Genomic DNA, 107,582 nt, shown 5'->3' with positions numbered 1-107,582 from the left:
AGACTTTTTCTCATGGTGAGTCATGGTGAGTTTTAAAACGGGCAATGACTATGAAATAAATCACATTTAAACGCACATTAAAACGTACACTGATGGACTGCTGGAGAGAGCGAGAGCAAGGGGGAGAGAGAGCCGTTTGGGGACCGCTGGTTTAGACTGGATCGATATATCTTTTAATACCGTCTATGGTTTAGATACTTTTCCCCTGAAAATGTGGAAAACCTGAAATAACTAAGCGTCTTCCTATTAATATCGAACTAGTTCTTAAAATGCTGGTACTTGTTTCACGCGTTTATCATCTAACATCCACAGCATGTACACGGACTAGTTGTATACTTAACGGTTTTATTTCGCTCTGGCGTTGTTTCTAATTTAAGGCCGTAGGCACGCGCTCACAGAATTTGGGTTACATCCTGGTAATCTCGCGACAGGAAGTAGAAATGAGCATAAGCACAAGGAAGTTTAAGGGGAGGTCCGAGAATTTGACAGAATCAACTCTGTAGTGTTTAATTTAAACATTAAATAGCTGCAGGTGTTTGCAGAGCAGGACAAACAACGTATTTTAAAACCTTCTAAGTTTATTTGTGGGGGTTACTGAGCGACAGAAGCCTGTTCGCTCCTTTACGAGGCGATGGTCAATCGTTAATGGGAATAATCAGGAACCTTGCTACCAATTTCACTGTAATTCGTTCAATTCGAAACCATCACAAGGTGGGTAAAGCTGTACCGAAATAAAGAGAAATATATGTTTATTAGTTAGCGGTATGTGGCTTACAGAATAATGTGCTGTTATTTCAGATAATCATGGCAAGACGACTTCATGCGAGCAGAACAGACGGTGTGGACAAAAACGTTTGGTAAGAGATATATTGACACAAAAGGACAAGAGTCTTAACCCTAAGGAAAAACGAGTACTTTTTTTGTCTGTATATTTAATTTAAACCGCTTTGGGAAAAGTATTTTTAATATTTAATAATGAGACGTATTATAAATATAATTCAATGTAGCATCAATATCACCACTGACTGTGCAACAACAGAAAAATATAAAACAGGTCTATAAATTAGATTTTTTTTTTAATCTAAACATCACACATATGGTAGATTTACGATAAAGTGTGAGCAGTCTTTCCTTGAAAAAGAATCCTTTATATTAGAGCTTGAAAGACAGTATTTACTCACTGGGGCCAGGACAGATATCAGACATGGATACCTCAAAACCCGAGCAGATAAAGCCAAAACTATCTGCATGTCGAGAGAGATGTGTGCAGAAAATTCTGCATACTTTTCATGTATTTATATGTAATTTGCACAACCTGACCTGTATTTTAATGTACTTACTGACAATTCTAAAACAAACTGATATATTGTAGATTTTTTTGCGACCTATATCAAATTTTAATGGTGGTGGTGGGAGGGGAGGGGGATTTACCTGTTATCCATATGGTGGCTGATATAGTGCATGTTTCGAGCTAGAATGAACTAGACCTGTTTTATGTGGATTGTGCACCAATTTTGCACTGGTTTGTCCATGCGAAGGTACTCGGAAGGCTACTTTCTTAATTTGAAAATACTTAACTATTTTATACACTGTAAACCAGTTCTAGTGTAGACCACCGTCTGCTGAGCTGTGCAGCTCTGCTACACGTGCTGCAAACAATGTCGGGAGTAATGTGAACTATGACGTCCGTGCACACTCAAAAATATGGCTCATATCGGCCCGATAATATCAGCCAACTGATATATCCGTCGGGATCCAATGCTTACTACAATATAATTTCTTCTGATGCTTTTATTTTTAACTGTTCAAGATTTAGATGTATTGAAATAGTTACATGGGCACATGTATCCCAAAAGTCAGACAACATAATGTGACTATGACAGAGATGATTTTTGGTCGTGTACCTGTAATTATTCTAACTGATCGTTTTGGTGTATGACCTGTTTCTCACCATCAGGGTTGAATTCACGCAGCTGGCAGCCGAACACAAAGCAGTGAACCTGGGGCAGGGGTTCCCTGACTTCTCCCCTCCCCAGTTTGTGACGGAGGCTTTCTGTAAAGCTGTGAGTGGAGGACCCCTCATGCACCAGTATACCCGGGCTTTTGTAAGTGCAGATGCACCCTTGAAAAAAGCTGTATCTTTCTCTGAATGCCAGACAAGCATTTTTCTTGTAATTTTCACAAGATGTTACACAGATAAATGGATGCAGATCAAACTGCTACAGTCAGCTAATGTTCTGAGGTTCTTGTTTCTTCCTCAGGGTCATCCTCCGCTTGTAAAAAATATGGCTAAATTCTTCAGCAGGATTGTGGGACATGAGATCGATCCTTTTGAGGACATCCTGGTCACAGTCGGAGCTTATCAGGCTCTCTTCAGCACGTTTCAAGCTCTGGTTGATGACGGAGACGAGGTATGAAAGCGAAGACGAGTCAGGTCGAGTCAAAATGTTTTACAGTGCAGCGGAAAAAATTGAACTGAATAAATTTCTCTTTCAGGTCATAATCGTTGAGCCGTTCTTTGACTGCTACCAGCCGATGGTGAAGATGGCGGGAGGGAAGGCTGTGTATGTTCCTCTGAGACCGGTGAGTGGCTGCTGCTTAAAAAACCTCCAGAACGTCTGACTTCATCTTTGTCAAACTTTATTTTACTTCGCTTCTTCCAGAAAGCTGAGAGCGGCGCCGTCCTGACCAGTGGAGACTGGGTTCTTTCTGCTGAGGAGCTGGCCAGTAAAATCACTCCTCGTTCGAAAGCCATCGTTATCAACACTCCCAACAACCCGTTAGGAAAGGTAAGACATGAGCCAGTGTACTGTCTCTTTAACTGTCTCTCTGCATTACTGTATAAAATGTTTTCTTATGCATTAACACGTCATTTATCTGTATCTGTTACAGGTTTATAAGAAGGAGGAGCTCCAGATGATTGCTGATCTGTGCATCAAGCATGACCTGCTGTGCGTCAGTGATGAGGTGTACGAGTGGCTGACTTACGATGGAGCCAAGCATGTCAAGATCGGTGAGATACAGCCAATGGAATACAAACCAATTATAAAGCTGCATTATTGATATATTGATGCATTACAGTATTATTTTATAACTAGCCAGCCTTCCCGGGATGTGGGAGCGAACCATCACTATCGGCAGTGGTGGAAAGACGTTCAGTGCGACTGGCTGGAAGGTGAACGCACAGATTTTTGAGCTTTCAGGTCATGTTCTCTTCTTTATTATGCTGTTAGAATAAATCTGTCTCTTTTCAGGTTGGCTGGGCCATCAGCTCTGGACATATCATCAAACACATGAAAACCATCCATCAGAACACAGTTTACCACTGCGCTACAGCAGCTCAGGTGATTTAGATCATTCCTTTAGCATTTAAATTAAATAAAATATAGAAATAAAATGATCTGATTCTTTAGCTTCTCAGATGAGCCCCCACATACTGGAAGCATCCTCATTCCTCCTCTTGAAAGTTAGTCTCTTTAATTTCTTCACCCGTTCCTGCCTTCAACAGGAAGCGGTAGCTCAGGGATTCGAGAGAGAGTACGAGCTGTTCGGGACTCCAGAGAGCTACTTCCAGCAGCTGCCTGCGATGCTGCACCACAAGAGGAACAAGCTGGCCTCGTGTCTGCAGAGCGTGGGTCTGCAGCCCATCATGCCCGAGGGAGGCTACTTTATGATCGCAGACATCTCCTCTGTCAGTGAGTGTCGAACTAACATCTGCATCCATCATGTGTCTTTGATTAATGCCGTCTTATTAACGCTTACCCCTGCTTTGTTTTTTTGACAGAGGTTGACTTAAAGGAGCAGAGCGCTGCGGATGAGCCGTATGACTTCAGATTTGTTAAATGGCTCACCAAAGAGAAGGTGAAGACGGAAAGGGTTTCAAAGCGGTAACACAAGTGTTGCATTTTGCAGCAATGTTTAATTTTTATGTACCTTTTACTCCTTTTTTTCCTGCAGGGTTTGGCAACAATCCCCGTCTCTGCGTTCTACAGTGCCGAGCACAGCAAGGAGTTCGACAAATACATCCGATTCTGCTTCGTCAAGGTACATTCAACCTCCTTAGCCTTCCCCTGATGCTCTTTGTCAGTCCTTCTCACTCATGCTTACTCTCTTCGCCTCACAGGAGGACTCCACTCTGGATGCAGCAGGCGACATCTTGAAAAAGTGGAGCCAGGGACAGTAAATCCGCCCCGATAAGAAGCCCGTCCATAACCTGGCCTGGGTCCCGTCCTCAGTAAACATTAGCCATCTAACATAACGTCCAGTCAGTTTGTCCTGATACCTCACATTGTGAAAACACTGAAAATCCCTCTGAATGTTCCTGTGCAATGACTGTAAGAGAAACATTTTCAATATTGTATTTATTTCTCAGTAATACTAGAGGATATATTTGACTCTTAAAACTTGAATTATGTTCTCCCACGTAGCAGAGATATTTTTCCTGAATCAAACTGACAAAAAAATGAATAAAGATTTTTTAAAAATCAATATTTGCTCCTTGAACTCTTCTCTGGTCGATAGGTTTAATACTCAACAGCTTGATTGTCAGTGTTTGGCTCTGCTTTTAAAAGGGATTTAAAGTGGTAATCTGGAAGATCTCAGTTTCATTCTCTTTGGCGACACCTGTGGTGATAAACGGTAATTGCAGAAGCACACTTCCTAGATATCCAGACAGTGCTGCATGTGTGACGTCCACGGTTGGCTCCGTGTGTAACTCTTGATTTTCCTCGCTGACGGTCGCTTTCCTTTTTAGACTGTTTGCTTCATCTGAGCGTCAAATTTGTTTGTTTTTCTTTGGATTTTCACTTATTTTTGAAGTTGTATCTGTAGTCATCGATCTTTTCTTTGTTTGTTCAGCCATAGAGACCAGAAAAGCAGCCGCTTAGCTCCGCCTACCCTCTCTGGCAGACCAATCACTGCTGGGTGATGGAGAACACGTCACTAACTCGCCACAGACACCCAGTCTAATACTGCAAATGTAAAAGCTTTCATCAGTGGGCGATCGGCTCAATCCCCATTGTGTTACCTCATTCGGCGATAGATAGAGACTTAACAGACATTTATTTACATGAAAATCTTCAATTTTATCACTTTAATTGCAGGTATTTTTTCCCCTTACATTTTATTTAATATGGAATTTGAAAGCCAACAGTGGGGGAAAGTTATAAAGCACATTTATCCAAAGTACAATTTTGAGGTACCTCAGCATTTCCACTTTCTGTTACTTTATACTTCTGTTCCGGGGTACACCCTGGACAGGTCGCCTGTCAATCACAGGGCTGACACCTAGAGACAGACAACCTTTCACACTCTATGGGCAATTTAGAGTCACAAATGAACCTAACGAGCATGTCTTTGGACTGTAGGAGGAGTCTGGAGTACCCGGAGAGAACCCACACATGCATGGGAGAACATGCAAACTCCACACAGAAAGGCCCACTTCCTCTGAACCAGGATTCGAGCGAGGAACCTTTGAGCTGTGAGGCGACAGCGCTAACCACTGCACCACCGTGCAGCCCTGCACCGTTCCATGTATTTGTTAACTTTAGTGATTATTTATTTTGTAGATTCAGATTAATAACAGAAAATGTGATCAAACAACTAATTATGACCTAATGTAATATAGTTCTTTGAATGATTTGAGGGTGTATTTTTCTTTATAACATGAAGCTCTGTGCTGAGAAAAAACATTCTGCATTGAATAACAAACATTTGTTCTGTTCTGCCCTCAACTAAACACCCATGGGAACTCCATCTGCCCAAGAACCTGACCTGCTATGGTCTGTGTCGCCCATTAAGGGGTGCTGGTTAAGCTCAATTGGTAGACCAGGTGCCCCATGTACAGAGGCAACGGTCGTCAGCGCACTGATCGGAGGCTTGACTCCTGGTCTACCGATCCTTTGTTGCATGTCATCCCCCACTCTCCCAACACGTCCTGTCTCTCTTCAGCCATTTAGCTTTTTGTTACAAGATTGCCACAACAGTTGTAAATGTTATAAATGAGTTACTGCTTTTTAAAAGTCATTTATTATCTTGCCGCTACGTTTGCTTCAGTCGTTGTGGGAAACAAAAGTGTTGCCATAAAGATTCAAAAGGTTGAAAGTTCATGGGAAGGAGTGGTGGTGGAGGCTGGACTGGATGTCGCTGCAGATCTGACTGAAGTTTGTCAAACAGGTAAGAGCGGCAGCGGTGCGGAACTAAATGCACTGTAGTACAACGGTTGCTTATTTTGTGGCTAACTTTTAACTTGCTTCTGTTTTAGATTACAATGTCAGGACGACTTCATGCATGCAGAACAGACGGTGTGGATAAAAATGTTTGGTAAGTGTAGTGACAGGTGGACCTTTGACACCTGTGCGCTACCTTTTATAGGCTGTTTAGACGACAGCAAAGTTCAGTCAGTGTGTCAGCATACAGCTCACTGCTGTTTAGTGTTAATGAGTGTTAGAGTGAAAAAAGGTCACCCAGATAAATGGTGTTGGTGTGAGCAAAATAAATGGGGTTTTAGTACCCTGATTGAGACTGTGCATTTTTACCTACACTTATATTTTGAAGTGTATTTCTCAGTTAAACCCAACCATACTCCTGCAACATGGCTCCTCTATGAGTAGAGCACGTCATCTGGCGGAGGCCAGGGAGCTCGCTAAACTACAGTTCCTCAATAGGACGCCCGCCTCCGATGTCATGTCTCATTTAAAATTGTCGAGTTTGAAATGTAGACTGCAGACCTGCTGGATTCTGTACCGCTCTGAGCCGTTGCCTGCAGCGATCAATGTTGATTGCTTGACTGGAAAACGGTAGTATTTCACTCCTGCGTCTCTCGCTGGGCCGTTCCATTCAGAGGGAGGGGCGCAATGCACGCTGGGTGTTGTAGGAATGTAGAATGGGCAAAAGCACGAGCTGTTTGTACGACTTTCTCCTCAGCTATGGCGCTAATATCAGATATTATTGCTTCTAGCGATTACAGAGAACACCAGCTTTGACTGACAGCGGCTTTTTCCAGGGGCGAACTGCTCCTTTAAGTTCCTGAGTTTAAATACCAAAAAAAACTAAATTTTATGTGCATTAAGAAACTTGTTTCAGATATAACAATTAGAGTCCTAATAAGAGTCCTGCACATGTTTATTGATTACACTGTAGGAGGTTGAAGGAACATGGACGCTACATGATAATTACATGGCTTGACAAGCTGTTTCTCACCATCAGGGTTGAATTCACGCAGCTGGCAGCCGAACACAAAGCAGTGAACCTGGGGCAGGGGTTCCCTGACTTCTCCCCTCCCCAGTTTGTGACGGAGGCTTTCTGTAAAGCTTTGAGTGGAGGACCCCTCATGCACCAGTACACCCGGCCTTTTGTGAGTGTGCACTCCTGCACTTTAGTTTGATTTCAGTCATTTTGAAAAATATTAAAAGTGGATGCAGCTGGAGTCAGCTCGTGTTGTTTCTTCTTTCTTTAGGGTCACCCCTCTCTGGTGAACACGCTGTCTAAATTCTTCAGCAGGATTGTGGGACATGAGATCGATGCTTTCGAGGACATCCTGGTCACAGTTGGAGCTTATCAGGCTCTCTTCTGCGCATTTCAAGCTCTGGTTGATGATGGAGATGAGGTACGAAAACGAAGACAAGTCAGGTGAAATTTGTCTCAACCTAAATGTAATTCTAAGTATATGCTAAGAACTGAATAAATTTGTCTTTCAGGTCATAATCGTTGAGCCGTTCTTTGACTGCTACCAGCCGATGGTGCAGATGGCGGGAGGGAAGGCTGTGTATGTTCCTCTGAGACCGGTGAGTTGTGTGCAGCAGCCTTTGTCACCTTTTTATCTTTGTTTAAATTTAAACACTAACCTTTGACGATCCTCTTTTTCCAGAAAGTCCAGGCTGGCGCCGTCCTGTCCAGTGGAGACTGGGTTCTTTCTGCTGAGGAGCTGGCCAGTAAAATCACTCCTCGCACGAAAGCCATCGTTATGAACACTCCCAACAACCCGTTAGGAAAGGTCAGACATGAACCAGTGTACTGTCTCTTTAAAAGCCAGCTGGTGGATGCAACCTGTCTGCATTACTGGATACAATGTTTTCTTATGCATTAACACGTCATTTATCTGTATCTGTTACAGGTTTACAAGACAGAGGAGCTCCAGATGATTGCTGATCTGTGCATCAAGCATGACCTGCTGTGCATCAGTGATGAGGTGTACGAGTGGCTGACTTACGATGGAGCCAAGCATGTCAAGATCGGTGAGATACAGCCAACAGAATGCACATAAAGTATTAAGCTACTTACTTTTAAGTTCATTATCCTAATATATGTAACAGCCAGCCTTCCTGGGATGTGGGAGCGGACCGTCACGATCAGCAGTGCTGGAAAGACGTTCAGTGCGACTGGCTGGAAGGTAAATCACAGATTGGCTTGAGGTCCAGTATTTTGCTCTTCTTCATCACTCAGGATGTTCTGGTGCTTCCTTTCAGGTCGGCTGGGCCATCAGCTCTGGAAAGATCATCAAACGTCTGAAAGCCACGCATCAGATGTCTGTGTTTGATTGCGCAACTGCGGCTCAGGTAGACACATGATGCGTTAAACATTGTGGCACTAACACATTACATCATATGATTTGATCAGAACAGGCCTGAAATGCAAAGTCTGGAAAAAAAATCAAACAAATGATCCTCCTGCTGTTGTCTATCAACAATGTAAGTTAATTATCAAACTCTTCCTCCTGCGCCTGTGAAAAATAAATGAAATGTTCCTGAATATTGAATTATACTAACCTGGTCAACCCTGCCTTAACACAGTGACTGGTCTACTGTTACAGACACATGATTGCACAAAGAAAGGATGTTTCTTTTAGCTTGTAGCAAACATCAAAATGGTGCACATATGATACATGGCATTTTCCAGCCATCCATCCATCCATTATCTATACAGCTTATCCTGTTCAGGGTCACTGGGGGTGAAGCCTATCCCAGCTACATGGCATTTTAACACCTTAAATTGTGTTACTAGTAAACTTAAAATCCAATAACATTATATCAGCCGATTTGATTATTTTTAACAAACGTGTAAAACAGGGAACAATCCCCCTCCAAAAAAATCACTTCTTTTTAACACAGAACAAAACCAACTGTTAAGTGACAGTAAAAGAAGATAAAGATAGAAGATAAATTTCCCTCTGGGTCAATAAAGTATCTATCTATCTATCTATCTATCTATCTATCTATCTATCTGTGGATCCTGCATTATATATACAAATGTATCAAATTATTGTATGGAACAACATCTCATCGAACAAATCACTTTTTTTGTTATGATTTAGACTTTTTGGCACAATTTAAAGATGAAAAATCTACTTCTCAGTGCCCTCTGGTGGAGAAGCTATGCAATTGTCACACCTTTGCTAAATGACATCAAACCTTATTTATACAGTCTATGCATCAAACCCAATATCTCTACTGTATCGGAGCTCAGTAGCTGCACTTCCGGTTTCTGTGAGCATTGCGAGGAGACGGTAATCTACGGCTGGACAACCAAAGAAAAGATCGATGACTACAAATACAACTTCAAATACGAGAGAAAATATAAAGAAAAAGAAACTAAATTGACGCTCAGATGAAAGCAAACAATGTACAAATGAAAGTGAAGAAAATTACAAATTAGAACCATGACAAATAGAGCCAGCTGTAGACGTTTGGTTAAATCAGGACGTATGCCCCCGGCCTGTAAATACTGATTGTTACCTGTGGGTGGCGCAAAAGGACCTTAAGTTGGAACTTAAAGAATGAAATTCAGAATAATTAATACAGTCTATCATTTAGAATTTATATCATAATCATAAATGTCATATCTGCTTCTGCATATAATTAACTGCTTTACTACTGTGTGTCTCCTTTTTGGTGTTATCACATATTGGAAGCATTCTCATTCCTCCTCTTGAAAGTTTTATGCCCATAGTCCAGGTTTTAGTCATAGTCCAAAATTTCAAATTCCAACACATCATGCCTTTTTTTCCTTCTCTTTAATTTCTTCACCCGTTCCTGCCTTCAACAGGAAGCGGTAGCTCAGGGATTTGAGAGAGAGTACGAGCTGTTCGGGACACCAGAGAGCTACTTCCAGCAGCTGCCTGCGTTGCTGCACCACAAGAGGAACAAGTTGGCCTCGTGTCTGCAGAGTGTGGGTCTGCAGCCCATTATGCCCGAGGGAGGCTACTTTATGATCGCAGACATCTCCTCTGTCAGTGAGTGTCCCTAGTATTGATATTGAGTTGTGTCTTTGTGCTGCCTACTAAAATGAGATTTATTTTTTGACAGAGGTTGACTTAAAGGACCAGAGCACTGAGGATGAACCGTATGACTTCACATTTGTTAAATGGCTCACCAAAGAGAAGGTGAATATTGAACATTTTGGAAAAACGTTGACTCTATCTAAAGCAAAGACATATCTGCATGGTGTAGAGAAAAAGAGAAAACTTTGATTGATTTTTAACTCCATTATTTACCCTTTTTCCTGCAGGGTTTGGCAACAATCCCCGTCTCAGCGTTCTACAGTCCAGAGCACAGGAAGGAGTTTGACAAATACATCCGATTCTGCTTTGTTAAAGTAAACAGGCTTCATTTGATTCAAATGTTCTCCTCTACGTTGTGCTGTTCTCTGTCAGACTTCTCACAACATTTCACTCTCTTTGTCTCACAGGAGGACTCCACTCTGGACGCAGCAGAGGACATCTTGAGAAAATTTAGTCAGTAAAATAGCTGACAACGCTTAGTTTATAGTCATACCTGCCCATGTCCAAACCTCTATTTGTACAAGTGGAAACACAGAGGCTTTGGAAATAAAAGTCCTGTAAATGTCTTGAGCAATATTCTGTATTTAAAGCAATATGTATCTCTATTCTATTCTTCCACAACTACAGTAACTACATGTGTTTGTAATGTATCTAAAAAGGATTAATAAAGATTTTAACAACTGCACACTTAATTAAGTAACCATCAGTAACTCACTCTTTGCCTGATTTCTGTTTTAAAAAAAAGATTATCTAGCAATAAACTCTCAAAGTGGTTAAATCTCTCTCTTGCATCCTGATAGAAATTAATGCAAGAGAAGTTAATGCTGATCTATAGCAGTACTACAAACTTTTAAACGTATGTGCAGTTATGCTTTTTGGTTTAAAGGATAATAAACAACGAAAAAAGTCTTCGGTTGGAAATGGCTAAAACACGCCATCTACTGTTTTCAATCAGCCCTGGACCTTGCCAGTCGATGGTGACGTAGAGTCGAACGTTTGGGACAAAGTTACATAATGAAATATATATTAAAAAGATAATGTTAACGCCTGTTAATCAGAGGTGGGCGGTACACCCTCCCCCGCCCCGTCTTTGAGAGGCAGTCTGTGAAACTGCGCTCATTTTCAAATATATCCAGATCGAGACACGTCATTCACTAGAGTTGACACTATTTTTGCTAGCACACTGTGCATTACTCAAAAGTAAGATATTTGTCTTTCAAATGTAGTGGAGTAAAAGTTTCCCCCAAAAATGATACTCAAGTGAAGGACAGATACTCAAAAAATGTACTTAAGTACAATGCTCAAGTAAGTTTACTTCGGTACTGTCCACCCCTGGTCCTGGGTTCGATTCCCCGACTGGGGCCTTAATTTATATTTTCATTATGTGATAGAAGGTAGATTTAATCACTCAGACCTTGAGTTCAAATCTGACCTTCGCCAACATTTCCAACAGTCATTTAACAATACAATCATACACAAGTGAAATTATTTCAAAACTCCAAATGAATCCAAGCAGGGCAAGCAGATAGCTCAATGCATAGAGCGCCTGACCCCTGAATCAAGGGACACGTTCAGACCCGGATTCGAATCCGACCTCTGCCAGCATTACCAATTCCACCACAGCCATTTAACAATACAATTATGCACAACTGAAATGATGTCAAAGGGCCATTAAGGCTATGCAAGCACATAGCTCAATGGAGCACCTGCACCGTGTATCAAACCGTGCGTTTGCATCCTGGTTCATATCCAACTCTGGGCAAAATAAATAACCATATGGCTGCTACATTTCTACAAGTTATCATGATGTAATGGGAAATAGATATACTTGAATGGACACGTATTGCACAGTGGCAGGATGCTGCGGTGGTTATCACGGTTGACTCGCAGATTAAAGGTCCTGGGATCAAGGCTGACCAGGCCTTGTGTGAGTCAAGCTCGGTTGTCTTAGGTTCAAGGCTGGCTGCGGTTGTCCAAATTTAAAGGCTGGTTTGGGCCTTACCTGAATGGAGCTTGGTTGTAGGGGGAGTTATTACACAACTTTTATAGTCCAACAAAAAGCGGGATTATTTCTGCTTATTTGATTTGCCCAAATACAAATGCTGAAATTAATCATGAGGGATGGAAAGACTTGAGCATAGCAGGGGCAGTGCTTAGTGTTGTTCTTTTGTTAGGCAAATGTGATCATTTGCTATTTTTTTTCATTATTTCTAAGCAAGTGAAAATAGCACATTTTACACTGCTTATCCCAGGTGAAACCTGTTATTAGATCATCTATCCGACTTTGTTTGTGGGGGCAGGGTGAGTGGTGTCTTTCCATACACCTATAGAGATGTAAAGTGATGACGTCATTGGCCCATTAACGACAACAAAAGGACACGGACGCTCTTGGGTGCTTGGCGGGAGCGAATGAAGAATTGATGAAGGAATGAAGTTAAGCCCCATATTTCCGATGCTTCAGCCAGCACGTGAAAGCAGCACCACCAGGCCCACCGTCGCGGTTGTCTCGGCGTTTTCCGGGTCCGTCAAAACGGCTGCTACGCCACACATCGGCAGGGGACAGGTGTCCGTCCAAATGACCGGCCCCCCGCGAGAGTGACCGTTTTATTGATTTAACAGCAGCTTTAAGAACCAACATGGCAGACACGCGGAGCTATCGGCTCTGCTGCAGTCCACCGCCACCCACCAACAACAACATCAGCTGCAAGAGCAGCAACTGGACAGATTGTATCTTCTCATGATGTGTGCTTTCCTGCGGCCTGGGCGGTCTGTGTTCCTTTCGAGGGCGTCGACGTTTTATTGAGTTTGTATATCGTTTGCTGTTGCGGTTTTGTTATCTCACTCTATCGGGAATAACCGCAACAGGAGCAGCAGCGACGTCCCAAGGAGGAGCATCCCCCTGGTGTTTATTACGGGAGAGGAGGACGCAGTATCACAAGCCAGGGACTCGACACAGAGACAGACGAGAGCAAACATGTTTGAGGCGAGAGGAATCCCCTTTGTGGTGCTCGACATAGTCTGCCTGGTTCTAGGTATGTGTTCAATTACCCCTTTTTTCTCTGACTGCTGTGTGCTGTTTGTTAGTGCTATTTTTATTGCTATAAGCCGATTTGTGACTTGATATAATCCTGCTGTTCGGATATTGAACAGCTTGCCATCACGTGAAGGGAGTGGTGAATGTTTTGCCCACGAGTGAAGTTTCCTGTCGTTTTAATTTTAATCTATCATGGTACCAATAATCAGATAAATTGTAAAGTGTCATTTGTGTGCCTTTGGTGTTTTTTTTCCCGTAAAACAATTAAGAATAATATGTTCTTGGTTTCCATTGTATGCAAATTAGTGCAACTGCCAACGTCTTTTCATCATCGAATGAGTGCAATATTATCAAATATTATTATTACATAATATTGCACTCATAGTCATTTCTATATGCAATATAAAATTAACTGAATCCATAGTTTATGCCTACTGTTTCTGTTTCTATGTATACATGTCTGATTACTTAAACATCACCTTGAGAAACTTTGTTACAAATGGCATTTCTATCCTAAAAAGCGTGTTTTAACTTACAAGCAATGACACACTAAAGTTTCCTGATTCATGTAACCACGTTTTTTCCTTAGTCGGTCTAAAATCATTACACTGGAGGGCACTTGTACTCATAACAGACCTAAAACTGTAATCAGATCAAAATGTCTCAGTGTTTCAGTTCATTTTCCAGGTGTTATCTGACATCTAAACGTCTCTTTCAAATGTTACACAAGATCTGAAGGAGCGATGACACATGGATCTTTTAAAATAAAGTGTTTATATTTAAATATATGAATCACAATTTAAGTGCTCACAGTACATTTTTCCATTTTTGCACAGCAGGCAGAGAGTCCCTGGGGCTTACGTGCTTTTAGAATCTAATTATGAATGATCGATATGTTCCATGATGTGTCATAAAGTCGTAGCTCCCTTTGTTCAGCCTGCAGCATAGGCCTAATTTAAATATTTAGTTGTTGTATTAGACTGACAATATGTTACAGATAACCTCCAACCATGTTTTAACATATAAAAACTTTTCAAGTTATAACAATGTGTAGCTGTAAGTGCCTTAAAGCAGGACGTGTGTTTAACTAGAAGCAGCATGACTGCAGTTTGGATAACTGATGTCGAGGCAAACTTGATTATTCTCCTAATGACAGGGACTATTAGATTAAAACCAAGCATCCAGTCTGAAGATGTTTCCTACGTTCATGCACGGCTGCATGAGACTTAACTTACACATACATAAAGCAAGGTTTAGTTTGATAAATGTGAGAAATAAGAGGGTATTTTTTATCTTCTGGAGTGCACCATTTTTTCAACACAGAGATGAGACTCGTTAGAGTGTGACACGGCTGCTCGCCGCTGTTAGAAAGTGACTTCAGGCGTCCCGCAGTTGGCACTGTGTGTTTGTGTCCCGCCTTTCTGGCATTTCCAGCTGTTGTACTCAATCAACGTAGGACGGTATGGCTGACGGTGCCAACAGCTGCCGCACTGGCAGACAGAGCAGAAACACCAGACAGAATGAAAAGGCTGATTTAAAAGAAGTTTGTGGGTGACTGCGTATCTTCATGTGATGTCATGGCCTCTTACAGCTCAGTAATACACCCCGATTTTCTACTTGAATGGAAGAACAACTGCGACATTTGGCCCCCTACACAAAGGGCTAAAACAACCAGAGAAGCGACAGCAGCATAACATTCAGACTTTGAACTGTCAAAACCTATTAGCATAATCTGTTATCTTTATGGTATTATATCTGTCGGGAGTGCTTACGTCCACAGCTCCTTTGACAGCGCTGTGAGGCAGTGCTCGAACAGAAACACCTCATATCCCCCCTGCTGAAAAATGACATAAAGCAGAGAGTTTTTTTTAGTTCATGTGATGTATAATGTTGAGCTCAGTAATGCACGTTCTCAAAGGACATTGTGGCTATAATTTGTATTTTTCTTACAGTGAACAAACATCCTGAAAAGACCAAAGCTTACTATGAATTGACCTATAACAAACATTGTCTATGAAGCATATTTAAATGTGCCATTGACTTCCACTGTTGTCCCATAAGAATTGAAAACACATTATCTGAATATATTGGCTATAATTTGAATCTTTCCTACTGTTAACGAATGTCGCAAAAAGACTAAAATCAACAACTGATCCTGTTATAAGTATTGCTGGTGTAGCTAATTTATAGGTGCCATTGACTTCCATTGTTGTCCAAAAAGTATTGAAAACAAATCAACTGTAAATAATGACCAGGGTGCTATAATTTGTATTTTTCTTAAATTGAACAACGGAAATATTAAAACTTACAATAAATTGATCTATAACAGGTATTGGCCTTGTAGCTAATTTCTTTGTGCCATTGACTTCCACGTTTGTCCAAAAACTGGTAAAAAAACACATTGACTTCAAATACTGACTACAGCGCTATAATTTGTTTCTTTCTTACTATTAACAAGTGTCACAAAAAGACTAAAATTAACAAAGAATAGATCCTATAACAAGTATGTAGCTAATTTATTTGTGCCATTGACTTCCACTGTTAAACTCTTAGAGTGTAAGTCATGCATATGGCGCTTTAATTTATATTCTTCTTGCATTGAACAACTGTTACAGAAAATATTAAGTATTGTCCTTGTAGCTAATTTGTACATGCCATTGACTTCCATTGTGTCTCAAAATTGTAAATTATGCCTTCAGCACTATCTGTTTGTTTTCTTACAGTTAACAAATGGCACGGAGAAGATCAAAATTAACATTACATTGTCTGCAGTCACATCAACTATAAATGATGACCACGGTGCTGTAATTTGTAGCTTATTTATATGTACCATTGACCTCCATTTTTGTATGAAAATTGATGAAAAAAACATGACTCTAAAAATAGAAGTGCCACATTCAGTGCTGAAAATAGTACTAAATAAATTGACTTTTTGTGCCTGTTTGAGTAAAGTTTCCACAACTTTAATTATTTAGGCCTTTTTAAAAAAACATTTGGAATCTACTTTTAAAGATACGAGTCTTCAGTTGGAACAAATGTTATTAGAGATGGACAAATAAATGATTGTTTTTGGTCTTTTTAGTAAATAAATCAATAGTCAAATATAAAATAAAGCCAGCTTTCTCCGTAAACTGCTAGAAATGTTAGGTCTCTCATTTCTGTCATTGACTTCTACACTGATTTGGAGACCTGAATACTTTCTGTCAGCAGCCTCACTCTCTGCCGTGCCTTTTTTTTTTTAACCTTTGACCCTTTTCCTTCCTGATCTCTCTGTCCACAGGAGGTCTGCCTCTGGCGGCCTTTAACCTGGGTAAGATCCGCCCCTATCAGAGGGGCTTTTTCTGTAACGACGACAGCATCAAGTACCCTTTCCACCACAGCACAGTCACCTCCACAGTGCTCTACACGGTGGGCTTCAGCCTGCCCATTAGCTGCGTAAGTAGGAGTCACTCCAGGCAGGTTCAGTAATGACACATGACCATGGCAGACATGTTAACTGTCAAAAGCTGCAGGTGTAGCTAACGGCTACAAAGCATTCCAAGGTGTGCCAGGGCCTAATCGTGGTATGCACACTGTTTTACTGGCACACCTACATGGAAAGAAGCTATTATTATCAACTACACTTGTTTTTTATGCGGTGACAAGTCAAAAGACAAAAGAGATTCAGTTCCACTCAGAGCCTAATGTAGGATATATTCTGAAAGTTTAACTTCCTGTTTGATACGGCAGAAGATCATTTAAATTATTCAGTAGCTGTTACAAAAGCTACCTGCTTTTGAAACCAGAGAAGATCAGTTCGATCGAGGCTTTTGTTCACCGACATCAGCTGGAACAGTTGAATAAAAAGCTAAAGGCAAAGGAGGATGTCCACTTAAAAACAAGCACTACAAAATAAAGCAGTAGGAGGAAGCGTTAAATCCTGCTGCGTCCACACATACACACACACACACACAAAGAAACACCTAAGCTACTACAGCAGATACTACTACAGATTTAATCAACTAATAGGTTAATGTTTCCTTTTCTTAAAGACCCAAACCACAAGTTTATTCAGCCATGGCTAATGAGTTAGCCGTGTGCTATTTCTATCTCAGAAAATATGGATAATTCGATTTAAGCAGGGCAGGGGTTCCTTTTCCTTTAAATGTAATTAGTGCAGCACACATGCAGGCTGCGTGCTGTGTCCGTCTGTTCCTTAAAATAGCTGGAATGCTCTCCTGGAACAGAAAGGTTGTTTTTTCTGGAGATCGACAGAGGCCGGAAAGTTCTGCTGGTGTCTTTCGCTTATCTGTGTCTCGCGCCGTTTATTCCTTCGTAGTATCACTGATTCATCTCTTCTGTCTGTGTCTTGGGTCTTTTATGTATCACAGCCTAACACTTCTTTTTCACTCTGAGTCAAATTTTTAACAATTTCTTCATGGTTCACCGTCTGTGGGAGAATTCAGAGCTGGGATTGGTTTGAGTAAGAGGTTAAGTGAGAGGAACACAAAGGCCAAGTGTTTCCAGGTAGTGTATGAGAAAGTTTGTAACCAGTGTGTGTTTCGGTCACGTCTGTGAGACCCCTTCTGACGCGGTCAGCTCGCTGTGGGTTTGTTGGTTAGACATTAAACCGAAGGAACTGAAGCCACACTAGAAACACAATCTCTCATGACAAAATCCACCTGCTGCACGAAAGGAGATAGCAACAACCTTTTCAGTAGGGCTCAGTAACCTGCTCAGAAATGTCATTTTTCTGCAATTAAGTTTGTAATTTCTGTATTAACATTCACTCTTTATCCTTTTTAACCCGCCTGTTGCCACGGCAACACTTTTAACCATTAACAATTGCACCCTGATGTTCCTGAAAAGGGGCAAAGGACGCTGCCGCTTCAGAGGATGCAACATGGCCGCTGTCTCCTGCAGACAGTGTTGCATCTTGGGTAGACATGATCTTGTAACCTGTATTTTTTTATGTTTTCTCTCATTGCTTCTCTGCCAGTTGGACTCCCCTTTCTAATACTCACTGTGCAGCACAGTCCTTACCGCCGAGGCTTTTACTGTAACGATGATTCAATCAAGTACCCGTATAAAGAAGATACCATTTCTCACCAGTTGTTAGGAGGTGTTATGATTCCCGTCGTGATACTCACTGTAAGTGCACCTGTCTTGTTTGCTGCTAACACTTCTCTTTTGTGTTTGTCAATCTCACTTAATCACTTCTTCCTGCTTACGACATCTACATTTCCTCTTAATCCACGGTTGTTGCTAAAGACATTATTCAGTAATGTATGTGTGTTTTTCCCTGCTTGCATAAGCCACCACTGCTGTTTATTTTCTAACCGCATGCTCGAGGATGCAGGATTCTTACTGCATGTTCTTCTAGTGTCTTTCACCTTTTTTCACAACTTTCTACATTTGAAGATGAAACAGAAAAGACTTTTATTTTGAAACTCCCCTGCCCTAAATTTGTCTCCAGCTGCCGCAGACAGACACTCAATACGGCAGATGTGAAACTCTTTAGAGGCAGTGCAGCGGGGAACTTGGTCACTTGATTCTGAATGGAATTGAAAAAATGTGATCGGTCAATTCATCAACCGTGAAACGGTTACGGAAAGAGTTTCCTTTCTGCTGGTTTTATCTGACTTCCAACTTCCATAAAGTTAAGTTAAGCAGCTCTTTGAGGAGCAAACACCTTTAATCTTTTAACAGGAGTTGTTGGGTAACCTATTGAAAGCTTTGAATGATAGCAGACCAGGAGCTTTTATGTATAATCCTCTGGGCCTGTTATCTGAATGTAGGGCTGGGAAACAAACTCATTCACAAGCATCTGAACTACAACACTCATAACAAGAGATATTTATGAGTCATTCTTCTGTAGTAGTATCACAAATATCACATACAATACAAACCACACACACAAGATAAAAGTGTTTTACTATTAGATCTAATTGAGGCATTCATTGAAACGTTTAGATCACACCATATTATACATGTTTGTTATTTTAAGTGGACATCATCCTTTTGCTGTGGTACCTCTAACATTATGTACAAGTTTAACATGTTTTCTTGTGAGCATTAGATTAGAAGATAAAAACTACTCTCATATCTGTATGTTAAAAAAGGGACGCCAGGAGGCGGCTAGCTTAGCCTAGCATAAAGACTGGAAACAGGTGGAAACAGCTAGCATGACTCGGTCTAATGGGATTTGCCAAGTACTATCTCTAATGTTGTATCTTGTTTATTTAATCAGTGAAGTGGTGCTTACAGGCTGATTTTGTGAGCCTAGCTTACAGGCTAGCTTGGCTAGCTGTTACTGACAGAGCCAGGCTAGCTGTTTCCCCCAGTTTTCAGTCTTTATGCTAAGCTATGCTAACATACTGCTGGTTTTAGTTGCAATTGACCATACAGACATGAGAGTGTTTTATCATTTAAAGGTATAATCTCGAAGATTTTCATGTTAAGTCACCATCTTTCGCCGAATGAGGTAACAACATGATTAAAGCCTTAGTATTTGCCGTTTTACAGACTGGGTGTCCGTGGCGACTTTCGCGGGAGAAATCCCAAGCGGCACCCATTAAGTGACTTGTTTTCCATCACCCAGCAGTGGTTGGTCTGCCAGAGAGGGTATCTACTATGGCAAACAAAGAAAAGATCGATGACTTCCAAAGAAAAAGAAACAAATTTGACGCTCAGATGAAGGCAAACGGCCTAAAAAGGAAAGCGACCGTCAGCCGACCAATCAACCAATCGTCAGTTGAGGGAAATCAGGAGTTACAACCACAACAAAGGGAGCAACTGTAGACGTCTGGTTTCATTGGGAAGTGTACCCCCGCAATTTCAGTTTATCGCCATTAGGTGCCGCCAAAGAGAACAAAACTGAAATCTTCGAGATTTAATCTTTAACTATGGGCAAGAAAGCAAATATGTAATATCTCCAGGTTTTTGTGTGAAATTGGTGAAATAGGCTGAATTATTTTAGACCCAGAATATTTAGTTGTTTCTTCATTGTTCATGTTAGTCTTGTACTTCAACACGAGCCTCTAACTCTGTCTCCTCTCCTCCTTACAGATGATCTTTGGCGAGTGCCTTTCAGTTTATCTAAAGCGCATCAAATCCAAGTCCTCTTTCGGCAGCTACCTGTCGTCTCTTTACAAAGCCATCGGCACCTTCCTGTTTGGTGCGGCGATGAGCCAGTCTCTGACCGACATAGCCAAGTATTCAATCGGCCGGCTCAGGCCGCACTTCCTGGACGTGTGCAAACCTGATTGGAAAACGATCAACTGCTCGTCTGGGGCTTATATTGAAGAGTTCACCTGCACTGGAGACGCGACCATGAGCAACGAGGGCAGGTGGGTTTTGTTAGACCCCAAAACTTTGACCTTTGACTTTTAATGTAGAGTTGCAACCAATTATACATTAGTTGGTCAACAGGATGCTACAAGTAGTTCTGTATTTAAAATTGCGGCACTCTAGGTTCCTGTTTTGCTGCTCAACAAAGTGACTTGTGCGTTGTTTGGCATCATACTCACTGTGTCAGTACAGAGGTTAAACTATGTGTCATCAAACTACTTATGAATGATTATGTAATTCATGCTGCTGGTTAACACATTGTGCCCTGCCAAAGTGAAGTTGCGCAACATTTAATTTCTAGTAAGACTCTTCACACCGATGACATGAGGCTGTGTTTTTAGCAGCATATGTTTGCAGCACACGACGGCATGGGTCAAGTAACCTGGCAGGACTGTAAAGCTTGTTTTGATTAAAGGTCTGAGTGCGTTATCAGTGCAGAGCAGAGGGAAGTGGGAGGAGAGGATATCCACTTCTCGTTCTGGTATAGAAAAAGCCCGCACGAGTAACAATTATAGACGCAGAGGAAGTGAATAGTGACATCAGCTGCGTAGATTGTATCATTGTTAAAAGAGCTTATTATTGGCTATGAGGAACTTTCTACTCTATTCTATTTAGTTACTAAAAATACTTAAGGATAGAGTCTGGGTGGAAATGTGCCCACCCACTCTGCCCTAAGGGCTATCTATTTTACATCTACCAGGGTGTGGTAGCGTTTCTCGATATTTCCTGGAGCTTTGTTATTATCTGCCGTGTAATGCAGCAGAACGAGGCAAACATTTTATCAGCAGGCCAAAAGAATCAGGTCCGTTAATTTAAAGCCGATATCCAGGGCTTTTTAGATTCACGTCAGGACGTATTATATTTCCAGTGTGGCCCTGTTAGAGCTAATAAGGCCAGCAGGACAGGGAAGGGCACATCAGGGTGGCCTGTGCCAGATCATCTTACTGTAATATGATTCCTCCATGGCTGAGTTTAACTTCCCTACGAGAGGCGAGGCCGGTTGTGTGAGCAGGATGAGGGTTTCTTTATATTGAGGAGGCAAATTTGCCAGATGGACTTAAAGGTTAAACTGAGATGAAAAATATTACTTTCCTTGTAAGCTGCCAATCTGTAAGGCACCAATAATTGTTTCGTCTATTGGATGTTAATAATATAAAATGAGTGGAGGCTTCCTGCAGCTACTAAGTTGCATGTCAATGTGGAGTTCGTTCACCCTGAAATTGTATAGACTATTTATTTAACTGAAAAAACTGGGTTCCTTCTTTTGTAATAAAACAATATGACTGTCAGGTTAGCAGCAGGGGGCAAAGAAGTACTTACCTAAGTATAAACACCGGCACGTAAACATGCTCACAAAAACAATGCTAAGTTAATGTTTAGAAGGTATGACGTAACTATAGCCCTTTTTACGCTGCGGTTCCGCCTCAGCGCCGTAACGAAGCTCCGTCCTCATGCCACCTTTGTCATTCTTCATTGGACCACGCAACGTCAGCGTAAAGCTGCCCCGCTGTGTGTTTTTAAATAGCGTTTCGGAGCTAAACGTGCGCGAGGTGTAAATAAACAGCGCGTGCTTCAAATACACACACACTGCGCTGCACTGTTTCGCCACAGACGCTTCTGTTACTACTTCCGGTGCCGGCTCAGAGGCGGAACGACTTCGCCCCACCATTACGTCTTCGTGCGCTCTACATAGAAGACGGAACGTAAGAGAGGCGTAATAATCCCGCCTTGAACTGGCAGTGTAAAAAAGGCTCATGTCCACCATCGTAGTTTAGCCTGTTAGCATGCTAAAATGTTGTAATTTGCACTAAATAGAAAATATACCTGAGGCTAATGGAGCTTTATGTTGACATATTTCACCAGACCAAAGAAAACTTTGAGGCTGCTGCTGACCCTAAATTAAAGTTAAATCATAACAAAAGTTATTACGTTTCATCCTCCTGGGAATCTGTTACAAATTTAATCGCAATCAATCAATAGTTGTTGAGACATTTCTGTCTGGTAGGTTGATTGACCAGCATTGTTATTTCCACAGCTGGCACGGCTAAAAAATACTCACAGCGAATGATAGACAGTAAAACTCTCCACGTCTGTAGTAGCACAGCAGGTTTATTGTTGTATAACTTAGTAGAGTATCAACGATCTGATCGCATCTTATCTTCTACACGATGAAGCCCCCACCCTCATCGCATGCGCACCAAATAAGCAGGTGTACAGTTTAATTTGACACTGTGTGTATGTATTCATAGTTGCCGTGTAGACGTGGTCCAGACAACAGTATAAAAAGACAGCACTGTTATTATAAACAGGTGTAACCATGGCAGGAGGTGGGGGCTGGAGGGTCTTTTTTTTTTAGCTCCTGCTCTCCACAACATCCTTCACCATCACTCTCCGGAGTCCCTTCTCCAAACACACTTACCTGGATTTTGTTATGTGATGTGTGTTGTGGTTTTGATACCTGTGCCTATTGTGTAACACGATGCCCCAGTTGTTTTGTTTGTTTGCTGAAGTATAATCGAGCACATAGCAAAGTGTTGAGCCATGCTTTTTCTTTGTGCTGCAGGCTTTCCTTCTACTCCGGACACTCCTCCTTCTCCATGTACTGCATGCTCTTCCTGGCAGTAAGTACTTAACCCACATATTGATCTGCATATCAATCAGCGTTTACTTATAATTCATACATTTTATCTTTGGCCTCCTGCTGAGAGACAGATTAGAAGGTTTATGCCACTCCCACATGCGTCTAGTAAATTCATGAAAAGTCGGTTAGCTTAGCTTAGCATTAAGTCTTAAAACAGGGGAAACAGCTGCACCTGGCTTTGTCCAAAGGAAATCCGCACAAAAAAAAAAATCTATTAATGTCGCTTTGGAGTCTAACAGGGATTTATGTCCTGGACTATTTCTTGGCTGAGCCCAGTGATTTCCCCTCTAACGTTTTATAAAGAAGTCAGTTAGCTTAGCATTAAGATCTGAGACAGTCACAAGTGAACTTTAGTTTTTGGTATAAATTAAACAAACAAGATACGTGTTAGATATTGAGCTTTAGAGAGTGAGTCAGCTTTAAAATTCTGAAACTTCTGGACAACACAAGCCTAGCGGTTACCCCCTTTCTTTTTGCTAAGCTAAGCTAACATTCTGCTAGCTGTTGTCTTTCATTTCATAGGCAGATATAACATTGATCTTCTCATTTGACTAGCTCCCAAAAAAGTCAAACACTTGCTTTGAATGTAAGACTACACCCAATTGCATGTTAGCTTAGCATTAAGACAGGAAATAGGGAAACAATACAATCACCTGATTGGAAAACTTATGGACTTTTAAGTTTAATTTGGATATATCTTAGCTTTTCCCCTCTGTTTCCAGTCTTTATGCTAGGCTAAGCTAACAGTCCTCTGGCTGAAGCCTGACGGACAGACGTGAGATTAGTGACTCTTCCCGCCGAAAGTGTAGAACTATTGCTTTGAATTAAAGAGTACACAAATTTGCGTGTTAGCTTAGCATAAAGGCTGGTAATGGTGGCTGCCTTTAAACAGAGCCAGGCTAGCTGTTTCGTCAACCTAACACCTTTAAACATTCTTATAAGATACTTTTTTGGCCCTTCCTTTATTGAGGATAATAATAATAATTGTACTTATTCTTCAGTTATAGAGTTAGGATGGAGTCAGAAACAGGGAAAGAGAGAGTGGGGAAGACATGCGGCAAAGGGCAGATGATCTTGTTGACCTTGTTATTATCAGTATCACTGCTCTGCTCAAAGATTTGCAGCTGCTTTGAATACCCTCTGTTTGTTCAGAGCCCAGCCCTGATAAACTTTATAGGCTGCTGATTCATTCAATACCAGCAGATATAAATAGACTCAGGGACAAAGTCCTGGCACCAACATTAAACCCCCCCCCTGCTTGGAGGAAAAGAAACCACAGCTCACATTTAACATTCTTCTCTTTTCTCTGAATGCCAATGAAGTAACAGCGTCACAATTAGAGGCCTCAGGTAGTGAAGCATGGATCTGCATGAAGCGGCTACGCTTATTTGTCCTTTTTTTAAAAACAGCACCGACACACCCTGTTTATGATACACACAAAATGTTGGTGTCTGCCACAGGGGAATACTATGCTCAGCTGATCAGAGATATTTTCATGATAGAACATCCGTCTGCAGGGGGAGGGTGATATTTCATTGTAAGATTACATAATAGTTCTTCCTCAAGATAATAAAAAGCCTATGTTGTACTCATTACTTTATCAGTTAAATACGTCTTCTTAAGATCAGATGGACAAAGGGATTTATTAAAATAATTTGTACATTAAAAAAAAAAATATGCTGGAAATGAAAATGCACGAGTCATCTGCAAATGAGTCATCTGAAAATCAATGTAGCTCATTTCCCTGCCACTTTAGCAGGAATGCTTCCTGCAACAATGACCATGCACAATCTTACCAAACCTACAATAACGCTCTGTGTCTTAGCTGTAATGATAGATGGTGTCACACTTTCATTTACTATGACTCTAAACAACGCTGCTCTACGTATTAAAAAGTCCTTTTCCTGTGTCTTTCTCAGCTCTACCTGCAGGCTCGTCTCCAGGCCGAATGGGCGAGGCTGCTGAGACCCACAATCCAGTTTTTCCTGATCGCTGCCACCGTTTATACCGGATTATCACGGGTGTCCGATTATAAACATCACTGGAGCGATGTGCTGGTTGGACTCCTGCAGGGTGCCCTCATGGCGCTCCTGGTGGTAAGTCATGTGTGGAAAGTTTACTTTGCAATTAAAGGAATAAGTTCATAAGGCGAGTGATTTTTTTTGTTTTGCGTTAGTTGAGCTAATATTGGTGCTGGAGCATTTTATGGGATATATTTTGAAACCTGTGGCAGTTGTCTGTTCATTTAGGAGCTGACAGAAAAATAAAGAGTAGTTTGCGCAGTTAAGTCTTACTACAACTTCGGCAGACAGTAGAAGTTGCTGGTAGGCTTATTTTTTAAATCCACCCATCTGCTCTCATTATACGAGATTGAAGCCAAAATAGCTCCCGTGATCGATGCTGCTATCTTGCGATGGTGACGTCATTTGGAGCCAGAGCTGTGCAGTAGAGATCGGCAGGTGGAGCTGCTGTAGCAACTTCCGCTAACCAAAACACACGCTTAAATTAGCGGAAAAAACCCCAACAGGCATCCCGCACGGCGGCGTATGTAACAGCAGAACAGCTTCTTTGTGTTGGTCTCCTCTCCACTCTGCTAATCAGGAACAGATCGGCTGCAGGAGCCGGATTTGTCAACAGAGCTGTCAATCATCCTTTTTACAGCATCCAATAACTAATAAAAACACTTGGACGTAAATCAGCATGATAAGAACTAACTATAATGACAGAAACCATGTTTGAGAAAAATGTTTTAGACGTGTATTTTGATTTTATAGTTTGACTCATGTCCCATCTGTTAACATGGAGGAGGCGGGCTTTATGACCTATACTGCGATAGAGAGGTTTTGGCTTCACTTTTAGGGAGCTGTCATGTCGGCCATCTTTGTTTCCCCCATTCTATTTTAATGCTAACATAACTCATTCATTTTTAAAACATAGACTGATATGTGTTCTCTTGTGGATAAGTGTGGTAATAGATCTTTTCATGTAGCTCTTGTCAAGAAAGCAAACAAAATCTAGCTATATCTCTAAAATAGCATCTGATATGCCATACTGAAAACTTATCTGCATGTCTGTCGCAGGTCTTCTTTGTGTCCGACTTCTTCAAGCCACGCGTAGCTCCCCGTGAAGAGGCAGACATCCCTCACACGACCCTGCAGGAGACCCCGACAAACGGAAACCACTTCGAGAGTCCAAACTAAGCTAATGGAGGATGATGAACTCTGCTCTGTCCGAACGCACACCCAGGATCCCAGCTCTGCAGCCTTTCATCTCACGCAAATTCCCATCCAATACTCCTGCATGGATTTACAGCTTATTACTTAAAGGACGCTGGTGGAGACTGTATACCCAAGAAGAACACCTCAGGCCTGTTAGGAGATTTAAAAACTTTTTGATTTTAGGAAATTTCGTCCACCAACTCTCCAGCTGAAGGGAAAGCTGCAAGACTGCCTGTCAGAGACTTGTAAATATGCTAAACAGGCCGAGATGGACGTAAATTAGGGGCTGGAGATTCTGCAGGACAGGAAACTAACAATTTATTCATGTTTGTGTCTACTGAGCTGGTGGGAAGACTTACCTGCACGTGCCCACTAAAGGGTCTGACCACTGCTGGGAAAGAGAGAGAGAGAGGAGGGTTGGCAACCTGTGAATGTAACCTCGCTTTGTGCTTTTTCCTGACCTGGACTCAGTCTGCTCAGGGATCTGATGTTTTAGGTCCAGCACCCTGGGACGTCCTAGTCTCACGACTTTGCTGCCTTAAGGTTCGGTGTTAATTAAAAGGGCTAATTTAAGAGAGGAATGTTTGCTTCTAAAGGCTAAAAAGTGCTGATGGCTAAAGCTAATCGCATCCTGAGCTGCTGACTCCAGGTCACCGCCGCCGCCGCCGCCTTATTCTCCAACCGTCTAACCCCAAAACAGCCGATGAGGAAGCTCGACTTGCATCATGTTTGGTTAGACGGTTGGAGAGTCTCCAACCGTCTAAATCCCGCGTTGCCTTTGCTGGACTGCTACTGCTGCTATCACAGCTCCCTGTGTATCTAAGAACTAATATAAACATCAAGTGAACATACGACAACGTGCTTTTATATCATCTGTATGTAAGAACAAAAAAATCGTCATACAGACTTTTATTGAAAAAATGTTACAAATATGTACAAATGTGTAAAATAAGAAAAAAAAAAGAGGAAAAATAAAGCCATTTTACTTATTCAGATGAACTCAGATGAAACTAACTTGTTTGACTGTTTGATGGATGATGTCATAAAATCAAAGCCTGACTTGTTTGTATCAGAATTCTGTCATATTATGAACCACTTTGCTTGTGTAAGCAGAACAAAATAAAAGCATGAATGTTCAGTGTGTTCTGGCCACAGCGATGCATTCACTGACATGAGACTGTTCACACTCTCAGACATTTATATAATGCAGAATTCCTACAAAACATCAGGACATAAGAAGGGTCAGAAAAGTTGTGAACAGAAAAGTGACCTGAAAGATGAATAAATAATTTTTTCAACTGAAACCAATTAAACCAACATTTGGGAATAAACAGCAAAATCTTTAAGCCCATGTGAACAGAGGGACATCGATTGGGTTGATAATGACTAAAAAGGTAAAGAAAATATTCAACAGCTTTTATCCTCTAATAGCGACGGCCTAGATATTAGTAAGCTGTGAGTCATTATAGGTAGAGACTGGCAGCAAATACGATATCCCTCTTGATCTTCGTTATCCCTGCAGAGACACAGAAATTAAATCAGAATTATTAGAGTATCTTTTGGGTCTTTTATGCCTTTATTGACAGAGAGGACAGTGGATAGTGTTGGAAAGAGGGGAGGAGAGAATGGGTGATGGTACGTGGCAAGGGGCAGAAGTTGAATCTGGGGCTGCCAAATCGAGGACTATAGCCTCTGTAAATGTTCGCCGATTTTCAACCTCAGTCCTATCAAGCTATTATGGGGAGCTAATGCCATTATGGTGGGAAAAAAAGCAATTTCTATTTGTGTCTTTGGAGGACGCTATCCGCTTCTCCAATGGGTCCTGGAAAACCTCCACCAGACTACGTAAAACGCGTCATCTGGCGGAGGCCAGGGAGCTCGCTAAACTACACTTCCTCAATCTAGGACGCCGCCTCCGATGTCATGTGTCGTTCAAAATCGTCAGGTTTGAAATGTAGACTGCAGACCTGAAGATTTTTTAGACGATCCACCGGTATATTCTCGTTGTATTTCCGATTCTGTACCGCTCTGAGCCGTTGCCTGCAGGGAAAACGGTCGTATTTCACTCCAGCGACTCTCGCTGGGCCGTTCCTTTCAGAGGGAGGCGCGCAATGCACGCTGGGTGTTGTAGGAATGAAGAATGGTGAAACCACGAGCTGTTGGTACAACAGCTATGGCGCCAATTTCAAATGTTATTGCTTCTATCGATTACAGAGAACACCAGCTTTGACTGACAGCGGCTTTTTCCAGGCGAGAATTCCTCCTTTAACCACTGAGACATAATTTGTCACAAATTAGAAGCTTAAGATGAGCAGAAATTTCCAATATCGATATATATTTTGCAATTACTGGTACAAAAACATTACTTTTTTTTTACCTTTAGAATTATAACTGTTTTATCACATTTATAAATCATGTTAAAACTTTAAAGGCTGTCAGGCAATGCATATTGTATGTAGGACTGCAAGTATATTATTTTAATCATTAATAATCTGACATTCTTTCACAAATTATTTTGGTAATACAACATCAGAATAAGGAAAAATGTATTAAAAATGTTTATAACAACATCGTGAGTGTCTCGGAGACCAAGGTGAACCAAACATTATTCACACTTTAGAGGCTGGAAACAGTGAACTTGTTTAAAAATTAAAGAAATCTCTCACCTTCAGCAAACTTGTTCTCCAGCTCAGTGTTGCCTATGGCCTTGGCTGCAGAGCACATTTGTCTCAGCACCTCCTCCAGACGGCGCATGCAGCGGATGATGCTCCCTACACACGACAGACACAGACACTCCTGGATTAAATTCCATTGTTCGTTCATAATTCATGTTTGGTGGCAAAATAAGATCATCCTGGAGGAACCTGCGCCCCAACTACTGTGGCTGAACAATCCCAGCTCTTACCTTAAACCTGACAAACACATTACTGTGTCATTTCCAGAGAAGAAACGTGTTTAATTGGAACACTTAATTCATTCCAATCAACTGTATTTGTTGCATAGACACCTTTAGTCATTTAATTAATTAATAAAGTAGGTTTGTTTAGATTGAATAAAGTGTTTCTGTCAAAGACATTCTAATTGACAAGTAAAGTAAAGCAAGTTTATTATCTCTCTCTCCACACGACACATCAAATACTCCCTCAAGTTCCTCAACTCTCCATTTCCTTCCTGTTACGATGACTTATGTGTTTCAAAACTCAGACGAACGTGCGCGACACATAAGCGTCACGGCAGCATCTATTTTGCAATCTACACTGGCTGAGACCACAGCAAAGATGAGTCACAAAGTTAGCCAATTGTTGTTGGGTTTCCTGGCCATAAATAGGGATGGCAGTGACGAATCGAAGTTGGCCAAAATGGAGAGATCACATGGTTTAACATGGATTCCTTTGTTGTGGACGTGTGTTGACATAGCAGTCAATGGCGTTCTACACTTCACTGACGCGCAGCAGCGGGGGAAAAAAGGCAACAGGAGCAGTAGAAAATTACTCGCGTACTACGCCCGCCTCCCGTGCAGCATACGCGGCTGCTGGAGACTGCAGCATTGAATAACATTGGAGTGGGTCTGTTTGGCACACGCGTGTCTGTGCCTGTGCCTGTGCAGATTCTCAGTTAAGGTCACAAGACAAGAAAAATCTGACAGGTCGTGACATGATAAATGAGGCAGCTAAAAGGAAAAACTGCTCTCTGAGCTTTCATTCAGAAATAAAATATCTGACACTTTCGCTTATTTGGCTTCAACATGTTTTTAATACTTGACTGAGCCTTCCTAGAAGATAAGAAGTTTAGGAGTCAACAGTTTCATCTTTACGATGCAATGAACTTTATTCTGTTTGATAGGAGGTTAAATATTAAACTCAGATAAATGCAGGAAGGAAGCATAAAGAAGCTTAAAACTATAAAACTTACTAAATAAAGCTTGTATCAAGAAACACTTCAAGATTGTACCTTGATTGTAACGCATCTAATGAGGGAATGAATGCGACGTGCTCACCTTCAAAGACGTCGGTCATCTTGCAGATCTGAGCGAACGTGGCTCCGTTGGCCCAGGCGTACACCACGTCCATCAGGTGAGGCTTGAACTGGTTCAGGTACGTCTCCTCGTCCACCTCCAGCTTGGCGTCTGCAGAGACTTTGGCTATGCGCTTTGCACACTCCTGAACACAACACGAACAACAGCTTTTTACTATTTCACTAACTTCAAACCACTACTGATTAAGAAATGAACAAAATCTACGTCGGCTCACCTGCATTTGTCTCAGAGGAGCTGCTAGTTGTTCCGTTAGTTTTGGCATCTCGCTGGCCTGCAGGGAAAACAATATGGTTGATGTTGTGATGGCTGCAAACTTTATAGTCCAAACTCAAGGTAAGGACAAATTCTCTTGCCTCCCTTGGCCCTCTCTTTCAGATGCTTTTATCTAAAATTCAACTCGTAAATAATAACGAAAAAAAATGAGGCTGCTGAGATTCCAAACATTTGATCCGGCTCATCTTTGTAGCTTTAAGTAATCAACATATGACTGACCATGTAATCAGTATCAACGTTTGGCTCCTCACAGTCCTGTCTCTCACAGGATCAGGGGGTTCTTCAAGTCCACATTGGGAAAGACTCACTCAATCAATTCAATCTGCGCTGCTCTAAACTCTTATTAGAGCGGACATGTTTGAGCTCTGCAATCAATTTTATGTGTTTTTGAATCACGTTGGTAAAGTTTGTTTCATTTTAAAAATGGGAACATATTTTAATTTCATTATTTTTTGGAGCCTCTCCTTCCTCCTAAACCAACAAGCCGTTTTGCCATTCAAAGGTCAGACTAGGGATGCACGATATTATCTGCACGCAGATATCAGCCAACACGCCGATATCCGCCGATATAATTAACCGATAAAATAATGGGCTGCTGCATACTTGATTAAATGCCCGACCACGGCGCAATGTCCCCGGCGCGAAGAAGACCTGCGCGGCGCAGCGTGATGATGTCACGTGTGTCTACCTGCAGCCTGAGAGAGTTAGAAGCCAAAATGTCCGTGGTGTGGAAGTTTTTCAAAGTGTCCTAAATAGATAGCAAAACTGCTACTTGCAATGACTGCTCAGCTTCGGTGATGCGAGGAGGAGCCAAGGCAAAGTCTTTCAACACTACAAACTTGATTAACCATCTCAAGACCCGTCACCCCGACCGTTGTAACAAATGTGATAAGAGTATCACCATTATACTGTACGCTAATTCCAATACAGAAGAGGGTTGATGATCTCTGCAATTAGGTGTACGGGAAAAAAACATCGGTATCGGTAATCGGCTAAATGAGTTGTAAAATATCGGCATATCGGATATCGGCAAAAAGTCCAATTCTTGATTGGCTGACAGTATTTGGAGTGACCGCGTAGCCCCTCCCCCACGTGTGCGATCCCACCGCACTGCACTGTCACTCCAAAGTTGGCTGCTCTGGGATCGGTTATTCGGCCTTATATGTACGAGCCAGAATCGCTAGGAGGTATCGGAATGGTAAGTTGAAATCTTGACGACTTGTCTTCTTACTCGCAGAACGCAGAGTGATGCTAACGCTGTTGGCGGTTCGGCTAACTTGACTACAAGCGAGTGCAAGAAGGCAGCCTGAGGTGAATGACGATTGGTCGATTTCAGCGAAAGCAAGGTTCTACGTAGAAACCTGCAGCTGTTCTGAACGGCCCATTTCAGAGGCGACCTTTTTAAACACGTCATTCTGGAAAAACACGGAATTATTACTGTGAACAATAAACACCCAGAAATGTGAAACCCATGAAAATATGAGAATATCCCTTTAAAAGATAGGCCCCCCTTTAATATCAGAATACGACAGAGGCTTAGAAAACACAGCCAAGCTGGGGGGTTTGCCTTCAAGTAGCAGCAGGTGTTCTTACATGACAGACGACAGCTGCATACACACACACACACAGGTCGTGTGGTGGCATACCACATATGCTAACAGCTGCTTGTTCCCTCTCTGTCGAAGCATGTGAGTAAGACACCAAAGAGACGACGACAGTGGGAGCAGTGATTGAGTTAAGGCAGAAGGCCTGAGCTGATTTAGAGCCAAAGAAAAGGTTATCTAAACCATCCGACGCTGGATTGCCTCATTGAGAGAACAGGCTTCATTAGGCAAGAACAAACACACATCACCCTCAGGTTTCTGTTTTGGTTGCATCGCAGAGGAAGAGGCCGAGTACGTGATCGGAGGAGGGATGTGTGGGAATGGCACTCGGCTGTCTATCTCACTGTTGGCCAGGGGAAGGGCTTAAATATCTGTTTGTGTGGAGAATTAAGAGGAATTATGCGTGTTTGTGTGCGTTGGTTCCTACGTTCTCCTGGAAGACGAAGCAGGACAGCAGGGCGGTGGCTTGCTCCACCGTCAGGTCGTTGAAGAGGCCGTTGAAGATCATCTCCGTCAGGAGGAGCTCGTCGCCACTGGAGACATTGACACAGAATCAGAGAATTATTTGCGCTTTATAAACAGGAAGTGTGCCTTATTTTATTAAAGCAGTGTAAGAAATAATGCAGAAATGGAGAGTAAAAAAGGACAAATGAGAGAGGATGTTTCCTCTTTTCAGTCAAGTCTTATAAACAGGATCCAGAGTCAACAGTCATTTAATCAACAATAAAGAACCCTGGGCGGTAGGTGGAAGTGCCTCACTTATAAACCACCTAGCAGTGGTTGGTCTGCCAGAGAGGGTAGGCAGAGCTAAGCAGCTGCTTTTCTGGTCTCAATTGTTAGTGCCAGTAAACAGTAATCTACTATGGCTGAACAAACAAAGAAAAGATGGATGACTACAGATACAACTTCAACAATAAGAGAAAATCCAAAGAAAAAGAAACAAACTCGACGCTCAGATGAAGCAAACAGTCTGAAAAGGAAAGCGACCGTCAGCGAGGAAAATCAAGAGTTACAACCAGAACAAAGGGAGCCAGCCGTAGATGTCTGGTTATCCGGGAAGTGTGCCCCCGAAAGTACCATTTGTACCAAAGGTGCCGCCAAAGAGAACAAGAGATTGAATCTTTAAGTCCATCCAAGTATCACCAGCTTCTTAACTTTACATTCCCTAAAGAAGGGGGTATTACGCTGTTTGACATTTTAAAACATATATATATATAATGTTACAATGTCGGATGTCCAGACTAAACGTGGGTGAAGTTTCAAATCTGTAGGTCAAAGTATGTTGGAGTAATCCCCAGGCTTCTCAGCTCAGTCTGCAGGCTGCTGTTAACGCCAGGTTTCACACTGTTTTTTCTACTAGCTGCACTTTGTGACATCACAAAGTGCCACCTCAGCTGGCTTCAGAGAGCTGGCCAATCAAAAGAAAGTGGGCTTGTAGGGGCGGGGTTTCTTAAAGGGGCAGCGCTTCGGACAGAGTCATTTCAGTCAGAGGCTGTATGCGGGCCTTTACAGAGCACCAGGGTGAGAACAATGTGCTTTTTAACTGTAAATTATGCTAAGCTACTCCACAGGTATCACAGAGTGAAATAGCATAATAGGCCTTTTTCACATCGGACATTTTTACATCCAACACGAGGACAGGTGTTTATAGTAGCATTAATGATGGCTGTATTACATTAAGCTGCTTCAATGTCATGGTCCTGGTTATGAGCATGCTGACTGCCTGTCAACTAGAATACAACAGAACCATTGTTCAAGTTATTATTAACACCTGTGCTTTTCCTCATGTTGGATGTAAAAATGTCCGCTGTGAAATAAGCCCATACTCCCCGCCCCCCCTTTAATCTCCATTATTATTAAATCCTCATGTGTCTTTAATGAGCTTATCCTTAAGGCAGTTTCACACACTCAGACTGGGGGTCGGGCTGAATTGGGATGTTGTTTTTTAAACAACTTCAGACGAGTGTTTTGAATCTAAATAACCTCACAGGGACTTCCTCCGCCTGTCACTGTGATTAATCCAAACATCGTGCTTTCACCATCAGCGTCCATGTGTCACCGCAGCAAAGACAAGTCAGCTGCACAATCTGTCGTGCTTACTCGTCATTTTAGAAAGAGCAAACAAGATCGTCAAGTTGAGCAGCTCTAGTGTTCCGTCTTACCTGCTGATTTCACAGGCGACCCTCCCTTTCATCTCGATGACGTCGGATGGACTGGCGAAGCCGAGGCGCCGCAGAACTCTCTTCCTGCACTTCAGCTTGTCCATCTGCAGGACGGTGCGGGCTTTCTTCAGCTCCCGCTTGGCTGTTCGGACGTCCGCTGCGATCTAAAAACAGAAACATATTTGTATCGTTACGCCACGAAACCTTCAAGTTATTCCAGGGTTATTAGAAATTGATGAATTATTAAGTGCACTGTGATAACCAGGCAGCTGTTTTGCTCATGAGATAATCACCAAACACTACGTTATCTGGCGTAGTGATGGAGTGGAATATTTGAGTTACCTGCCAACATGTTTTTCAGCGAGCTTATCTGTCCTGAATGATTATCCACTTTAACCTTTAACCCTTACCATTACAACACACCCCAGAGCCAAGAAAGCAAACACATGCGAGAGGTTTCATCAGCATGATTTTTATTTTGCAGAATTTGTAGCCTAATTTCTCTAACCTTTCCTTGAAATTGGCAGCATGTGTGAGCGAGTAAAGAAATGTCTCACACACACGATACAGCTGGATGGTTTTGCTACTTAAAGGAATCAAATCAAAATCAATATTGACTTTAACACACATGATTTGCTGTGTGTACACAATGATTAGCTTCGCCGTGCTAAACATATAATGTAAGCGTGCTATCAGAGCTGTAAGAAGGTCAAAGCGAGGTCAGCTGCAGGTCTGAGACGGAGGATTAGCTGCAGGGGTCTCGCAGTGATTGGACTGGAAGCAGGTTAATCTTTTACTCTGCCTATGAAACATACCGTAATCCTAACGCGACCCGACCCTCTCACAACAAACACGACGACAGAGCCGTGTAAATGTTTATGCCAATAGTCAGACGCGGTCTGGTTTGCATTTTGGAACAAAACAATGTGGATGTTTTGCATTTCTCACACTTAGCTTTGAGATTTACAGGATTCGTGCTCGCTTAGGAGGAGTTGTAATGTCTGTAGTCATCACTATCCCCTAATGCCCTTCTTTTATTTGTACAGTGCTGTAGTTTATTGCCAAATAGATAAAAGTACTTAATAAAAACAAATGACAGCACAATCCCGCCCACTGGACTTTGTGCTCAGTGCTAATTAGCACGTGTTAGCTCGCTGGCACACTTAAAACAGGAGAGTGATGTTGCCTTGCTAGCTAAAGCATCTAGTTCAAAGCATTACAACTTCACAAAGCCCAAACAAGGTGCATATACAGGTATATGTTTGAACCTGAAATTATGAATTTTGCTTAATTTATTTTTATAAGACCTTTGTTTATCTTTTTAAAGCCCCCCTCCAGTGAGAATCAAGTGTTTAACCTTGTAAACATCTCCATGTGGTGTTCTTCATGTGCTACAAGACATATCAGGGACAACATCAGCAGTCATCTCCACGGCTGGGCCTGTCTGCTTTTAAACTGCAGTGTACCAAGGACAGGCTGAACAACACGTTTTACAGATTGGCAGGTTTGAGACGTCACAAACCTAAGGAGCCAATCACGTTAATGGACGGGACTACGCTATGCATATCATTATGTGTAACCTATGGCAACCACTTCAGCGATGCGCGAGCCAGCTGTAACCGCCATCGTGTTTTTTGCAAACTCACTAACGTTAACGTTACTCTGACTAATGACTAAATTTCAAGCTAGCTAAGTTTCTACAATTTGCCACTAAACGATGGCAGAGACGTGTTTTGTTTTTGCAACCGAAGGGGGCCGTGGGAAATTTGCATAGTGGGCGGGGCCTCTGCAGATTCGTGAATTTTTAATGAGCGAGAAAGAGGAGATGCCTTTGGAGGATTTTTACAAGGTAATTAAATGTATTTTACAGACATAATTTATTATTTCAAGCAGAACATTTTATATGTCTGAAAAGATGACTGGAGCTGCTCTTTAAGCATTAAGGAAATTTGCTGCTCGTGTTTGCCCGACACAGAGAGACAAAGACACCCTGTGAATGATCCTTTTTTCACAAGTATGTGGTATATGTTTGTACCTGAAATTACGTATTTTGCTTAAATTATATTTTAAAAGAACTTTGTTTATCTTTTTAAAATATACTTGTGCAGCATGCCTTTGTTTTTGTTCTGATATTTTCCAAGGAAGGGACAGACGCTTTGTTCTCTCTAAAAATGCGGGGGCAGCTGTGCCACTGCTGCCTTCGATAAAGTGCAGAAAGACAGGAAGTGAAGTCCTTGTTTTCTACGTAACGCATAACAGAAAAAAAAAATCTCCCTCGCTCGATGTGGAAAGGTGTTGTTTGACCTATGACAGAGGGCGAGGCCCTGATGGAATAATGCCCCTCCCTTCTTCCTGTGTTTGTATGAAAGGACCAAAGCCGACATGTCTGGCAGGAAAAGACAATGAAAGGTCACCATTTGTAACAAAAAGGTAGAAAGCGTAGATAAAAAGAAAGATAAAGTAATTAATATATCAATAGAATAAAAAACTTATCTGTGGTTAAATCGATGGCTGTGTGACATTTAGCAGCTTTTGTATGGCTGACTTTTTGCTTTTAAAGACATGGAAAGTTTCTCACCACAGCTTTCTTCTCACAGAGAGAATAGACCGATTCCAGGTTGGGGTCGCTGTGTAGGGGGTGGGAGTACATGCGGTGCTCGAAGGCCTCCACTTTCTGGATTACTTTCTTCAGCGCCGGGTCTTTGATGCCCATGTCATCTACGGGGTCGAGCAGAGGAACGCCATCTGGGAAACGTTTCTGCACCTCCTGCAGACAAAATGTTGGAGGGGAAACAGAAAGGAGCAATTTAGAAAAAGATTTCTGTTGAGTTTCAGTAGCAATGATTCAAGATGTCTGCGTGTTGTACCTGAATGGACTTGAGCATGAGCTGTCGGTTGTCAAAGGGCCTCAGGTCTTTGGGGATGTAAAGGCGAACTGAGCTGATGGAAGTGAGGAGGTGGAGCATCACAGGGACCACCTGGAAAAAGATCAAAAAAAGATCAGTCATATTATGTTATATGTAGTTAAGTGTGTTTCTTCTGTGTTTGCTGCACACACCTGCATCTCTCCGGTCTCTCCTGGAGCGGCAGGTTTAGCAGTCTCGGTCGCAGCATCTTTCACACTCTCCTTACTGCAGTGGACCAAAACCTCCACCACATACAGCGGCTCCGAGTCTGTACTGGTCTAAAAGGGGAAATGCACATTAGTCACAGCCACACGTGTAAATGTATTCATACATGTGTAACATTGTGACAGGGACTCACTTTAACGTTGGTCTTCTTGCAGAAGTTTACAACAACTCCCCAGCCGAAGTCGGCGTCTTCATTTTTGACCTGTTGAATAAAAACAGAGCCGTTAAATTGCATTAAAAAAAGCCATATAATTATTGTCATCAAACTGTGCGTGAGTAAAGTTGTACCTTGACAAGTCGCCCAGGCTGCAGGAAGGGTAAGCAGTATTTGGGTTTGTGGATGAACTCTTGTATCTCTTTACCCAGCTTGGCCAGCTGCTGTCGGATTTTGAAGTAAGTGACGACACCCTCCTCGTTGGGGATCTCAATGGCGTGGTACTGCTCCTCGTACTTCTTTATTTCTGCACAGAAAAATCAGCAATGTGGAAATGTAATTTTTACTTGCGCATTTAGTGAAGGATTTCTACACAGCTTCCTTTTAATATGGAAAATAATGAATACCAGACCATAGTTTATTTTGTTAACGAAAATAATGACGAAAGATGTTCGTCAACAATCTTTTTTCTTTGAAGACGAGACGTTGACGAACTAAAGATAGATTATTGATAATAAAAACTCTGAAGACACGTATGTTTTGTTTTACATAAATTGTTTGCAGAAAAAGAAAAGCTTGTTGATTTACTTTAATTAACGGATCTTGCATCACGACATCATGATGCAGATTAGTAACAAGTGAAAATGAAGCTTTGTCAGGTCTGTCCTCAAGAGGAGAAGAAAACTACTTTAAAATGCTGATGATCATTTCTGATGCATTCGAGGAAGTCGGGAAATCTGAACACTGAACAACTTTGTTGTCACAGTGTCAAGGGAATTTATCTCAAGTTGAATTTTAGATCTAGAGCAGATTGTTAGCTGTTAGCATGCAGGTGTCTGTTTATAGAGATCAATCAAAAGCTAAATCATCGTCAGATGATGCTGATGGGATTACGTTCCGCCTGCTTTTGCTCTCCACACGGACCGTTTTTCCTGCATATGCCGCAGCCTGCTGATACATGATTGGTCAATATTACTCGGACTAAAAGTGTACTACAAACGGATACCAGAACACTTGCCATCCCGAAAAATTCACGTCCCTGCTTACAGAATCTACTTCTCTATGTAGAATCTGTAAATAGAGATTAGCTTTTAAATGGGAAGCGATGATGAAAAGTTAGACGCTGTGTCCTCATCGCTCTTTTACTGTATGGATGATCTGCTTAAATTTAAAGTGCAAACAGGTAAAAATGAGAAGAGGGAGAAAATGTTCAGACTAAAACATGATGACTTTTTACAGACTAAAACTGGACTTAAATGTTTTGAGTTTTCGGCGACTAAAACTAGACTAAAACTAAAAAGGGTAAAAGTGACTTTCGTCTAAAGACTAAACCTAAAATAGCTGCCACTCCCTAATAATGAAAGCAGTTCAAGGGTCTTTTCAGCCCTGACGTCTGAGCTGTGTTTGCATTTTTGTGTAATTATGTAGATTTTACACGATTAGTTTTTGTTCCATATTTCACTTATGTGAGCACACTAAAGAATACATGACATACATACATCCTATTAGGGCTGGGCGATATGGCCAAAATCCTATATCACGATGACCATATATATCATGATATATTATCTTTTCTGGTCATTTAACAAATAATTAGTCCATATGAAATAATAACCACAAGGTAAAGCCTATTTTTTGGATAATCCTGTGTGAATTAAGTACTTGACAAATAAAAAAGACTGAGTTTCCATTTTCCTTTTCTGCACGTTATTGTCCATGTGAATAAACAGCGCCTCCCTCTATGGTTCACTCCCACGTGCAAGGATTAGAACGTGAATCGTTGTCAGAATGACGTACAAATAGCCGTAAAGCAGTTCAGCCGCTGATTTTGTGACATCACGATAGAAACGATATCGATAGAACACTTACGATGGACATTTTCATATAGTTTTAACGATATATCGTCATATTGCCCATCCCTACATCCTCTTGTCATCGCCTCTGTGAACTGCCTTTTTTAATTGTACCAGCATGTTGTTGATCCTCTCACATCCTCTCCAGAAAACAATTGAAAAGTGTCCGTATCTTTGCGAGTTTCCGACTCTTTATGCCTCAACGTGCTTCTGCAGTTCATTTTGTTTAATTCTGTTGTTTTCCCATCCGGAAGAGACGGCCTTCCAAAAACTTCCAAACAAACCTCAAAGTGTTCTAACAATTTTAATGCTTCTCATCAAACAGAATTTACTCTAACTGATGCCGAATGCAGCCTCCTGGAAGCTCTATTGATTAAACATTTATCTTTTACAGCACAACTCCTGCTCAATGTGGAAGAACTGCTTACTCTCCACGACACCAGGCAGAGCCCTGTAGTGCTGGAACTGGTAGAAAGACTTCTCCAGCATGTACTCCGGGTTGATCTCCTCCACACGCAGCAGGTTGAGCACCATGTTGTAGGTCAGGTGGAAGGCACTGTTCAAAGGGTCTGCCGAGCCCTGCACAGACAGAATAAAAACTATTAGAAAAGTTAATGCTTAAATGACAATAAGTTACAGCTGTGTTTTGACACTGTTGTTAGCATATCTAAATGCCAAGAGAGGTATAAGGTTTTAATCAATGCAGCCTGAAGTCTCTTCTCCCAAAATAAACTGAGGATTTTGCAATCACTTCTCCAAACCACAGATATGTTTCACAGCTTCGTCCAAGACTCCCTGTGAGTTCAGCACCACGACAGCGCCAGCAAACATTTTACATTAAAACAACCTTCTTGGAAAGCTAGACAGCTACATATTTATTGCACATATTAATGTGTCAAATCAAAGACAAGCCACCAAGAGACTGTGGCGTCCTTGTGACTATTATTACGTTTCTGATGGAGCTACAAGCGGCCGGACGATCCTCAGAGAGATCGACTTAAGAGTCACTTCTGAAAATTTCCATTCAATAAATTCTCAGAAAGGGAATTTGTGATGGGAATGTGGGACGACTCTCATAAGAGAAGAGTGTGTGTAGACAGCGCTGAAGAGGTTTGCAAAGAGTGATGAATGAGCAGCAGTCGTATTCACAGTACCTTAAGCAGCTGTTTGCCCACAGCTGGACTCATCTTCTCGTCCACCATGAAGATAACAATGCCCCTGTCGTCCATTCCTCTCCTCCCAGCTCGCCCGGACATCTGGATGTACTCACCTGATGTAATCTGGATCACATAAAACACACAGTAAGAGGAAAGAAATGTGTTAGTGAATGCTTATCTAGATGTGTCATATACCGTAAAATTCAGTGTATAAGAGGCACTTTTAATACAGTTCTTTTTCATCTAAAAAGTGGGCTGCGTCCTATATACCGGTATAATATGCAGAGAGATGTATGTTATTGTCTTACGTTATTTTACCCAGACGATGGCGCTATAAACTAGCTAAAGTTGTCGGTTGTTAAATCTTGTTGTTGCCAATCTTGGACCCCATCGGCTATAGTCTGACGACGATATAGCCTCTGGGCACAACGGTGAACATGCCGGGGCATGTAGCCGGCGGCTAGCGATAAACGACTTCCTTTTCCACGTGCTGCATTGTTAAGACAAGGAACCAGTTTTTCTGTGTCTTGCCTTCGCCAAAAAAAATCTGTCGGTCTGTCCTCAAGAGGCCAAGAAAACTACTTTTAAAATGCTCGTTTGTTCAACGGAGGTCTGAGCGATCATTTCTGGTGCATTCGAGGAAGTCGGGAAATCTGAAAGCTGAATGGCTTTCGTGACACCACGTCAAGGGAATTCATCTCAAGTTGAATTTTAGATCTAGAACAGATTGCTAGCTGTTAGCATATAGATGTCTGTTTATAGAGATTAATAAGAATCTAAATCATCATCATATGGCCGCTGATGGGAGCCGGGATGTCATTACGCCGCATGACGTTCCTCCTGCTCCACTAACGTCCTGTTTATCACGCATACGCCGCAGCGTGCGGATACGTGATTGGTCAATATTACTGGGACTACAAGCGTACTGCAAACACTTGCTGTCCTCGGAAATCCAAGCGTTTGCGTTTTCTTTGCTGTTAAGTTAGCAACAAACTAACTTGATTGTTGCTAACGCCTCGTCACGGACATGCACCGTCATGATCGCCACTGCAGCCCCCACCTTCACAGCAATCAACGTTACCGTCAGCTACCGCTACAGCACCGGTAGCTAGCAGAATTGCAATCTTGACATGGCCAAAACAGATGGTAGGCTGTAAATTGTGTGTTTTCAATGTGTTTTAAATGAAAATAAATTGTAATAGTGTTAAAACAACTTTTTAAAAAACATTTTCCCCTCTGGGATACCCCCAAAACAATATTCCAGTGCGATTTATATTCCAGATTTTACGGTAATTCAAATATCATGCAACTGAGGTAAGAAGTAAAAAAACATTTAAAGGAAAGGAAAGGAAAGAAGCATTGATGATGACTTAATGCATAGTTAAGTGAGAGTACTGTCCTAGCCAAGTGTCTTCATTAGTAACACAGAACCTACATGATCAAACGGTCTCGTGAGGACAACATTGAAACACTTCTCCACAAGCCTCTGAGGACTCTTCGCTGTGCTGCACATGGCTCTGATTAAACTCCACGTATCTACTGGTCTTTGTGCAATAAAACGCTCTAAGAAAACGCAGATAACAACGTCCCCGTGTTGAAATGATCAGATCTTAATTGAAGGCATGCCACGGGATCAGCTCTTGATTTGAAACACAGGAATGAGAGTCGCGTGTATTCAAATGTGTGAGTGCCTGCGTGGAGCTTTGGCATCATCGCCGGCACCAGATGTTCTTCATGAGGCTCTTGGAGGGCAGTTTCCTTCTCTCCCTCTCTCTTTCTGTTTGTGTGTGTGAAGTGAAGTGAAGTTGAAGGGTGCTTCTAAGTGACGGCAGCTCCACACACAGCCCCCCCACCTCCTATAAACAATACGTGGCTGTTTATGTGGCGATGCGAGCTGTGGGGCTTGAAGACCTTATAAAGACCTTAAAGCAGCGAACTGTGCGACAACCCCACGCTGCACACAGGCCGGAGCTGTTGTTTTAAAGAGATAGCGCAATTTCTGTGGTTTTGTTACATCACTAGCTTTTCATTGAAGGTACAAACACGAGGATGTTAGCCTCGTTTAGCTCTTTTGTTTTATGTTTATGGGCTAGACATCTGCTCCCTCAAAAGAAATACACTTTTTCAAACGGATGCCTGGTTACATAATTACTCTTTTTTTGGGGCTCATCTTCCTGCTTAACTTAGCCAACAACCACAGCTATGAAAATTTCACAACACAATGTACTTGTTAGGATTTTGCATGCAACTCAGGATTAAGGGGAAGAAATTTCAGCAAATTTCCTGTGAGAGTTTCCTCCTTACAAAATATCTCCATTGATTTATTATGTGAAAATAACATAATGTGTGTGTGTGTGTGTGTGTGTGTGTGTGTGTGTGTGTGTGTGTGATGCTCTTACAAAGCGGTGACTCTTGCCATCGAACTTGCGTGCGCTGGTGAAGAGCACAGTGCGAGCCGGCATGTTGATGCCCATGGCGAACGTCTCTGTGGCAAACAGGGCCTGAAGCAAAATTAGACAACATTAATCATCAATCTCGCCACACAACATTCCAAAACGGTCATTTCTACTCCAGATTAACAAAGATCTCCTTTGTGGAGTTTTCTTGTAAATGAACTTATGAAGTGCCAAAAGTCTTTTCTTCCCAGAAGGCATTGTTTGTATCCTTGGAATGTCTTTTTTTGCTTGTAAACAAGACTTGGTCAAAACCTAGTATAAGATAGGATAATCCGTTATGGATCCCCAGGGGGGAAATTCGGGAAAGCTTTCATGGCCCGTATGGGGATCTAACCCACAACCTAGGTGTTATCAGCACCAGTATGTTAAGTATGTGGCTGACCGCATCAGGTCAATGTACGATTTTGTAGGCAATGTGTTACAAGGACTGTCCTTATGAGGCTGAGGACAACGTGTTTGAAAGCAGGTGCACGCTGCGGACGTAGGTGAGGACAGCGGACGAGCAGCAGAGGAGCAGCCCCGCCTACTCCCCGAACAAAGTATCCAGAGCCATATAGACAGAGAGTCGCGTCAGTGGAGTTCCAATATGCTCCATGGCCCGCCATTGCGATGTCGCAACTGTCTCTCTCTACAGCTGTGAATGTACCGTCACTCACTCACTCAGTCAGTCACATACAGACCCATGTGTAGGGCTGACCCCGGCGGTCAGCCAAAAATTTGAAAGAAGAATTTTATTAATTACAATAAAAGGATAATGGTGGACTTGGCCTGTAAATTTTGGGCTGCACTTACAAACAATAGTGCTGAACCTTAAACAATATGTAATAAGGCAAGCAAGATAACTAGTAAAGATGTTTTATTAGAAGTCTGCATGCTAACACTCATGTTTAATGCTGCATTGTTTACATCCAACCTTACTTACTAGAAGTTTTCTTTGCTACCTTTTGTTGGCAAATTGCTTCTATTCTAAGCATTTTACTGCCACCTAGTGTTGATCTGTTGAATACTTTAAAGGAGCAATTTAAAAAAAAGCCACTGTCAGTCAAAGCTGGTGTTCTCTGCAATCGGTGGAAGCAATAATATATGAAATTGGCGGAATAGCTGTGGAGAAAGTTGTACAAACAGCTTGTGGTTTCGCCCATTCTACATTCCTACAACACCCAGCGTGCATTGCACCCCTCCCTCTGAAAGGAACGGCCCAGCGAGAGACGCTGGAGTGAAATGCTACCGTTTTCACTGCAGGCAACCGGTCAGAGCGGTACAGAATCTGAAATACTAAGAGAATATACCGGTGGATCGTCTAAAAAATCTTCAGGTCTGCAGTCTACATTTCAAACCTGACGATTTTGAACGAGACATGACATCGGAGGCGGGCGTCCTAGATTGAGGAAGTGTAGTTGAGGAGGTTTTTCCAGGGCCCATTGGGGATGCAGATAGCGTCCTCCAAAGGCACAGAGCCAAACTGCATTATTTCCTACCATAATGGCATTAGCTCCACATAATAGCATGATAGGACTGAGGTTGAAAATCGGCGCACTGGCCCTTTAAGCTGGCAGCAACAAAGTGTAAGCATTACTGCACTCGTGTATGTTACAATGTTACAATTTCAGTCAGCACAAAGGGCATTGAAGGTGTTGAGCGCTAATTATTTGAGATGGCTTAAGGTCACCATTATCACTGCTAAGAGGGTCATACTTAGACACTGGAAGGAGAGTGAAGAATGGTAAAATGCAATAGCGTAAACAACTTCCTATGAGTGCCAAGATAAATAATAAACTGGATGTCTTCTTGGAAATCTGGGAACATTTCCTGACGCATTCCAGGGCAACCAACACAGAGGAGTGTCAAGCCTGACATGTCTCGAGTTGAAACAGATCGTCACAGCCCAGTGTTTGAGACTGGTGGTGGTTCGGGTTATAGGGTTTGTATTTTATGTATTTATTCTTTTAATTCGCTGCTGTGCTTTGTTTGGTTTACTCTTTTGTAAACGGGCTTTAAACGCACCTTAATCACAGTGTTTACCCTGCGTGGGTGAATTAGCATGGGGGCAGGATCAAGGGGACACGAATATGACGATGGGACTCTGAGGGGTTAATCTGTCTTACTTGTTTATTATTTTATTTTAGTTATTTATCTACTTATTTAATTTATTTTCTCCCTGTTTTTGAATATTTTGTTTTTTATTTCCATGTACTGTCTTGCTATCTGTTATTGTCTGTATATATTACTTTGGTTGTTATGGTTGAGATTGTTGTATGCATTCTGAAAACAAAAAAAAGCATGATTCAGCAGATCCTTTTGTCCTGAAAAACACAGCTCTACAGCGGTACTAGTGGTCAAAAACATCACAGGATACCTTGGATACTTTCTGTATACATGCACAGGCTGCTTGGATAAGATAAATAATATATATAATATATAAATTCAAGCATATTAAACTTGTTGTTATCACTCTTATTTGTTTAAGCGTGCTTCTCGATACAGAGACGGTCGTACCTTGAGCAGGCCTTCAGAGAAAAGGATCTCTATAGTCTCCTTCAGGATGGGCAGGAGGCCGCCATGATGGATTCCTATCCCCCTCTTCAACAGCGGCAACACGTGCTCCACCTGAAGAACATTGGTATGTTAGTATGTGCAGCATCTGTGTATAAAACGATGGTTCTTTCATATATAATAGAGCCATCAGTGTTGGAGGAACATTGAGTGGAAAGGCATGAAACCCTCGTAGTGGAAAAGTGTGGTGTAGGGTTGGCAGGGCCGCCGCTCGTGCCGTAGCGGTCGACCCGCTAACAGTTATTACCTCAACACGGCTGGTTTTCATAATGTGGCTCAGCACAGTGGGGTAGAATAACAGGAGCGCTATGTTAGAGCCAGTGTTGACATTATGTGAGCAGCTATTTACATGAAAGTAGTTTAACTGTCTATTCTGAGCAGAAAACGGCCCTGAAGGACGTGCTGAGTCTGGGTTATCCTGAGCTTTTACAAGGTGGCAGCGCTGGGTTCAAACACTGAGCGAGAACAACGAGGATGGTGATAAAAACATCACACAAACTGAGGAAACGCAGAGAGAACGGGGCTCCTCACCTGAGGGAGTTTCTTGTCTTCGTCTGAGAGACAGTCCACCGCGTTGTTGAACACTTCCTCCACCAGGCGCTTCTCGTCATCTGGAACAAACAAAAGCAGCATTATGAATCGTCTTCTAATAGATGCCCAGAAAGAAAGACACTTACGCACACACAAATTCACATGTTTGGGTCATTTTCAAATGTTGTTTCAAAAACAATTCCCTCTTGGCCTGTCAATTTGGGGATAACAGGGAGAGTTTTAGAGGGAAATGCTTGCAGGAAACATTTAAGCAGCCAGGGCTTGAGAAAGCAAACGATGCAGCTGCATTTGCTTCAAGTCTGTGTTTGATTTTATTTGATGTCCTATCCACTTTACACAAAACAGCTCTCTAATTTATGTCATTTTGTGGTCTTAGTCAGCCACAAACAGTGTTGGGGTAATGCAGTTGCAAGTCATCCGTTACTTAGTTACTTTATCTTCAAAAGTAATCCATTACTGGAAAATAAATTGCTTTATTTCTCTTTTCCGTTTGTCGCCAAAAAAAAAGAAAATCCCAGAAGCACTGTTTCTGTTTCTCTCCTGCTTCTTGGCAGGTGGCTGCGTACCAGCGGAAGGTAAACACAGTTGTGTCAGTGCGCATGCGTGGCTAGCTAATTCAACGAGCGAGGTGGCAGAGAGGACAGCGTTTACTTGGTGGAAATATTCACATTATTTTGAATGTTTGGGTGAAAGGGACGAGAACGACATGGTGGTGAAAAGTGGTCGTCAGCTGTGAAGAGCTCTACTTTAATTGTGACGAAGCATCTGCAGCAAAACACAGCTCCACAACACTGGTGGGACTAAGAGCCCGTTGTGTCATGGAAACAGCTGTGCCCAATACCGTACGCCTCTGCCCAGTTCACTGTAAGATTGTTAGCATAATAACGAGCTGTAAAGGTAGGGATGGGTATCATTAAGATTTTAACGGTATTACTATCGATACTGCTTAACGATCCGGTACTTTAACGGTATTCTTATCGTTCTTTTTTGTTAAGATTGCTTTATTTTCTGAAATGTAAAATAAACAATTATTCCCAGCAAAAGAAACAGCAGTGTTTAGAACAGATCACTATTATAGACTCTAATGTTGTGATGATGGAAATATAAAACAAATTTGGCTGGCTGGTAGTGGGCGGGGCTTATCAATTAACCCGGTTTGTCACCAGTACTAAGTTTGCTGGGTAACAGTGTCCAGTGAGAAGTGTGGCTCATGTCTCTGCCTGAAATATGAGGCACTTTAGACAGCTGTTTGGACAGATTGCTTGTGTTTCCACCCTTACAAGCCAAAGTTGTTGCACCCGTGGCAATGAGCATCGTCGACATCGACTCTGGTGAAGTGTAACCACACTTTTGAACATTTAGTTCTCTCCGCCATTGTAACGAGCAGGATCTCTTGTGTGCACGCTGTAGCATGTGTGAGAGAGAGAGCTGCACCCGCCCCCCACACACAGGCTCCACGAGAGATCTTATTGCAAATTTGAAACGTTTGCTCAGATTAAATGTGCAAGATGACGTTTTTTTTTCTTCAAGAAAGCAGAACCGATAACGTCGGATAATTATCAATACTGCGGTATTTCATAATTCAGCCCAGGGGCCCGTTTAATACCGGGTTTCAGTACCCATCCGCATGTAAAGGTTACATTGCGTCTGTCAGTCCTGTTATTAGGCTGCACAGTTACAGATTATGGGCTGTAAACTGATCAATACATTCAAAGGTAGACAGTAGGCACACGCCCTCCTGACAATATAACGTATAACATGCGTAACGAGTCGCAAAGACGTCAGTTTTAATTATTGGTAACGCAAAAGTAATCTAACAAGTTACTTTTCTCTAAGTAACGCAGTGACCTAACGAGTTACTTTTAAAAGTAACGTTACCCAACACTGGTCATCTACTTGTTGATTGACAGATTTTTAGTTTGTTAGTGGTTAAAATCTGCCACATATTTTTAATTATTATGGCTTGTTTATGGGTGGATTGTTTGTGTGCCATCATCAGTGTCTGATTATTGTGCTAATCACATTACATTGTTTGCTGTGGTTAACTGGCTCCCTCTGTCCAGGGGGAAGCTAAAGTTATTTAGTCATCACTCTGGGAAACGTTCCTCCTCACGTCCCCGTGTTAGTCAGAAACTTGGACTTGTCTCACGGCCCATCATTTATTTTTAATGTCACATAACTTCAGTGTCAATGGAATCTTTATTTAATGGCTTAATAACAAAGCAATACCACAGACAAACACACATGAGCCAGCCTGGCCCCTGAAGGCTACACAGTTAATCAAATCCAACTGTGTGAAAACTAACTAACCGACATATTAGAGTCAGTCCAGCAGTGAGAAAGAAATGTTAGGATGAAAGGAAACCTTAGAGAGAGCCAAACAGGAAACTGTTCAACAAGATGAGGGATTGTAACACGTAACCATCGGCCCTCTGAGCTTGATGCAACTGGAAATATGTCCTGATTATGGTGGTGATGGACCACAATTTAGCAAGTCTCAGGGAGAATCACGCAGCCTGTAACAGTACATGTATGTATACACTCAAAGGCCACTTTATTGGGTACACCTGTTCAACTGCTCGTTAACGCAAACAACTAATCAGCCAATCACATGGCAGCAACTAGGCATGTAGACATGGTCAAGACGATCTGCTGAAGTTCAAAGCAAAAATCAGAACGGGGAAGAAAAGCGACTTTGAACTTGGCATGGTTGTTGGTGTCCGACATGCTGGTCTGAGTATTGCAGAAACAGCTGATCTACTGGGCTTTTCACGCACAACAATCTCTCAGGTTTACAGAGAATTGTCGGGCGAAAATGCCTTGTTGATGTCAGAGGACAATGGCCAGACTGGTTCGAGCTGATAGAAAGGCAACAGTAAGTCAAATAACCACTCGTTACAACCGAGGTATGCAGAAGAGCATCTCTGAACGCACAAGAGATGGGCTACAGCCGGAGAAGACCACGACAGGTGCCACTCCTGTCGGCTAAGAACAGAAAACTGAGGCTACGATTCGCACAGGCTCACCAAAACTGGACAATAGAAGATGGTGAAAACGTTGCCGGGTCTGATGAGGCTCGATTTCTGCTGCGACATTCGGATGGTAGGGTCAGAATTTGGCGTTAACAGCATGAAAGCATGGATCCATCCTGCCTTGTATCAACGGTTCTTGGCATACTTTGGGCTCCTTAGTATTAACTGAGCATCGTTTAAACGCCACAGCCTGCCTGAGTATTGTTGCTGACCATGTCCATCCCTTTGTAACCACAGTGTACCCATCTTCTGATGGCTACTACCAGCAGGAGAACACATCATGTCACAAAGCTCAAATCATTTGTTTCTTGAACACAACAATGAGCTCACTGAACTCAAACGGCCTCCACAGTCACCAGATCTCAATCCAATAGAGCACCTTTGGGATGTGGTGGAAGGGGAGATTCGCATCATGGATGTGCAGCCGACAAATCTGCAGCAACTGCATGACAACATGGACCATAAGCACCTTGTTGAATCAATGCCACAAAGAATTCAGGCAGTTGTGACGGCAAAAGCACGAGCAAGGTGAGTGTATGTCTTCTATGATCGTGGAGAGACAGCCTTGGCCCGTATGAAACCCTCAAAGCTCGGGGAGAAACCCCGCAAAGCAGATAGAGGATGTCAAGTTTGAATGACAGGCATAAAAACTGTCAGGGCTAGAGCACAACTCATAAGTAGGTATAGACGACCAATATGATAAATCGGTATTAGACCATGAAGAAACCAAAACCACATGAACAGAGTTCATTAACCTCAGGCTCTGTGATTAATGTCAAAAAGAGCCACAAAGCTGCTGTGCAATCTAAAAAAACCACGACTGCTGCTTTACAGAAACACAATCATGCTCTCCGCCAAGCCGTCAGGTCTTTGCATGAGCCAAAATAAACTTCTCTGAATAGCTTTTTGATGCTGTAGCTCTTCACCCGGTCAGTTGGTTTACGTTTTCGGCACCAGTCGGTCCCCTGACTCCAAAACTACTCTGCCATTCCACACACACTTCCCAGAAACTATGTGTCACAGCCCGCAGCAGGAAGGAAAGGGGAGGGATGGGGGGGCCTCTGTTTTTGGTGTTTAAAAAAGACTGAAAACAGAGATATGGATGGAAGAAAGCTCATAGCAGAAAAGGTAGAAGAGAGAACAGAAGCGACGTGGCTCCCTCTTCTCATTATAACCCACCTACACACACACATGTCTAGAACACCAACAACCTGCCTACATACAAACTGTTAATCAATCTGGCTTTGCAACTGTTTACTACAGAGAATTGGTCCATGAGAGTTTTAACTGACAGACAATCTCGGATCCCATTGGCTACAGTCTGACGACGATATATCCTCTGGGGACAACGGGGGACATGCCGGGCCTGTAGCTGGTGGTTAGCGATAAACGACTTCCGGTCAAGACTTCCTTTTCCGCGTGCTGCATTGTTTACAGAAAAAGAAACCTCGTTTCTTTGTGATTGATTTTAATGAACGGGTCTTAAGTTTGCTGAAATGTTGACATCATGACGCAGATCAGTAAAAAGTAGAAATAAAGCTTTGTCAGGTCTGTCCTCAAGAAGAGAAGAAAACTACTTTTAAAATGCTCGTTTGTTGAACAGAGGTCGGTTTGATCTGATGCATTCGAGGAAGTCGGGAAATCTGAACGCTGAACGACTTTTGTGACACAGTGTCAAGGGAATTTATCTCAAGTTACATTTTAGATCTAGAGCAGATTGTTAGCTGTTAGCATGCAGATGTCTTTTTACAGAGATTAATAAGAAGCTAAATCATCATCAGATAGCCGCTGATGGGAGCCGGGATGTCATTACGGCGCATTATGTTCCGCCTGCTTTTGCTCTCCTCACGGACTGTTTTTCCTGCATACGCCGCAGCCTGCTGATACATGATTGGTCATTATTGAGTGTAGTACAAACAGAAACAAGAACACTTGCCGTCCCTAAAATCCACGTCCCTGCCTACAGACAAAGTAAGAAAACAACATTTATAATAGAAACTATAATAGGTTTGGATAACGAGTCTTTTCAGGTATGATTTCAGTTGAAACAACTTTTCTGTCAGCATTTAAACACAATAATTACATCTTGTAATTGCAGCTTTATAAGTGTTTAAACTACTACAACATGTTAACAGAATAATAGAGGACCATCTGCCTCGTTTTCAGAGAAAGAAAATTCTCAAAAACACATGAAACTGTGGGAAATGAGAAATTACTTTTGGCAGAGTTTCTCCATGTGTTGGTTTTTTGCAATATTAATGAAGAAATTGGCAGAGGAGGCAGAAGAAAAGGCCTGCATTGTTGGAAGAGCTCAGCATTAAAACAAACCTCCCCATTTATGAGAATGTCACAACGCAGGAAAAACAAACCGGGACGAGGGAGGAGAATGTTTCCCAAGAAAGACCTCATGTTTAATTTCACTGACAAAGCCCGAAGCAGGTGGACACGAGCCAACCTCAATCTACTGCTGGACTATCTCCCGCCCTGCAGAGATTTGTCCTTGTGAAGCAACCTCACTTATCCACTGAAGCAAACAGCGGGGCCAGCTGTGCCGCAACAATAAGCCATATTCAGGCACTCGCTCTGTGGGGAAGATCTATTCTGCTGAAGTTGCCAACTATTTAATATTTTGGTGAGTGGTTTCGCTTGCCTAATTTCGATCCACTCCCCAACACTCACTGCAGTTTGTCACAGAAAAGTATTTGTTTGGCACAATGTGCTGATAGAGTGATTTTAAATCTAATAACTGATTAATGTGATAAACTGCAGCCCACAGTGAAACAGCTCCATGTCTCTAAGAGCTGACAGGTGATGACTTACTACTGGCCCAATAACAGGCAAATATTCCACTTGCTGATAAAACAGACATGATTAAAAAATATCAGGGCTGCAACTATTTGTTATTTTGATGATTGATTCATCTGTCGACTCTTTAATGGATAAACAATAAATTGTGTAACGAAAACGTCAGAGAAAAGTGAACAGAAAAGTTTCCCACAGCCCAAAAAGAAGTCTGCTCCTGTTTTGTTTGACCAGCTCACATATGAGTCAAAGAAAAGCACCTAATTCTCACATCTAAAGGCAGATTTTTTTTTTATTTTAAGTAAGTAATAATCTTGAAGATTTCAGTTTCCTTCTCTTTGGCGGCACCTATGGAGATAAACAGTAATTGCGGGAGCACACTTTCCGATATCCAGACAGTGTCGCATGTGTGACTTCCACGGTTGCCTCCGGTTGTAACTCTTGAGTTTCCTCACTGACTCTTTCAGTCATCGATCTTTTCTTTGTTTGTTCAGCCATAGTAGATTACTGTTTACTCGCAACACTCGCAGAGACCGGAAAAGCAGCCGCTTAGCTCCGACTACCCTCTCTGGCAGACCAACCACTGCTGGCTGATGGAAAACGCGTCACTAACTGGGCGTCGCTTGTGATTTTTTTCGCAAAAGTCGCCACAGACACCCAGCCTGTAATACTGCAAACTCAAAGGCTTTCATCAGCGGGCCATAGGCTCAATCACCATTGTGTTACCTCATTCAGAGATAGTGACTTAACAGACATTTCTTTCAATGAAAATCTAAGAGATTATCACTTTAAAGCTCCTTTGAGGAAATTTGCTTTGCTTTTGTAGGTCAAAGAAAGGCATCAGTATTAATTTCAGTTGTTCTATAATGAGCTTAAAACTCCTCACAGGAGCTTTAAAAATCGTTTATTATTGGATTATTAGATAAGTTGCAGAATAAAGTTTTGTTAAAGCACTAATCAATAATTCATCTTATCGTTTCAGCCCAAGAAAGCATTATTCAATCATTAAATGTACAGTAAGGACCAGAAATCAGAGTGGTCAAATCGTCTTTACATTACAGTCAAATCAGACAAATTGCATACTATTGATCGACATCGTGCTTAATCTGCTCCACTGATGTAACCTCACTTGGCTTAGCAAAACAAAGACGATGGACGAGTGACTTCCTGCCAAAAAACATTCAACCTGACTCTGATCTTCAAATATCTGATGTGAATTTTTTACTATACTCACAAAACCATCAGGACCATTCGATATCTACTCAAACTAAACAAGCATGGCCCATGTATCACAAACACAAAGTGTATAAGCTGCATGACTTCCCGCTGACTCGCAGCACAAACACACATACCTCTGTTAAAGTCCAGTTTGGCGACCTGCAGAGCGTAGGCCTCACACTCCTTCTTGCTGAAGCTGAAAATGATAACGGGCTGGAAGTTCCTCTCCATGATCATCTTCACGATCTTAAACACACTTGATGGACCTGTGGAAAACACATAGATAAGAATTGAGATGAGTTCTTATAGGATATAAGACGTGTACACATTTTATCAGAGGAGAGAGACACACACCTCTAGTGCCTCCTTTCCGACCTCTCGGGTCCCACTTGCCCCCTCCGCTGCTGCCCCCAGAATCCCCTGCGTCTCTCAGCACCTGCATAGCTGTGTTGAAATTGTCCTCTCTGAAGTCTCCCTGAGGAAATGCAAAACACATGCAGATGTTACAGATCATATCTATCATGTGCAGACTTGGAGGAATAGAAACTGCCATTGTAATGGTCCTTACATTCTCATCAACAACCAGGTGGAGTCCATCGCCCCCTGCTGGGAAGACGTAGTGTTGCAGTGGAGTGGGACGGTAGTCTGTGTAGACTACATGGCATGGCTGCAAGAAAACATGAGACTCATTATGAAACAAAAAGAAAAACAAACAAGGGAGGAGAGACAGTGTAATACCTTAATGGTTTTTAAACAAGGCAGTTTAAATTCCCACCTGCTTGTGTAGGTGGCAGATCCACTCAGCAAACTGCCTGGCGTTGGGGATGGTGGCGGACAGGAAGACGTAATGCACATTGTCAGGAAGAAGAATGATGGTCTCCTCCCACACCACACCTCGCTCTGAACGACACAGAAAGCATTTGTTTCAAGGACACGCTCGTGTTTGCTTTCAAAGCCTCTTTTTATTTTCTACGACTTGATGTCTTTTTAATGATGATGCGACAAAAGGTCAGGTGGTCAGTGCCGTTTGTATTCTGTACCTGAATCTCTCATGTAATGGATCTCATCAAAGACGACCCACGCCACTTCCCTCATGATCTCAGAGCCTCGGTACAGCATGCTCCTCAGGATCTGGGAGAGAACATTTCAACGTGTCAGACAAACATCTCACAGCTGCTCAAAAGATCATCTTCCATATCCAATATTGACTGTGCCTCACCTCTGTTGTCATGACGAGGCAGGAGGCGGTGGGGTTGATGGTGACATCACCAGTCATCAGTCCAACATCCTGGAACTCTTCATACATCTCTCGGTACTTCTGGTTAGAGAGGGCCTTAATGGGGCTGGTGAAGATGACTCTCTGCTTCTCTCTGAGGGCCAGTGCGATGGCATATCTACAAGAGGACAGAAACAAGGTCATTAGATATGATATTAATGTATTCAAAAAGTCAGATCAATAATTTAAATGATGTGAATCTGTATTTAATAGTCAACTGAGGAGAACAAACAGGAATATACATTACAAGTATATTAACACAGCCCTCCAGACAATGTTCAACATCATGACACCGTATGTATTGAAGATACTCACTCAGCACAGACAGTCTTGCCAGCGGAGGTGTGTGCAGACACGAGCACAGACTCGTTGTTGTCGATACATAAGATGGCTTCACGTTGGAAAGGGTCGAGAATAAAAGGGTATTCCTGCAAGACGAGCAAAACATGTCAAAAGAAGAAAAAGAAAATCCCCATTAAGTAATAAAGTACTTTTAAATTACAGGTACGTGCAAGTATTTTCCCTTTTAGCAACCATCATTCGCTGTTATTCAGTTAAGAAACTTTCCCCAAAATGAGTGGAAAAAAGCTGGCCTATTTATTAACACTTATACAAATAGAAAAGATAATGTAATAGGGTAATGTTCTATGCTGAAAAATGTATTTCAACTAGTGTAAGAATTGATTTAAAAAGGCACATTATACCTTGGCTGCCTTTCCCACTCGTGCTTTCAATGGTTTATAATCATCACTGGCAGGTAGAGCAACCTGTAAGGAGAAACAAAGATTAGACAGGTGATCAGGTGAAGGTTAAGCCAAAATATATATTGTGCTGTCACCTCTGTTATCGACATATCTAAAGACAATTTGATGTGACATGTTGGACAACACTCCCCCCAAAAATCAAAACGCCAAATGAGAAAATTTCATATTTTGAAGTTTTGTAGGTTTCCTTTTACATAACATCCAGCTAAGTCAGCTTATATATATATATATATATATATATTTTTACCTCATGTGAGCATCCTTCCACAGTCTCAACTTGCTCCACTTTCACTTGGGGCATGAATTCTGCAAGACTGAAGTAAACACGACATCTGTTACTTCTTTCTTACTTCTTTCAAACATATTGTTGCAACATTTCAAGCCAGTACTTCCTATCAAAACACTCAAAATCACTGATCTTAATGGCATAAAACATATCACTTCAACTTTGTAAGTAGGTCTTTCATGACAACACCTAAGCTCTGCACAGGCATACAGTGTTATATTTAACTCATCATACTTCAGGTCATTAGCAGAGACGGTCTCATGTCGAGGTTTCTTCCCAAACACCACCTCCTCTCCTCCGTCACTGTCTGCCTCCCTCTTGATCCGGGCAGATGAACCGGCGTCCTTGTCAGTGTCATTTTTACCTGCAACTTTCCTGGAAAAGAGACAAATACAAAACTGTGGTTAGCTGACCAATTCTGGTATAATCTACAGACAAACGCTACACTAACGGATAGCTACCTAGCTAGACTTGAACAACATTTAGCTTAAGAGATCTCAACGAAATTGTAAGATTATAAAACTATAGCACAACAAAAACAAATCCCCCAAATTATTTGAGATGACAGTTATCCGCACCGTCATGCACTATATCCAATTTCAAGTTTAGTTAACTTGTTTAGTTAACTTGAAATTGGCTATAATGAATTGCTAACTAGCAGGTTGACGTTGACTGTTTCGCTCCCTGGCACGAGCACACATGATGCTGCGTTCACGGACCCTGGACACTCGATGGTTTCGAATATAAAGACCAAACGTTACAATACAATAAGCCAACATTTACCCGATATCTGGTGTCAATGACGCAGGTATCTTTTTACTCGTGCTCGTCTGTTGTTCTTCGTCAAACACGCTGAACAAGCCGTCTCCAAATGCGTCTGCCATGATTGTTAGGGGCACCCTTCCCACAATACAACACGAGGTTGCAACCGGGTAGTACTTCCGGTACGGAAGCTGTGTCATCCAAAACTCATTCAGTCTGACATGACTACGGAGAGAAACACAACTTCGCCTTATTATTGTGCTTTACACAAAAATATCACAATTTAGGACTTTACCGATGACTTGGCATCACAAAGCCACATAGAGCAGCGTCAACGGAGCAGAGTTCTGGTGATATAATGGGTGGAAAGAAGAAGAAATCAGCGGCGCAAGCGGCTACCCCGGGAGCCCCGGCTGCTGCAGCAGCAGGCAGGACTGGTGCCGCTGCACCGGGCAACGGCGTGGCGGAGGACCCGAAGAAACAGCAAGCCAACAACAAACAGGGGAAACCAGCCAAAGAGAGCAAGTCAAAAGGTTGTGTCACCTAATTAGTATTGCCTGACCACTTTTAGATATAGAAAAATCTCTGAATCATTGAGACTAACAGTTACAGTGTGACGTTGAAAGGCTGTGTTAGAGGTGTTACATTAAATGGGTGTATGCTGTAATTTACTCATTTACTGAGATTTACTGAGAAGTGGTTCAGCTTAAACATACATTGCTTTTAACTGACACCATTACTTTTACTCCTCTAGCTCCAAAAACCTACAGTCTTGCCAACACGGCCCAGGTTGACACAAGTGGAGTGTCAGACAAGTCTATACTTAAAGTAAGTCTTTGCTTCAGTAACTACACTTTGTCTTTACAGGCTTAATCTTTCAGTTTGTCTATGCTGAGTAAATGTAGCAGCTGCAACCTGTTTACTAGCTTGTAATAAACACTTATACTCATATTGGTAACCATTTTGTCAAGTATGTTTCTTGCTGAAAAACAGCCATAAATATGATACGAGTGGGATTTCACCTTTTACCACAGGTTGCTATCCAAGCTGACCTGGAGAAGAAGATCATCAAGCTGATCAATGACTTCAGGGAGGAGAATGGAGACAAAGGGCCCATATCGGGCAGACTTACGAGCAAGAAGTTGCTGGTAAAGACAAACACCCCCATAACTTCTTTTTAACTAGATCTCTTTCAATGACGTTATACTCAGAGTGGCGTTGTCTTGTGTGTGCCTGCAGGATCTGTACACAGCCCTGCAGAAGTTCAACTTTAAGAGGGATCACATCGAGGAGGCGATGAAGAGCAGCGTGCTGTACGGGGGGGATCTCCACTCTGCTCTCGACTGGCTCTGCCTCAACCTTAATGATGGTATCAAAACATCTATGCAGTATATCATCGCAGTAAAGCTCTTAACTACACAGGACAGACAAAACTTAGACTATCTTTATTTATTGTCTCTATACCAGAGGAGCTGCCTGAAGGTTTTACCCAGCAGATGCAGGAGGAGAGTCAGAAGAGCAGGCCCAGGTTCCAGCCTCCTGTCCAGGAGAAACCTGCAGCACCGAGCCCCAAAGCAACAAACGACACCCACAAAGAGGCCCCCAAGGTTTGTAGGGTTTTTTTTTAAGTGTGTTTGCGACACAGTTGTTTACTGACAAACTGTATTTAACCTTATAAGTTGTGTTTGTCAGGCCACAGAGAAGGATGAAGCTGCGAGCATGAAGGACTGGATCTTGAGGTATGCAGAGCAGAGCAGTGAGGAGGAGGAGGAGGAGGAAGAGGAAGGAGGGAGGAAGACGGCACGCAATCCTGAGCTGGATGAGAAGTTTGATCCAGTAAGCAAAATGAAAGCAGTTAAAAGGATAGAAATATATTTATTAACTTCCTTTCCTCTTGTTGCATTGTGTAGTAACTGTGTGTGTTTTGTGTAGAACGACAGGTATTTGATCCTAACTGCTCAGCTGTATGACGCCAAAGAAATGGCGGCTACTGCAAAGACAAAAGGAGACAAGCAGGGCCAGAGGATGGCACAGGACAGGATACGCATCATACAGCAAGGTGAGCGTCCTTCATCTCTTACATGCAGAGATTAAACCTTCAAACTCCCACCTTTCGGCTTACAAGGAACAAATGTATTCTCTGTTTGTAGAAATGAAGCAACTGGAGTCCCACCCCATTTTCAATCCGGCTATCAAAGTGGTAGACGCGCCTCAGAAGGAGAAGAAAACACTTCCTGTGAGTGACGACAAAGAGGACATCAGCTTCAACCTGTTTGAACAGGCCGAAAAGGCTCCACCTGCTCCTCCTGCAGAGAAAGGTTCGTCTCGCAAATAAACACCAACTGAGAGAAGTTTTTTTAAATGTTTTACAGCATATAGAAAACATAAAATAAACAATACTGTGGCTTAGTAGTCGTAATGATATGGTTACAACCTAATATACTGTATAGTAGTAGAACTGTAATAGATGCTGTATCACCTCCATATCACAAGTCATAGCCAAATTTGGGAGCTTTGCACCTCAGCTGTTTAAGCTGGATTTTAAAGCACAGCTTTATCAAAGAAGAAGGTAGAAACATTTGTGGAGACATCTGCAATATGGGGTAGACGGTAGCTCAGTCTGTATGGCCTTGGCTTGGGAGGGTGGCTGGTTCAAGTCCTGGTGCCAACCAAGCATAGAATTGGGGCTGTGGCTCAGTGTTAGAGTCTGTCCTTGGGCTTGACACTGAACTCCTAATTGCTCCCAGAATGAATGTGATGACTGACAGTTTCGGTAGCAGCCTCTGCCATCAGTGTGTGAATGGGTGAATGTGACATGTAGTGTAAAAGCAGCTTTGAGTGGTCACAAGACTAGAAAAGCACAGTCCATTGACCATTTCCTGCGCTCTGTTGATGAATGCGCTGAATGCGATCAGGGCAGCCCGCTCACTCTGACACCTCTCAGGGTCCTGTTTGTGCATGTGTGTATTTCAGGCCTTTGTGTGTAGCATGTTTGTAAAAACAGAGTAAAATAAAGTATTTCCCCTCATGGATTATTATTCTGAAGTGTTGTTGCAGACATGCTTGATGTCTGCCACTTGCACATTTTGCATTCAGTGTTAAAATGCTACACGAATAATGGCTAGTAAAGTTTTGATCAAGGCCACCCCATTACAAAAATACATTCATCTGAAGCTGGCGGCCATTTTTAAAAAATAAAATAGGTGGGAAAAAAAGTCCAAAATGAATTGAAATTGGCCTTCATTCCTTGCTGATCATTTTGTTGCCTTTTCCTTTGCAGTTGTGAAAAAGAACGAGCCGAAGGACATTCGCAATTTTGACTACACCGCCCGCAGCTGGACAGGAAAGTCCCCCAAACAGTTCCTCATCGACTGGGTCCGAAAGAACCTGCCCAAGAGTCCCCCACCCGCTTTTCACAAGGTGGCTGCTGGAAGATACTGGAGATGCAGGTAAGTGTGTGTTTACATGTTTTTTGTGTCCCTATTCTAACATACAAATAAGTTCATTCGAGTCTGCTGATAATGAATTCATAAATATTGATTTGGTGTCTTTGCATTCGTCAGGGTGCGAGTTCAGAAGCCAGAAGATTTTCTTGAAGTTTGTCCAACGATCGTGACTGAGGACAGCATGCAGGCTCAGCACCTGGCAGCCACACTGGCACTCTACACTCTGGTCAAAGGACAGGTAATATGTGCTGGACCGCTTGACCTCATATTTCTCTTATAATTTATTCACACAAACCCCTCTCAATTTTTCCCCTCTCAGTCTGTGCACCAGCTCCTCCCTCCGACCTACAGGGACGTGTGGCTTGAGTGGAGAGACAGCGAGCAGCAGCAACAGGAAGAGAGCCGCACTGCAGCCAACAAACCCAGAGACCAGTTCATCTCCCGCCTTCTGACCAGACTCAAACAGCAGCAGAACCAGCACCAAGAGTCTGGATCACAGGGCCAGCTGGGACAAGAGAGGGCTGGGGATGAAGAGCCGGAGGAGTCCTGGGAGAACCTGGCTGGTCTTGATCTTGGAGAGGGAGGAGAAGAAGTTGAGGAAAAGAATGACAAAAGAGGGAGGAAGGGAGGGGAAGCAGCACTTGAAGCATCCAGAGAGCTCTTGAAGAAGCTGAAGAAGTCCTCGATGGCCCAAAAACTGCAGGTAAATACACTAAAGCATGTTCAAAATTTAAGATGTTTTCATCTTAAATATTAAAGTAATTCAACGTCTCTTTCCTTCAAGGCCGAGCGACAGCAGCTTCCAGTCTTCCAACACCGACATCGGGTCCTGGAGGCTCTGCAGCGTCACCCTGTGGTGGTGGTGGCAGGTGAGACGGGCAGTGGGAAGAGTACTCAGATTCCTCAGTTCCTCCTGGAGGAGCTGTTAACGGGAGGCAAAGAGGCAAAGCCCTGCAACATCGTGGTGACGCAGCCCCGCAGGATCTCTGCCATGAGCCTGGCCTGCAGGGTCAGCCAGGAGATCGGCTGCGAGGACGGACCGGGATCGAAGGTGAAAATACATCGAATATCATCATAAATATGAAAGCTTGTGTTAAAATGATAATGTAGTATAAGGAGGCTTTAATGCTCATGTTTAGTGTTGAAATCTTGTTTCAGTCGTCGCTGTGTGGGTACCAAATCCGGATGGAGAACCAGTCGGGGGAGTGGACCCGCCTGCTTTACTGCACTACTGGAGTTCTGCTCAGGAAACTACAGCATGACAGACACCTCAGCTCCCTGACGCACATCATCGTAGACGAGGTACTGATATTTCCTTATCGTAAACGGGATTTGAAGATTGTAAATGTCTCACAACCCTGTGTGAGGACATATTAAAAGTGTACTTTCCACCAGGAGGAATTCTCCCATGGAAAAAGCCGCTGTCAGTCAAAGCTAATGTTCTCTGTAATCGATAGAAGCAATAATATTTGAAATTGGCACCATAGCTGTGGAGAAAGTTGCACAAACAGCTCGTGGTTTCGCCCATTGTACATTCCTACAACACCCAGCGTGCATTGCGCCCCTCCCTCTGGAAGGAACGGCCCGACGTAATTTGTCTTGTTGAAGAAATCAAAAAGCTGTTTTTATTGGCATGATCAGGAGCTTGATTGTTGAAGAGATAAACACAGGAGTGTTTGTCCTACAGGAGGTGGAGAAGAAAATGTCTAACCTCTAATTGCAGTTTTTTAAGTTGTAGAACGTGCTTTGATTTTGCCTCTTTTTCCTTATAACATTAAACAACACCATTAATATTGCTCTGTCTAAAATCCACCGACCCTTAATTAACCCGATCAAGATAGCATGTTACAAAGTCTGTGCTTATACATGCTTTAATTCCAGGTCCATGAGCGCAGTGTCCAGTCAGACTTCCTGTTAACCATCCTGAAAGATGTTGTCATGAGGAGATCAGACCTGCAGCTGATCCTGATGAGCGCCACAGTCGACTGTAACAAGTTCTCCAACTACTTCAACCGCTGCCCAGTGATCAACATCCCTGGCAGGACCTTCCCAGTGGAGGTAAGAAACCTTTGACTTAGAAAAAGGATAAGGTAGGAGAACAGGGATATGCTCAAGCGCCTGTGGTTTGGATTTTAGGTGTCCCACTTAGAGGACATCGTGGAGGAGATGGGCTACGTCCTGGAAAAGGACTCGGAGTACAGCCAGAAAATCCTTGAAGAAGAAGAGGAAGTCAGCGTCTCTGTCACACAAAAAGGTGGCAAGACGTTACAGCACCAGGTAACGTCTCTCTTTAGAAGTATTACTATATGTGGTAGTGGTGTGTTACCTATATATGTAACCTGCTTCTGTCTGTTCCAGGAGGTGATCATGAGGGACTCTTCCTCCGGCTGGGACCTGGGCCCAGATCTGGACCACTTCAGCAGCAGGACTCGGCATGTGCTGCAGTACATGAATCCTAATAAGATCAACATGGACTTACTGGTTGACCTCATCGACTACCTAGGTACGACACACTGAAATATTCATGTCTGTTTTTAGGTCTTGTCGCGTGTTTTTTTTAAATGTATTTTTGTGCTTTGCCAGATAAATCCCCACAATTTGCAGAGGTGGAAGGAGCCGTTCTCGTGTTCCTGCCTGGTCTGGCTCACATCCAGCAGCTCTTCGACTTTCTCACCTCAGACAAGAGGTTCAAGGATAAAAACAGGTCACATATATAAACTTATGTAATAATATTTGATCCATTACAACCCCCCTCGAAAACAGGATAAATGGTGGAACACATAAACATTTACATTTGTCTTTTTAATTTGCCTCTTAAAGGTACAAGATTGTTGCTCTTCACTCGACTCTCTCGTCGAAGGACCAGGCTGCTGCCTTCACAGTGCCCCCTGCTGGAGTCAGAAAGGTACTACAAAGAATGTGGTATCATAATGCACTGATAAGTAACAGTTAATGTAATGTGTTTAACGCTTTTTTAAAACTATCTCACACTAAAAATGGTCTTGTTTAGTTAAGAAAAATGGACTTATATACTCCATAAACTAGGGATGGGTACCGAGACGCGGTATTAAACGGGCCCAGGGCTGAATTATGAAGTACCGCAGTATTGATAAACATCCGACGTTATCGGTTCTGCTTTCGGTACTGGAGAAATAAAGAAAATAAATGTCTATTATTTTATTTTAATATATTATTACTACGAAAAATTGTTCTAACCGTTTCTAATTTGCAATAAGGTTAAGACATTCATCTGTGATGCATATTCCAATCCAGAAGAGAGATCCCTCGCGGAGCCTGTGTGCGGGGGGCGGGGCAGCTGCTCTTTCACACACGCTACAGCGCGCACACATACACGCGCGCGCACACAAGAGATCCTGCTTGTTACGATGGCGGAGAGAACTTAACATTGAAAAGTTAGATTAAACTTCACCAGAGTCGATGCCGACGATGTTCGTTTCCACAAGTGCATCAACACTTTTGCTTGTAAGGGCGGAAAGACGAGCAATCTGTCCAAATAGCTGTCTGATGTGCCTCATAAACAGGCAGACATGCGCCACACTTATCACTGGACGCTGTTACCCAGCAAACTTAGTACACGTGACGAACCGGGTTAATTGATAAGCCCCGCCCACTACCAGACAGCCAAATTTGTTTCCATCATCACAACATAGTCTGTAATAGTGATTTCTAAACATTGCTGTTTCTTTTTCTGTGAATAATTGTTTATTTTATATTTCAGAAAATAAAGCAATCTTAATTCTGTTCTTAATTTCTTTCATTTTTTCTCCTAAAAAATAACAAATAGAACCGATAAGAATGCCATTAAAGTACCGGGTCGTTAAGCGGTATCGATAGTAATACTGTTAAAATCTTAATGATACCCATCCCTACCATGAACGAATATATTCATAAGTCCTGACCCTACTGTTACGCTCTGCTTTGTGTCTCTCTTAGATCGTCCTGTCGACTAACATTGCTGAGACAGGCGTGACTATTCCTGACGTCGTGTTTGTCATCGACACCGGGAAGACCAAAGAAAACAAGTAAGGGCTCAAATATTGTTATAATATTATTTCTATGAACTATTGACAGACTTCTGTTTTCATAGAGGTTAAAGTACTGGATCTGTTTTATTTCAGTCAACAAAACAAATTGTATTTGTCTGATATTATGAAACAAAAAACAGTCCACAGCCGTGCTAGGTGTGCTTTGAGCTAAATGCTAACATTAGCATGCTAAAACGCTCACAATGACAATGCTCACATGATGATGTTCAGCAGGTATAATGTTTAACTTGTTCACCATCTTTGTTTAGCTTGCAAACATTGCTGGACAAACCATCCTGATAATGGCGCTAGATCCATGGTTCTCAACTGGTGGGTCGAGACCCAAAAGTGGGTCGCAGAGCTGTTTTCCGTGGGCGCTTGAAAAAAAAAATTGTAGCAAAAAGTCGATGCTGCGCTTTTATTTTGAAGGACATAGGTTTCCTATGATGTGCATGCAGTAGTAGTGTAGTTTACATTCTTGAAACTTAATGAGCCGGTCAGTTGTTGCATTTATGTTGCACTTTTTTAGTTTACACTGCCACCTGCTGGTCATTTTGGTTGACTCTTACAGTATTGGATTGGATTGGATTAGATTTATTTCGAACATGTACAAAAGGTCATACAGAAAACAATAATTACACAATGGGAAAAAAAACACAGTAACAGATTGTCGAATAGTTGATGACTCTGTATACACATCCGAAAAGGAGTGGGAAGAAGTACAAACAATATACTGTTGCGATTTATAATTAAGGAGGTGGTGGTGGCTCCTGACGCTCGACCAGAGGAGAACCAGTGCAATAGATAATACCCATCAATAAAAAAGCTTATTTCAACCTCATGGTGGCGCTAAAGGAAAAGCCTAAGGATCATCGAAATCATGAGGAAACTTTATCGTGAAACATGAGATATTTGAATAAAGTTTTATGGCAATTCAGCCAATAATTCTGGAGATATTTCAGTCTGTGATTATTTCATTATCATCCTGTGTCGTTCAGGTACCACGAGAGCAGCCAGATGAGTTCTCTGGTGGAAACGTTTGTTTCCAAAGCCAGCGCCCTCCAGAGGCAGGGCAGAGCGGGGCGCGTACGAAGCGGCTTCTGCTTCAGACTCTACCCGAAGTTCAGGTATGGAGGTGATCATTCATTTTGCAGAGACGGGAATGAAACCACAAAGCAGGGCAACAATTAAAAGAAACAATGTGATATTCCTTCTGTAGGTCACGTGCTGATCTTTTTAACTCTTGTTTAACCCCCTTTAGGTTTAACTCCTTCATGGATTACTCCATTCCAGAGATCCTACGAGTCCCGCTGGAGGAGCTCTGTCTTCATATTATGGTGAACAAACCAGACGCAGACACACATCTGTGAAGTATTTTTTATTTTCTACCACATGTGGAAACATTATATTTAAGGTCTCCTTCGCTCCGCTCATGTAGAAATGCCAGTACGGCTCCCCGGAGGACTTCCTGAGCCGGGCCCTGGATCCTCCTCAGCCTCAGTCTGTCAGTAACGCCGTCAACCTCCTGAGGAAGATCGGCGCGTGTCACCCCGACAATCACGTCCTGACCCCACTGGGGCACCACCTGGCGAGTCTGCCCGTCAACGTGAAGATCGGCAAGATGCTCATCTATGGAGCCATCCTCGGCTGCCTGGAGCCCATAGTGAGTCACACTGTTGTCAAACAATAGTGTCTTTATTATAATTTCATTCATATTTTCATAACTTTCAATCATGATTTGTTTAAGGCAACCATCGCGGCAGCCATCACAGAGAAGTCTCCCTTCTCCACACCGATGAACAGGAAGGACGAAGCCAACCTGGCCAAAGCCGCCCTGGCAGTAGCCAACTCTGATCACCTGACGATATATAATGCATATCTGGGGTAAAAACTGCAGACTTTGTATTTTACTTTAGGATCATATGAAGGATTTTTGGGAGCCCAAATTGTGATTTAATGTCACAGAGATGTCACTTAAATCCAAGCCATGCCATTAGTAGCCTCCAGACCCAGCCATAGAACTGTGGTAAGCTTTGGAAAAGAATAGAGATGAAATTAACCTCAAGAAATCACATGGTTTTGGGGATTAAACAGGTATGTTAAGGTCTAGGAAAGCATTTATTTCAGTTACCTCCCAAAAGAATGTAAAAAACGGTCGGGTGGGTTGGTCGGGTCGGGTCGGGTCCGTCGGTCGGTAATTTAAGTAAATCTAAATTATAAAACTAACATGTATATATATAAAATGTAAACATATGTTACAGGAAGGTAGAGGTCTTAATGTGCCATACTGTCTTCAGAGTTGTAAATGTGCAATTACAGTGTACAGCATGTCAATGAGCAAATGTGCAAATACAGTGATTAGAGGTCTTAAAGGGCCAGTTCGCTGATTTACAACCTCAGTCCTATCATGCTATTATGGGGAGCTAATGCCATTATGGTAGGAAAAAAAAATGCAATTTGGCTCTGTGCCTTTGGAGGACGCTATCCGCTTCTCCAATGGGCCCTGGAAAACCTCCAACTTTCCCTCCCAGACAGTCATGTCACGAGTCATGTCTCGTTCAAAATCGTCAGGTTTGAAATGGAGACGGCAGACGTGAAGATTTTTTAGACGATCCACCGGTATATTTTCGTCCTATTTCGGATTCTGTACCGCTCTGAGCAATTGCCTGCAGCGAAACGGAAGCATCACTCCAGCGTCTCTCACTGGGCCGTTTCTTTCAGACGGAGGGGCGCAATGCACGCTGGGTGTTGTAGGAAGGGGCGAATTGCTCCTTTAATGTGCCAGTACAGTATGCAAAGATGCTTATGTGCAGATACAGTGATGAAGTGGTATTGAACGTTTAGGGTGAATCATGTGCAAATTTGAGCAGTTTTAACGTGGAAATAAAATAATAGTCCTACTTTAATCATTTTCATAATTAATCAAACAACTTTCTATTATCTGGAGCTATCTGAGATTATTTAGTTATGACATTGCTACTCCAAAATAAAACACTTAATGTTAGGTACAAGTGAAGACTAAAATGCAACAAACATGTCAATAAATGTATATGCTCAATTACTAATCATAGAGCTTATTTTCTCTTCTTGTTTTCCTCTAGTTTTTGATCATGAAATCATCATGAATTGTATTTAACGGGTCAAATAACAGTCTTAAATTCCATTTATTCCATCCCGTTACTGTAATGTAATCCTGTCGCACTTTAAGGTGGAAGAACTCCCAGAATGAGGGACAGAGAACAGAAATGTCCTACTGCAGGAAACACTTCCTCAACCGCACAGCTCTCATCACAATAGAGGTAAGACATTATTCTCCTTTTGAACTTCATTATCTGCTTCTTCCACCTCCTGACTAATCCTGCATGTTCTAATCCCGTCTCCTCTTCAGGATGTGAAGCACGAGCTGATGAGGATGATGGAGCAGGTAGGTTTCTGGTCGTCTCGCTCCTCCTCCTCTCGTTCTAAGGCACAGACGGCCTCCTTGTCCAGGCAGCAGATCTCCGTCCTGAACGCAGTGCTGACCGCGGGGCTGTACGACAGCGTGGCCCGGGTCCTGTGCACCCCCTCTGTGGATGTTCTGGAGCGAGTGGCCTGCACGGTGGAGACGCCCCAGGGGAAGGCTCAGGTCCACCCCTCATCTGTGAACCGCAACCTGCAGACGCACGGCTGGCTGCTGTACCAGGAGAAGGTGAAGTGTGTGTGTGTGTTGTATCTGTTTATCTGTGAGCCACATTTGTGCTAACATGTGTTCATCTGCAGGTGAAGTACACAAAGATCTACCTGCGAGACACCTCTCTGATACCTCCTTTCCCCATGCTGCTGTTTGGAGGTGACATCGACATTCAGCACAGAGAGAGGCTCATCACACTCGACGGATGGATTCACTTCCAGGTCAGAGGTCACGAGGGGTTTCTCTGGTGTTGATTTTGGCTGCGGTGGAATAGTCCTTTTTGGTTAGGAAGGTTCCTATCAGAGTGAAACGATGTGGAAGTGTTAAAGTGTCGGCCATGATAAGAGCAGTTCGAATTCTGTATATGATAAGGAAAGGAGCTTCACTGCTTCCTTTATTATCTCCTTTAGCATAGGAAACACTGGAGCATCCTTTATGAAAGGAGAGAAGGAAATAACGACCCAAAATTCCTTGCGACAGCAACATTCTGCGATCTTAATGAGGTCACATTTATCACCGAGTTGTACACGTTTATATGACTGCATGAAACAACATGGTGACAAAGCACTGGTCAATAAATGCGCTCTTTGTAGTCCATCATGGGTAGATTGTAGTTTTTGAACTACGTGACATCGGTCACATCCGCCCAGTGTAAGTGCACGGCGGTCGACTTTTCCTCACTCCTTTTGAATTCTCCTCACACCTTTCCTTGACCTCATGTCGTTTTCCATCGAGGTCAAGGAAAAGTTGTCAGAAAAAGACAGGGGGGGATTCTTTGGACTTTTCGACCGCAGCCTGTGTCATTCCTCCTCTACCCCTTCCTGTAGCCCCACCAGAATCATGTAAACTTAACTTTGTAGGCCAGTAAAATGGATCTTTTCTATCTATATAAGCTTTTTTTAACTAAATCCTTATTGTTCACCCATAAAGGCTCCCGTGCGAATCGGTGTAATCTTCAAACACCTGAGGAAGCTTATGGACTCTCTGCTCGAGAAGAAGCTGGAGAACCCGAGGATGAGTCTGGAAGGTAAGCTCAAGAATTTTAATGTTTTTAAATACTGAATGACGTGCATTTTGGATGTTTAAAAACAACAAATATAAGCTTTGTTTTTATTATTATTATTTTCAAGCCAAATGACCTGCCAGGGACGTTGGAACTATTTTCTGGGAGGGGGTGCTGTGTTAAATGCATCAATCTAGTGCACTTTGAGAGCGAAATTTGAGAGCCTAGATGTATGAGGAAGTTTGTGCTCTTGTAAACAATTGAAACCATCTGATAAATAGCCTAAACTGTTTACACTTTCGCTGCCCGATCAGCTGCAGGCACACGCTGTCACGCACATCTCCCACTCGGCAAGTACTCTATTATCTGCTATGCCTTTTGCCTGCATTGACCAAAATGAGCTGTCACCTGTGCGCACGGTTTATGCAACTCAAATGCAGCATTGCACACACACTATGCCACTGTGGCCGTGTTGGCAATTAGCTTGCATTGCACTTTCACTTGTTGGCAAAAATACTTTCACTTCCATTAAAGGCGTATTAAAAGCGTTAATACAGACAAATCCTTGTTGAATTCAGACCTGTGGTGTTTTTTGATTGGGTTAGGTAATAATGAGAGGGACAGAACGTGATAAACGCCAATGTAAGCGCTGAAAACAAGTTTATTATTATTTTAATTGTGGTGAAAACCGAGACTATTTGGTGTTTTACAAATATTTGCGAGGACTCTGGACACCCAGCTTGACACTGGGACAATCCCAGGTAATGTCGATAGGGGGTGCTGTCACACCCCTACTTCCTATGTGCCTGTGACCTGCCTGTTGTGTTTTTTGATTGAATATTACATTTTAAGTATTGTAACATGTAAATACACTAAACTTATACACTTAAAAAGATTTCTCTGTGTCTGTTCGCTGTAGGTGAAAGGACCATCCAGCTGATTCTGGATCTGATCAAGTCAGAGCATGGTGTGTGATATCAGACCACCAAAAGGATCTGACTGCCTCAGAGGAACCTGCTACCTGCTCCTTTTCTCACACCATCGACAGACCTCTGCGATCATCGGTCACAGGGACAAAGTGCTTCCTGTTTTCAAGATAAAAGCTCCGGAAGACAAACAGCACCGAGCAGACTGAAGGTGAACTGATTATCAGGAACTCTTACTCACATTGAGGAAGAATGTATCATATGCAAATATATATGCTGAAATTAGAGAAGAAAGAACATATTAATGGAAAATTATGGTGTCAAAAGTGATGGAATAAAGCTGTATACATTTTTATTTCAACCTTTCAGTGTTTCATGGTTATCTGTCTGACATAAATAGTATATGTCACGACTTGCAGAGCTTAAATATGTACACTCTAGTCATTAGTTAACAAGTTAACATTTGACAGGAATCTTAAGATTTATTGACCAGCTCCAGTCATGTTTTAAGACATATAAAATGCTCTGCTTGAAATAATGAATTGTGTCTGATATGTTTTTACCTTGTAAAAATCCTCCCAAGGCATCTCCTCCTTTTCCCTCATTAAAAATTCCTGAATCTGCATAGTCCCCGCCCACTATGCAAATTTCCAACCACCACCTCCATCGTGGCAACTTGTTGAAACTTGGCTAGCTTGAAATGTAGTCATTAGTAGTAGTGACGTTAACGTTAGCAGTCAGAAGTGAGTTTGCAAAAATTACGATGACGGTTACAGCTGGCTCGCGCATCGCTGAAGTGGTTGCCACAGGTTACACATAATGATATGCATAGCATCACCCCGTCCATTAACGGGATTGGCTCCTTAGGTTTGTGACATCACAAACCCTGCCAATCTGTAAACGTGTTGTTCAGCCTGTCCTTGGTACACTGCAGTTTAAAAGCAGACAGGCCCAGCCATGGAGATGACTGCTGATGTTGTCCCTGATATGTCTTGTAGCACATGAAGAACACCACATGGGGATGTTTACAAGGTTAAACACTTGATTTTCACTGGAGGGGGTCTTTGAACAAATTAGCATGACTTTAGATGGAGTAGGCCAGAGCTATGGCTCTTAAATACACCAGAAGAAAAGTCAGACATGAAAGTGTTCTGTGGTGTCACTACGTGAGCAGCTTTGAATCATAGAAATAAGAAGAGAAACTGTGAATAGAGAAATAGTTCTTTTATTCAGACAAAACCAAGACCAAATATATTGCACCATGAAATGCAACATAATTCCTCTTTACCTCTTTACACCTGCAGTTTCAAACAGGCTCATTTTCACAAATGGCTGTTTTTAACATAAAAAAATGATAGAAATAATCAATCTTGTCACTAATGGTTAGGTTTACTTTTGTTGGTCATATAGAGTAATCACAATTAATTTCAGTCTGTTTTATAACCAGAGATAAACTCCTCACATGAGCTTTAATGACTTGAATGTCAATCTAAAGGTGGTGATACACGTATCAACATTTACCTCAACATGAACCAATAACGTCAATGTTCAATGTTGACTGTACACTTTATTGGAAAAAGGTCAACCTCCTCTGATCTGGAAATGTCAGATCTGCAGCGACCTCTTCTGGCCAACAAACAGAATTACATCACAAATGCTCCAAGCATCGTCAGATTTTGGGTCATGTGATCTCTCTGGCCTGAAATGTTTTTCTGAACAATGGCGGCCATCCAAGCGCAGTGGACCGAGGAGAAGGAACTGATAAAACATTACTCTGGTGAGTGAATGTGTGGAGAACACCTGTCAGGTAAAAAATAATTGAATACAAACTTAAAACACTTTTGAAATGTTTTTTCTGCCGTGAAATTTGTCAGTGAGCAGATTTATATTAGATCGTTTGAGCTAGCTTAAATTGCGGTTGTACTAGGGGTTGCTATGGTAACGCCGTAGTTCTGACTGGAACGGGGGAGTTCTAGCCTCGTTGCCCGCTGGCCTGTTGTCCCGTGTGTGCTTGTTGATGTTAACAATGCCTGTTGATATTGATGTAAAAGTTGAAATGTGTATCACCAGCTTAAGGGAGAGAACCTAATCTTGTTTAACTTTCTCACACTGATATTGACGCAAGATAGTCAAAATGTTTAGATGCAGGTTGAGTGACAACAAACTGGAGTTTTACAAGGAAAAGAAAAGAAAAGTAGGGCCTCTTAAAAATACGTCTGTCTGAGCCTTCACGTTCAACCACAAGATTCCTGTAATCTAACGTGCAATTCTCTCATGTAAAAGGGAAATTAGCACAAGTATGCAGATGAGGCATCATCTAATGCTGTGAATGTCTATTTGAAATTTGAGGAAAATGTAGCCACACATAAAAAAAAAGAAACAAAACTAAAGGTAAATTCAGATGCACGTATGTCGAAGAATACGCCTTGCACAATATAAATATGTGGGTTATAAATATCGCCTCAGTCCTAATTCTTCCTGGTTTGATTTTTAAAAATACACTCAAGAACCTGAGAACCCAATAACGATGTTTATTACACTCTTTATAACACAGTGATATTCTTAAGAGACCACAAAACCTCACCTAAATATATGTATGCACACATATTCATTACACTCATTTCTATCTACTATCTATACAGGAAATCACAAATGAGGAAGTGATGAGACTTGTGTAACCTTTATGTCCATTACAAAGCAGCTCCCGCTCTGCACAGGAAGTACAAAGACACCCAACAGGGCACCTGTGTGTTAGTATTGGATGACACTGTACCCCGCATCCTGCACTGTTGAGTAGATTGTATTATCTGCAATCAAAGCAAAAAATCAGATCGATGCGGTGGCTAAGTATGGAAAGCAGAAGTGTGCAGCAGCCGTTCAGTTGATGTTAAAGCCACAAGCTTCAAACCCACGACTGAAAATGCCTATTGTTTCACACACACACAAGCCTCAGCACAGCACGCAGTGTATAACAGAAGCAACAAAACATACCTGTACTGTTGCTTGATGGATCAGGTAACGGCCCCCGCCTGTAAATTCACAAAACCATGTCATTAATATTAACAGCAAAGTCAGTTAGAGCTACAAAAATGAAGCAAAGATGTGGATAAGCAAGCAGGTGGCAGCCTCTCCTACAGTCATGCTCTTCTTTACCTGGTGATTGGTGGTGGAGGCAGTCGAGAGGGTGGGGCTACAGTTGGTGACCTCAGACTGTTGTAGAAGTTTTCATACACAACCGGAGCTGTTAGAGAGGACGACAGATATTGTTCAAGCACTGCTGAAACAGCTCAGCGTTCCAGTGGTGGTTAATTTTTATTTTTAATTTAAAGGTTTCCTACCTGGGGCTTTGTCACCGGTCCGCCTGAGGTTTACAAAGTGTTCAATATCTTCCTGGACATCACACTGCTCCAGTGACTTCCTCACTTCCTCATACAGCTATGTGCACACACAGGAAAAAAAAGAGACAGTATAAACAAGGTCAGAGTCTAATTAAGCCATGTCTTAAGAGGTATGCTATTCTTAGTTTGCAGATGACTTTAAATCAGCCCACTTCGGGTCAGCTTGTGGGGTATTAAAGGGGGGGTATTATGCTTATTTCAAGCTTCATATTTCACTCTGCGATACCTGGGGAGTAGTTTAGCATAATTCACCCACGTTAAGTCTGGACATCCAACATTGTAACATTATATATATGGCTTAAAATGTGATACAGCATAATACCCCCTCTTAAAAGACTTGCATTCTAGCTCTGTTTTTGTCTCCACCACATTGCTAAATGCTTCACAATGTTTACAAGGTAGTTGCTAACTGTCGGTCTGGTGAGAGCAGGTAGAGAACTGAAAAACTACTTGTAATAGGCCAAAACAATTGGCTTAAAGACACAAAAACCCTCCATTGAGCCTAGAGAGCGTTTTATCATAAAGAAACTCACTATGAACAACCACTTTCACATTCTGCATCCTCATTTCATCCTTTGTTAATCTACCGCACCATTCTACCATTATTACCTCATCGCTGTTCACACACTGCTGGGAAAGCTGGTTCAGGTGAGTCCACACTGTGTTTCTCAGAAAGTTAATACGCTCCATCCCCTGTTTTTCAAACATCTGCGAAAGAAAAAACGTCACAGAAACTGTCAGCGCATTCACATGTCGTGTGTTGATTGTTGACTTTTTCGAGGCTTGAGGCGTATGAGTCTTACCTCGCATGCCTTTACATGTTCCCTGAGCCATTCCTCTCTAACCTTTCCCATTGTGGTCACACTCTGGTTGTATAACCTGTCTAGCAGTGAGACACACATACATCAGTTTGACCTGTAAACATTTAATATAAATCAACCAAAGCAGTCGCTCATGTATCATAGTGCTAGCAAAAGCCACATTTAAATTAGCCTTGTTTATAGCCATGGAGGCTGCACTTTGGCACAGTGTTGCTATGAGTTAGTATGCTAACGTACTCACAAGAACAACATTAATGTGGTGACTAAACAGGTATGTTTACCATCTTAGTTTAGCAAGTTAGCAAGCTAGCATTTGCTAATTAGCTGTGGACAGAAAGTGAAGGTGAGGCTTACGGAAAGTTCATTATCTTTAAAGGTATTTGTTCATTAAAGTACTGTACACATTTAGATTTTGACCACATTAAGGCCTCCTCAAAGTTACTCACAGGTGACCATGAATGTCCATGAAAACAGCCGAATAAAACTGCAGTCCATTCGTTCATATGTGGCTCAAACTGCACCTAACACACGGCTTTGTAAAGATGTCTGTAGCAGGTTTGCCTTTGCAAACTTACCTGCATCTTCTGCGTTCTGTTTGGCTTGCTGTGCTTTTGAGAAGAGCTGAAAGATGAAGAAGAAGGAACACATGAGCACTTACTCTCTAACAGTGGGTCTAAGGTTATTGCATTAGAAGAAAACAGAGATTACTGCTCCCAAGATCATACGAGTATTTCCAGTCTGATATCTCTCCATATTAGGGATGCACGATATTATTGGCACGTTTTCAGTATCTGCAGATTATGGCTTGAAAATGACACATCGGTAGATATGTCGTTTTTCTGCCAATATTTTCCAGCGATAAAACAGCGCTTTAGTTCTGCCTAAATGCTCGATGATTCCATAAAAAAAGAAAAAAAAATGTTACAAACAAATAAATATGGCATTTTGTACATACATGAGTTTAAGTAGTTTTCTTATATTGGCAATCGTCAAAAAGGGTTGGAAAATATTGGCATATCGGATATCGGCAAAATATCCAATATAGTATGTTAGCTTGTATACTGTAGATATAGGAAGTCTGACACAGTCTGAAGGTTATATTAATTGTTCAAACACTAATGTTTAATCAGCAGAATCTGTGGTGTTCTGTTTCCTCTTACAGGAGAATGCCTACCTGTGTCACACAAGGGGAAACACAATTAAACAGCTTTACCTTAAATGTGACAAAAGCTAATTATCAATTATCACGGCACCACATTGTCAATCAGCACTATTGTGTTCAGTGTGAATTAAAAGCTCCTCTGATGAAGCAGTTTTTTTTTTCTGATGCCACGAATGTTGTGTTTACATTCTGTTCAGGACTGTTACTAACAGCATCTGTACATTGTTTATTTAAAATGCCACAAAATAGTGTAAAAATACCCATTGCAGGTTTTCAGAGCCCAACAAGATGCCTTTAAACAGCACGGTTTCATATAAGTCCAAATTAAATTGATAAACAACGAAGAAAAAGACCTGAGAATTGGAACTAGTGCATGTTTGACTTTTTCACTTGATAACAAACTAAGGGCACTTCCACAGGCACAGCATTTAGTCCGTTTTAATCGAACTCTGGTGCGGTTTGGTTGGGCAGTTGTGAAAGCCGTAATTGTATTCTGGTGCGTACCAAAACAACCAGTCAGAGACCGCTTGGAGAGGTGGTTCTGCACCGCTTCCAAGTGAACCCTAGTGTGGTTCGATTGCAGTGAGAACGTAAACGGACACTGTGCATTGTGGGTTGTTAATGGGTGCTGACACTTGCAGAGACAGGCAGCAAGACGAGTAGAGGATAAACGTGGGGACAAGGAAACAGAAATATGGGCTGACCAAACAATTTCACAAATGCTTGTGGAAACACACAAGAACACGGAGGTGTTCAAACTGCTGAGTGAAAAACGAAAGGAGAGTGGAACTGATCGACCTGTGGAACGATGTCAACAAAGCATTAAAGTCGTGTGATGGTGTTGAGTGTGATTTGGCAGTCTGCTCTGTCTTTGTTTATTTCAGGGAGTTTTCCAACGTGGACATCCTGTCCCATCAGAGAGCACTTTCCTTGCGCAACAAAATGTTTTGGTCTGCTGGTAAAAGCTGCCGTGTGAACACAAACCACACATGAGGCAAAATGCAACTTTGTAACAATTTGGTGTTTGATTCGGACCAAACAGACTAGGTGTGAAAGCACCCTTGATAAATATAATATATATAAAACTTACTGTCATAAACTACTAACACAGAACTTCTTCATATTACTTAAGAGGATAACTGAAAGTTGTATTCATACATTCATACATTCATTCAATACAACTGAAAGTTGTATTCATGAATAGGGACATAAATAAGCTACAAACATAACTCTTGTGCACGACCAAGTAAATGTTTCATCCTTGTCCTCTGTTATTAATCCACTGAACAGCCCCACTGTTTTCACTGTACCTTCTCGATGTGCTTGGTGTTGGTGGTGTTGGTGTTTCGGTTCACGTTCTGATCCGCTTCTTCCTTATCCCTGCACTTCTGCTCGTACGTCTTCTTTGTCTGGGGGGCCACGCAGCACACAATCAGTTTACTGGCATCCAGCTCGTTTGGTAACATGGTCTAATTTCTGTTTTCAGTTGTCTTGTGCATGACATGTACTTCTTCTTTTTGGAAATGATATTCGTGGTGCTCAATGTTGCCCTGTGGTTCTGTTCTTAGACTGGTCAACACAACTTCCCCCACCAAAGAGGAAGAACATAGAAGGGATCAGCATTTTCACTGTTTTCAGAACCCCCTCTGACATGCATCGCCTCTCTGCTGGCGTCGCTTTAATTTAATACTTGTGATTTCCTCTTACTTTAAAGGTGGCACGACATCAGATAAAAACAAGACCTTTACATAGAGAGAGTGTTATGGCTTTGGTTTGGAAGGTCAGTCACAATGTATCATTAATTCTGCGCGTGCTAAAGGCTAATGAGCTCAGCTTATTGATAACTTTACAAGGAAGAGAAACAGAAAAGTTATAGAGGGACTTTTTATAAAGAGCCTGTAATGACTTAACTCGGCACTTCAGACGTATTATCACCTCTACTCACATCCATTGTCTTCTTAAACTGTGAGGACTTCTGTTTGTGGAGAGCATCCATCTGCTGTTCTATCTGAAAAAATAAGGAAACGTAGGCCACAAATAAATGTGTTAAAAAACAAAAAAACTCTACACTACAATGCAACACATTGCTGCTCAAACCACCGACCTTCTTCCTGACTTCTTTTTGTTTCTCTCTGAAGTCTTCTAGTTTCTTGGCCTCGTCCCTCATGCTCTGCGCCAGTTGTAAGTGTGACAGACTCACATGTTCAGTCTCTGCGGGTGTAAAAACTTGTTTTATCTTCTCAGCTAAACATAAAACACAAACTGAAACACATAGTAAATAATGACCGTTGAATGGAAGTCATTTTAAAACTGTTAAATGTAAACACTTACGTAATTTGAACACATCCAGGGATCTTTTTAATGAGCTTGAAAGGAAAATAAAGTAAGATTAAAGCCTGATTCTTGCATGCAAATTCTAAGTTCAACCACAAGACCCATCAATATCCTCAAAAGAGCACACAAAGAGGAAATTAAAGCTACACCTTAGACATTTTTACCACTCATAGCCCTGTGTAACAAAGTTTATTATGAGTGGTTTCCTGTAGACACCCACAATGAAGTATGAGGCACAAGTCACATCCCAATGTCAGTTTCACGACCGGCAACTGGTTGCGGTCAAGTGCAACAGAGAAGACTGCTAGGGTGTTAACGTTGATGTAGACCACATGCCTACACCACTTAAAATATAATTAAAATCAGCTTTATGAATATTTTACTAGGAAAGAAATGCACTCAACATTTTTATACTTGACAGTACATATACTCAGTTTACAGTTTACCCTGGTAAATGTAAGAACTTTTTAACCCCATACAGACTGTAGTGTAAATAAATGATGCTGAGACGATCAGACTGAAAGTATGAAGAGAAACCAATGGGTACAATAAGGCCTAGAGTTATTAATTATTGTATCTTTTTTGGGGGGTAATTTCCTTATAATTTAATGAATTAAATGTATGCAACTGAGACAAGAATAGGTGGCAGAAAATTAAAGGATTGTGTTGTAGGCACATGTGGTTTACATCAATGTTAACATCCTAGCAGTCTTCTCCGTTGTCTTTGTAGTCACATTGCTACGTCTTTAGCACATCACAACCAATCCATCCTTCCATCCATCAACCGCTTATCCTGTTCAGGGTCGCGCAGGGCTGGAGCCTATCCCAGCTGTAATTGGTCGAGAGGCGGGGTTACACCCTGGACTGACCGCCAGTCGATCACAGTGCTGAAGCACAGAGACAGACAAGCTTTCACGCTCACACTCACACCTATGTGCGATTTTAGAGTCACCAATCAACCTAACGAGCATGTCTTTGGACTGTGGGAGGGAGCCGGAGAACCCGGAGGGAACCTATGCATGCACGAGGAGAACATGCAAACTCCACACAGGATTGGATTTTCTCTTAATTTTGAAGTTGTTTCTGTAGTCATCCATCTTTTCTTTGTTTGTTCAGCCATAGTAGATTACTGTTTACTCGCAACACTTGCAGAGACCGGAAAAGCAGCCGCTTGGCTCCGCCTACCCTCTCTGGCAGACCAACCACTGCTGGCTGATGGAAAACGTGTCACTTACTGGGCGCCACTTGTGATTTTTTCCACGAAAGTGGCCACCGACACCCAGTCTGTAATACTGCAGATGCAAAGGCTTTCATCAGTGGGCCATAGGCTCAATCACCATTGTGTTACCTCACTCGGCGATAGATAGTGACTCATGCACTTATAATCCACAGCCATAACAATTTCACATATAGTTTTTTTCAAATACAGAAGAATACCATTACTTCCAATGGCAGGCAAGATAAAACATTTTAACCAATTTTTAATGAAAATGACGACTTTTGAAAACCTTAAAGGGCATTTTTTTTAGAGGAAATTCATTTAATTCTTCAATAACATTCAGATTAGTTGCGAAAGGATTCATGCAATGCATTTTGGTTTTTGGCAATTTACTTTTGTTTGCATGTGAGAAACTCCACATGAAACCATAAATAGAAAGCATTTTTGACAAACCACTCTGATTCTCTGAAGCGAGTACTCTTCTCTGTCACCCTCCCCCATTAGTCTTCCTTCCTCTTCCCACCTGAACAACACCTCTGAACAGAAACAGCAGAACCAAAGTTGCACTTTGTGTAACCACAGACAGAATGGGAACTAGACTGAAAGAATTAATTTCTGCTTTCAAACTAATGTCCCCACGCTCGGTAAAGAGGCTCTAAACTATTGCTTTGACCTCTCTTTATACATTGCACGGACTAAAAATAGATCTGCTCAAACACACATGAATTACAGCATCTTGACACAGAAGGGTCGCTTACTTCATCTCATTGTGTCCACACACCTTCTTGGACAAACCAAGCAGATCTTTGGCGTACTTCTCTTCAATAGACGCTCTGAAAGAAACAAGCAGGGAGGAAAAAAAAGTCCGTCATACACAGAGCAAACAGAGGAACCCTTTAGCTGGTACACTGCTATTTAATTTACATGATATCTGTTTTATTACTAGTTTACATATACGCACACACGTTGGTCATCAGCCAGTGGACATTTTTAGAAACACATAAATCCATATGCTTAACTGTACTTGAACTGATAATAAAAGGGCAGGAAAAGTTGACTAAATAGGTTTTTTGACATCTTCACAGGACAAACAATTCACTTTAAATCGTTATAATAGTAATATTTATAAAAGTACCATTAGTTAAAGGTTCTATATAAACAGATGAATAACCACATATAGCCTAGGTCACAGACGTATTCATATAAAACACTGAAATGTCCTTATACTGTATGTGTGCACAACTGTGTTATAGAATGAATTAATAATTAATGTCATGTTGGTATACAGCTCATAAAAGCTTAACAGGGGAACTTAGAGTACTGCTGCCACCAATAGTGTTTCGCCCAACCAGGAAATAACATCTTAGAATAACCTCTAGTTAGTTAGTTATAATGACCTGAATTGCTTTTTATTTTTTTTCAGTCTGCATTATCAGGAAGTCAACAGAGTCATTATACTCAGCTGACAAAGTGCACGTTACAGAGCTTGCTGTGTTGTGTGTGTGCACAAGTTATTGCATGCTGTTTGGTGCAAATGTATGAATGCACTTCTGCACAAGTTGACAAAAACCAAACAAACACATGCAACAGGAAGTCCAAGCTCAATGTTCTGTAGATGTTGTATGTTGTACGGTTCTGTAATCTTATCTACACTTACAAATGAAAACCTAAATTTGTTTACAATTTTGTTCTCTTATATTATACCACAAAATATTTCTAGTATGTGCTCATACTGTAGATATATTAAAGTTATAATCTTGAAGATCTCAGTTTCGTTCTCTTTGGCGGCACCTGTGGCGATAAACGGTAACTGCGGGAGCACACTTCCCAGATATGCAGACAGTGTTGCATGTGTGACGTCCACGGTTGGCTCCGGTTGTAACTCTTTTTTCTTTGGATTTTCTCTTATTGTTGAAGTTGTATCTGTAGTCATCCATCTTTTCTTTGTTTGTTCAGCCATAGTAGATTACTGTTTACTCGCAACACTTGCAGAGACCGGAATAGCAGCCGCTTAGCTCCGCCTTCCCTCTCTGGCAGACCAACCACTGCTGGCTGATGGAAAACGCGTCACTAACTGGGCGCCGCTTGTGATTTTTTTCACAAATGTTGCCACAGACACCCAGTCTGTAATACTGCAAATGCAAAGGCTTTCATCAGTGGGCCATAGGCTCAATCACTCATTGTGTTACCTCATTCGGTGATAGATAGAGACTTAACAGACATTTATTTAAACGAAAATCGAGATTATCACTTTAATAAAAACCCCAGCCAGTATTCTTACTATGATAGGAATACATGCAACAGGAAGTCCAAAGCTCAATGTTCTGTAGATGTTTAACATTTAGTTTTGTACATCTCTCTGTAAATCTGATGTGAATAAGATGCACAGTGTCCGTGTTACTAACACAATATATTCTGCACATTCAAAATATTTGCGTTATTTACTTATCTACACTTACATATGAATATCTAAATTGGTTTAATTAACATTTGGTTTCCTTATATTATACCACAAAATATTTCTGTGCTACAATGTGTCAATACTGTAGATATAATAAGGAAGTGTGACTAAGGTTAGAAGATTTTGGAAAACCTTGTAAATGTTTCTCATTCTAACATGAAGATACTTTCAGTTATGTTATCATGTTATATCCTTATTTATCATATTGGCATCTGCATGTTTTATCATGCGATAGCAATGTCTCTGTTTAGTCTCTGAATCCATAATGTTGCTGTAACATTTTTGAATAATTGCACTTCGGGTTTATGTCAGAGACTGCTATCTGGGCTTGTGTGTGCTGTTCGTGTGTGTGTGTGTGTGTGTGTGTGTTAAGGACCAAGGACAGATAACGTATCACAGCAGGAAGAAGGAAACCCAAATTCAAATTCCAAACTTTGTATGACTCCATGATAAAATACATCTATTACAATAGGTAATTTGTTACGACAGGCTTAGAGCCACATGTTTTACCGGCATTAATGCTGTCATTACACGTACATACAGCAGCTTTTACTACACCAGAGCATTGACTGGTAGCTGGCAATTTGCTGTCACGAATACTTTAAAATACCAAACAATAAAACAGTCTTGAAATGTTCTGTAATGAGAAACTTAAGACCTTCTGTTAGACCTCTCCCTTCAATTGCACATGTGTGTACTTTGAAGCAACTTCCTCCTCGCAAAGAAATCTTTAATCCTTTTTCACTGCTCTCTTTGATTGCTCCATGTCCACCTACGCTCTGGACGTATACCTTACTCCACTTCTGTCTCTCACACGAATAAATCTTACAACTTCCCTCAGCAATGACTCTGCAGAGTGTTTAGATCATGTTCCTCCTCTTTTTCACCTTTCATTTTCTGCTAACTCTCCTTATCTGACTCTTGATCGCTAACTTAAAATATAAATAACTGCATTCGCAATCAAGCATTTTATCTACTGCTTTACAAATAGAGTCCATGGTGATTGTGATCAAAACCAAGATAGGCACAAGGGCCTATAACTTGTGTCTCTAGCCTTAACACATATATTGTGCTAATTCAGTTTGCTGCCTAGTAGTTGCATGATAACAACTACCACAAATGGCCAGTAATTTAGAGCTAGCATACAGCCTTGGTGACCCGGAATGGAGCAGAACTGATAAACAAATAATTACATCATTAGATAAGTAGTCAATACCTTGCTTTCATGAAGTCCTCCACCTCCTTGCACGTCCTCCTGCCATCATTAAGATACTGGATTATAGCGTCATAGCCTCCAGTGCAGGTCAGGTCAGAGTTCTGTCAATCAGATGGGAAAAAGTTCATTGTTTTTTGGTTTTAGATGTGATTACAGATCGGTATATAAGTTTACATTATATGTTAGACACCTTTCAGATAGCCAGACTAACACTACCACTACTACCAACAAGGGATGCACGATATCATCGGCACTTTATCAGTATCTGCAGATGATGGCGGAGACTTGATGTTCTCTGCAATTAGTTGGAAAAAAAACATTTGCCTAATATATCCGTATCGAAATCGGCATCCAGCAAAAAAATCCAATATCGTGCATCCCTACTTCCAACCAGGCCTTTACTGCAAGACAAGCAGACTCTGTCTAAACGTGTTCTCTATTCTAAATTTGCACATTAAAGTTCCCAAAGCAACGCTACACACTGACGTAAACACACACTTTAACATTATGATCTTTCTCGCACAGTGTAAATTGATGTTTTGAGCTGTACTTCTCCATAATTTAGTTAGGCTGATGACAGCATATAATTTAACCTAACCACGTATATATGTCAAAATCAGCAGGTTATTGACTTTCTATCTCTGTAAAAGATATGCAGCCATAATGTATTGCTTATTGAATTGTACAACAGTCTAAAGTGAAGTTAACTTAAACTTTAATTTTGTACTGAACATTTGGTTTACTTGTGCTTGAATATTTCCATTTTATGCTACTATATACTTCACCACTACACTACAGAGAGAATATTGTACTTTTTACTCCACTACATTTATTTGACAAATATAGCTACATGATACTTTGCAGATACTCTCTTGTCATTTTCTACAATGACACCTACACCTCAATTCACCTGTGATAATAATTCAATAATATTATACATAGTGGAAGGCCTTTTATTGCTTATATTTTTGATGCTTTTAGTATATTAAAGACAGTATTGCTTTCCATTACATTAGTGTCATATAGGAATTCAAACAAAGTATTTTTACAGTGTGATATAAATTTTACTTTCTCACACCACAACTACATCAGCTACCAAGTGCTGGAAAGAGGAACCTATTTAATGACTCTATAAATAAATAGTTTCTATTTTCCATGACAGCTGAACCTCAATAAAAAGAGAAGCTAAAGTGAAACGCAGAAAAACTAGCTTACTTAGCAAAACATTTCCTCTTTATTTAAGAATTAAAATTACATTTTTTCAACCAAACATGCGAATTAAAAATATTAAGTTAATCTCCAAAACACAATAGTAGAAACTCACCCAGAAGAAATCTTTAAAATGAAGGTTTTTCATCGCTGTATGAAATAGAAAGGGTCACCGCGTTGGAGCAGGTCTGTTCGCTGACTGACAGTGACCGTTAAACTCTCTGCCTGTTAAAGTCAGTGTGGGCTGGGCACGCGGGAGTACCTGCCAACTGTTCTCACGTGAGTTTGAGCGTGCTGCCACCTAGTGATTGATAGAAGTAATCACATGTTTTACAGCCTGTCAGACAAATATAAAGGTACCGTTGTCGAGTTTAAGGCAGACCATAAATTTACCGTAATGATCGTGTATGATGTTTGGAGGCAAAGGAAGTACCTCACAACCCTTAAATATATTCCTTAAAATGTTTTGAACAATTAAAACATCATTGTAATAAACATACAAATACAAATGTATTTAACCAGGTATCATAAACTTTATAAAAAAAAAAAACAATACAAGAAAACAATTTTAAAAACATAATAGCAATGCATCATCATTTTAAATGGGAAAGTAATGAGTAACTATAACTGAAAAACATGTTGTGGACTAAATAACAACAATAATAATATAATAATATTTTTTATTATATAATTATAATAATGAAATCATCATTTATATTGGACTTATGTTTACATTATGAATTCTTTATCATATACATGGTATTTCATTTTATACTCTTTAATATTAAAAATTATTAAAACACTTAACAATGACCACACAGTACAGTGTTGCTGGGATAATAAGGGGAAGTGGGGACGGCTGAGTATCTGGTTTGGGCAGTCAGGTGATGGAGAGTGATACATAGCATTTGTATGTTTGGTGTACTGTAGTGTCAGGAGGTCCCTGTCACACGCACGAAAAGATGCTTCCTAGTCCACCTTTCAATCCTGTTAACTATCCACCTTAACTAAAGATTACAGGCTGGTGTATGTGACATTATCATTTCCTTTGGGTATTGATCAGTCTGAGGATATTTGTAGGACTATTGGATTTTCTCTGAAAAAAGGAAAATAACCTGCGGTAAACATTATAAAATGGGACCAGGGTCAGAGGAAAGTAATTGGTGACTGACTGCCTTAACTCTTGGCAGATTAAAGGGCCACTTCTCATGACAAATAGCGTCAGCTAATTATGATTCAATATATATAAATAATATATATAAAATATATTAAAGTATTTTGTTCCTAAAGGAGCAATTCTCCCCTGGAAAAAGCCACTGTCAGTCAAAGCTGGTGTTCTCTGTAATCAATAAAAGCAATTATATTTGAAATTGGCCCCATAGCTGTGGAGAAAGTTTGACAAACAGCTCGTGGTTTCGCCCATTGTACTTTCCTACAACACCCAGCATGCATTGCGCCCCTGCCTCTGAAAGGAACGGTCCAGCGAGAGACGCTGGAGTGAAATACTATCATTTTCCAGTGATCACTGCAGGCAATGGGTCGGAGCGGTACAGAATCCAAAATACGACGAGAATATAGTCTACATTTCAAACCTGACGATTTTGAACGAGACATGACATCAGAGGCGGGGGCGTCCTAGACTGAGGAAGTGTAGTTTAGAGAGCTCCCCGGCCTCCGCCAGATGACAAGTTTTACGTAGTATGGCAGAGGTTTTCCAGGGCCCATTGGAGGCGGCTGTGGCTCAGTGGTAGAGTTGGTCGTCTTTCAATCGGAAAGTCGGAGGTTCAATCCCTCAGGCTACATGTCGAAGTTTCCTTGGGCAAGACACTGAACCCCAAATTGCTCCACCCAGTGGCATAGCCAACGGGTATGAATGTGATAACTCATTGACAGTTTGGCACAGTTTAGCAGCCTCTGCCATCAGTGTGTGAATGGGTGAATGTGATATGTAGTGTAAAAGCAGCTTTGAGTGGTCACAAAGACTAGAAAAGCGCTGTATAAGTACAGTCCATTTACCATTGGACAAGCAGATAGCGTCCTCCAAAGGCACAAAGCCAAATAGCATTTTTTTCCCTACGGGGACAATTAGCTCCCCATAACAGCATGATAGGACTGAGGATGAAAATGGGCAAACTGACCCTTTAATATAACATATTTTGTCAGTAAGAGCTCATTCAAGGCCTTTGATCTTGCAGTTAAGGGGCGTCATCTAAAACTTGTGTACTTATGTAACTTGTGTCATGTTTTTAATTATCCTCGAAACCCATATTCATCAGAGTCATGGTTGTCTGAGACACTCAGGACAAACTAACCTGTCAAACCTGTTAACTACTAGACATCATTACAGTCAATGTTTCCTCATTTGTTTGTTCTTTCCCCCTCAAGGCGTGAATACTCTGGTTTGACCTGCTTCACTTCCAGACAATGGAAAAAAGCATGAGGTCATTTGTCTCCTCAGACTTCTTATGAAATATATTTTCACAAAAAGAAGCAACAACACGGTCTGTTTACACACAGAGTAGCACATGACTGAACTGTTTGCAGGTACAGTAGGTCTGATAAGCAGGTTCATAGTACATCTACAGTGAATACACCCTCTCTCTCTTCCTCTCTTTGTAATATCTTCAGCATGTGGCAATAAAAGACAAGAAGGCATATTTTATAACATCTGTTATCAGCAGAGAGAGGCCGTGCTTTCTGCAACCATGTGAGCCCTCTGCACTGTACCTGTAGATCAACCTGCTTTGAAACGAGCAGATTAGATTTTAGATTTATTCCATTCTAAGCTACTTCGTAGGATAACTTTTCACTCAGTCATTATGCAAGATATATTCAATATAAATCTCCGGTTATTTGCTATAAAAACACATTGGATTGTCACAGATTAAGGCAGCACATCCCAACATATTTGGCTTGTAAAGCTGTTGTGAAAAAAGCAGAGTGTAGTTTGGGTCTGATGCAACATTTCAGAAGTCTGTTCCACGTTGGAGATATTTCCTCTCTCACATGGTTTCATTTAAATGACTCTGGAATGCATTCAGCCACTCTCTTATATAGTTACACAAGCAGCACTCATTTCAGTGACTATATATTTATTTACTTTCTTTCTTCCTGTTTTATTACATATCACAAAGTTATTGTTAAACTCTGACTTCTGTTTACTTTTGTTTAATGGTTTGATGGTTATTACATGGGGGTGTTGATAAGACACCCCCATGTAACAACCATCACATGTGTATTATAATTGGTCGATATGCTGCTCTGGTACAATACATGAAATGGTAGCAATTATGCTTATTATTGTACATGGTCACTTTACAAATATAATGAATAAATAAAATACATATAATCCATCTATCTATACTGCATATCCTGTTCAGGGTCACAGGGCCAATCTCAGCTGTCATTGCGCAAGAGGCGGGGTACAACCTGGACTGATCGCGAGTCAATCACAACACAGACGCACAGAGACAGACGACCTTTCACATTCATACCGACGGGCAATTTTAGAGTCACTGATGAACCTAACGAGCATGTCATTGGACTGTGGGAGGGAGCCGGAGTACCCGGAGGGAACCCACACATGCCCGGGGAGAACATGCAAACTCCACACAGAAAGGCCCACTATGTCCGAACCAGGAACCTTCTAGCTGTGAGGCGACAGTGCTAACTACTGTGCAGCCCACATGTAATTCTACACATAAAAATGTGTCATATGTAACAGATCAACAGGTTTTCAAGTAAATGTCATGTTAAGTTCTGTACCCTCTTTAACTGGTTATCTTTGTCTGATGTATTATATCTGCTTCTTGCATTAAAGCTCCTGTGAGGAACTTTCTGTTTGGGTTGATTTTGGCGCCCCCTGTGGATAAAGTCGTACCTCTTATCTCTTCTTCGATTTTGTCCTGCACATGCTGAAGTGGTTGTTTTTAACAAATCTCATTCTGCTTTTCTGTCGTATGTATCACTCCCTTTAAATTTTTGCCCTGGAAAATGTAAAAAAGGCAGCGTGCAGTTAATCGCTTCATCTGACACCTACACCCCCGCCAGCAGTTTCAGGCATTTAAAATAACTATATAGAAATAATCAACCTTCTTCCTGATGCTCGGGTTTGCTTTCACAGGTCATATAGAGTAATCAGAATGAATTTCAGTCTGTTTCATAACCATCTAAAAACTGCTCACAGGAGCTTTAAGTATCTAAAAAGTCACTATAGTTTAGTTTTAACACCAAAAGACACAAAAGATGTGTTATTACATAATAACGCACAGAAAAGCAAAGATTACAGAAAAGTTCAGCTTCATTCACGCGTCCTCAGATTTTCTTGTGACCCTTCAGTGAGGTGATGACCCCTAAGCTGAGGACCGCTTCCCTAAAAGACGTCACCTTATGGATTTAAAGGTAACTTAAGGCAGCTCCACCCAGTAAAAAGCTACTTACCTATTCCTGCATCACTGTCACTAAACAAATATTATACAGTTTCTGCAGAACAGGTATCTTTGCTTTTAATAAAGTGCACTTTGCTTATCATACATATGTACTTTTAATTACTTTTTAATGGAGTATTTTAACTTTTGGATGATTTAAGTACATTTTGCTTATCATACGTACAGTATGTACTTTTACTTTCCTTTTAATGGAGTATTTTTACATTATATTGCTTGTGAAGGATCTTTATTCCACTCTATTTCTTCCAGCTTTTAATGATTGAATCATACTTTTGTTTTCGTTTATTACTTCCCTTTACACGTCACATAGTTCCTTAATTTGATTTTCTGTAATCCCCCAGCTTCCTGTAAGTCTCACTCGCTCGTGCCCAATGAATCAGCTTTCGAATGGACATATGTAACTGTCGCTCTGATCAGCTGACTGCAGGCGCTGTTAAGACCTGGGTATTTCCCTGTTCTACAGATGGGGCGAGATAGCTGCAGACAAGTTCAAACATGTTTACGATGAACGTGTGGGAATATGCGAGAGCAGTTTTCAGATGAATTTTAAAGGTAGTTTGAATGAACTGCAATGCACTGGCAGATTTAGGCCAATTTGTGGTGCATTTAGGTCACCGCCCTGGTGTGTGTAAAGTCATATGACGCTGTGTGGGCTGAATGAAATGCCTCCCTGATGACACATAAATTCAGTCTACGAATGTTTTTTAATTTCTTGTCACTGATGATGTTTTGATATCAGCACTTCCCTCTCATCACATGCCATGCTGATTATTTTGCATTATTCACTCATTATCTCTAGAATGACGTTAGTGTTACATGGCCTACATTATGAAAACAACCGGTGTGTCTGAATATCTTATCACCATCGGCCCACTGGGACACAAAATCAGCCACCGATGCGCCTGTGAACTGTTGTTGCGCTTTCAAATCTTACTCTGACAAACAGTAAAACTTTATGGTGCAATTACGTAAGTGTGAACTGTAAAAATTCAGTCTCTTCTCTTAAAAAAAAGGTGTAATCTATCATGCTTAAATCTTGCGTCACATGACACACTGCAAGCTTTTATTTGTAACTTCCTGCAAAGTTCCCTGTGACCTACGGTAATTTGAAATATCTACCTTTTAAATGTAAGGTAATATCATATTTGATATTGTAAATTTCTGATTTAATATCTTTATATGCAGAAGAAGCTTCTTTATGATCCCTTGAAGTGGATAAATCTGCTTGTTTATGTTGTTTAACGCGCAGCCACTAACTATCAGGTACAAACAGTCCAGGTCACCTATTTGTTGTATTCTACCTATTGTAAAATACACAGGCACACATTTTATATAATGCTACTGATTAAAAGGGCCTCAACAACAATATTGTAAACAGAGAAGTCTACGTCTGTGGGAGGAACTTGGCTGAAGCTTGCGGGGATTCCTGTCATACAGTTACGCCACGGTAAGTATTTAAGGGCGGCCTCACTATCAATAGGTCAAACCTGTTCCTTCTTGTCAAGCAACAAGTACAGAGCCTTACAAGCGCGGAGGGGAAGAAAAAACTGAACCTTTAAGGCTTCCTCTGCTCAACTGAAGCATTATTATCAGAGAAATGGCCGAACAAGGTTAGTATCTAAGAAGATTTGATTAAACTCAACCTGTTTTATTGAAGCTAAAACAATTTAACTTGTATTAAATCATGGATACTCAAACTGTTTCTCTTTTGCCATCAGATTTTCCTGAAACTCTTGACGTCTGCGCTCAAGAGCTGCGCCAGATTGGAGACGTACTTTACTGGAAACACAAGCTGCTGGAGATACTGATCAAGAACTACAAGACTGTCACAAAACTCTAACCTGACAAGACGTCAAAGATCATCAAGAGAAATTGGAGTTTTTGCAAAAGCTGGATTGCAATCAGAGCCAAAGAAGCAGAAGAGTCTTGGATATTGACTCATGACTGTTGGAACAAAAATCGCTGCACTCAAGTGGGATGTTAGCTTGTGGAAACACCCTGATGGATTTGTGGACTGTCAGTGCTGTGCTGTCGTATTTCAAACTGGAGCTCTACGGAGAAAGCCAAATGTGTTGGATGTTGTTGATCCACCAATGAATTACTGGGACCAAAGTGGAACATCCGCAAGAAGGTTATGAGCTAGGAGAAGCTAACTTACACATGTACCCTCTACATATCAATGTGTGTATGGACATTTATACATGTTATGCTCTGTCACAATGCCAACTTAAGAAATGAAGACTGAAGAATTCAAACTATTTATATACTATGATTACTCTGTTTTTTATGAGTAAATAAATAATCTATATTCAATCTGTCTCGTATCTGGTCGTGTGTAACAACTTAACAATACGTTTTATTACCTTTAATATATAAAACAAATTCCTCTAGCGTAAAGCTACAGCCATGAGACGAGTAGCTTACGTTAGCATAAAGCATTATTAGCACATTTTATTACACTCTGTATTGAATGAAAACTTTGATATGTGTTTATTAGTGAGCTTTAGAGCCACTGGTTGGCAGATATATTTAGTTTTGAACCGAGGTAGGCTAGCTGTTTCCCTGTTTCTTGTTTTTATGCTAAGCTGTCAAAGATATCTACTTAGGTTAGCTTAGCACAAGTATGAAAACAGGACCACGCAGCTAGCTTTTTACACTTAAGTACAGATTAAAAAACTGGTTATAATATGATAATTAGTGAGATTTAGAAGTGCTAGTGGGAAGGTTTTTTTTGTTCCTTTGGACAGAACCATGTTTCCAGTCATTGTGCTAGGCTGTCAAGATGCTTACTTAGCTTAAAGAGCAGAAAGTGTGAAAACAGGACCACATAGCTAGCGGATTCAGTACAGATTAAATAACTGTTTATAACATGATAATTAGTAAGATTTAGAAGTGCTAGTAGGAAGGTTTTTTGTTCCTTTGGACAGAACCCTGTTTTCAGTCTTGTTTAGATTTCTACTTAGCTTAAAGAGCTGAAACAGTGAAAACAGGACCACACAGCTAACTGATTCAGTACAGATTAAAAAACAGTTTATAATATGATAATTAATAAGATTTAGAAGTGCTAGTAGGAAGGTTTTTTTGTTCCTTTCGCCAGAACCATGTTTCCAGTCTTTGAGCTAGGCTGTCAAGTTGCCTACTTAGCTTAGCCTAGCATAAAGAGTGAAAACAGGACCACGCAGCTAGCTATTTTTACATATCAGTACAGATTAAAAAACTATTTATAATATGATAATAAGTCAAATTTAGGTGTTAGAAGGGATATTTATTGTTCCTTTGGACAGAACCCTGTTTCCAGTCATTGTGCTAAGCTATCAAGATGCTTACTTAGCTTAGCCTAGCATAAAGAGTGAAAACAAATCAACAGCTAGCTCATTTTACGTTTCAGTACATATTAAACAACTGGTTATCATATGACAGTAAGATTAAGAGGTGCTAGCAAGATTTTTTTTTCTTTTTGACAGAACCCGTTTCCAGTCTTTGTGCTAGGCTATCAAGATGCCTACTTAGCCTAGCATACAGAGTGAAAACAGGACAACACAGCTAGCTGTTTTGACACTTAAGTACAGATTTTAAAAAACTTGTAAGATTTAGAGGTGCTGGTCGGAAGATTTTTTTTGTTCCTTTGGACAGAACCATGTTTCCGGTCTTTGCGCCAGGCTAAGCTAATAGCTTATACAACCTTTATCATTATTAGTGCTATACAAACTTTATCATAGCTGCTGGCTGTTTTACCTTAACTTCCACTCCACTGTACCTACAGGGTACATTTGTCCTAGATGAAAACATAAAACAAACAAAGACAAAGGTACACAGACTCAGGTATAAGAACATGGTAAATACACGGAAGCCTTAAGTGAGGACAGGATTAGCATACACATATTTGTGACACTAATCTTTTCATAAAATTCACAACAAGAAAGCAGATTTCAGCTGATAAAATGATCATTTATTTCTTCCCATGGTCGAACCACGAAGATAAAGGATAATTTCAGATTGTTGGTGTTTTTAAGGACCTGTATAACCTGTAGTTTATGCACACCTGAGACTAAGGACGGCTGGGGATAGTAAGCCTCATTTAATTCTTCTTTCTCGTCACAGCACTGTTAGAAATTAAGTTGGCGTATGCTTGGCAGGACGAATTACCTGAGGGCTCTGATTCCTGCCTCTTTTTTTTGTTCTATGACGTATGAAAGAAAAAGTTTATCTTGTAGGTGAATATCAGGAAAAATGTACATCAATATAAGCACATTTAAATAAAAAATGTGTCCAATATTGACAGATAATTTTAGAACCCCCAAAACAATCAGATTCTCCAAAAATGCCAAACTAGTCCTTTAGTTGGTTGTTTAATCCGTCATCAAAACACGGCCATTAAAACTTTCCAGACGCTAAGTTTGTGTCCTTACAATGTTTGCTAATCTAGTTCAAAAAAGTACATATTTAAATTTCAGTGATGTATGGTTGACTGATGCATGCAAATCCTCAAACCTTAGAGGCAGGAACTACGAAATGTTGGGCATTTCTGCTTAATACATTTTTTACATCATATTGATGCACTTAATAATAATTCTAGTTCAAGAATAATCTCTTACAACTACACCAGACATACCACCTGAAGATATCCCTATTATTTATGAGTTGAAGTTGAAATGTAGAACAATAAAAACACAGAAGAAGTAAATCCATAAGTGTACGTATAGTGAATAAAAACAACAGCAAAACAGTGCTAAATTCAGGCACTTAAAGGATCCTTACTTTATTTTGTGTGGTAATACAAAAGCATACAGAATTATAGAGGATAGGAGAGAAGATCCCTTTCTTTGAATTCCATTAGATCGTACACATAAAATGACTAATAATTACATACAAGCCTTTTTCTCTGTAGCTACATCCACAAGTACCCAGCCCTCCACCAATAGCATGCATGGTCTCTTTGCTGTAAACGGATCTCGGACACTTCTTCGTTCCCATTGCTATTTTTTGTAGGCAGAAAAAAACAAACAAACAGACAAGAACTATAAGTATGCCATGAAACAAAAAGTAACTTCATACATAGATGACACTCATCAGACCAGAAAGACGTTTACAATCATGATTTTTATATCGAATAGATTGCATGTTGTTGAACAGTTTCAGTCTCTGGGGCCAAAGTAACCCTCCAATAATCTGCACGTATGAAACAAAACATATCAGATAGAAATAACCTCTCGTTATGACGTGACGTACGAACCGAGACAAATTACAAAGCGAAAAAGAAACTCAAGTGGCCGGTTCACCCAAATTACACAAGAGTGATTCATTCTGTTTTTATGAGGGCCGTATCATAGTTCCAAAATAAAACGTGTTGCAGGAAGGTTTGTGGGTTAGTCACAAAAACTCCAGGAAGAGATGTTATTACTGATTTTGCTTTACAGCTGATGATTACCTACCAAGGAAATTCCATCTCTTACAGAAGCATAAACAACATTTAGGTCGACTGTAGATAACACACGGAACTAGCGCGTTCGGCTAACGTGTGCAGCCTGTTTATGCGAGAACCATCTTTATAGCATGACAGATTTAATCTCAACTGTTACATAAAAATATGAGCAGAAGCCTTTTTTTTAAATATATATCCAGAGGAATGATTTTTAAAGATATCATAAAGATCAATAGCTGTAGACAAAATAAGTGAGATCTTCGTTTTTATAACCATGTCTGCTATATACGACCTACCTACAGGGCTATTGACTGTGCAAAATAGTCGATAAATGGCGTCTACTCCAAGCATCATTAGCAACATAAATACAAATGGAAGACTAGTCTCATTCTATATAACGCAGAACGGACCGATAGCAGAAACAGAGAAGTCATGTGACTACTTTAGACTCTAGGTTTAATTCTTCATTTAGGTCAGAGGCGATAAAGGGCTGAATGATGCAGCGAAAAGCGTGTGTTTGTTTTTTCTCTCTCCTCCTCAAAATGAAATGAGGAGGAAAGGAGAAAAGACGATTTAATGAGAAGACAGAGTGAACATTCAGGTAGTCTATTCTAACAGTAACCCCGGGTTTGTAGTCCCGAGACAAGTGGGCATGAAAAATGTGGAAGCAGAAGACCTGCGTGACTGCACAGAGCACGAATAACCGTGTGATTTGCTATCCTGCGTCCTTGCATAAGCGTGTGGGGACAGTATGGAGGCCAGCGCTTGATGCTGGACAGATCTTGTAGTGATGGAGAGGTGATGTTTCCTTATTGTAGAAGGGAAACTTGGCCCCAGTCAAAAATCTTCATATCCACCATGACTGCTGCTGCTGCTGCTGCTGCTGCCACCAGCTTTGTTCTTTGATGTTTCCTAACTTTAACAGAAGCCCATTTTCGTATGTTTACAAGTATATCCAGTAGATAAACCTCACTTTTTGAAAGCAGTCAGTCATTTTTCATTTCGTTCCAACCAACCAAATGTTACCTGGTGAAGCCCACCACCGATCAGATTGCACTGGGTTAATATGGACTACCACCAAAAAAATGTCATCCGGAATAGATGTACAAACAGGCTCCCCAACCAAAAATAGATTGTCTCATTAAAGTGAAGTCTGTCTCATTAAGTCCTTCAACCGATTTAAATAACACAGACCATAGCCAGATCTTACAGTCCAACCAATCAGGTGTTCCTCATTTTGTGAACGCGGCCACAACAGCCCACATGAGTTCGTTGGAGTTGGGCTTCGCGCTCTCCTTCTCGGGCTCCAGCTCGAGCAGGGTGTGGACTCTCTTCATGCCCAGGTCGTACTGGTCGTCTTGGAGCGGGGCGAAGGCATTCTCGAGGACGTCGGAGGAGTGGGCCAGGAGGATCAGAGCCAGAATACGCTTGTCCATGCGGTTGGGATCGTTGACCCACTTCTCTAAAACGGAGTCCTGGACCTTCTTGACGAGGCGCTGTGGGTAACGACATTAACAAATGTGTTTTTAACATATTCATCACATACATTAAACTAAGTGAAATAATTAAAATATTAACAAAATTAAAGAACATGTTGGATTATTACTTATCCGCCTTTTCATATCTGTCTGCCAAATTAAAAGCTAGTAGTAAGGATGCACCAATACCACTTCTTTTCAGACCAAGTACAAGTACTTACATTTGGGTACTTGCCGATACCCAGTACCGATATGAGTTCTTAATTATATCATTACTACTAGTAATAGTACTTAAGCTCCGATACCGCCCGATACCCGATACTGGTATCGGTAAGGGTGCATCCCTAGCTAGTAGCAATAGATAACTAGCTCAGCATAAAACAGCTAGCTTAGCTCTATCTGAAGGTAAACATATCTTCAAACAAGCTGCCCTAAAACCTACTTATTAACGCTTTTAATCACACTTGTCATTTTTACTATATGATATAATGCGTTCATTAATACTACCCTGTCTTCTGCTAACATGAGCTATTCTGTACGCTCTACAGAAGTGAAAAATACAACTAGCTGCCTTTTTCTGTTTCCAATCTTGATGCTAGGCTAAGCTAACTAGCTGCATTTTTATCCTAAAAGCTAGTCCATAAAACAGCTTTCATCTTGACAGCCTCGAATAAAGACAGGGGGAAACAGCTAGCCCAGCTCTGTCCAGAGGTAACCACCTGCCCTAAATCTCACTAATTAATCTCGCTTGTCGCTGTGGAACTGTAACTTCAATGAGTTAATTAATGCTACCCTGTCTTTATGCTAACGCAAGCTCTTCGTCTCCTGAGTGTAGCTTTACGTTTAAACACATTTTAACAAACACCGGTTGATAGAGGAATTTGATTATATGTATTACAAAATGAGGACACTATCTCCAATATGAGACTCAGTTTTATTAATGATAATGAACATTCTTAACGTGTTATATTATTATGCTTGTTGTGAGGCAAGACCAAATACTGAAAATGCTACAGTTAGCTACGTAGAAACCAACAAAAACCGTTACATTTACTCTAGGCAGCTATATTACTGTACCATATGAGAAAAATAATTATCATAACCAGCTAATTCTAAACAATTAAAACACAGAGTTGCTTTATTCTGATCCATTTAGCTGTACAACTTTAAAATTCAACTGAAATCACTCCTCCCTTTTTGCAGTCAAGTCATGTATAACTAATGTTAACTTTAACAATAGTTTTGTCATCATCTAAAAAGGTAGGTAATTTTTTTGTCCTGATATGCACCAAATGATCGGCAGCCTGCGAGTCAAACCTGCGATCAGTGCAACGAGGACTGTAGCCTCTGAGTGCTTGCTCTACCTGAGCTAAACCAGCACCCCAGGTAAATAATATCTTAATGAAAATATGAAATGTGTCTCGTCCTGATTGCATAAAGGGGGTAAAGATAAAGATAGAAGTCTTTATCTGTGTTTGATTAGTAGAGGCTGGCTGGCTGAGTGACAGCAGGGGAACAAGAGACGCCAAACCGGCAGTGTAGCTTACACGTCGTTGGTACACACTTTGTGGTTAGCAGTGGTATCAAAGAGTGAGCATCAAACCTGAATGGACCCTCGTGGTATTTGCAGGTATAGTTAGTATTGACTGTTCTACAGCTAACTAGCTCTTTAGCTACTTGCACATTGATGTTAGCATTGAACTATTTACACGACTGAATGTATGATTGGTGCCTTTTTCAACAAGCTAATGTGCAAGGACAATTACAGGGTTGATGATTATAGAGTGTGGCTGTTTAAATACATTATAATTATATATTATAAAATAGTTAGACTTATTAAGTGTGGCTGTGTGTAAACAAATTCTCCATCTACGCAAATGGAAAATGAATTACTTGGAGGCAGGGTAATGCTACAACGTGGATCCTAACTTTTTATTATTTCTTTATATTCTTTTAGAGTTTGTAAGCTGCAGCAGAAAGAAATGCACTTTAATTTCAGTTGGCCTTTAACAGCATCCAATGTAGCTGATACTGTGTGAGTCCAGGCCGACATCTCAGACATCTCTTCTGTTTTTTTTCTACTTCTCAGTCAAAAACTCCCCAACAACACAAAGTTGAGCCGACACCCCACTTTACCTGTTTAATGGTACTGTTGGTGAGCGGATGTGTGGTCATGTCGAAGAGCAGGAAGTTCTGTTTCTCTGTGGTGAGGACACCTTTCTCTACCAGGTTTTTCGCCAGACGTTCTCGCACATTTCTCAGCTGGTAGTGCAGCTTCAGGGGATTCCAGGTCTCTCCTAAAGGTCAACAGGTGATCATTTGTAGGACATAAAACACAGATACACAATCAGTCATTTTAACACTATAAAATGTCTAAAGTGGCTCAAAAAGGCAACGATGTGTAGCAACTGTTAATGCTCCTGCTTTAAGCGTCTTATTACATTTGTTTGCCTGCAAACACCCCAAACTATGATATTAGCATTAGTGTATCTTTGTCAGCTAGCGTCAACTGATACAGCTGTCGTTGTTTGTTAGACTTTAGTCGTGGTTTGCTGACAGCCTTCGAAAGTATAACGCGTCATAAACATGTACAAAAGGTCAAACCAGGCACGGTTGGGTTAGCAAACCCTGAAGCGCTTATCTCACCGCTCAGCAGCTCTATCCAGCTCTGGACCGTCTCTGGAGGCTGGGTTTCCTTTATGTGCTTCAAGGCCTCATCCAGCAGCACATCTCCTGTAGGAGCATCTGATTTGCAGATCACCTGGGCAAACAGAAAGAGGATATGTTTGAACTGGGATAAATATTAATGTCCGCCTCACAAACACCTGGGCTCGCATCCTGTTTACACAGGCATTACTACGCATGCACAAAGGTTCAGTAAAAGGATACATTTATTGGTGAAACAACTACTTATGTGACATCCTTTTGATCATAGAGACCAGATGGAAGAGTGTCAAGTGTCTTGCAACATAAAAAGACTTTCTGGAGAGTTCCTGACCAGAAAAGTTCCTGTGAACGCACCCATAAGTCAGCTGAGGAACATGTTACGCAATAAAATGGTGGATGAGAATAAATGCTGGTTTGATGACCAAAATCACGTTCAGGAATTCTTGTATTGCATATCTACAGAAGCTCTTAGCGGACATGCATCCATACATTATATTTTTAGAGTTATTTCTGGTTGTTTTCTCGAAATCTCGACTTATTTATCTCGTCGTTACGAGATAACGAAGCAGCGAACCACGGTGACGTCAAATGATAATATCTCTTATCCCCTGAGTTGTAAAAGCACCAAACAAACATATAAACAGGCTTAAATTGCAGCGTTAGTGTGGGCAATGGCAGCATGTCCTGGTCTGTAATATCACAGTGACCTGATCACCGGAAAACAGTTCTGTTATCACGAGAAACACGCTATGTTATCTTGAGATAAGGGGCTAAATTAATCGGTTATAACAGGAAAACCAGGTCTCTTATCCCGAGATAACAGGGAAAAAAAGAGATCTCGAGAAAACTACCAGAAATTATGTATGGATGTATGTCCGCTAAGGGCTTCCATACACATCAACTTTTGCTTACTGTAATGTGTAATGAGCAATAAAATACAACACACGATCTCTGTACGGCCCGTGTTATTCTGATTTTTACCACTTAAAGCTTTTCAACACATTAAAGTTGGAAGAAGGCAGAAAAAAAAAAAAAGATTTTCTGTCTGCAAAAAAATCACATTCAGGTCTCGATCAAACAGAGCGCGTTTTAGCAGCTGGGGGCGGCTTTTTGTAGTCGTTTTCAATGAGAGGGACGCTTTTTGCGTGCTGCTTTTGCGTTGCTGAGCGCCTCGCGTTTTTGGAGAAACGCTCTGAGCGCCTCGAGTTGAAAAAACTTAAACTCAAAGCAGAAAGTCGAAAACATCATTGCTGTTTTTTCTCGTTGTCCAATCGGATGAATGGAGAGGCGATCTTTCTGTGGGGGTGACGACAGAAAGTTTACCGTGGTACTTGCAGTGATCTTTCCAATTTCTGAGGGTCTCATGTACCTACACAGATCTCTGTTTCCATGTGTTTCATGTATTTGGGAACATCCTCTCACCCTCCATCAAAGCCAGAGCAAGTGCCCTCCGCCTGTCCATTTTTTAATGCATATATAACTAATCTATTGAACACAAAGTTAAGTATTAGCTAGCCAAAATAAATAGGAACAGATCTGTCAGTTTACAAAATAACAGTTAGGTTAATGACAGCTACTGATTCATTGGTTGCCTTAACAACAGTAATACATTTTTTTTTTAAAAAGCCAACAAAAAAGGCAGTGCGGTGCACCTCGCATTTTACAGCTGGCAGAACGCGCTCTGTCTGATCGGCACCCAAGGCTCCCTCAAGTCGAACAACAGCCAGTAAAGTTGGAGAAAATATTCGACCCAACTTGTTGAGTTGATAAAAAGTCAAAGTGATATTACACAACAAATGTTGCAGACTAAAGTAACAATGGCTTTAGTCTAAAACTTTTAACTAACTCACATAAGGCAATTCTCGTTCTTTAATGGTAATATGGTGTAAGGTTGTACCTGTTAATTACATAGTTTAGTTGTGGACATTAAAGTAAAATACTTTTTATTGCGTCAGAAACAACTTCCCAGCTTGGGAACTCCGAGCATCTAAGGAGCAAGTGAACGCACAGTGAACATCGCTTTTTTTTTTTTTTTTTCACCCCCGAACACCTGAACACATCAGCACAGTCCTCACCTTCCTTGAGAGCAGGCCTTTCCTCCTCACACCGCAGGCCTCCAGCTGTAGCCTCCCTCTGAGGGCCAGTTCCACCAGCATACACCCTCTTAGACCGGAAGAGATACAGTCGTTCCAGAAAGACGTGTAGCCCTGGGAGGAGGAGAAGAGCAGCAGGAGGAGGAGGAAGAGAGAGAGAGAAAAAACAGCAAAGGTGCAGCTTTTGTTAACTTAGCTGACGTGTTTGTAAGCATATAAAGCTATGCGACTGGGTTCAACGAAATATGTCGCTGCTGGCAAGCTGTCAAGAAAGCTGCCCAGGTAACGACTGCTACTAGGGCCACGTAGAAAGTAAATTAGTTAATTGGCTTACGGTAGGATAATTGCTTTCATTCAGCAAGGCGTTTAGCAGCTTACAAGCAACAAAGTGCAGCTTATGAGTACGATATTTACATGGTTTTACACAGGCTAGTTAGCGTTACTGTGACTGCTAACAAACAATTAACAGCCGATAAAACTGGCTGGTGAACCTTTGCTTGAGTTAACTTTGTTGACATTTGCAAACACGGTTGTTGACGCAACGTAAACATGATGCCTTTAAACGAATGAGCCTACAAGCTATTTGACGGATTAAAAACAGCCCACACCTCTCGATCCTTGAGGCCCAAGAGCAACACTTCCTCCATCAGTGTGAGTCTTGTTTCCTTCGAGTCCCCCTTGTCGTCTTCCTCCTCCTCCCCGCGGCGAGATTCGTCTTCCTCCCCGCCCGACTCCCTATCCTTGTCGGCGGCGGCGCTGCGGATGGCCTCGGTCCTCCGCTGGACGAGGCCCGAGGTTCTCTGCGTGATAGCGGCCATAGCTGGTGCTGCAAAACGATCAAATCCGAAGAAAAGCGCCGACCTCGACCAGCCAGAAAGCCACGCAGCATGTAACCTGGAGGTTAAAGGTGAGAACAGTGAAACGGTTGACAGATCGAATAAAGACGACCGTTTTCCTTATCCTCGGCTCGGGATTCCTGCTTCGACTCTGCCCACTTCCTGATCCAACATGGTGGCTGTGGCAGTGACGTCGAATGTGGTTTCACCGGAACGTTGAACGCATCACGCCTGTTGCATTCAGTGTCATCGGGAATAAAGCAAATCTGAAAGTTCAACGCCTAAAAGCCATAACCACCGTGTATCACAATCATAGACCGATCACAATCAATTGAGGTATAAAACGTCTTTATGCAAAGTTATTATAATTTTGAAATTTGTATTAGTTTTTATTTTTATTAAGTTTTTCATTTTGGTTTTTGATTTCAGTTTAGTTTTACGTGTTCATAAGTAGTTAGCAAGTTTGAAAGAATGCATGACATCAAATATGATTTTCATTAGGCCTTTTTATTGGGCCAGTGTCTCTTGAGAAGTCGAACAGAGCAGGACAGCTATAGTAACCACAGTGTGAATCGAGGGGAAAACTGAGCTGAGCTAAACATTTATCTAGTAAAAAACTTCAATAGTTTGTTGCAAAAAAGTAAAAATTTGATACTAAAAAAATACTCTCCATGAACTTGTAAATGTAAGAGTACTCCTCATAATTTAAAATGTACAATGTTTGACCCACAGAACGGTTAGTAAGACTTGACCTTTAAAACCGACCTTAACCCTTTAACCTCCTGCTCAACCATTTGGTAGAGCACATTTTAAGTCACAACATCTTAATGAAAAATGTGTTAAATGTAACTTAATCTGATTGAGTCTGCTGCCTACCAGGAAGTGAGCAAACAAAAACTTAGGTCCGACATGTGTACTCGGTCTGGCTAAATTTTCGACAGTAAGCATTCTTCTCGACGCATTATAGTTTCTAGGGATGCACGATATTAGATTTTTTGCCGATATCCGATATGCCGATATTTTACAACTCATTTAGCCGATTACCGATACCGATACCGATATTTTTTTCCTGCACACCTAATTGCAGAGATCATCAACTCTCTTCTGTATTGGAATTAGCGTACAGTATAATGGTGATACTCTTATCACATTTGTTACAACGGTCGGGGTGACGGGTCTTGAGATGGTTAATCAAGTTTGTAGTGTTGAAAGACTTTGCCTTGGCTCCTCCTCGCATCACCGAAGCTGAGCAGTCATTGCAAACAGCAGTTTTCTATCTATTTCGGACACTTTGAAAAGCTTCCACACCACAGACATTTTGGCTTCTAACTCTCTCATGCTGCAGGTAGACACACGTGACGTCTTCACGCTGCGCCGCGCAGGTCTTCTTCGCGCCGGGGATATTGCGCCGAGGTCAGGCATTTAATCTAGTATGCAGCAGCCCATTTTTTTATCGGTTAATTACATCGGCGGATATCGGCATGTTGGCCGATATCCGATAGTTCCAATAATACCGATAATATTGTGCATCCCTAATAGTTTCAGAGGTCTAACTGAACAGAATCATGTTACTTTATACATCAAAAATAAGTTTAATAAGGGTCAAATAATTTTTTTAAAACGTGCTCAACCAAACAGTTGATTTAGCGCTTTATGGTAAAGGTAATGATGCATAGGTAATGTAAATAACCCTAACCCTTTATCAGTATGACACAATTAATGTTATTTCATTACATATATGCTAAAATGAATTCATGAATATGATTTTTTAACTGTTTAAAAACATGCTCTACCAAACTGTTGATTTGTCATTGTCAGGTAAAGGTAGCGATAAAATACAAAAAAATTACATTTTTTAGCAAATAAAAAATGTGTGAATATTCACTCTTGTTATTACCATGTCATTAACACTATTCCATTACATATTTGAATTTAAAAAGTCCATCATTAAAATGTTTTACCATTTCTAAAATGTTTTGAAAGTACATAAGGTAAATCTCTAGACTAAATACATGGAAATAATACTCATACTGGTAATACTATGAATTCTATGGTAACAAACTGAAACATGTTGATTTATGTGAACATATTACTACTATTGCAAGATAACATGTTTTAAGGAGTTTGAGATGCACAGATCAAGAATATATCTGAAGAGGGGAAGGTACCATCAGCTTGACTGGGCTGGGGTCTTGTACAGGTGCAACAGCATGTCAGAAAGGTCACTGCCGCCCATATCCTGATTGTAGGCAGGAATGAGTGATCTAATGTGGATTAAAGTTGATAAAGTGGATCTAATGCCCAAAAAAAACGTTTTTGCTGTTGCACCACCACACAGTTTAGGTGTGTTTAGTAATGTTTTGTAGCATACCATGAGATACAAAGTGGATTTAATGCCCCCAAAAACATCTGTGATGCTTATTTCTTCAAAAAAATCAGCATTTTATATGACTTTTTCTACTTATTTTAGTATTTCTATACATTTTCGTACTTTCACCAGAGAGCGTCACATCAACCGTTTGGTAGAGGACAAAATCTCAAGAATTGTGGGGTCTGTTAAAAAAAAAAAAAACATTGATTGTTGTTGTTATTGTCCAAATGCATAAAAAAATAATTCCATTCCATTGCTATTTTCTCGTTGAGGATGTTAAAGGGTTAAACAAATTATTGGTACACTCCCTCATTACTTCTGCTGAGTTGCCCCGAAGTTGCCCCTCATGTATAGACTGAACTGTGGTTTATAATTTGTGCAACCTTGTGTGAAGGTGGATCAGTGCACTCTTTTTAGCAAGTACCTCAATCAGCTTTATATTCAAAGAAATATTAAAGATACACAGCATGAATATTTTCTATAATTCAGATAAACAATACACATACACTTTATACACAGTGCAATATAGAATTTCAACACAAGGTGGCAGGCTGCGCGTAGGAAACGGACTGGAGTGGTCTGCTGGTCTTCCTTTCCTTTCTTAACTGCCCTGGACTGGAAAAGTGACGCTGCTAAATGCTCTTGTCATCTTCATTTTTTATATGTATTTTGTTTATTAGAGAGTGCACACAGCAACCACTGAATATAAACAAAACAAACATTAACATAAACATTATTTTCCTAAGAATACCAGCTTATTAATGCTCACATAACTTTACATCACATCTGTGTTATTACAGGTTTTGTTGTGTTAGTTAATTTTAGCATCTGTATCTCTGTTCCATCTCTCTTAAGCCTCTTTATGTCACTTATTATAAGGCCACTTTGTTATTGGCAGAGGTCCATTTCTGATGACGAAGTCCCAAATGTCCTTCACCTGTCCTCACTCCCCTTCCATCTCATTCACTCCAGGCCTTCTCCTTATGTCCGACAAGTTACTTTGTGGGATCTGCAGGACTGAAGCAAAGAGACAAGGGAGGAAAGGAGAAGCCGGATTATCAGTGGGTTTATATTCCCTTTGCTTTGTCACAGCAGTAAGGCACAGGCGTAATTTATTACACCTAAATGGAGTACAGCTTTTTTAAAATTTGTTATGACACCTGGGCTTTTAGTGCCTAAGATGACAAAAGTGATTTAAAAAACCAAAACTAACCTGCTGTGGAAGTCAAAGTGTGCGTTAACTTGTGCTTATGGTGTAATGTAGTTGCACAGTTGAATTACCAGTGATCAGTGTAGTATTATTTTGCATGGCCTTGGCAGATGTCTCTCTCCTTTCATTGAAGGACACACATTTTTAAAGTGGAAATCTTGAAGATCTCAGTTTCCTTCTCTTTGGCGGCACCTGTGGCGATAAACGGTAATTGCGGGAGCACATTTCCCAGATATCCAGACGCATGTGTGACGTCCACGCTTGGCTCCGGTTATAACTCCAGATTTTCCTCGCTCGGTCGCTTTCCTTTTCAGACTGTTTGCCTTCATCTGAGCGTCGGATTTGTTTCTTTTTCTTTGGATTTTCACTTATTGTTGAAGTTGTTTCTGTAGTCATCCATCTTTTCTTTGTTTGTTCAGCCATAGTAGATTACTGTTTACTCGCAACACTCGCAGAGACTGGAAAAGCAGCCGCTTAGCTCCGCCTACCCTCTCTGGCAGACCAACCTGACTCTGCAAAATGGCAAAAGGAAAGTGCCGTAAAAAGGATTCGATGCTGCATATGGCTCCTCTTTTGAAGATGCTTCTGAGCGTTGCTGCTGTGAGCATTGAGCCTGCTTTCAATCAGTCAGTGAGGAGGAGACCCACGCTCTCCTCGGTAGATGTAGCCGTCCTTGTATGGTCCGTTGTGTCAGGTATCGGGGGGGCCCCACCAGCTGTAAAACATTTACAAAAAAGAGAACTGTACGATGGGGCAGCTCACCTGGTAGTAACATTGCATTAATGTAGAACCATATAAGCAGCATTTTGCTGTTGTTGCTGGTTGAGGTGGAGCTAATTTTAGTTGATATATACCAGTAAATTATTCAATCTAATTTGACATGCTTCACATTTAAAAACTGGTGTCTTGTACTCATAAATATATCTGTAAAAGCTGTGACTTTATTGTAGCAAAGTTGAAGTATAATAGAGTGTGAATATTAGACTACTGTTGAGCAAAGACATCAGCTCCTCCCCCCTGGATTTGGCACAATATAAAAACATGATCTCACTGTTTTCATCCCATAATAATCTCTTCTTTGATTATCCCTTCAAACTCTGCCAAAAAGGTCATAACACATCACAATCAGGCTGCAAAGTAACAAACACTGTCTCTTCTTCTGACTTTAAGGAGGCTGTAAGTGTGGCCTTAAAAATTCCTCCGAGAGATGACTCCCCTGACGGTTGGAAATATGCTCTCTGTAAACACCCATCTCTGCTACCATCACAGCCGAGGCGGTCGTCCGACGCTCTGACCATCTAAGTAGAATATTTGCACGCAGTCCAAGATGACAAGATGCACAAGCGGGAGGCCTGGAGAAGTCTAATAAATCTCCTTGTGCTGAAGTCTGTGTACAAAAGCTGAATATAAAGATTTAATATTACAATAGTAGTTAAAGGAGAAGTTCGCTATTTTTAAACCTGGGCCATATTTTTTTTACAAATTTGGGGGTCGAAATGACTCATAGGAACACAACTTTTTTACCTTTTTTAGAAATCCTCCTCTGTTGCCGTGATACAGCCGCAATGGCTGCAACATAATCCCCTGGGGCAACTGCGCCCGATCAAAGTACGTCCACTAAAATGCTTGTTTTTGCCACTGACAGGCTCAGATTGTCACTCCAGGTGTCCGACAACATTACAGAAATGATCCCTACAAAGTTCGTCCTTTTTTTTCAAGAGTAAGATCCTTTCTGTTTAACCAGAAACAGAAGTCTCGCTCTGAAATCTCGCGGGTGGTGAGGTGTTACTTGAACAGGACGGTGGTTCACCTCATCTTCATCGTCAATCAGGTAAATGTTCAGCCATGGCTTTTTAAATATATTCTTGCTTGTAAACAAATCCTCTCTCCAACTCTAACTCACGTTTACACCACCTTGTTCAGGTAACGCCTCACCACCCGTGAGATTTCAGAGTGAGACTTTTGTTTCTGGTTACACAAAAAATGTCTTACTCTGTTAAAAAAAAAGGATGATCTTTGTAGGGATCATTTCCGTAATGTTGTTAGACACCTGGAGCCTGAGCCTGTCAATGGCAGAAACAAACACTTTTAGCGGACGTACTTTGACCGGGGGCAGTTGCCCCAGATGATTATGTTGCAGGCTACGGTGGAGGACACCTACTGGACCAATTCCAAAAGTTTTTGTTCCTGTGAGTCATGTCAACACCCAAATTTGTAAAAACAGGGCCAAGGTTTAAAAATACCAAACTTCCCCTTTAAATCAAACTAAACTGCTAAACAAATACTTTAAAAAAGCATTAGAATAAGCCAAAGTTACAAATCTATCCATTGAAAAATGTAATGTAAATGTAAATATTAGCCTGAACGTAATTTTTCTTGACGTATCTGCTCATCATTTGCCACCTCGCTGACACTATTAATAAACCTTTGGGTCCCTGGGAGGCCTTCCAGAGATCGATGGTTCCAAATGGTCCGAGCTAAACATCTGTATTTTTCACTTTGTGCATTTTGGCTCACTGATCCTGCAGTTCTGCTCCTGACAAGACGCCTAAATCACTCCCCAGAGCTTTGCATGAGGCCACACTCAGGCCCATATTGGAGCCATTTCCTGTCTCTGGAGTGGGCAAAGGGTTGACCCTCGGTGCCCCCCTCTCTATAAATGCACAAGAACGCACTCACACACACACATGCGCACACTCTTTAAAGACAACACCCCCACTGAGAGAACTATGGGAGTCACTTACCATTGCACTGCAGTGAGTGAATTACAGAATCTTTCAATTGGCCGCTACAGAGCATCTCACTGGAGAATAATGGCTGAGAAAATATAATTATGTTTAATAGCTTGTGATATTCCAAAGCCCAAGTGGATACAAGAAGTCTGAGAAAAGGCAGAATCTCAATTTTGGGATCACATGTAGATGGCTCTGAAATTAATATCCTATCAGTTTTCTCGCCGCTTGTTAGAATAAGATGAAACAAGATAGGAAAATAGGCCAAACTGCGTGCAAATAATTAGAGAATCAAAGGTCACATCTGCAAATTTCTCCACGGCTGATATAGTTTCCCTGTCTTGACCGTGTGTGAAACAGAAGCTCGGTGCAGTTCTTAGCGATTACGATAGCAGCACGACCAAGGACATGCTAGCTTAGAGGCCAGGCTGGCTCAATGAGTCCGTGTGCCATACAGAAAGAACACCTACACAGAAACAATAATGAGCTGGAAGAAAGCAGAAAAAAAACGCCATTTCAACATCTGCTCAAACGCTACACAATTACAGGAAGTGCTCTGCCTTCACCCCCATTCACAGTGACATGAATAATAAACATAACAATGAGGCAATGCATCTACATCTCACATAATGTGATTGGCCCAAGAGTGATTTTTACTTCACAGCAGAGGCATGAATACATGTATTGAAAGCCTCGTATCTAGGACACAGATCAGTCAATGGGCGAAGGAAGTCTTTTATCACGTGTGTTCGGCTGAATGAAGTCGTTGTCTAAGAAATCAGCCACAGACAGAAAACATGATACTGGAAAGAACAATTTCAACTTGCTGGACAAACTTGTTTAAT

The 107,582-nt window shown here is 41.3% G+C and overlaps 7 protein-coding genes across 8 annotated transcripts; 4 read left to right on the top strand and 3 right to left on the bottom strand.

The window, feature by feature from the left end:
* Positions 1 to 456: 456 nt before the first annotated feature.
* kyat1 (kynurenine aminotransferase 1) lies at positions 457 to 4,450 on the top strand. Its single transcript, XM_069673151.1, has 13 exons — positions 457 to 711; positions 799 to 857; positions 1,958 to 2,105; positions 2,262 to 2,411; positions 2,497 to 2,583; positions 2,664 to 2,789; positions 2,893 to 3,013; positions 3,099 to 3,175; positions 3,255 to 3,344; positions 3,509 to 3,695; positions 3,785 to 3,861; positions 3,958 to 4,044; positions 4,124 to 4,450. Exons 1-13 carry the CDS (start codon positions 646 to 648, stop codon positions 4,181 to 4,183), a joined length of 1,335 nt encoding a protein of 444 aa, XP_069529252.1. The 5' UTR covers positions 457 to 645; the 3' UTR covers positions 4,184 to 4,450.
* Positions 4,451 to 6,268: 1,818 nt separating this feature from the next.
* LOC138601776 (kynurenine--oxoglutarate transaminase 1-like) lies at positions 6,269 to 10,737 on the top strand. Its single transcript, XM_069672975.1, has 12 exons — positions 6,269 to 6,321; positions 7,207 to 7,354; positions 7,457 to 7,606; positions 7,698 to 7,784; positions 7,868 to 7,993; positions 8,114 to 8,234; positions 8,313 to 8,389; positions 8,466 to 8,555; positions 10,042 to 10,228; positions 10,302 to 10,378; positions 10,504 to 10,590; positions 10,684 to 10,737. Exons 1-12 carry the CDS (start codon positions 6,269 to 6,271, stop codon positions 10,735 to 10,737), a joined length of 1,257 nt encoding a protein of 418 aa, XP_069529076.1.
* Positions 10,738 to 12,782: 2,045 nt separating this feature from the next.
* On the top strand, positions 12,783 to 27,636 carry plpp1a (phospholipid phosphatase 1a). 2 transcript variants are annotated; one of them, XM_069672977.1, is made up of 6 exons: positions 12,783 to 13,308; positions 18,289 to 18,440; positions 20,358 to 20,638; positions 23,203 to 23,260; positions 25,200 to 25,376; positions 26,361 to 27,636. In XM_069672977.1, exons 1-6 carry the CDS (start codon positions 13,251 to 13,253, stop codon positions 26,478 to 26,480), a joined length of 846 nt encoding a protein of 281 aa, XP_069529078.1. In that variant the 5' UTR covers positions 12,783 to 13,250; the 3' UTR covers positions 26,481 to 27,636. The 2 variants fall into 2 exon arrangements, with proteins under 2 accessions (XP_069529078.1, XP_069529077.1); XM_069672976.1 differs by lacking the exon at positions 18,289 to 18,440 and adding an exon at positions 16,591 to 16,745.
* mtrex (Mtr4 exosome RNA helicase) lies at positions 27,358 to 56,701 on the bottom strand. Its single transcript, XM_069672978.1, has 27 exons — positions 56,591 to 56,701; positions 56,042 to 56,182; positions 55,769 to 55,835; positions 55,462 to 55,524; positions 55,073 to 55,185; positions 54,701 to 54,875; positions 54,522 to 54,612; positions 54,257 to 54,381; positions 54,050 to 54,148; positions 53,836 to 53,956; positions 53,616 to 53,747; positions 46,409 to 46,488; positions 45,821 to 45,931; positions 43,268 to 43,369; positions 40,866 to 40,991; positions 40,140 to 40,290; positions 37,993 to 38,165; positions 37,838 to 37,906; positions 37,632 to 37,757; positions 37,441 to 37,551; positions 37,152 to 37,340; positions 34,574 to 34,737; positions 32,839 to 32,944; positions 30,749 to 30,805; positions 30,496 to 30,658; positions 29,165 to 29,269; positions 27,358 to 28,014 (listed from the first exon to the last, which is right to left on the bottom strand). The coding sequence occupies exons 1-27, from the start codon at positions 56,689 to 56,691 to the stop codon at positions 27,962 to 27,964; spliced, it is 3,114 nt and encodes a 1,037-aa protein (XP_069529079.1). The 5' UTR covers positions 56,692 to 56,701; the 3' UTR covers positions 27,358 to 27,961.
* A 101-nt stretch (positions 56,702 to 56,802) lies between these two features.
* dhx29 (DEAH (Asp-Glu-Ala-His) box polypeptide 29) lies at positions 56,803 to 70,097 on the top strand. The gene is made up of 28 exons (XM_069673197.1): positions 56,803 to 57,102; positions 57,324 to 57,397; positions 57,604 to 57,717; positions 57,809 to 57,938; positions 58,037 to 58,176; positions 58,262 to 58,405; positions 58,502 to 58,628; positions 58,720 to 58,887; positions 59,850 to 60,018; positions 60,133 to 60,253; positions 60,335 to 60,718; positions 60,800 to 61,066; positions 61,174 to 61,317; positions 61,897 to 62,073; positions 62,152 to 62,292; positions 62,374 to 62,518; positions 62,599 to 62,719; positions 62,836 to 62,920; positions 63,970 to 64,058; positions 65,060 to 65,188; positions 65,323 to 65,398; positions 65,500 to 65,724; positions 65,809 to 65,945; positions 67,270 to 67,360; positions 67,450 to 67,749; positions 67,821 to 67,952; positions 68,662 to 68,758; positions 69,654 to 70,097. The coding sequence occupies exons 1-28, from the start codon at positions 56,928 to 56,930 to the stop codon at positions 69,707 to 69,709; spliced, it is 4,158 nt and encodes a 1,385-aa protein (XP_069529298.1). The 5' UTR covers positions 56,803 to 56,927; the 3' UTR covers positions 69,710 to 70,097.
* Positions 70,098 to 71,674: 1,577 nt separating this feature from the next.
* On the bottom strand, positions 71,675 to 83,674 carry pstpip2 (proline-serine-threonine phosphatase interacting protein 2). The gene is made up of 14 exons (XM_069673399.1): positions 83,596 to 83,674; positions 82,272 to 82,372; positions 79,353 to 79,427; positions 77,373 to 77,407; positions 77,146 to 77,252; positions 76,987 to 77,049; positions 76,352 to 76,450; positions 74,455 to 74,500; positions 73,862 to 73,941; positions 73,668 to 73,766; positions 72,999 to 73,095; positions 72,814 to 72,901; positions 72,652 to 72,689; positions 71,675 to 72,467 (listed from the first exon to the last, which is right to left on the bottom strand). The coding sequence occupies exons 1-14, from the start codon at positions 83,626 to 83,628 to the stop codon at positions 72,412 to 72,414; spliced, it is 1,017 nt and encodes a 338-aa protein (XP_069529500.1). The 5' UTR covers positions 83,629 to 83,674; the 3' UTR covers positions 71,675 to 72,411.
* An 8,984-nt stretch (positions 83,675 to 92,658) lies between these two features.
* Positions 92,659 to 100,590, bottom strand: LOC138602437 (Golgi phosphoprotein 3-like). Its single transcript, XM_069673910.1, has 5 exons — positions 100,197 to 100,590; positions 99,571 to 99,702; positions 97,475 to 97,589; positions 96,965 to 97,125; positions 92,659 to 94,846 (listed from the first exon to the last, which is right to left on the bottom strand). Exons 1-5 carry the CDS (start codon positions 100,404 to 100,406, stop codon positions 94,583 to 94,585), a joined length of 882 nt encoding a protein of 293 aa, XP_069530011.1. The 5' UTR covers positions 100,407 to 100,590; the 3' UTR covers positions 92,659 to 94,582.
* Between the last annotated feature and the right edge of the window lie 6,992 nt (positions 100,591 to 107,582).

This window comes from Semicossyphus pulcher, unplaced genomic scaffold (genome assembly GCF_022749685.1).
Source record: "Semicossyphus pulcher isolate SPU_LCO1_2020_fin unplaced genomic scaffold, fSemPul1.0.p SCAF_22, whole genome shotgun sequence".
Taxonomy (NCBI): Eukaryota; Metazoa; Chordata; class Actinopteri; order Labriformes; family Labridae; genus Semicossyphus; species Semicossyphus pulcher.
This window is presented reverse-complemented; position numbering and strand designations above follow the sequence as displayed.

Coding starts and splice junctions, on each gene's coding strand:
- kyat1 (XM_069673151.1), top strand. CDS start 646: ATGGGAATAATCAGGAACCTTGCTACCAATTTCACTGTAATTCGTTCA. Junction 2,412..2,496: donor TGGTTGATGACGGAGACGAG/GTATGAAAGCGA, acceptor TTTCTCTTTCAG/GTCATAATCGTTGAGCCGTT. Junction 3,862..3,957: donor AATGGCTCACCAAAGAGAAG/GTGAAGACGGAA, acceptor TTTTTCCTGCAG/GGTTTGGCAACAATCCCCGT.
- LOC138601776 (XM_069672975.1), top strand. CDS start 6,269: ATGTCAGGACGACTTCATGCATGCAGAACAGACGGTGTGGATAAAAAT. Junction 7,994..8,113: donor CCAACAACCCGTTAGGAAAG/GTCAGACATGAA, acceptor TATCTGTTACAG/GTTTACAAGACAGAGGAGCT. Junction 8,235..8,312: donor AGCCAAGCATGTCAAGATCG/GTGAGATACAGC, acceptor TATATGTAACAG/CCAGCCTTCCTGGGATGTGG.
- plpp1a (XM_069672976.1), top strand. CDS start 13,251: ATGTTTGAGGCGAGAGGAATCCCCTTTGTGGTGCTCGACATAGTCTGC. Junction 13,309..16,590: donor CATAGTCTGCCTGGTTCTAG/GTATGTGTTCAA, acceptor CTCTGTCCACAG/GAGGTCTGCCTCTGGCGGCC. Junction 25,377..26,360: donor CCCTCATGGCGCTCCTGGTG/GTAAGTCATGTG, acceptor TGTCTGTCGCAG/GTCTTCTTTGTGTCCGACTT.
- mtrex (XM_069672978.1), bottom strand. CDS start 56,691: ATGGCAGACGCATTTGGAGACGGCTTGTTCAGCGTGTTTGACGAAGAA. Junction 55,186..55,461: donor GAGTGGGAAAGGCAGCCAAG/GTATAATGTGCC, acceptor CTCGTCTTGCAG/GAATACCCTTTTATTCTCGA. Junction 37,341..37,440: donor TCATGCTCAAGTCCATTCAG/GTACAACACGCA, acceptor TTTTGTCTGCAG/GAGGTGCAGAAACGTTTCCC.
- dhx29 (XM_069673197.1), top strand. CDS start 56,928: ATGGGTGGAAAGAAGAAGAAATCAGCGGCGCAAGCGGCTACCCCGGGA. Junction 61,318..61,896: donor CGCACATCATCGTAGACGAG/GTACTGATATTT, acceptor CTTTAATTCCAG/GTCCATGAGCGCAGTGTCCA. Junction 65,725..65,808: donor TCGGCTGCCTGGAGCCCATA/GTGAGTCACACT, acceptor GATTTGTTTAAG/GCAACCATCGCGGCAGCCAT.
- pstpip2 (XM_069673399.1), bottom strand. CDS start 83,628: ATGAAAAACCTTCATTTTAAAGATTTCTTCTGG. Junction 76,451..76,986: donor AGTTTAAGAAGACAATGGAT/GTGAGTAGAGGT, acceptor GTGGCCCCCCAG/ACAAAGAAGACGTACGAGCA. Junction 72,690..72,813: donor CCTCCACCACCAATCACCAG/GTAAAGAAGAGC, acceptor GTGAATTTACAG/GCGGGGGCCGTTACCTGATC.
- LOC138602437 (XM_069673910.1), bottom strand. CDS start 100,406: ATGGCCGCTATCACGCAGAGAACCTCGGGCCTCGTCCAGCGGAGGACC. Junction 99,703..100,196: donor TGGGCCTCAAGGATCGAGAG/GTGTGGGCTGTT, acceptor TCCTCCTCCCAG/GGCTACACGTCTTTCTGGAA. Junction 97,590..99,570: donor AAGGCCTGCTCTCAAGGAAG/GTGAGGACTGTG, acceptor CTGTTTGCCCAG/GTGATCTGCAAATCAGATGC.